This window comes from Siphateles boraxobius, unplaced genomic scaffold, assembly GCF_051911475.1.
Source record: "Siphateles boraxobius isolate OS27281-9 unplaced genomic scaffold, OSU_SipBor_1 48, whole genome shotgun sequence".
NCBI classification, from domain to species: Eukaryota; Metazoa; Chordata; class Actinopteri; order Cypriniformes; family Leuciscidae; genus Siphateles; species Siphateles boraxobius.
The window spans coordinates 10,198,501-10,342,679 of record NW_027509119.1 but is presented as its reverse complement, the minus strand read 5'-3'; the positions used below and the strand labels follow the sequence as shown (position 1 = coordinate 10,342,679).

At 36.8% G+C, this 144,179-nt stretch overlaps 8 protein-coding genes across 17 annotated transcripts; 5 read left to right on the top strand and 3 right to left on the bottom strand.

The window, feature by feature from the left end:
* Positions 1–5,001: 5,001 nt before the first annotated feature.
* On the bottom strand, positions 5,002–11,005 carry adcyap1a (adenylate cyclase activating polypeptide 1a). 2 transcript variants are annotated; one of them, XM_077202101.1, is made up of 8 exons: positions 10,764–10,997; positions 10,366–10,461; positions 9,389–9,523; positions 9,001–9,105; positions 7,377–7,511; positions 6,803–6,914; positions 6,396–6,445; positions 5,002–5,449 (listed from the first exon to the last, which is right to left on the bottom strand). In XM_077202101.1, the coding sequence occupies exons 2-8, from the start codon at positions 10,458–10,460 to the stop codon at positions 5,425–5,427; spliced, it is 657 nt and encodes a 218-aa protein (XP_077058216.1). In that variant the 5' UTR covers position 10,461; positions 10,764–10,997; the 3' UTR covers positions 5,002–5,424. The 2 variants fall into 2 exon arrangements, with proteins under 2 accessions (XP_077058216.1, XP_077058217.1); XM_077202102.1 differs by lacking the exon at positions 6,396–6,445 and having other exon boundaries at positions 10,764–11,005.
* Positions 11,006–16,850: 5,845 nt separating this feature from the next.
* Positions 16,851–27,858, bottom strand: tyms (thymidylate synthetase). Its single transcript, XM_077201890.1, has 7 exons — positions 27,518–27,858; positions 27,013–27,086; positions 26,709–26,883; positions 22,785–22,886; positions 21,780–21,955; positions 18,482–18,553; positions 16,851–17,626 (listed from the first exon to the last, which is right to left on the bottom strand). Exons 1-7 carry the CDS (start codon positions 27,735–27,737, stop codon positions 17,489–17,491), a joined length of 957 nt encoding a protein of 318 aa, XP_077058005.1. The 5' UTR covers positions 27,738–27,858; the 3' UTR covers positions 16,851–17,488.
* Positions 27,859–30,677: 2,819 nt separating this feature from the next.
* On the top strand, positions 30,678–44,780 carry acer2 (alkaline ceramidase 2). Of its 4 annotated transcripts, XR_013194639.1 has the most exons (8): positions 30,678–30,998; positions 31,156–31,270; positions 34,014–34,155; positions 34,291–34,428; positions 39,542–39,679; positions 40,942–41,400; positions 41,938–43,872; positions 44,265–44,780. XR_013194639.1 is itself a non-coding variant. In XM_077201889.1 (6 exons), exons 1-6 carry the CDS (start codon positions 30,894–30,896, stop codon positions 41,126–41,128), a joined length of 825 nt encoding a protein of 274 aa, XP_077058004.1. In that variant the 5' UTR covers positions 30,678–30,893; the 3' UTR covers positions 41,129–44,780. The 4 variants fall into 4 exon arrangements, 1 of the variants encoding a protein (XP_077058004.1); XR_013194637.1 differs by having other exon boundaries at positions 41,938–44,780; XR_013194638.1 differs by having other exon boundaries at positions 40,942–43,872; positions 44,265–44,384.
* Positions 44,781–48,204: 3,424 nt separating this feature from the next.
* On the bottom strand, positions 48,205–51,277 carry ppp1r15a (protein phosphatase 1, regulatory subunit 15A). Its single transcript, XM_077201888.1, has 3 exons — positions 51,069–51,277; positions 49,892–50,707; positions 48,205–48,873 (listed from the first exon to the last, which is right to left on the bottom strand). Exons 2-3 carry the CDS (start codon positions 50,687–50,689, stop codon positions 48,658–48,660), a joined length of 1,014 nt encoding a protein of 337 aa, XP_077058003.1. The 5' UTR covers positions 50,690–50,707; positions 51,069–51,277; the 3' UTR covers positions 48,205–48,657.
* A 9,476-nt stretch (positions 51,278–60,753) lies between these two features.
* On the top strand, positions 60,754–64,307 carry LOC143710866 (leucine-rich melanocyte differentiation-associated protein). Its single transcript, XM_077202100.1, is given in 4 exon segments — positions 60,754–61,000; positions 62,379–62,570; positions 62,679–62,756; positions 63,682–64,307. Coding segments are annotated over 4 exon segments (633 nt in total). The 5' UTR covers positions 60,754–60,782; the 3' UTR covers positions 63,827–64,307.
* Positions 64,308–66,390: 2,083 nt separating this feature from the next.
* On the top strand, positions 66,391–94,928 carry aco1 (aconitase 1, soluble). Of its 5 annotated transcripts, none has more exons than XM_077201925.1 (22): positions 66,429–66,489; positions 73,231–73,365; positions 73,695–73,863; positions 74,844–74,981; positions 76,035–76,072; positions 76,163–76,232; positions 76,334–76,517; positions 77,830–77,969; positions 78,120–78,291; positions 83,616–83,716; positions 83,828–83,944; positions 85,184–85,343; positions 87,104–87,239; positions 87,343–87,427; positions 87,527–87,683; positions 87,791–87,915; positions 88,023–88,127; positions 88,730–88,872; positions 89,061–89,208; positions 89,888–90,010; positions 91,734–91,919; positions 92,971–94,928. In XM_077201925.1, the coding sequence occupies exons 7-22, from the start codon at positions 76,358–76,360 to the stop codon at positions 93,085–93,087; spliced, it is 2,175 nt and encodes a 724-aa protein (XP_077058040.1). In that variant the 5' UTR covers positions 66,429–66,489; positions 73,231–73,365; positions 73,695–73,863; positions 74,844–74,981; positions 76,035–76,072; positions 76,163–76,232; positions 76,334–76,357; the 3' UTR covers positions 93,088–94,928. The 5 variants fall into 5 exon arrangements, with proteins under 5 accessions (XP_077058037.1, XP_077058040.1, XP_077058038.1 ...); XM_077201926.1 differs by lacking the exon at positions 66,429–66,489 and adding an exon at positions 72,094–72,306; XM_077201922.1 differs by lacking the exon at positions 76,035–76,072 and having other exon boundaries at positions 66,391–66,489.
* A 3,782-nt stretch (positions 94,929–98,710) lies between these two features.
* On the top strand, positions 98,711–114,533 carry sepsecs (Sep (O-phosphoserine) tRNA:Sec (selenocysteine) tRNA synthase). The gene is made up of 11 exons (XM_077201887.1): positions 98,711–99,099; positions 100,083–100,237; positions 101,599–101,717; positions 101,850–102,008; positions 102,860–103,013; positions 103,240–103,342; positions 103,427–103,556; positions 104,468–104,559; positions 108,679–108,772; positions 111,979–112,069; positions 114,109–114,533. The coding sequence occupies exons 1-11, from the start codon at positions 98,986–98,988 to the stop codon at positions 114,353–114,355; spliced, it is 1,458 nt and encodes a 485-aa protein (XP_077058002.1). The 5' UTR covers positions 98,711–98,985; the 3' UTR covers positions 114,356–114,533.
* A 1,692-nt stretch (positions 114,534–116,225) lies between these two features.
* Positions 116,226–128,004, top strand: lgi2a (leucine-rich repeat LGI family, member 2a). 2 transcript variants are annotated; one of them, XM_077201886.1, is made up of 8 exons: positions 116,226–116,282; positions 118,744–118,815; positions 119,711–119,782; positions 120,187–120,258; positions 120,351–120,422; positions 120,817–120,986; positions 123,287–123,451; positions 123,533–128,004. In XM_077201886.1, the coding sequence occupies exons 2-8, from the start codon at positions 118,784–118,786 to the stop codon at positions 124,348–124,350; spliced, it is 1,401 nt and encodes a 466-aa protein (XP_077058001.1). In that variant the 5' UTR covers positions 116,226–116,282; positions 118,744–118,783; the 3' UTR covers positions 124,351–128,004. The 2 variants fall into 2 exon arrangements, with proteins under 2 accessions (XP_077058001.1, XP_077057999.1); XM_077201884.1 differs by lacking the exon at positions 116,226–116,282 and adding an exon at positions 118,154–118,557.
* Positions 128,005–144,179: the final 16,175 nt, after the last annotated feature.

Here is a 144,179-nt window from a genome sequence, read left to right as displayed (position 1 = left end):
TAATGCCAACATAATTTTCGAGTCTATTTAAAAGAATGTTGTGGTCGATAGTGTCAAATGCAGCACTAAGATCAAGTAACACTAATAGAGAGATCCAAGCTCTTATGACAAGAAAAAAGAGGTACGCTGAAGCATTCTGTCCATTTTTGGGTCCCATCTTGTGGCATCCCGTCCTGATTTTGGTTCATTGTCTTTGTTCAGTGTCATTCATATTTCTGTCTGTAGCATCAGAGTTCATTTGAAAGTGGACCAAGACCCCTTTATTTCAGATTTTGGATGGCAGCGTTCAGACTTATTCAAATAAACGGCACTAACAGAGCAATCGCACTGTTCGAACCAAATTACACACCCTTAGAATCTTTGTGAATAGACCTATACAATTATCTATGAGGGCGTAAAGCCAATTTATTATTCACAAATACATATTTCTGTTCCAGTAGGCTGATTTACTTGAACAGCCAGTGTTTGAAGAGGGGGGGAAGGAAGGTAGAAGGAGGAGAAAGGAAGTAGAAAGAGCTTGTTGTCAATCATATGCACTTTCATTTTCAGAAATCTTTATTTATTATTTAAGATTTGGAAATGGTGCCACTATTTATTTTTTGTTGTTGTAACCACTCTGCTTCATTTTATAAGGAACCACTTTTCAGGGAAGTAACATAATTCTAGAATTCACAGTCTATTTGGCTACATTTTGTGCAAAACTCAAAAAACACCCATCACTGCAGTTTTCTAGCTGACATGGACACTACTAACAGTAAAATACCAAATTGTATTTATTTTCACACAAATTATGATTACAGGGTCATTTTATTGATTAATAAAAGGGTATTTTTGCACGGTTCCCTGCTCAATGTTATGTTATGACCTCAAAACATTTTTACCATATGATTTATAAACAAACTAATAGGCTATATTTTGACATTTCCTTCACACAACCAGCTCTATATGTAAATTATTTTTGCTATAGTAAGCTTGATCGGTAGCTCATCTAGTACAGCATTACACTTAAGTGGCGGAGCACTCGAGTAGGCGTATGAGTCTCGTGAAACACGAGTCATGACTTGAGCTCAAAGACTTATAGATGCAAACTAAAATGGCACAATAAATGCGTCTTTATCTCACATTTGTTTTGTTAACACTATCAATCAGGTTTAGTTTAGGCTAGGTTTTATTGTAGGTATATGATTTTCAAACATGATAGAGCATTAACCTAGCGCCACATGGACATTTCATTTCTGAACTGCCACACAAACAACAACCAACGTAATAAAATGTCAATGGGTGCTTCTCAAACGGAAGGCTGCATCCTAGTGAGACTGTCCTTACTAGTCCAGTCCTTCATAGGCTTGTGCCATCCTCAGATAAAATGCTAGAATGAGACGGTCAAAGTGTGCATTGCTACGTTACACACAAGTTGGCATCTGAAAGTTGCGGTTGTTTGTGTGTAAATGTAGGGGAGAGCGGGGCACAAGTTAACTTTCTCAGTTTGTGTAAACCTACTTAAGTTTCAGAGTAGTTATTTTTTCCCTCATTAATTTCACACATCTAGTACAGTTATGTGGTTTTGTTTCATTAATACAGTGTATCCTTTTTTCTTGATTTACCCCCAAATTAATGGAAGTGAAATGTGACAACATGCCCCATAGGTGTACCCCACATTGTAACATGACCATATGACAGCTTAAAAGGTTATCTGATCTAATCAAAAAATATTTGATCAATAAAATACAACTATTAACTTTTTTAATAATTAAACATAACATTTTTGAGTTCGACAATGAACACACCGGAAAACACAGCTATACAGCATAGTTAAAAAATGAATAATAATTCATAAATTCTGACCATGGACTCTGTTTTTATTTATGAAAAATCATGTACATTTAGAAATATAGGGGGGGAATTATGTTAATGTTACGATGTTATGATAAACTATATGCCTTTCTCCACTGACGTTCTAAGTTGTTCAAAGCGTTTCTAAGGATGCTAATTTTTTGAAGGCAGCTGTCTGACTCTGAGATGCGAACGGGAACATGGTTTGTGTAACATAGCAACACATTATTAGCTGTGTGATAACGTAGTCAAGCCAAAAGCTAATCATATTAATTACCGGTATGTGTCCGGCGTTGTAAAGAGCGATAGCTACCTAGAACGCATTACCAATCTGATACATGGACTTGTAGACGAGCCTGTATGAGTGAGCGGAGGCGGGGCTAATTTGCAGATTCTTCATGGATCCGCGTATACGAAATAAAGCAAGGATGTAGTTACATTCAAGCTATTTTGAGGCTTGAATAAAAAAAAATTGAAGGAAAAAACTTTTAAATATGTAATTTTGGTGATCAAAGATGAGTTTTAAAGGATAAAATTATTACCTACATGGGGACTTTAAATATTTGCTAAGTTATCACCAAAGCTCGATCTATTTTGCTGTAGCTCATTAAACCATTATGCTGCTTCAAAAGTCTGTCCGAAATCAATTTCATGAGGTACCTTCGTGCGCAAACGGTGCCTGCAGCGCCATTCAGTCCTTCAGACTGATGGCAGACGGTCTGGACTTAATCGCAGCTTTCATTGGTCAAGAACCGCCCAAAAGGACATCTGACCAACATGTAAAGCAACCAATCACAGTTTGTTTTGTTCCATGCCATGTTTAGGGGCATGAAAATGTTGAAGTCCATACAATAACAGACAGGCATCCATCTAATAAATTATTAATTCAACTGAGTTCTTCTTCCATTAGGGCAGTGGTTCTCAAAGTGTGGGGCACAAAGTGTGACAACTTCCAAACTCCTGAAGTGTTTCCCTAATGTGTGCCTAATGCATCAGACATTCAGCCAACAGTCCATGGGTGTTACATCTGAGGCTGAGACTACACTTGATCCATCCTTCAAAATGAGCTGAATGAAGGATGCGAATCAAAGGCGACCTTCCAAGGATCCTTCCTATTGAGACAGGATTCAGTGGCGCTTGATGACGTGGCAGCCAAGATATGCAGCCTTACTATGACACAGGCTTCTGTTTGAGGAGTACCCTATGGCCCTGTCCCGAATGGAATCCAAAGCCCTCGTGATCTTCCTTTGAGTCCACATTTTCGTGACGTAACTTCGCTTTGACTGTCGAGTAGAAGCATGCCGCAGAGCTTGAACACTTGTGGGCTCAGTAAAAGTGCCCATCGAAGGCGCATATCGGCTGCAAGGGGGCGCTCAGGAGCACCCTTCTGAAACCTAAAATGACAAATTGGACACCTGCAAGTGCACATGAAGTGTGCCATCGGGGACAGGACCTACGTTTATCTGTTTTAGATAAAACTGAACGTGCTTTTAGCGCCATGCAATAGACATTTCGCTTTGAAAGTGCAAGAAGCAATGCAAAATCATTATGCAAAAATGTTGCCACAGTCTTGTTTTTCCAATGAGCCTGGCTTGATATTAACAACAGAGGCTTATAGGAGCACCACATTTAAAGTATTTGTGTATATGCAATAACGATTACTGAGAGAGAGACAGAGACAGGGAGAGAGAAATCCATGACTCATTTGACAAGAACGCATGAGAATGAATTTTAATCAAGTCAAGTGTTGAGCGTTCATCAGAGCCACACCTAGTTTGTGATATCACATGACTCATTGGAAAAACAGCTATTGATTTTGGCCTATTTGTCTTCATGGCAAACCTTTGGTTTTCTTCGAAAGCTGACACTAAACTGAAGAACTGTCTGGTCTACTCTACAACTTTTTAATAAATTCTTCTTTGTTTAAGTTTACTTATTTTATGTATTAGAAGAACTCAATGACATTGGCGAGCCACCCAAACAACTGCTCTGTGATTATGAACCTTTAAATAAAATGAATACTAATCATTTTGTTTAACCCACATTACTTTATACACATTAATTCTGACGTTATGTACAATGCATGTTTACATGCGATCAGTCAACTAGCTAAATGGACATGTAATAGAGATTGTAAAGGTCAGTGTTTTTGCCTGCTGTGCTACAACTTTGTAGGGGTCCAATGTGAGATTATTAGCTCTGATCTATTCTGACGGGAACTAAAAGGTTCTCCTTATCCTGGTGTCTCTGTATAACACCTGAGAATACACACACATTCATGTGTACATGTGTATCAAGTACATGTGTACTTTCTCTTTCGCCTTTATATATGTGTGTGTGTGTGTGTGTTATAATTAAAGGGTTAGTTCACCCAAAAATTCTGTCATTAATTACTCACCCTCATGTCGTTCCAAACTCATAAGACCTTCGTTCATCTTTGGAACACAAATGAAGATATTTTTGATGAAATATGAGAGCTTTCTGTCCCTCCATTGACAGTCTACACAACTACCACTTTCAAGCTCCAGAAAAGTACAGTAGTAAAGACATCATAAAAGTAATCCATATGAATCCAGTGGTTTAACCTCAATTTTATAAAGCGACAAGTGGTATATTTGCGACAAGTGGTATATTATGCTTTTTTGCGCAAACAAAGGTTTGCGCAAAAAAGCATAATATACCACTTTAACAAAACTTTAAACTCCAACATACAACACTTAAACCATTGGAGTCAAATGGATTACTTTAATGATCTCTTGACTATCTTTCTGCATAGGCTGTCAATGGAGGGACAGAAAGCTCTCAGATTTCATTAAGATCATCTTTATTTGTGTTCTGAAGATGAACGAATGTCTTAGGTTTGGAATGAAATGAGGGTGAGTAATTAATGACAGAATTTTCATTTTTGGGTGAACTAACACTTGAGAATGAGACACAATGAAAAATGATACCATAAAAAGAATCCTTTAAGGTAATAGAATATACCATATTTTTGAACATATTTTTGTTGATGGCATGTTACATTTTGATTGAGAAGCTATGGAATCTTGCAAGTGTGTTATATACTGTACATGTATTTATGGTCCACTCCAAGGGTGTTTACTTGTGTTATTAAGTACATGTCATTCCCCATAACTTAGGAAGAGTTTCAAAGATTAGACGAAATTGTATTGTTTACAAAAATTTATTCATACAAATCTTACAACATTTTTTTTGTTTTGTTTTTTTGTTTCTTACATATATAATGGTGACCTTGTGTGGCTCCCATGTGTTATATTGTACTAATGATCAACACAAGACACAGATTTATCTTAACATTTAAGTAAGGCTTTGGGCACTATATCATTCTCTGCACACCAAATGCGTTTCAAAGTTGAGAATGTTTAATGAATGCTGTACAGATCGCTACAAGACACTATGCATAAAGAAAGAAAAAAAACGGAAAGGCAGGGCCAGGTGGCATTTTGACAAATTAAGTTATGTGAGAAATAGGAGGTGTGTGAGCAGGTGATTGCAGCATTTGGAGGGCCACTAATATGCCATCTGAAATTGGTGGCCATTATAAAGATGAAGCAAAGGCACCCAAGCCGCTTAGCTGTCTCCTGTGTCACAAAGCCTGCAGGAGAATGCAGAATTAAACAGATTGGTTTCACATGTTTGCACATACTAACATGCATATGCAAACAAACATACATTTCACTGACAAGCTTAAGTATATATAACTTGGTCAAAAACTTGCAGGTCCAGAGTAAAGTATGCAAGTTGATTTAACCTCAAAACGTTGCACCATTCTTTTGACCTTTGGGAAATTTCTTTGTCTTGCATGCATAGACGGATCATTACAGAATACCTCTATATGTCATTCCCAACAAGCTCCTATACAGCTGTGAAATTACTGATATTTATAACCACATACAACAGAAAATGGTCACTCTGAACTTCAAGATGCAGAGACACATCTCCAATGACTAACAGCTTTATGGACAAATAACAGACATTTGACATTAATATGAGAAGACTGCAATATGAGAAAGATAGAAAACAGAACAAAGAAAAGAGTGAAATTCTATGAAATATGTAAATACCATATATACACTACCATTCAAGTTTGGGGTCAGTAGGTTTAAAAAAATAATAATAATACTTTTATACAGCAAGGACGCATTAAATTGATCATAAGTGATAGTAAAGACATTTATAATGTCAAATGTTTCTATTTCAAATAAATGCTATCAAAGAATCCTGGAAAAAGGGTCTCCTCAAACATATGAAGCAGCACAACTGGTTTCAACATTGATAATAAGAAATGTTTCTTGAGCAGCAAATCATCATTTTGGAATCATTTCTGAAGGATCATGTGACACTGAAGAATGGAGTAATGATGCTGAAAATTCAGCTTTGCATCACAGGAATAAATTGTATTTTCAAATATATTCAAATAGAAAACATTAATTTGTGATAATATTTCACAATATTCCTATTTATTTTCTGTATTTTTAATCATATAAATGCAGCCTTTGTGAGCATAGAAGACTTCTTTCAAAAACATGAACAAATCTTACCGACCCCAGACTTTTGAAGGTAGTGAAGGTCTGAACCACTGGAATTGATTCTAATGCACATGACACACACATTCATAGACAGGGACTTCAATTCCCTTTGTGAGATCTCAAAAGGGAACAAACGCATGCTCAGTGAAAAGCAGGAAGGACTGGACAGTGTTTAAAAAGAAAAATTGTTTGAAGATGCAGATTTAATTTAAGTTTATAAGCACAGGAAAGAGCTCATTTTTTTCAGATACACATATAGAAGTTAAGGTATTAACATTTGAAAGGTGTGTGCAAGAAAGGAAACCGTGTTGAACGGCTTGTGAGATTTTTAGCCATAGATGACAGTGGGAAGAACTTGACGTGAGTAAAAGAGCGTGGAAGGGACGAGAGGCATTCCTCACCGAGCCGTAGAAACTCACCGGGAATTCAGGAGGAAACTTTCTCAGCCAATCCAATAATAATGCCATAATCTCATCCCCATCCAGGAGCACACCAAAGTCTATGTCTTGTAGCAAATCTAAGTCGTCAGGGCTGTTGTAAATAAAAAAACTTCTTTCTTAATTTCAGGAGTGAAAGAAGGAAGGTATCATTCAATGTAATGATTGTCTTTGAGACTATTTATTTACTCATATTCAGACTGATGTATTTAATAGACAAAGTATCGATGCAAGCATGAATTAATAAACAAACAAACAAATTGTTATTTTGTTCAAACTAAACGACTGGTCCACAAGGCATATCGTTGCATTATCAGGTGCTTCAGTACAAAAGAAAAACAATATTATTATCAAAATATTCGTTTTAATGCCTTTACTTCATACATAAATACATGTTTATAAAGGACACAGGTGCGATCAAATGATCATCATAGTAGTCTTGGTGATGACTAACTTGCTACAAGAGCTGTACATGTACATGATAGTTAGAGACGAATTTGAAAAAGACTACAAATAGGCGAGCCGCCGTCCTTTGCTTCTATATCTCTGTCTATACCTTTTGCCCAGGACCGTGGCCAGATACTTCTTTACGGCCATTTGCTTCCGGTAGCGACTGTAGCTGTCCGTGAAAACTCCGTCCGAGTGACGCTTTGAGAGCGGCTCATTGTCGTCATCTATTGTGGTCCTTCCTCTGTATTAGAGAAAAAGAACAAAGCGTTCTAGAGGCGTTCTAGAACCCATGGTATTACAGAAACACTTGACACTGATTTAGTGAGAAAAAAAGTCTCATTTGTTTGGATTTAAAGGGATAGTTCCCCCAAAAATGAAAATTCTGTCATAATTTACTCACCCTTATGTTGTTTCAAACCTGTATGAACTTCTTTTGTTCTGCTTAACACAAAAGAAGTGTAAAAGGGATCCACTGGAGCCAAGTGTAGATGAGAACCCAAATGCAGTTTATTTATAAATATAACAAGATCAAACATAAAACAAAAGCATGGCTTGGCATGAACTTAAAAACATAAACATGAAAATAACGCAAACCAACAGTGGGACAAAACTTGACAAAGACACATGGCAAACATGAGGGCTTAAATACACAGACTAATGACAAGACAAGGGACCCATGTGAACAATGAAGAGACGATCACATGGGCAAGAGACGGCAGGATCACATGACAAACAGGGAATCACATGACAGACATGGAACATGACATACAAAAATGTGACAGAGACAAGACCAAATCGTGACAAGAAGATATTTTGAAGAGTGACGGTAAGTGAACAGTTTGACGTCCATAGTATTTTTTAGTATGGTGTCCCACGATGGTTTAGTTACAAACATTCTTCAAAATATATTCCTTTGTGTTCAGCAGAAGAAAGCAATTCATGCAGGTTTGGAACAACTTGAGGGTCAGTAAATGATGACACAATTTTCATTTTTGGGTGAACTATCCCTTTAAGTGTACAAATATTCATTAAAAAAATATATTAAGAAAATCATAATCTATTTGTCGCAAAAACCTTGTTTCATTTAGTAAATAAGTTGTATTGTATATATGCTTTTGTATATAAAAACTTTTATAATATATATAAATTAGAATAAGTTTTGTAAAAAAAAAAGTGACAATGTCTGTTCACACAGGGTTCGTTATACGCAAAATATGTTCTAAGAACTTATTTTTCTGTGGAATCATTTAAGGAAACATTCCATTTTATCAGTCTACAAACATTTTGGGATCGTAAGCTACTTTTGAATGTTCTCTGAACATTCTGAAACAATTATTAACATTTAAAAAATGTTACACGAACATCCAACTAAAATGTTTCATGGGAAAAAAAGTTGTATAAACAGTGTACTTTTAGTTCTAATGTTTTGTGAACATTATTTAAGTCCAGAAAACTTTGAGCAAACGTTCCATTAACTTTACTGTACGAACGTTTGATTATAACTAAGATAACCTTTTCCATAACGTTTTTAATCCATAAGCTGATTTTAATGCAAGAACGAACGGAACGCGTCCTGTATGAACGCCCTCTTATTCTTCCAGTAATGAATGTTGATTACTGGATACAAAGTAATAACTATAAATTAGGCATAGCAACTAACCCTAAACCAAATTAGCGTTATTTATTTTTAGAGAGAGCAAGACAGGTGCAGAGAAAGGAACTGTTCTTACCCCACGCGTTTTTCCATCAGCGTATGCAGGTATTTCCGCGCTGATAACTGACCAAGCGCTTTCCTGTAGGCTTTATTAAACATCCCGTCAGCATGCCTTTCCAATCTGCGTGACAAAATGCCAGATTGTACAACGACGTTTCAGGGATGGTTTAAAAAGAGGTCAGTCAGCCTTATAGCTGCAATATTCCCAAATTATAGCACTCGTATAACAAAGATTGGGCAATTCTATTTCGCAATTCAACTCGACACAACTCAAACAAGCAAAAGCCTCCAATGTCTTTGTAACTAGAACAATCACAGTAATAAACAAACATAACTAGAGTATCCCACTTTGGGAATGCCTAGAAAAAAGAATGGGAGTCCGGGTTAGGGAAAAGAATTATCACCTTTTTGAGGTAGGACTATAAAAAGTGTATGCGTCTTCAGCGACTGAAGGAGAGCTTCGAATAGTGATCTGGTCACTGTCAAAGGTTAGATCCGTTAATTCCTTGCCCTCCTCGTCAAATCCTGCAGTCTCCATTCTGTAAGACATGAAGCCATTTCATTCTCAAGTTTATTATTGTGAAGTAGGCTATAAGGCCACTCTCTTTCAAGAGTATTCTTATAAATGCTTTAAATATTTAATTAGCCTAGCTATTTAAATGCATACTAACCGTTAATAACAAAATATAGAAGATACTTCTTGCTTAAGGTAATTAATAGGCTATCAGTGCTATATGTCTTCTTGCTCGTAGGCTATTCCTATTGTAAAATCCGTCATAAGTTGGAAAAGATCAAAAGATTATAGTCGTGTCTTTTAGAATTATTTAGCCTACAATCATATAGCCAAATAAATGAAAGAAAAATTGGTAGCTATAGCCTATTACATTCAAAGCGCGTCACACTTTTGCCTTTTCTTAAATCGTCCGATTCTATGCGAAAAAATAACGCACTCGTACTTATTTATATTAAGCCTATTACTTATTTCTTATTAGGTACACTCTTAAAAATAAAGGTTCCAAATCATGCCTTTGGGTTTCCCATGCAAATAGCCTTTCATTTCATTTTTTCTTTTTGAGTAGAACATTTTAATAATCTGAAGAACCTTTTTCGACTATAAAGGAACTTTTGTGCATTGAAAGGTTCGTCATGGAACAATGCCAATAAAGAACCTTTATTTTCAAGAGTGTATAGCTAACAAAACAAGATCTGTTGAAAATGTGTGACACGTGTCAATAAAACGTGTATCTACGTTTTTTATTTTGATCCAACGGCCTTAATAGACAAAAATCCTGTTTCGCCGTCTAACTACACTACCTGAAATCCACAAGACCATCGATATGATCACCGCGCGTTCGCTGAGACAGATGTGCAGTTTCCGTACCTGATGTTCGGATGGTTCAGAGGCGAACACACGTTGCATGGTACGAGGAGCCCGTAGATAAGGAAGGCAAGAGTCGTTTTGCTGCTCGTCATCATTCTGTAGAATAAAGACATAAATTAGTAGTAGACTTAATCGATTGGAACCATCTAACCGCACACAGACATGTCTTTAAAACTTTAAGTCTTTGAAGCTTCAAACTGTTCTCGCTCCATTCTCTCCTTCTGTTACAGTAGCAGGTGTCTCTGATAGCTCACGGCCTTTTTTTTTTTTAATGATGCTTCAAATGTTCCAACAGATGCACGCTCAAAACAACCCACTTTTATCTCAAATTGAATTATTTTACACAGAATAGCCAGAATCCCACAAATTCACGTTCCTTTCAGAAGTGGTTCACATACCTACGGCTGCTGTCCAGTGGAGGCTGCAGGCTGCAAGCAAGAATGAGATGAAAATCTCAAGCTCGCTGTAATACTCTCTCCTACACTGCTCTTTAAACTTTTCTACGCGTCACACTGTTATCCTTATGAGCACAGCGTATATCCTATTTTTCAGATCCTACATCAGTCGAACGGATCTGAAACGAGCTATCATTTGTCTTCATCTCTCATTATATTATCGCGAGTTTTATCCTCCCTGCCCTTTCTTCTGGACCCTTTTCACTCCCCACTTTAGAGATCTCGTCTACGTCATCCTCCCTACTATGGAGAGATGGAAAGATCACTGTACTTTTCCTTTCTCCATATATGGAGGGAGGGAAAGTCCAGTGATCTCCAGAGGGCCCATTTTATGAAATAAAAAAATATTTACAAAACAAGTATTTGCTGCTTGATTTCAGTTAGTAAATATTTTTGGTAGTAGCCTAGTTATCTTTCTTAATTAGCATTTTCAATATGACATATGTAGTGCGTAACAATTTCTTCAAACAAAATAGCAATCATTTAATAATCATCAAACATTTATTGTTTTTTTAAAATTCCATTTAGTTTAATTTCAATAAAATTGTTCATTTCAGTGCACATTAAACGTGATTCAAAAGGTGTTAAAGATCATATAGACTACAAGATTTAAAATTACCATGAAATCAAAATTGACAGTTCTTGTTTTTTTATGGAAAACTGCTGTAATTTTTTATTATAAATGATTTATCCGTGCACATCATTATTATTATTTTTAATACATGTGTCCTCATAATCTTTAATGAAAATAACTTCATTATTAGAAGAATCATCTTACAGGCTGTTTTGCAAAAGCATCTTAACTTAATAAGTATGCTACATGGTAACGTACTTCTTAAGTTATTTCATGGTGATGTTTTGGGGAAATGCGGTCTTGGGCAGTTGCGGGTTGTTACATTTTGGTTAGGCTTATTTCAAGTACAAAGCATTCTGATATATTTAGGTTTATTTTAGACTTTGTTTGCTTTGTTCTCACTTCAGATCCGAGGCCAGGGTTGGTGTGTGTAATAAGACAGACTTGTGTCAAAATGTGTGAGTGAGTCAAGATTCAAGACCTGTTTCCCTCCCATTTTCATGATCCCTACAGAGAGGAGAGAAACACCTCTGATGCACAATTAAATATATCATTGTTAACCAGTTCGGGCCAGGGGCGTCACTAGACCCATTTTACTGGGGCACGAGCCGCAGTGAAATACCACTGATAAATCCTTATGTGTCAATGGAGATTACAATATGAAGACTTCAGATGAAAAAGTCCATCTAATGTTTTTGTTTAATATCAACATTTTTATCTGGCTCCTATGTATAGGTTTCTACCTAAGTACCAGCATTTCTGAATGGGCTGAGGCTAGGATTTAGTGAGTTTGAAGTGAAAGTATTTGATGAACTAGATGCGGAGAGCATTCACTCAATATTCACTCATTCTCATTTTTGACAGAGGTGGCTTTTAAAATGCTTTTGCATCAGAGGTCTTCATGTACTAACCTGAAAATTCATACACTCATCTGAAATGAACATTCTGTCATTAATTACTCACCCTAATGTCATTCCAAACCCATAAGACTTTAGTTCATCTTCGGAACACAAATCAAGATCTTTTTGATGAAATCTGAGAGCTTTCACTCCCTCCATTGACAGCTATGCAACTGAAACTTTGATGCTTCAAAAAGTTCATAAAGAGATCGTAAAACTAATCCAAATGAATTGAGCGGTTTGGTACAAATTTTCTGAAGAGACTTGGTCGCTTTATATGATGAACAGATTGAATTTAAAACGATTTTGATACAAAGAACGTCTGACTGTATATGAATCATTACACATCAGAAATCAACGATCACAATAATTCTAACAGCCATTAGAATTAACACGGTTACTTATAGGCCTAGGTGATGTGGCATTACTGCCGGGTCCATATCTAATAGTAAAAGTCTGTTTGCAATGCCCGTGCCGAAATTGTGACTGATTTACCAAAGAATCCTTAGTTTTAAATGTACCGAACAAACAAATGATGTTCTACTGAGACGATCACAGATTTAAAAAAGAAAAAAACACTTTCCTATAGCATTAGGATCTCTCTCCTCATCTTACCAATGCGCCAGTGGGCAGGGCCAAAGACGCAATAATGTAGAAGTAGGCGCGGATCTGATTCTGCTCTATTTTGTGATAATGTGACAAAATCCAAAACAAGCCATTTTCAGAGACTGGTTTCAATAAAAGCTGTTTTTGGACCAACGAGAAAGCTTTGCGTTCTTAAACTTAAAGGATATTTTATTAGCACAATGACATTTTACATGTCAAAAGATCAAAGAAAATTTGATTTCTCAATTCATAACACCTTTAAAAGTCATTTTAATTAAATATTGGACAACATTTTAACGCAATGGGAGGAATTGTCAGACGGTCCCATTTTACGAATCATGCATGTGAAAGTGCGTCATTTTTCTATGAATATGCGGCTATAAACATGCATCTATAATAAGCGTTGTCAGTTTTGAGTGAATGTTTCATGTTGACATGCAATAGCTGCATATTGTTAAAACTAATTGTGGTTTTCATATCTGTAAGACTGTCGAGTCAATAGAAAAGGGGCAAGGGAAATCAAATGTCTGGCGATGGTAGACTCTGGAAACTGAAGAGAAATCCCATAAAATAATTATGCTTATGCTCCACAAGCCACTAAGGTCGGCTCTAAACACACACACTAATATATATTTAATTAGAGTTGATTGGTATACTGCGTCAAGTAGTGTCAGTCATAACCTATCCAGTTTTGTCCTGTGTAATAACCTGTTTGCATTTATGGCTCATTTGAACATATGTCTCTGTTTGCCTTAATTAGTCAAATATGCTTGTGTCTGTTCTTTATGAGGTAAATATGACATTTCTTTTATCTACGAGGAAGTGTGCATAACATACTCAACCTGAGTGCAAATTGTTTAAGCAAATAGTGGGGTAATATCATTGTTCAAATTAAAAGGAAATTTGCTCATTAAATTTTGCTCAATTTGAAATTTGCTCAAACATGCTCATTAGACCATTAATCTCTAAGACCATCTCTGTCTTATATATATATATAGCGACTGATTTACCAAAGAATCCACAGTGAAATGTACCGAACAAACAAATAATTCTCTACTGAGACAATCACAGATGAAAATAACCACTTTCCTAGCATTAGGATTCTCATCCTGCAGTCTTGCTAAAGTGAGACTTCAGATGACTCTGAAAGAATCACGAGACATAGACAATGCACCAGTCTTGGCCTCAGGCCGTAAATCGAGGCCAGACGGTGCAGTGGAGGAGCCGATAGCAGCAATCAAACATGCGGACATTGTGGGGCATGTTCAGCAAGGGAAAGGAGGCCTTGGATTAACAACGAGACGTCCAGAGTGGAATAAAGCCAAAGCACCAGAGCTGAGGAAGATGGTAGAAGAGGAAACACGTAGACAGGAGAAAGCAGCATGGTGGGCTAAGGCAGTCTCCCGTGGTAAACAGGGACAGTGGACACGGTGGGATAGGGTGGAGAAAACATCATTCCAACACCAACTAATCTCCATCAGTTGTTGGGTGAAGATCCTGGGTGTGCTCTCTGTCCCAGCCCAGCTTCCATCAAACACAAACTGACAGGTTGTTAAGTCAGCCTCACCCGGGGTGTTACATGTGGCGTCCTGACCAAGTCCTTAATAATAAACCAGATCTTAAACTAGATGGAACTGGATAATATTCTGATTGTTCCAATCCAGTCTGACTTCTTACCTGTAATGCTGCTTGAATCATAATCATACACTGTTCGTTTCGTTGACTGCCCCACCCCCCACCCCCCCACTGAGCCTGGTTCCTTTCCAAGTTTTTTTTCTCCATTCTGTCACCTGATGGAGTTTTGGTTCCTTGCTACTGTCGCCTTTTTTCACCTTTGTTCCTATTGGCTTTTGGCTTGCTTAGCAATATTATTGGTCTGCCTGCATTGACACCATTATATGAGAACTGAGCTGGACGATGACACCACGGTTTTCTCCAGAGCGGCTATGTATATATATATATATATAAATGAACTAAATTAATAACTTTTTTACAACAAAAATAAAACATAACTGAACTTACCTCTGGAGATCAGGTGGGCTCATCAACGAAACATCAGTGAAAGAGGTTGCCCATCTGATGACGGCCTACCCTCCCATATTTGATGACATTCCAGTGTCCCATAATTCCAATCCTATCCTGCAACATCAAAGACCTGCAAATGTCAAGACCAAGGATTTAATTGGTACATCCTCGCACATGAAGGATGTTTACATCTCATCCTGTTTAAAAACTGTGATTATTTGAGTGTGCTGTATGCAGATGAAACTGAATATACTAGTTGAGAGTTGGGTTATTCATTTGTATATGCAGTAATAGACAATTATGAAATCAGTAAGGTTTTGTACAATTTATAACAACTTGGTGTACTGACAAGCCAAATGACTACTTGGTGATGTGTATCACTCCCGTCGTTAAATGATGCATATAAACAACAGGATTTCAGATTTTGGTCATTTTTGTCACTCACTTGTTTAACTAAAAAGTTAATTGAAAGTCATGCATGGCATGATGCTTAGTACATACTACAAAATATCTTTATTGTCTATACACTCTTAAAGGTTCCTATTGGGGGATTTTACCTCTTTTTCTAGGCCAATCTATCAGTAAGTTAATTTATTCCAATGTACATGAAGTCTTGAAAGTACTGAAGTACCAGTACTCGGTGTTGTAGATGAGCATATACATGTGTTGAATGTTTAGCATTATGTTTATTTTTGTGTATACAATAGTTATGAAAGCTATTGTATTCAAATAATGCAGAACTCCATTTCTCTTCTAAATATATAATTAAAAGCCAAAAGGGGGCAGCAAAGTTGAAGTAAAAAGCTGATAATTTGCTAAGCATGTTTTGTCATGTGTAACTCTGCTCTGAAGCGCTTGCCCAAAGTTGAACTAGATTTAAGTGAAGGTTGAGGCAGATTTGCAAAATGACATTCGTAGATGCAAGAACTTGATGCTTCCGAGTCAAATGGTGTTAACTAATAAGTGAAATGTAAAAAAAAAAGTCACTTCAACCACATATCACTTCAATTAAAACATTAATTTGGTCCTAAGAATATGGCTGTATTTGGGTGGGGGTTTACCTCTGATCTGTTCAATGACTGATGCCAACCAACGATGGGATTGGTAACCAAGCTGGTAGAGTTTCACCCACATCTCTCGGTCATGCTTTCATCTCTAGGGTAAACTGGCTTATCATGTTCATCATTAGTCTGTTAGTGAGTTTTTTTGCAATTCAAGTTTATCTTGTTTAGTTCTTTGTGTGTAAAGGTCATTGCAGGTGATTGGTATTGGAGTTGCCACTAGAGAACAGTTGAGTGTGATTTTCTTTTCTCAATTGTTATTGAACTTCATTGAACTCTTATTCAACTATTGAATAGTTCAACATAATTCAACATAGTTCTGACATAATTTACCCTCATGTTGTTACAATTCTGTACGCATTTCTTTCTTTTGCTGAACATGAGAGGGACAAACCGACATATTTCCAAAATTAACTAGTTGGTGGTTTGTCTGAACAGCTAATCAACTAAATTTGACTAATGTTTGGTCAAGAAAACTAGTTAACAAAATAAACTGCTAATAAAATAAAATGCACATGAAATGGTTAGAAATTTAGCAAAATCTATTAAAATTAATACGAATGAATGAACTCAGCATGTGCCCCACAGATCAACCACGCAATGACCTTTGCAGAAAATAGTCCAAATTGACATCCACTGTTATAACTCCACAGACCAAAATTTTGGGGGACAAGTAATTTTAAATTCACTCTAAAATGTTAAATTAAATCTATATTTACAATATAACCACTTTGTGTTAAAAATGTTTTATTGCTGCAATTAAATCCTAGGATTCCTCTCATGTATGGTGCAGGGGGCAGATTTTTACATGAAATCTCAAACTCAATTAAATATGTATTTTAAAACACAAATGTTCACTGCAAAGTACAAATATGCAACCCTTTTATTATTTATTGGTATTTAAAGATTATTTCAAACATTGCAAAGTAGAAAAACAACACTTGCCACTGCCAGGGTTCCGACACATTTACAATCTCAAAATTCCATTGCTAAAAACTATTCCATTTTCCAGAGTAAAATTTCTAAACATCTCTAGAATTTTCAGACCATATTCAACATTAAGGCATATTCAATACCGAGACCAACTCTGAGTTCTCACTCTCTTCTCTCTGATGGCAAATTGAGACACACATGTGAAAATGCCCATCTCAGAGAGTATTCAGATAAATGCAAAAGAAAGAAAATGCTTGTTTTGTGAAAGTATTGGTGACAGCTTTTTTCCATACCTTCCCAAACTGCATAGGAACCCAATGACCCTTGTCATGCATCAACTAGATCACAGTTAGACAAATAGCAAATCATTAAAGGTAGGTTGGTTGACTAGGCAGTACTCTTTGTAACACCTCATGGTTTGCTATTTACAATCAATCGGATGTCAGCATAAATATAGAATGAAGACAAATCTATGTAAATGTTGGTCAAAATCATGTTAATATTTTTCAAATAAGGAAAAAGTAACACGTTCGTTTATTTTACACAATTTTTAAAAGACGATTATAAGGTCTAAACAGCCATTTGCATTTTGATTGAAGGATGGGGGTCATAGTCATAGATCTCAAAATCCTCCGCAGAAAAGTCATTAATTTGTTCAACTTTGCGTTTGATCTTGAGTTTGGGGAACGGACGTGGCTCTCGCTGAATCTGTGGGTACAGGACATGTTAGAAACACTTTACACTGTAGATAAGTACACACACCATTATGTCACAATTTCCCCTGTGTCTTGTGTTCTAGGACTTTTATTTTGAAGTCAATTTTACGTTTTCAATGTTCCCGTTGTTCACTTCCTGTTGTTTGTTCCTGTTTGCCCTTGTTTCTATAGTTACCCTTGTCTGTTTCCATGGCAATTTTTACCCACACCTGTTCCTTGTTAGGCTTTTGTTGCCCGGTGTATACATATACCCCTGCGTTTCAGTTGTCTTTTGTTGGTCGTTGTCTTTACATAAATTGTTTATAAAGCTGTTGTGTTTCTGTTCCCTATTTGGACTCATTTTTTCACTGTTAGGATTGTCATCGTCATGACTGTTTGGATTATCTGGCTAATCTTTGTTTATATGTTTGTTTAATAAACTATTGTTGCAAACAGATCCTCACCTCTCCTCTTCCCTACACAACTGTAACAAATATTTTCATAATATATAGATATATTGATATTGGAATTGTATTTGTACAGTTATAGATGGGTGAAGGTGAAATCATTTAACAATGAAAGTTTAATTTAAAAATACCAACAGAAATCCAAATACCTATTAAAGATACTAAAGATAAGTAGATCCCCAGAAGTAACTTCCTACAGTTATTTCTTAATTATTTATCATCAATTTCTTACATGGACTAGAAGAATTATCCTTCCTTTCCTATATCTATATGCCCTAATATTTTGAGAAATGAGAGAGGAAAAACACACAATACACTTTTTAATGGGGTGCACTTTGCCTTTTTCACACCACGTTAGATGAATGCAGATAGATTAGTTGTATGGAATTTATGAAACATACCTGCTCTTTCAAGGGCTCAATGTGGTTGGTATAGATGTGGGCATCACCTATAGTATGCACAAAATCTCCAGGCTAGGGAAAATAAAAATGAGGACAAAATATATTCAGCGGGTTCAAGTTTGGTTAGTCTGTCCATAAAATAGTATGAATACAGATTTCACAAGCTATGATCTTCATGAAATTGTAAGGCACAAATGTTAAATAAAATTAAATAAAACTAAATTTGATATATATATATAAATATATATATATATATATATATATAAATAAATATATATATATATATATATATATATATACACACACACACACACACACACACACTTACTTCCTTTGTGAAAAAATTGTGTGTTTAATTGTACCTGATGTGCATTTGAAGTGTACTTTAAATAGTTATTTTAAATAAATAAATATATATATATATACACATACATACATACATAAGATATACCCATTTGCAGATAATATAATATTAATGAAATAAAAGCCAATCAGTGTACTTAAAGTACACTAAATTGCCAATTTATCATTACAAAAGTATAATAACAAATAAATGCTTATTCTAAAGTTAAGCTAACTGCATAAAAATTTAAACTATAATACTTGGGCTGTCACAATTCCTCAATTAAATTCGAGTACTCAAATTTAAAAAAATTCTCGATTGCAATTTACCCATGTTGTTTAATAACCGGCAAAATACAGGAAGTGGCGCATTCTACGGACGAGAATCCATGAACTGCATTATTAGACTAGATTATTATATATTACTTTTCTAAGGCAACACGACATATTATAATAACCATTTAAAAATACAATACTATAGCATAGTGCTATTGTGAATTCACAATGACTGTGATTCAATTAAATAAATATATGCCCTGCGGGTTTAATATATATATACGCTTCAATTATTTATATGCGTGTAGGTTACGTGCGTCTCGGAGTGGCTCTGTTCACAGTAAATGCTGTTCCACATGAACTCTTATCATTTACATGCGTGGAGCGCGTCTTAAACTCCATCTCTGCATATGCTGTGAGTTTGGGTTGCTTATAACGTTGATCTGGGAACGCATTGTGGCCATTTCATCAGATTTCCAAGGTAAATAATTTATAAACCTATGCTAACATATATCAATATATTTTTAAATATGCAAACTGTTGATCGTGATTTCAAAATAAAAGTCTAAACCCCTCGCTCTGCGTTTCCACGTTTTAATGTCCACATATTCTTGTTCAAGAAATTGCAGGAGCTCATAGAAAAGTGGTCAATATTAAAGATGAAATGACCATTTGAGATAAATATCATTTGGCTTATATTGAAAAAGGATTTGATCTGCTGTAAAATGTAACAAAACCAGGCCGTTGGTGCCCTCTGCAGGCATTTGTTATAATACAGAATGTACATAAGATGATTGTGTATGGTAAATAATGTTTTTTAACAGAGTTGTTCTATAAAACCATAATTACTTGTTTTCGAATGCATTTTACTTTAAAATGTATTTTAAGAAATTTTAAAGGCTAAGGGTCTTTGCTTCGGTTGATTTTTACTACCACAAAAAATAGATTACTCGTATTTTCATTTAATTTAAATTTGTCAGAAAACATTACATTCCGTTCACACTCAAGAATATTCTTTTAGGGTGTGTTAACACTTGTAGTTTGGTTCGCTAGATACCAAACCTAAAGGCATAGGGATATGTTCACAACCTGATTAGTCGGCTTTTATTATATATATATATATTTCGCAACCGAACATCCAAAACAAGGCTGCTGTGTGCGGGGCTAAATGCGCTCGTTGTATGTGCGTAGCCTACATATGATGGTATTTTGACCAGCTAAGAACTTGAAGACATTATAAAATGTGTAAAGGAGTCAAAACAGCGTCACACACACAAACAAAGATCTGCTGCGAAGAGACGCGGTTCTGCCTGTACATGTGCCTGTGAATGGCAACATCGCGACTATGGCGAGAAAAAACAGATATGCTTCAGCGTTCTGTCCTTTCGAGGGTCGCATCTTGTGACGTCAAGTCCTGTTTTTGCCTCGTTTACATGTCTTTGGTCCGTGTTACGTTCATATTTCATTCAAACCGCACTAGAGTTTGTTTGGGAGCGGACTAAGACCAATCTTTTCAGCAGTCTTGGTACGCTTGTTTGGTGGCACCAGGGTTCGGATGGCACGTACCAGGGTTTGTTTTAATCGAACCAAACATGCCAAATGTAAACACCCTTATAGTATATTTCTTCCATAATAAGTGCTCTTCATAAGTATGCTTACGTGCACTTTTTGTGTTACAAGGTTTGGTACACAAACCAAAATTTCCATATTGAGGTGTAATAAATAACTCTACTGATATACATCTGTATACTACATATCTGTTCAAGTTTCTAGTTTTCAAAACAATATTAAAGGGTTAGTTCCCCCAAAAATGAAATCTCTATCATCAATAAAAATATCTTCCTTAGTAATCTGAAGAAAGACATGAGGGTGAGTAAATGATGACACAATTTTCATTGATGGGTGAAATAACCTTTTAAACGTCCATAATACTTAACTGACAAGAGTAGGTATTTAAATGGTTGTACGTTGCATCAAATCATTCATAATCATGGATTTTGTGATGAATAAATGTAAGGGATAATATACACTCATCTGGTACAGTATGCAGGAAGATGCCTTTTTACAGATAATAGGGGTGTAACAAAACAAAAAACTGACGGTTCAGTTCTTCCCAAAGTTTTGACGCTTCGGTTCGGTACGGTTCGGTAGGGTGGAGTTCAGAAAGCTAAAATTGGTTTATGTTTTTTTTAAACAGTGGTTTAATGAAAAATTGTGTCTTTGTCTTTAAATACATTCAAATTACAATTAAACGTTTTGCAAGGATTTTAAAAAAAGATCTGCTAATGTTGTAAACTATATGGACATTACTATAACATTAAAGGTTAACATCAGACCCTAGACTTTTAGCCTAAATTCAGATACCATTTATTTTTTTGATAATAATCAACACCCAACACATTGTATGAAAACATGTAAACTGAACATAAGGCAGTTTTTGCATTTAACATAACTTATGTTTTTACTCTAATTTGTTATTGAAATATAATAATTTACAGTTGCTGTCATTTTCATTAAAGATATTTTAAACATACATGCTATGTGACAAAGCTGTTTTATCTGTGTCTGTACGCCATGAGAGAATCGCGATACGTATCGTGGGTTCTGTATCGCGGTTTTTAGGTTCGGTTTGAATATCGTTACACCCCTAACAGATAATCAGATTTTGAAATATGTTCACCTTGAGTCCAGTGATGTGGGCAATCATGTAGGTGAGTAGTGCGTAGCTGGCAATATTGAATGGCACACCCAGACCCATGTCACCAGATCGCTGGTACAGCTGGCACGACAACTCACCGTCTGACACATAAAACTGGCATAATGCATGGCAGGGGGGCAATGCCATCCTAGGGATATCTGTCAATAAAATGGATCAAATTGTCATCATGCATACATGTCAAATAAAACAAAATTAGATGAAAAACTAGTAACACTTTACAATAAGGTTTCATTAGTTAACTTTAGTTAACTACATTAGTTAACAAAATAATAATAATAATGAGCAATACTTCTACAGCATTTATTAATCTTAATGTTTCAGCATTTACTAATACATTATTAAAACCGAAATTTGTTAATATTAGTTAATGCACTGTGAACTAACATGAAGAAACAATGAACAACTGTATTTTTATATATGTAAGAAGTGTATAGTTGTTAATGTTAATTAATACATACAAATAAGACCTTATAGTAAAGTGTCACCAAAAGACTTAAAGTAACTTTTTTTTTAAATGACTTAAACTTAAATATTTGACTAACTTAAACTCAAAGTAACTTTTAAACTAAAACCTTAGAAACTAACTGAACTAGTTACTATAATTGCTAAAACTACATTTATTGCCAGCCAACTAAAATTAAAACAAACTATTACAAATCATTTTGATAACTAAAACAACAGTGAAATAAAATAGATGAAAAAAAAAAGAAATTTAGAAACGATGCCTCAGCAACTAACTGAAAAAATAAAAGGTAAATAAAACTTAATAAATGAAAGCTAAATAGAAATATAAAAAAAAAAAAAAACTAATAAAAATGATAAAAGCACTTAATTACCATCCTAAAATTTAAATTAAATGAAAACAAACCATAAATAAAAGCAAATTCTAAATATGAATAGATACCATAGAAGTATATAAATTATATTAAAATAACACTGCTGGAAGGTTATAAATTTTATTGAGACCTTTGGGGTTCCAAGCACACATGATGATCCTCCTGTCTTCTGGGTTTGACTTGATGGTGTCAATCACATTCTGTAACTGGTCAACACCTTTCCCGGAGTAATCTTCATAGAGAGATGAAATCATAGCCTAGCTTAGACACAAATTCTTACCATACATTCATTAAAAGAAAAGTCAAATTTCACGAGTCTCTGAGTTAATGAGGTCTTAAATACTGCATGAATAATAATCAGTGTCTACAGTCACCAACACTATGAAACCTAATGGCTTGACCTGCCCTGATAACAATTATACAACAATTTAATTTTAAAGTGCCACTATTATGCTTTTCAGATATAACCTTTCATGTAGTGTGCATTGCAATATAGTTATTTGTGAATGCAAAAGGTCTGCAACGTTTTAAAGATCAAAGTGCAGATAAATGGAGTTATTGTCTCCCAAAAGAAAGAGCCGATTCTGAACAGATGCCTGAAACGAGTCATCAGTAATTCCAGTCTTTCTTCCTGCATGAACCCATGTAAGTTTGTAATAATTTTGCATAATGCCCATGTATGGTATTCCTTGGTTGCCCGTAAACAATGTCTACTTTGAACCTGCTCTCAAACACTGTAATTTTGAGAAGACGCAGTGTTGAGCGCTGTGAAAGCAAATCCACTTTGCATGCACTTCCAAAGGAAGTGAACTCTGGCTCGAATTAATACAGTAAAACCGACGTCATCGTTACTTCGTTGAGGAAGCCTCCAGAGCTGAAATAGAGGAATGGTAATGAGCAGTTTGTTTCCAACCATAGACTGTATAAAACAATGGACATATTGTCCGTGAAGTCACCTGTAGGTTTCTGAAGAGGCCCAAAAGTGGGCGGAGCCGACCATCGCCATCCTGGCAGCGAGTCATTGTGCGTCACTTTCGGATAAACGAAAGTGGGCAAAGAGCCGGGATTAGCTGAGGTGACGGCTAACAGACGAAATGGCTAGTAGTGACAGTAGCGGCAATCCACCAGTCCCTGAAGTGGCCACGGACTTAATTATGCAGAACTTTTTCAGAGTTTAAAAAAAAATTCGCCCACTCACAGTTGTCATGGAGTGACAAACCACTTTTTGTACCAGGCTGTAGGGGTGTGCGATACATATCGTCATTGTCGTTTTAACGATGTGCTATTTGACATTATCGAGTATAGCCCTCACACACACATGCATACTCTACTTGATGTAGTCTTGTAGATAAGACTAGTGATGGTGCGCATTTAGAGTGCACGCTTTCACTGCGTGATTTAGTCATTATTTATATCATTTAGTAATAAATATCACAAGAGTGCAGTTTCTCCAAATAACGTCATATTGATTATATACAAGTTTAATAAACAAGTTAATATTAAGTGACGTACATTTTAGACACCACATTGCCTGTTTTTGCTTTATTCCACCAACGAAAATTGTTCAAAATAAAAGCCACACACGGCGGTGTTTCCTTACTGAGTGAATCAGCTTTTTGAACGAATCAGTTGACTAGGATAGATTACCTACTAGTAGTTTCAATTTCACATTTCAAAGTATCTTTTCTTGTTTTAAATAATTTTAAATAACAAAATGAATCTTTGCAATATTGAATTTTGATGATACTCATTTCACTTAATTGGTAACAGCCCTATTGGGTCTTATTTTTATAATTGAATTTGCTACAATTTATGAAATTGACACAAAAGAAAATCAAAATCTTTAGGAGTCGGCTGTCCACTACAGTCCTAAACCTGCCAGTCCTAAAAAGTACCAACACAATAAACACACTCAGCAAAATTTCGTCTAATGATCGTAGGTAGCCATGTAATAAGCGGGGTAATGTACAGTAGAGCGAGGCGGTTGTTCTAGCGAATACAACTCAGACAGGCTTTTAGGACCCCGACGCGAAGCAGAGGAGCCTGTCTCTAGCGGCCAGTTGAATTACATTTTAAGTCACTTCCGTGATTCAAGAGAGAGACCGGGAAGGTTGCCGCTTGTTTCCAACATGCACTGTAAGCAGTAGACCAATCAAAACAGACTAGGTCATCTGACCAATCAGAGCAGAGTAGGCTCTCGGAGAGGAGGGGTTTAGAGAGTAAAGGCCAGTTCACACCAAGGGCAATAAAGATAACAGCACAGAGAAACGATATTGTTGAAATCACTTTCTGGTTTTGCCAGTGACACTTTTGATATATTTATTAGTTATTTTTTATATGACGTGACTAAATGAAAGAACAAAGTCATTAGGGAAGATTATGCAACAGTATTTAGAACATGCAATGCAAACTAGTTTAGTTACAGCTCAAATGTATCATTCTCATTCTATAATTCACCCTGCCTCCATTACACATCTTTGTCAGACAAGTGTTTGATCACAACATTTGAGTGATCATGGCAAAACATGTGTAAAAAATATATTTTCTGTTTATGTATACTGTATTATATGTTCAGTACCAGTCAAAAGTTTGTATACACGAATGGGAAAGTGTGTGCAAACTTTTGACTGGTTCTGTACTATAATATATGCATAAATAATATTGCTACTGTATTCTAATACACACAGAAATAATATCGGCCAATATATTGTTATCGGGCTTTTCATACTCGCTAATATCGGTATTGGCCCCCAAAAATCCATATCGGTCGGGCTCTAGGGTATTGTATTGCTTATAGTTACACCAGGAGGCGGCGACAAGCGAGTGTTTAAAAAAAAGTGTTTGTCATTGAATTGTTCATTTTAAAGATTTATTCACAAACACTGATTCATCCAATAACGAAACAACAAGTCTTTATAAATGAAACATTGACTCCATTAAAATTCTTTTTTTTTAGTTCAAATTAATATATTTTTAGATGGACAAAAGCAATGAGTATTTTGTCAAACCCTAGATGGCCTGATTTTTTTTGTGGAGTTGTCTAATGTATTTTCTTTTCTTTTTAGAATCGTGATCTTAATTTTACACAAAAAAATTGTGATTTCACAATTTCAGAATTGGATTCTGCTCTATTGATATAAAAGTTCCAGCCCTAGAAAAATCCTTGATCAAACCAATTCAGACACTGTGAGAAAAGAGATGTTGCTGCAATTTATATTATGAGAAAATTAAAGGAGACATAACATAAAAATCTGACTTTTTCCACGTTTAAGTGCTATAATCGGGTCCCCGGTCCATCTACCAAACCAGAAAACATGAAAGGTGAAAGCAAGTAAATTTGTTTTGGTACGCCTTTCTCTGGAAGCATGTCAAAAAATAAGCCGATCAGATTTCACTCCCCTTCTGACGTACAGTAGGAAGATGATCTTATTATAATATCACTGCCCCTTAATCTGCACGTTTACACCCACGGCGCCGCCATTTGGTTTTCCCAAGTGACAATCGTGTAACCAATTCAAACACAATGACAAAAGTTGGAGCAAAGCATGCAAACTGTTCTGTCGTTGCTGCACAGACGAGCACTGAGCACTATTTGAAAACAAAAAAAAGTCACAGCTGTCTTATAAAGACCTCATTTATGAGGGTACACACAAAAACTTTTTTTTGAAAAACAAAAAGCACGATTTTGGTCACACCCAAAAAGGGGCAACTTTGACAAGCTATAATAAATATTCTGGGGGGTATTTTGAGCTGAAATTTCACACCATAGATTTATAATACATCCTGTGAAAAGGGCATAATGTGTCACCTTTAAAGTGTATTTTGATCTCAGATGCATGTAAACATATTGTAGGAGACTACAAAACAAAATCAGGAACCTATAAAATAGCATAATAGGGGGGACTTTAAAATATAGTTTACGGTGTTTAAAATATAAAATGTTAATAATTCAGTATACATTGTTGCTATATGTAAACTGTATATATATATATATATATATATATATATATATATATATATATATATATATATATATATATATATGGATAGTTACCAGTGTGCATGTCATTGTATTCAGCTCCAAAGTGCCTCCACTGAAAGCCATACACTGGACCCAGGTCTCCTTCCTCACGATCAGTAAAGCCATTTTTATCCAGAAACTCCCTGGAGCCATTAGCATCCCAGATTCTCACCCCTTTTTGTGACAGCTCTTTGGCATTTGTTGAACCCTGAGATGGATGAACAAAAAGCAAAAAAAAAAAAAAAAAAAGCGAAATGAACAAAAACCGAAGAAAACATATATACTGTCTGTATACAGAAATAAGATGCAATTTTTTTTAAATATTTTCCTACTGTACCTTGATAAACCACAGCAGCTCCTCCACTATGGCTTTCCAGAACACCCTTTTGGTCGTCAGCAAAGGAAACTGATCTGCGAGGCGCATGATTAAACCGATTTTTGAATTATAATAACATTTCAACAGTAGTTGATCCTTTAATCCTATAAAGCCTTCTCTCAAATGATACATGTCATTTAATATTTCAAGATGAACACTTACTGGACTGAATTAAGCGTCTTAGGTTTAGGCTACTTGATTATCAACATTTTTTTTTTTTTTTTTTATCCTGTTAAAATGCGAGTATCATATATGATACATTAGGTTTTTGAATAACATTCATTTGTTCATCTTTCAATCATCATTGTATTGCATTGGATTTATTAAAACTATAGAGCTTTGATCATAAACTAAGATCATAAAATAAATTAAGACATAATTATATAGATATCGCTCTCTCTATATTGCCTATTGTATACAATATACTGTATACATATTTATTTCTATACTGACAACTGAGGCTCACCTCTGAGACTGTATCTCGCCTGTACCCCGAACACAGATATCACCCCGGTCCCTGTTCTGTCGTTTTTGCCCTTTCCCTCCTGCAGAATGTACTCGACCAGAGTCAAGTAACCGCCCTCGTCACACAGAGTAAAGTATTTTTTTCCTCCGCCTGCACATTTTCTATTGTTTTCTACGTCAGCACAATGCCCATTTGTCATTTGCACTTCGGCGTTCGGCATTTTCTTCAGTTTAAGATTAAATTCAAATGTAAAATTAACATGAACTAACAGACAAATTCTGCAGGTTCATAGATTCCCGCTCACGGATGTGACCTTATCTTATAGAGAGCCTAAGTCCCTCCCCTTCCGGTGGACCACCATGGGACCTTATTTCGGAAAAATAATATATGGTAGTCAATGGCGTTTTATTTTTCCCCTGAATTACACATATTATGTTTGTCAATTTAAAAGATACATTTTAAAGTCAAGAACGTCGCAGTTTGATGTAAAACTGTTGAGGTATAGAGCATCACAGTCCCGCCCACAGCCGGTGCCGGAAGTAAGAATTCAATACAATTTCTCCATTGACAGTTGGGGTAAAAGCCATAAAAACGTAAACATACATGGTAGACTTAAACCAGCTACGGCTAAGTACAATTGTACTAAGCAATTGTATATGCTCATATAAACGCCAAAAATTCATGGGGCACTAACCTTGTTTTTAGATAAATGCCTTTTATTCGCGATGTCTTGGATAAGTACTTCATTACCCACAATCCGGAACAGTCCCATAATCCCACAGTGATGTTCTTCTATGGGACCATAGTGGGACCATATCCCACTGCTGTCATGTTCTTCTATGGGACAGACAGCGGCGATTAAATTATTGAACGGTAAATATAAAATAAAACACAATCCCAAGTACTTTTTCAGCTGTTACTGCATTATTGCATTTAGTTAATGTCAGTTTTGCATTTGGAGAGGCAGGGTGACAACGGAATACTGTATATTACTTAGATAAGTTTAGATAAGTTAGGACTTTTTTGGTGGGAAAAGCTTAGTGTTCATGTTCGCATGGGTACGCGACAGAGCTTTCCGTTAAAGATGACGAAGTAGTATTTCCCGAAGCTTGCCAACTCTTTTGCTACACACTCAAAAGTATGTACTTTTTCTTCACAAAAAGAGTACATACTTTTAGGTCGTAGTATAAGTAGGCGAATTGGGACGGAGCCAAAGACTACATACAAACCAGAGAATGTCTACAAACCCAAAAGGCGCGTATGTGACGTCATATCTTCTTCTTCTTCTTTTTGGCGGGACCATGACATGTGCATACTGCCCTAATGCCAGCTACGATACTGGAGTGTGTAAATCCAGTTTCGTGTAAAAATTGAAGTAGGCTATGCCATAACAACTTCCATTGATGAGTTTTGATAAAACATTCTTTAAGTTCTTTATGTACATGAACTAACAAATAAACAAAAAGTTTACTACATTTATAAGCTTATATGTTAATTTTACAAATGTTGATGTTAACTCACAGTGCATTAACTAATATAATAAATACAACTTTTGATCTTAAAAGATGTGAGATTCGATTATCATTAGTGTTGTATACGTATTTTCATTGTTAGTTTATTAACTAATGTAGATTTACCTTCATCGTTCAGCTATTTCATATCTTTGAATTCCTCTGAGCTGGGATCAGTTGATCCTAGTTTTTCTAAATTTGGAAGTGAAGTGTATATTTCTATTAAAACGTCATGTTGTTTTACTTGTAATTTTTCTTAATTTGATATGGCTGCAGCTCCATATAGGCTGTAGTAAATACAATCATAGATCTCAGCAGTTCAAAACCAGATACATCTTGTTAGATTTTGCAAATTTTTACACTTTGTTTTTCAATAGTCCTCTGTTCTATATGCGTTCTCCACTTTTTTATAATTTCAGGTCATGGTTAATTATGTGGCCAGCCGATAACATTTAACCCGATAGTTCACAAAGATGTAACCCTCATCCTTCCCTCACACTTTGTAACGTTTCCCTGGCGGGTCAAAATGACCCGAAGTCCTAAAATTATTTTTTTGTTTTTGTTTAGAAAGCTTATTTTATTTCAAAATTTCAATGCAACTTTTTTGGGGATACTTTTTGTTATTTTATATTTACCTTTAAATTACTACTAGATTTGATCAATAAATAATAAATAAATAGTTATTAACTATCCCTCACATTGTTTTAACTTAAAACAAAATAACTCACAATTTCATGCCTAACCCTTTTAATTCCGCTCAAAATATCTTACATCGGATGTCTGCTGAAAAAAATAATATAACATGATATTTCACGATTCTTGCCACTAGGTGGCCTTATAGCTCTATTTGGACAAATGAGCTGTTCCGTTGGCTCCTGAAGTCAGTTTTTCTTCAGTAAACACTCTTTTGTTAATGTTTTAGCATTTTTAGTTTGAATTTTGAGCATTTTTAGGTTTTTCTATGTGTACTGAAGCATTCCTCGCATTCCATTAATTCCTATAGGGGTCAAACTGAACTAGGCTAAACTTTTTTTAAATTTCAACCACAAAACTCCAATCCATTTTCAAATCCATTTTTTTGTGTATTCGTGCTTCAATTGCGACTTAAGTCATAGGGTATTGGACACCTCTGATGAACACTCAATAAAAAATAAAAAATAAATGACCCGAGGGAAGGATGAGGTTATCCGAGATGTAGGTGTCCTTTTTTCTTCAGTAGAACAGTAAAGATATTTAGCTGAAACGTAGTCCTTGATGATTCATATAATGCAAGTCAATGGCTACCGTCACTTTGAGAGTAAAAAAAAAACATATACATGCAAATAATTAAATAAATAAATAAATGTGGAAATAAAATAAAAATGGAAATAAATAAATAAATAAATGCATAGCCTAAATAAATGAAAAAAATAAATAAATGTGAAGAAATACAATTGTTCATAAATAAAGAGATAAATACAGATTTCATATGTATTTATTGTGTTTATTTATTTATTATTTCCATAGTAGACCACACATTTAGTTGAGTAGCTGGTGAAATGTGACTGAGAAATGTTTTAAGTATTAACCAAACTAGAGTAGGCTAAAAAAAAACGCTGATTTTTGTAGACCGCTCTGCGCATGTGCGAATCACATGTTGCTCTGTTGTTATTGCTTTCCAGTGTACAGTCAGTGAAGGACAGAAAGCGGCACACGCGCACACAGGCGAGCTGGATTAGACTCGGACTGGATCTGGCAGGATGACATGCACAGATAAGAAGACTACACACGAGTCACTGATTAAAACAAACTGTCGCCGCATGCATATGTTACAGCTGTCGACGGCGCTTTTGTAAAGACATTCAGCATCTAGTGCACGCGCAGAGATGGACGCGCATCTGTGGGATCAGCTCCAGGCTGGCAGCTCTGAGGTGGATTGGTGCGAAGGCAATTATCTCATATATCCTGGAATAGCGGAATTTTATAACACGGTACGTCGGTTAGCACTCTCTTTGTTTTGTTTAATCTCCCATTTTGTTGTGTCATATGAGTGGCTGGCAGTTCGAAGTCTATAAACTTTAGGACTGCTTTGCCTGTGCTCTGCTTACATCAAATACGATGTTCAAACATGTTTCTATCTCTTTTCAGATAAGCAACGTGCTGTTTTTCGTCTTGCCTCCAATACTCATGTGTCTGTTTCGTCAGTACGCCACACATTTCAACAGTGGCATTTATCTCATATGGACTCTGCTGGTGGTTGTTGGTAAATTTCATCCCCTATTATTACCAGCTGTTAAGAGTGACCGTGACCGAAAGTGACTTCCTACACAAGAATGCCGGAGCTCAGGGTTTTCAGCACATAGGAGGTGGCAGTTAGTGAACTCGTTCTTCCTCCTTTTCTGGAATATTGCTAGTCTTCAGGAAATAGCTGAGCAGTTCAGGAAGGGCTACTGAGGAAATACGTTACCTCAGTAAAATATTCAGTATTACAGCACAGTTAAATATCCGCGGCATGCAGTGGTGTTCTGAAATGTCCTCACAGTTTAAAAAAGAGCAGTTTCACCGTCAACAAACAACAGTGCCTTGAAATGTTCAGTAATACAATAAAAAAATAAGAAAATTACAAACAATTGACAAAAAATATACAAATGTAAAAAACAAATATACCCTAAAAAATAATAAGCTACTATACAGAAATTAAACAATCACATTTAAAAAAATAAAACACTGCATAGTCTTCACTGAATGAATTCAGTAATCATTTAAACACTACATTTTATTTGTGAACGTATGTTCAGCTGTACAATAGTCAACTTAATTTCAACTCGGTCGTCAAGGTCTGTAAACACTGCATTGAAACTGCAATTTGGACCTTCAACCCACTGATAACTGTTGAAGTCCACTATATGGAGAAAAATCCTGTAATGTTTTCCTTAAGAACCTTAATTTCTTTTCGACTAAAGAAAGAAAGATATGAATAACTTGGATGACGTGGGGCATGGGGGTGAGTAAATTATCAGGAAATTTTAATTCCGAAGTGAACTAATCCTTTAATTTCACCAAGCTGCTCACTAAAACCCCCCACAGTCATCATGTTTTCAAGCCATTTCAAATCTGATTTTGACGTGTCATAAAGCGGTGATATCCAAGTGGGTGAGCTTCCTCATTAACGCAATCAATTTGTTCATTCAATCTGATTCACGAATGTGGAACATGCATGAAAGCAAAAGGTGGGATTTACTGCATGATGAACCAAACATATTTAATCTCAACCAATTCTATCCAATCATTTTTTGAAGAGGCACTGCCTCCCTTGCCTCCTCGGAGGAAACTTGCTCTGCTCTAGATAAGTGTGAAACATTTTTGCCTGGTTTCACAGACAGGGTTTAGATTAAGCCAGGATTAGGCCTTAGTTCAATTAAGACATTTAAGTTGCTTTTATAAACGTGCCTTAGAAAACACATTACTGGTGTGCATCTTGAGACAAAACTGTCAGTTCAAGTTGCTTTCAGTTAAAACAGCTCAAACATGCATTTTAGTCTGGGACTAGGCTTAAGCCTTGTCTGTGAAACCTGGGGTTTATTACCCAGGGTTAAAATGACCAAAGGACGTTAATCCTGGGTTAAGGACAGCATGAGTCGATCCCTTGTCATTGGAGCTTTATTTTCAGTTTACTACTGAAGACCTCACAGACCACATTTCACTTGGTCGTCTCGTCTGCAAGATGTGTTAATATTCACATGACCCGAGCGCTTCACAGGTTTGCATTTGTGAAGCGTAACATATTTTAAACAATGAAGCTCTATGTCCCTGTCAGTTTTAGGTTTACAAAAGCTTCCCTCTCACACTGGTGTCACCCTCACTGCTTACTGACAACCAGAGCTGCAGTTTTATCAAGCTTCTTCCTTTTTACTTGCTATTTGGGGCTGCTTTATATTCTGTCCTGTAACCACCAAGGTTAAGACAATCACTTGGGAAATTGGTCCGGGATTTGTGCAGGGGTGTGACTTGTTCCCAACAAACCGCTGGTGTATTTAAAGCTCGCTGGTAAAGTTCTGTCTTTAGAGCAGCATGGGAAAGAAGCCAGCTCAGCACAAACACTGCTCTGTACAAATGTCTTCAGAGTTTTTCCGCTCTAAAAGAAGCTGCTGACTTAATTAATCCGGGTGGGATTTTGAATCAAAGTCCTCCTGGCCGTCATATAATACAGTGAGTTTAATCAAAGGATTAGACACAGACATTCATTCAGGACAGACCTTTAGGTGACTCAGCGCTGTTCGTGGTGTTGGAGGCCTGTTTTAAGAACACTTTGAAGACTTTTAACTGGGATTTAATTGGCAAATTATTGTGTCCTTTTGAATAAATAATGGCTGAAATACGAAGATCTAAGAATATAATTAAAATCAAGTCACGTTGATTTATACAGCGCTATACTATACAGATTGTTTTAAAACAGCTTCACACTAATGAGCTGGAAAAATATAAGTATTTATAAATGTACTGATACGGTATTTATAACTCTGTGTTATTTGAGATTACATTTAAAGTTCATCATTGCAACTTCATCATACAAATACAAATACATGACACAAGTTTCAATAGAATTGGCATTAAAGTATATTTTAGTGCCGTAAATGCTTGTCAAGATATTCAGCAGTAACTTTAACCATATTTCAAAGACAATAGAAGTAATTCTGAAAATAATATAACAATCTACTTAGAGTGGTTAAAAAAAACATTCTAAAGTTTAGCTAATTGCATTTATTATATATGTAAGCTATAGTAACATGCAATTAACTGTCCGAAAACATTATTACATTATATTATATTATATATTTGAAATAAACATATCAGTACTCTTATTAATAATATTCTAAAGTGTAGTTCTTTTCCAAGAGAAGTCAATGAAACGGAGCATTTTACTCCAACATTTAACGTTATTTAAAATTAAATTCAAAACATTTATTTGTTCGTTTTTAATGTACAATCACACGGCTGTTCTTTAGGTATTGGCTCCACTTATTTCCATGCCACGCTGAGCTTCCTGGGGCAGATGCTGGATGAACTGGCCATACTGTGGGTGCTCATGTGTGCCATCGGCATGTGGTTTCCCAAGAGATATCTTCCCAGGATATTTCGTAAAGACAGGTGTGCTCTAACATCCACAATCACAGACATTTTGATCGAAATGTACTTGTAGATAGTGATTCTGCACCACGTTCTGCACTGCTTTTCTCTTGTTCATGTTTTTTTTTCATTTTGTCTTGCCCTGTTTGTCACTAGATCGAGGTTTAAGATGGTCATCGGCATTCTCTCAGGGATCACCACCTGTCTGGCCTTCATCAAGCCAGCGATAAACTCCATCTCTCTCATGACACTGGGAATCCCGTGCACTGCTCTTCTCATCACTGAGCTAAAGAGGTCAGTGGGCTTGTTGAAAGTTACCATCAGTCCTCTAGTGCTTTCCATATCATCGCATTACATATTTATTACTGTGCATGTTCATTTCAAATCACAGTAACGGCTCCATTTAAATAGCCTTTTTGTCTTTATTTATATTCCAAAGTCCCTATACGTAAAGCATATTTTAAAGGCAGTCCTGTATTTGTAATATGAATTGTATTTAATGTATAGGAAAGCACATGGTTTCCAGCTTCAAATGAGCTGTTTTTCCCTATTAGTATTGCTCATTACTAAAGCGAGAAGTTTGTTAAAAAAATCCATAACCCTATGGGTCGCTTAACTTGTCCCTCATGTTTTGTGTGCTGCTCCTTGTGAAAAGTACACTTTAGCATACTTATAAAAAGAGTACTTATTATGAAAATAATATATTTGAAAAGAAAATACTTAAGTGCAAACTGAATGGAATGTTTTCGGAGACCTAACTGAGTTAGTTGGTATTAAATTAAAATGTATTATAGTTTACATTTACATATATATTAGACATGTATATGACTCCAGTTCAGAAGTTGACATAAAGTAAAAAGGAATGCATTGTATTTCATCCTTATTTATGTGTGATTTCAGGACATAGCAGTGACAGTGTCGAATCTCACTGAATTATCTGCATATAGGGCTAAGTCAGCGGTACATAAGACTATAATTGCCACTTGTTGTTGGTTCAGAAGGAAAGGTTATGTTGTTGCTGTTTGCCTGCCATTCTCGCTCTGTCTGCACAGTGTACGTGAAACGCGTTGAGTACGTATGATGTCTGCGTGAACAGACTGCGCCGTGGTACTCTAACACACGTTGACTGATAAGAAACGCATGCTATCATCTCATTCGGCCCGAATGCAATGATGTGGAATGGCCTTCCACAGATAATATAAATCTATAAAAATACATTTAGACTGCTTAACATAGTGATTTCTATCAGGATATGAGGAGACTTTCAACCAGCATAACAAAAATGTTTCTGTAGAGAATCACCTATTGCACCTTTAAAGTCAAACTTTTAATTTGACATTATTAAGAAGTGCTCTTTTTAAAAGTGCACTTAAGTGTGTTAAGAGACACAGTTAATAAAGTGTACTCTCGTTAAGTAACCTTAGGTGGCCTTTTATTTAATTAATAATATAGTATCTGCAAGTACAGTTTTTTTTTAAATAAGACCATAAAACAGGTAAAAAAAAGAAAAGAAATAAGATACCATAGATGTACATTAAACAAGGGACACATCTTGAGGGTGGGCCACTCACATTTTCTTCAGAACATCCAAAATCTAGTTTATTAAAGGGATAGTTCACCCAAAAATGATTGCACCCTCAATTTGTTCCAAACCTGTTTAAATTTCTTTGTTCTGCTGAACACAAAAGAAGATATGTTGAAGACCGTTTGTAACCAGGCTGCTTTCGGGCACCATTGACTACCATAGTAGGAAAAAACTAATTTGTAAGTCAATGGTGCCCCAGAAGTGTTCAGTTTCACACATTCTTCTAAATATCTTCCTTTGTGTTCAACAGAACAAATACATTTATACAGGTTTGGAACAACATGAGGCTGAGTAAATTATGACATATGCAAAGAGTTCATTTGCATTGCTCTGTGGATGAAGAAACAGGCTTATCAGAGGCTTCCTGAAAATGAGATCCACTGCTGTGGTTTTCCTGATAGCGTTTCTCTCTGAGTTCAGACCGGTTAGATGTAGCTTTATCTTACAGCAAACCATGTATGAGTTAGTAGTTTTAGTTATGTACAACAGATCACCGTGTTCTTTAGGAACTAACTCATGACAACTCTGTTTAACTGTAGTGTGTTATTCGATATTACAATTAAACGTAATATATTGCAACACTTTATTTTAAGGTGACGTAGTTACACGTTAAATTAAAGTGCAACCTTTAAAGGTACTAAATTGCAACTTCATTTTTACAAATGTGTGATTACAAATATTTAAATACATGGCAAACAAGTTTCAATAGAAACAGCTTTAAAGTATATTTGTTTTTAGATCCTTGTCAGTACATTCTGCTGTACGCTTTAACAATATTTCAAAGACAATAGAAGTAATTATGAAATTACATATAAAGATATGCCTAGGTCCTACTTAAATGTGTCAAAAAGCACTCTAAAGTTCAGCTAATTGCATTTAATATAAATTTAAACTATATTGCATTTAAATTTAAGTGCAGCTAAAGTGTACAAAATCACTCGATTCAGTTCACACTTAAGTAATTTCCATAATATTTCCATTATTTCCATAATAAGTGCTCTTTTTTAAAGTATGCTGAAGTGTACTTCAAGGCTTTGTTTTTCAGTTTGTCTGAGTAACAGTTTGCACTTCCTGTCTCTCTCTCTCTCTCTCTCTCCCCCCCATCTCTCTTTTCTCACTATTTTTACACCACCCCTGCTAGCGCTCTTTTTTTCATTCTCAACACAGTGCCTTCAGCATTGTTTTCATCACTCAAAAACATTTTTATTATAGAGCTCTTTTCATTGGCCACTGGACTGATCCTTTACAATTAAAGAATTTATTAATATTTTGAAGTTTATTATTTTTCTTTTTTTAAGTTTTAGCAATTTTGTAATATGCTAGAAAATTTCTGTTTAGCTTTATTTTTATTGCAGTAAGTTGCCATAGTTTTTTTAGTTTAAACGTACTCTATGTAACTTTTTAGTCTGCATGCATTTTGTGAAAGTACATTGTCTTGGTTGTGCTTTGCTTTTGCCACATCAGTAATGTTTTTTTTCTTTCTAAGGCATGTTTATAAAAGCTACTTAAATGTCCTAATTGAACTAAGGCCTAATTCTGGCTTAATCTAAGCCCTGTCTGTGAAACCAGGCCATAATCTTTCACATCAAACCACTCTTTGGCAATTGTTACTATTAAAACACTGGGTGAGGGAATGAGACGAGCGGGAAAGGCAGAGTGCTATGATCGACAAAATGTGGAAAAGATGCAAGAAAATAATGATTTACAAAGGAAAATATCTATACACACAGACACATGCAATGTTTAGAACAGGGTGATTCCCCAGATGTTGTAGATTTAGCTGCTCCATGTTTACCTTTCTCGCTCGTTCTTTCTTTTTTCAGAAAAAGTTTCTTTTTGTTTCTTTTTTATTGATTTGATCATTTGGATTCCATTGAAAAGGTTAAAAATGGTATGCTCTACAATGGTAGTGCTGCTATAATCCATGAGGTAAACTTATCTCAGAATTGAGTTCTATATGAGTTCAGTAATTCAGGTCAAATGATTGTAATACAATGATTATGTTAAAACACAACCAAGATCATCAGATCACCTTTTCTATTTGATCATCTGGCTGTCATAACTCACGTACAGCAGCCAAACATAATCTAAAGTTAATAATGTGGGGGTCAAGAGCCCAATTAAAACAAACACTCATCTCCATAATGGTGACCTGAAATTCCGGTTTTCTCCTTCAGTGATTCTGCTTGTTAACATCAGGTGTGTTCAATAATGCTCAATCATCACTCAATTATTCACTTAATTATCTCATTAAATTTAACACTGCTTCAGTGTTCATTTAACACTCAGCTCAGAGTTTCATTGGATCGCTTAAAATTACTTCCATGATGTTGATGTTACATGAACAAATTATGTTTGTTTAATGAAACCCAGTTATGTGGAACCAGTGGAACCTGTTTATATAAAAAAGTTAAGTAAAGCCAACACATCATTTTTTTGAGTGCAACTCCTACAGCATACACACGTCGTCAAAGTCACAAGGTTTCTCTATTTACAGATATGACTAGACTAGGGGTGGGAATCACCAGAGGCTCGTGATACTATATTATCACGATACTTAATCCACGGTATGATATTATTGCAATTGCAAACATTTTGTGATATGCTGAGTATTGTGATCATATATAGCAATATATTTTGATTTTTCAACTGCAAAGTCCTCTAAAGTCCTTCTCAGTGCGTTCATATCACATCCATGTCCTTTGTCCCTTCCTTGTTCAATATACGTCTCTTCAATATACGTTTTTGATGCATATTTTTAATAGAAATTACATTGTCATTAAATTTTTTTTGGCACATTTTCAATGTTTTCACACTCAATTCAATGTAATTTTTTTTACAATACATAATGTTTTAAGCAGTTTTACAAAGAACAACCTTTCTAACACCTTAATAATAATTATATTTTATTTAATTTCAGCTTTATTAAACATCGATTCAAATAGTTTTAGTTTTAATGAACAATAACAACACTTCCACGGCTGTCTGTAATTATGGCTGTGTAAGAAACTTTCATCTGTTAGCCGCCGTGTTTGTTTCCCGTTATAACGAGAAAGATTTGTTTGGTTGTGTGTGGGCAGGACTGTGAAAATGATCAACGGCGTTATCCCATCTGGGAAAAATCGTGACTAAGATCACTCTCGAATGAAACAACATCATTTACAGTTATTTAATGTCAAGAAAACAGGCTCTTGGCCATTTTATCCAATGCTAAATCAGATGTACTAGATATAATCGTGAGTGCAATCACTTATAAAAGTAATAGTACACATCTTCCAAAAGCTGCACCATTTGCCTGGTTGTGTGGCATGTTATATTAGTATCATTGAGATACTATTTTCTATTTATATCGTTTTTTTTATATTTTTTTGAATCTGTTTTTTATATCTATGTTTGTTGTTTTTAGTTATTTTAGTACATCAAGTTAAACTAAATAAATATATTTTTTTATTTTTTTAAGTTACAAAATAGTTTTAGTAATAAGACTTTACAATAAGAATCCATTTGTTAACATTAATTAACTACTTAGTTAATACATGCTTTAGAAGTATTTTTCATTAGTTAACTTAGTTAATTTAAACATTTACTAATACATTATTAAAATCAAAAGTTGCATCTGTTAATATTATTTAATAGACCTGAGCTAACATGAACTAACAATGAATAGTTGTATTTTTATTAACTAACGTTAAGAAAGATGAATAGATACTGTAACAAATGTATTGCTCATACTATAATAACCCTGTTGTTCAAGAAAGTTTAAGTATGAATAGTAGCTCCTGTTAATCAAACACATCCGGCTTGTGTTTATAATGTCTGTAGGTGCGACAACCCACGTGTGTTCAAGCTGGGTCTGCTCTCGGGTCTGTGGTGGACTCTTGCACTCGTGTGCTGGATTAGTGATCGCATTTTCTGTGAGATGTGGTCATCGGTCAACTTCCCGTATCTACACTGTGCCTGGTAAGTGCACTTGTCACTTCATATAGCAGCTAGTGTGCATGCTCAGTGTGCTGCACACACAAGTAAGCCACCGTGAGCAATGTCAACACATTGCAACATTGCTTTACTCTATGTACTCTTCCTGTAGAGGAGGGTTTCCCAAACTGGTGTCCGTGAGTGAAGTGAATCACTAAAGTGAAAAATTAAAATGAATTAATGAATTTAAAAAATGCATGTCATATGACCATTAAACAAGATTCGAGAACCGTGAATGTGTCGTTGAATTATTAAAGTATTAACTTAACATTCAAATTCTAAATTTTAAATCTTTTTAGTAAAGTTTACATTTAGTATACGTCAAAGGGGCTCAGCTCAAAAGAAAGTTTGTAAATTCCTGCTTTAGAGTTTTAACAGTTACCAATCCAGTGGAACATGAATGCAGTTTAGGGTTATTATATTACTAAACTTAAAAATAGAAATAAAACCATGAAAAACATTTTCGTTACTTTAACTGAAATGAAAAAAAAATATTAAAAAATGTATTTTATTTCAACTAGTTGCCAAGGCGACCTTATTCATTTAGTTGAACTTGCACTAAAACAACACTTTAAAACTGAAATAAAAAATTATGTAGACATATTTTTAAAAACAAAAATAATAAGAATGTTAAAACAGAATGACAAAAACAGTAACTAAAATGAAAATACAAAATTGAAAACATTAAAAACATTGATAGAATTATATATTTTTTTATATATTATAATTAATATAAAATAAAATAGTGTCTAAATGATATTAAAATAACAATGATGTACTTTAATAAATGTAATACAGAATATCTTATTCAACTTTTAGTTTTTTCCCAAAGTTTCTATTTTTGTACTTTTCTTAACATTTTCCACCTACATTTAAACGGATACATTTTTTAATAATTTTTTTTAAGTTGTAAATAAAAGATTGGAAGAATACATTTTTACAAGAAAATACGTTTCAGTCTTTCCACTTCAAAATTTCACATTTAATTCAATGTTTTACTTTGTAATTATTACTGAAGTTTCTGAGTAAAAACTATAAATTCTATACCAGTTTTTTTTCAGTGTAGTTCACCAAAAAGTGAGGATTCTGAAATGTTTGTAAACTGAAAACGTTATGTCTCATATAACTGTTCAGATTTGTGGGCTGATATCCATTGTAAAACAAAAATCAGTAATTTATTATAATTTGATTATTGTTATAATATATAATTTGCTGTAGATTTCTGTCCTTTATGCATCTGTTTATAGGCATATCCTCATCTGCTTGGCGTCCTACCTGGGATGTGTTTGTTTTGCATATTTTGACGCGGCGTCTGAGGCTCCAGAGCAGGGGCCCGTTGTCAAATTCTGGCCCAGCGAGAAATGGGCTTTTATCGGGGTGCCATACGTCACTCTTCTGTGTGTGCACAGGAAGCCCTCTATTAAGGTGACTTAACCTGTGCTTCCTAAGGTGTCTGACTACACTTCAATGCACTTTGTTATAGACATTCACACAAAGGAGAATCTTGTTTTTGCATGTGGATTTGTAAGGTTTTGTTTTTGGGGGAAGATTCAGAGTATTTAGTGTCTTAACACCACAAATAGAGCTTTAAGTTTACTTTGGGTAAATTCTGAGTGATCCATGATTTCATGTTATAACCATACACAGTGTTATACTACCTGTCAAAAGTTTGGAATAATTAAGATTTTGTAATGTTTTTGAAAGAAGTCTCTTCTGCTCACCAAGGGTGTATTTATGTGATAACTGAAATAACTGTTTGAATATATTTTAAAATGTAATTTATTCCTGTGATGCAAAGCTGAATTAACAGCATCATTACTCATCTTCAGTGTCACATGATCGTTCATCATTCTAATATGCTGATTTGATGCTAAAGAAACATTTCTTATTATAATCAATGTTGAAACCAGTTTTTGCTGCTTAAAAGTTTGGGGTTAGTAAGATTAAAAAAAACTTTTATTCAGCAAGGATGCAATAAATTGATCAAAAGTGACAATAAAGAAATGTATAATGTTACACAAGATTACTATTTCAAAGAAATGCTTTCTATTTATCAAAAAAATCATGAAAGAATATATAATTTTTTCCACAAAAATATTAAACGTCAAAAACTGTTTTCAAAACTGATAATAATAACCATGGTTAATAATTGGGCATCAGTTATTTTAAATTGTGCTAATATTTTTCAATATTACTTTTTTAACTGTATTTTTTGGTTAAATAACAGCAGCCTTGGTGAGCAGAAGAGACTTCAACATAAATATGAGACAAAAACATAAAAAAAACCTTGATTCTTCCAAACTTTTAGCCTGTAGTTATATAGGAAATAAGATGGGTATTTTTTAAACAGATGTGCACACTAGCAATTGAGGCTGGAAATAAATATGATAATAGTAATGTTTTTTCTACATTAACATTGTTAAAATTGTATTTGAACTTCACCTATAATAAGACAGCACAGCCATAGATTAATATTATGTTAACACAAAGCATGTTTTTTTCACTGTGGTTCTACTAGTTACCTTTTTTTGACATTACAGTGTATACATTTAAAATTAAAAGGTGCACTAAGTGATTTTTCTTTGTTTTACTGGCTGATATGACAATGGTCTTGAACTTTATACTGAACCTGACACCTATGGGTGTGGATGGAAAAGGAAAAGTTTCAGGTTCCGATGTCATTGTAGAAATTCTCTATTCACAAAAAATGTTTCAATAACATTCATTTATTAACAATTAATTTATTTCTATTCAAGAGGAGTTTTTTTTTTTTTTACTGTTGTATTATTTAGCTGTTCATGTATTCCTGCAACCTGCCTTATTAACAGCTTTACTAGGCCACTCACAAGAGTAAGTCTTTATCTCATGGTACATCATTTTAAACATATTTGCCAAAAGAGCTAATAATACATTTAGGTTTAGAACTTTAAGTGGAAAAAAATACTTAGTGCACCTTTATTATGAATAGCTGTAGGACACACAATCATCTTCACCAACAGTCAGAGTTAATACAGGAAAAGGCCTGAGTTTATGTTGTTAATGTTTAACGCAAGCATAAACTGGATGTTTTTATCTAGATATTTTAAGCTATGTTGCACTACTGTGAAAATGAATGGAGTGTATTGGACAGAAGCCTTTAAAACTGCATGAAAATAGTTTGGTGAACTAAATGTAAAGGAATGTTCTCTTGAGAATGAAAGTTAGTCCTTTACTGAATGTCTTCAGATAGAAATGTATATATTTATATATAGCCTATTGTTAGTATTGTCTTCTCATAGACTAACGTTAATTTGACCTTTTATTTCCTCACTTAGTCTAACCTTACATTACTGTAAAAAGGCCTTTGCAGTTTGTATCTTTTATCTGTCAAAGAACAAAATGCCGTTGATCGATGGATCATGAATTTGTACTGCAAAATAGAGTGGTGCAGGTATGACGTCACTTTGTAGGCCAACCGACAGTTAGCATCACACTGGTTCCCTCGACAAAAACCCAATAGGATTTTTACATAGGCTTTTGGATTATCACAAAAAACAAGCTCTATGATCACCAAAATGTTTTGATACTTACAGGTTTTGTCCATCAAGATAACTATCACAGATGAACACAACATTTTTATGAATTTTGAAGCCTAAATGCAGTCGCCAGAAGTTAAAAGCTAAAGAAGGCTATAAGCGAACTACAACACGGTCGCTCGTCTTCAACGTCACCATCACTAAGCTTTCGACAACTTTTTCAGTTTTTATCTACAAACATTTTCCCAGAAGGTTTGTGTAAGAATCGTTCATAAGAATTATAAGCATAACGATGCTGTAAAAGCGGGCTGATCTTACCCGTTCACCGTGATGATGTTTAATCTCCCCGACAGCCTCTGTAGTCCCATTTAACCGCCTTTTTCAAGACACACAACAGCTTAAAAGAATCACGAGTAGGGTAGTACAGATGTATTTTGTCGTAGAATAAAACGTGAAAGTGTCTTGAGCTCGTGTTCACCACAGACCTTATTTCAGCCATTTAACCAAAACCCCATTCAAAAAACCCATTGACTCCGGAACGATGGAACCGCAAGTGCTAAAATGCTAACTCGCTTCCATGTTTTGGCTTACAAAGTGATGTCATACCTGCACCACTCTATATAATCTAATTAAATAAGGGGTGTCCAATCCTGCTCCTGGAGGGCAACTGTCCTGCAGAGTTTAGCTCCAACACCCTAAACACCTGACCCAGCTGATCAAGATCTTACTAGGCATACTAGAAACAGAGATGGTCTTATTAATGGAAGATACGAGGGTCCGTGGCTCTACCATTGGAGAAAGCGTAACGGGTAACTTGGATCACGAGTGCCTTGAAAACCAATCACATTACAGCCTTGACGTCATTGAATTTCAGGAAACAGTCAATCACTGTTTGCAGATACCATAGAAATTAATGAGAAATGCCGTGAACTGAATCATACTTATTGCGCAATTGTCCGTGACTTTTTTCTGCTAAGGTTGCAGGCTTGCCTTCAAGTGAATTGCCGGAAACTTCCAGGCATGGCGTTGAGGCAAGTTGGAGCTAAACTCTGCAGGGCAGTGGCCCTCCAGGAGCAGATTGGACCCCTAATCTAAATGATTTATTGAAGGATGAAATGCCAAAAACACATTATGCAATAAAAACACAAATTCAGTTGTGGTTTATAGACAAATGACACGTTCTATAACTTCTTGCTGCTTTCTTCCAATGCCACAAAATTGCATCAATATTAAGAGAAACTGAACATTACCTCAGTTTCTTAATGTTTTTGCCACGTATCCAGGGTTTTCTCAAGGAGCAGCAGAGAGATTTAGTATTTTTGTGTAACTTTCTGTTCAAGCAATGCACAATAAGTACTGTAAGCCATTCAATGGCTATAACTTGTGTAAATATGTGTGTGTATGTGTGTCACCCGGACCCAGATGCAACCCAGGGATCAAGTATACAAAGACTATTTATTTTTGCGATAACCAATTAATAATTTTGTAACTACCACTGATTCATGATTTTGTAACCAAATGAGTTTGATTGTATTTTTACACTGATTTAATAAAAACATGCTGCAAATTAACACGTTTGAACAGTGCATGTCTCTCTTAATATGTTCATGCTGAAACAAGCAACCTAACCTTATGCACATTCCCTTCTAAAACACTTTCTAACATGGACATGTACTGACCCCTTGAATAATGTACCAGCTTATTTTTAATTAGAAGTATAAAAAGTAATGTTTTATAATATTGAGCTACTCCCCAAAAAAGTAACTTTGCCTTACTAAGTTACTTTTTATGGAAAGTAATGCATTTCATTACTTTTTCTCACCTGGGCTGGGCTTGCTTTGTTTTTATAATAACAAAAAAAGTTATGTTTACGGCAAATGTAAAGACCCTTTCACACCAAGGGTGCTTTTCAATACTCAAATATTTCAATACTTCATCTTGAAGGACATCTCAGTTCTTTTGCACCGCGGGGAATGAGGAGCGAGGAAGTTTCCTGAGGAGTCGTGAGCGAGGTAACAGTATCTCACGAAAGTGAGTACAACCCTCACATTTTAGCAATTATTTTAGTATATCTTCTCAAGGGACTATACTATAGAAATGAAACTTGGATATATTAGTAGTCAATGTGCTGCTTGTATAGTAGTATATATTTACTGTCCTCTGAAAATAACTCAACATACAGCCATAATTGTCAAAATAGCTGGCAACAAAAGTGAGTACACCCTAAGTGATAATGGCTGTACGCTGTTTAACCATGCAAAGCCACATGACCTATTCATCGTTTTCATGTTTTTGTCAGCTTGACAGGACCATGCAAATTTGTGTATCTTGTATTAGAGCAGTTAAAATTTTTGCTTTGAGTACAATTCTCTCATACTGACCACTGGATTTTCAACATGGCACCTCATGGCAAAGAACTCTCTAAGGATTTGAGAATTGGAATTGTTGCTCTCCACAAAGTTGACCTAGGCTATAAGAAGATTGGTAACACGCTCAAACTGAGTTACAGTACAGGCCAGAGTCATACAGAGGTTTTCCAAGACGGGTTCCACTCGGAACAGGTCTCGTGAGGGTCAATCAAAGAAGTTGAGTCCTCGTGCTGTGTTTCAGGTGCAGAAGCTGGCTTAAAAAAACAGACGCACGAGTCCTGCCAGCATTGCTTTAGAGGTTGCAGAAGTGGAAGGTCAGCTTATCAGTGCTCAGACCATACGCCGCACACTGCAACAAGTCGGTTTGCATGGCTGTCGTCCCAGAAGGAAGCCTCCTCTGAAGCTGGCTCACAAGAAAGCCCGCAAACAGTTTGCTGAAAGCAACCTGTCCTAGAGCTTGAATTCCTGGAACCATGTCCTGTGGCCTGATGAGACTAAGATAAACTTACCTGGCACAGAAGCTGTCCAGCATGTGTGGCGACGCCCTGGTAAGGAGTACCAAGAAATTTGTGTCTTGCCTGAAGTCAAGCATGGTGGTGGTAGCATCATGGTCTGGGGCTGCATGAGTGCTGCTGGTACTGGGGAGCTGCGCTTCATTGAGGGAAACATGGATTCCAACATGTACTGCGACATTCTGAAGCAGAACATGAAGCCTTCACTTCAGAAACTGTCCCGAACGGCAAGATAACGATCCAAAACACACCGCCAAGATGACAACTGCCTTGCTGAGGAAGCTGAAGGTGATGGAGTGGCCAAGTATGTCTCAAGACCTGAACCCTATTGAGCACCTTTGGGGCGTCCTCAAGCAGGAGGTGGAGAAGCGCCATGTGTCTACATCCAGCAGCTCCGTGATGACATTATGGAGGAGTGGAACAACCTTTGCAGCTCTGGAGAACTCCATGCCTAGGAGGATTAACGTAGTGCTAGATAACAATGGTGCTCATACAAAATATTGACACTTTGGACCCAAAGTGTCCTGAAATGTGACCATTTCAGCAACAGTTTTGACATGTTCACTTAGGGTGTACTCACTTTTGTTGCCAGCTATTTTGACAATAATGGCTGTATGTCGAGTTATTTTCAGAGCACAGTAAATATATAGTGCTATATATTTGGGGCAGTCATGGCCTAATGGTAGCAGAGTTGGACTGGTGACCCAAAGGTTGCTGGTTCAATTCCAGTACCGGCAGGAATATGACTGAGGTGTCCTTGAGCAAGGCACCTAACCCCAATCGCTCCCTGGGCGCCACTCAAGGCTGCCCGCTGCTCCGGGTGTGTGTATCCACGTTTGCAGTGTGTGTGTTCACTACTCACTACTCTGCTCCTAATGTGTGTGCACTTACTTGGATGGGTTAAATGCAGAGGTCAAATTCCAAGTATGGGTTACCATACTTGGCCATCACGTGTCACTTTCACTTTTCACTTTCACTTTCACTGTACAAGCAGCACATTGACTACTCTAAAATATATCCAAGTTTCCTTTCTATAGTATTGTCCCTTGAGAAGATATACTAAAATGTTTGTTGGAATGTGATGGGTGTACTCACTTTTGTGAGATACTGTAGGTGTATCTGTCTCTCGCATACTAAGCTAAGGCGCCAGGAAAGGAAACGAGGATACACAAAGGCTCAGGCTGAAGGAAATGCGAACTCATGACTGTACAGTAGAGGGAGCATCTCTTAATAAACCTTTCAGTTGTGTTGCATTTTGAATCACAGAAGAATAAGACGCAGGAGAAAAAAAAATCAAGGATGCGTCCGATATCGCATACTTGTTAATAAAGACTTCACGACATCAAAAAAAGTATGTTCTTTATAAATGTGTATATGAATGTAATCTGGACCTCGTCAGTTACCTCGCTTCACTGCCATTCACAAATCCTCTCCCGTGGACTCATTGGATAGTAAAGTATCGATCATATCCACACTTCAGGATCTCGCCAGAAGTAGCAGGTCATCCGGGTACTTTTTGCCAACTCTTTTATGAATTCCATACTTGTTTTGTCATATGCTGTTTTTCGCTTACTGGGGAAGTATGCTATTTCTGATGCAGCCTTTTAATTCAGCAAAAAAAATTTGTTCATTAGTAGTTGAATTGGATTATTGAAGTTCAGCACCAGAGACATTGGTTAATAATTTATTTGTTATTTAATTCCAGGTTTGTGTAATATTCTGAGTTTGCATTTCAGTTTTTATTCATTTTGAGGAATTCAAAATCTGTTTTTGTGCAAGTGAGATGAGTAAATGCATGCTCACATAAGTCTAGAACTACAATAACATCATGTTTACACAGCGCACACAACGTCTCTGCACATACGATTTTTCTCAACATGGGGAGAGTATGGGGAGAGGTGTTAGTCAATAAATTGGAAAAAGTAAATTGCGTTACATGCTTGAAAAAGTAACTTTGTAAAAGTAACTTAAAGTAATCTGATTACATAACTCACATTACTTGTAATGCATACATGACGTGAATGGCTGCATGACATGTTTCTATATTTGTAATGGACTGAAAATGTTTAGCAGTGACATCAGTGTAACATGCTGCTTCTCAGAAAAAAAACTTGTTTTATATTTGTAGTACTTCAAGTTCATGTACATTTTATTTGTCAAATACATGCAAACATGTGCATTTGAAATATTCAGGTATTGAAAAAAAATACCTATTCATAGAAAAAAGTTCAACTCACAAACAACACAGGATAAATGTTATAAAAGTTTAATATTTTTCAGCTGCCACTCTATAAAATGTGCAATGTGTAAAGAATTAGTGTTTTGTAGAACAATACAATTATACATGTGCAAATATAATATGAATATAAAATATTATATAAAATGAAACCCCAATAAGAAAAGGATCCTAAAAATAAAATTCACCACAATATTGAAAAAATATAAATAACACAGTAATAAAAAACAACAACATTCAGTGTTCGGAGATAAAGCATCAAAAATCACAGCATATTTCAAACATCTAGTTCTACTGCTATATTATGTTAATAATACATCAAGCTGGAGTATTATGACAATGTTTTTCTATGAAGTCTCTTCCACACGCTGGCTCTGTGTTCAGGTGTCAGGCAGGGTTTAATGACATTCTCAATGTTCTCCACTCTTCTTCTGAAACGCTCTCGGTCTCTGGCCATCTGCAGCCAACAAGAGCCGTCGCGTGCGTCCCTGCTAGCAAAACTCCAAGCCACCAGGGGGTGTACAGTCACCTTATCACTGAAACACACCTGAAATAAAACAAAAGACAAAAGCATGTTATCAGATAGAAGTACACTTGACTGCGGTAACCTTAAGCCTGTTAGTCATTCAGCACGAGTCACATGTCACATGACATCCTGACTTACAGGAACTGGTTTGACTACTAGCTGCGTCAGCTGTTGTCATGGAAGAGTGATGATGATGTAGTGTTTTCAGCCGCCTTATAGCAACCACATTATCAATCCATGTTTGTTGACTTTTTCTTATGGGCATTTTATTTCCGGCATCTTCTTATCTTACATAACTTCTGCTTTCTTTTAAAATTATCTATAATTTAGAATACCATAAATACAGGTTAATTATTATCTTATTACTGCTCATTTATTTGTTTCCATTTATTTATATTATTTTAATTAATTATTTATTTAAATGAACACTGTTGTATATAATAATATTACTATATCCACTTCCAGTCGAAATTCGGGAAGCACAACCTCTAGGAATTTTTAAAACACATTTAAAAAACTTTTAAAGTTGGCTTATTGTTAATTGTGGTAATCATCACTGGTTTCTTGTTTTGTTTGATTTTAATCCACCTATGTACTTGTGTTGATTTTTTTGTTGATTTATTCCGTATTTTTTTAATTTACTTTACTTGTATCTTTTTTACACCGTAAAGCTCTTATAGAGGCGCTCTAGAAAATAAAGAAAAAAAGTTATCATTATTTTATTCATTTAAAAGTTTGTTTCCATTGGTGTTATGGTTAATTACAACTTAAAAACTGCTTTTGTAAGCTGAAATAAAATCAAATCAAATATTCAAAGAAAAACTTAAACTAATTTTTTTTTTTGGCTTGGCAACTAACTGAAATAAAATAAGTCTAAAGTTTAAGAACAATAACCACTTAACTATTACTATTAAACTAAAACAGAATTACAAATGATTCAAAGCTGAATATTAAAAAACAAGAAGCACATAAAATTACTAAAATAATTCAACATATGAATAAATACTATAAATAACAACGGTTTCCATGAGATGTTTACCTTCTTCCCTCCCTCCTTTGAGTTTGGTTTGGGATGACACTCTTCTGGCCTTGTAGCTGGTGTAGGTTTTGCTTTATTCTGTAAGTTCAGAGTTAGTTGGTCGTGCTTAGTGTTTGTTCTGGAGCCGGTGGACGAGCAGAAGCTCAGAGGGTTGTAGGGGTCATTGCTGTTGAGGAAGGATTCCCAAAGCTCAAGGCTCTCAGCTGATGCCTCAGAGTCATCATCATCATCATCTGACCATTCAGAATCCACATCCTGTGGCTCACAGTCTTCCTCTTCATTGTCCTCATCATCTTCTTCCTCATCAGTTTCTTCATCAGACTCCCATTCTGAGAGCCTGGCTTCATCATCTTCCTCTTCATCCGAATCAATCATTGAGGATTCCCGCTCAACAGAAGGCTCCATCAACTCATCCTCATCATCTAACTTCATAACAACCTTCATCTCTGGATCCTTCCCATCCCAGATCTCCCTTTCCAGGGCCTCCACACCTCTCTTCTTCAACTCGCCGGTCATGGTCATGTTTTTTCCCACACAAACGAAGAAAAACATCTTGGAGCAGAAAAGCTTTGCTACACTCGTACAGCAGTTCACAACTCTTTGGATGACCTGCCACAGATGTAGTCTGATCTTCATGATGGACGTTTTGCGATAACAATTAAGATGTAGATCTTCATGCGTTCCAGGTTTACTGTACGAAAGCTCAGGACTCATCTTGGATTGCATGAATAGAGGTTCCTGAGGTAGACAGCACTGATATGGCAGTGGACGATGTGGGGAAATGGTGAATGGTGCCATTATCACACTCGACTCAATCTGTAAAAACAAAAAACAACACCATAAAACAATCAATATTTTGAATTATATAAATGTTAAAACCAGTGGAAGATTTCTCAGTCCTTAAAAGGGTGTTGTTTGAATTGTTGCTACAACATACAGTAACTTAGGCTTCTATGACACACCTATATGTGACACAGCCCGCTTTTCAGTGCGTGCTGTCTAATACAGAACAATCATAAAAAATACACATGATACCAAGGTGATACCATTGACAAACTATATAAACCATTGTAAATATGTTTAACTAAATTGCTTCATTTATTGGTAGGCTACATCGAATAAAATATTTTCATTTTCCAACATCACGAGCGTTAATAGACATCTAAAAGGTTCTTACCTTTGTGAGTTTGTCAGCCTGTCGCTTGGCAGTCGCTCCAGCGAAGATTTGGTTCTCCAATGTTGAATGTACTAACGTACCCTAAAACACTGTTTGAGCAATACGACGACTTCAATTTAAGCTTAAACTCCATGTTCGCTTTGTTCATCAACATCTCGCGCTTGGTTCGTATTTCATGTATGTCATTATTCTTTGCCGTAAATAGAAATGCTGCTGTGAGTGACGGCGAGTGTTTATATAAACCGTGATGACGTTATCATGCGGAGGCGGGACTTGCGACTTGCGCTGGGAAATCACGTAGCCCACGTTTCGAGAAACTCCAGTGGCGGGCGGGGTTTGCCAGCAGCGTCTGGTTGAGACTGGATTGCATCATACCCTAATATGGAAAGTGAAGTCCAGAACAAAACAGTCTGGAGGAGGGTGAAACTGTAAACAAAAACATCTATATCAAGGGGACTTTCTTTAGGGGATGACATTATGATTTCAAAGTAAAATGGAAATGAAAATGGAAAAAAACAAAGAAGCCAGAATGCATGGGGTCAATAACCAACCCTTAATTTTCTTTTATATCATAACACATATTGATAAGCATAAAGAGGTAGTAAAACAAAATGCCACATGATGGGTCAAAGTAACTCATATGTGGCCTGTGACTAATATAGCCTAATGCTATATGGACACACACACACACACACACACACACACACACACACACACACACACACACACACACACACACACACACACACACACACACACACACTCTCTTGTACATCTATCTTTATGAGGACATTCATTGACACAATGCAATCTCTAGCCGCTTACCCTAACCTTACTCATCACAACTAAGTGCTTAACCCGAACCCTTACCCTAAACCTACCCTTAACCTAATCATAACCTTATCCCTAAAACCAAGTCTAGACCCTCAAACAGGCCTTTAAAGGGGTCTCAGAAAGTGAGGACCGGCCAAAATGTCCTCACTTTACTCTCTTTGTCCTCGCTCCAATGGTCTAAAACTCAAACTGGTCCTCACAAAGATAGTTGTACAAGTACACACACACACACACACACACACACACACACACACACACACACACACACACACACACACACACACACACACACACACACACACACACAATACTAGAATAATAATGCAATAAACATGAACTCAGCAAAATAAAATGTAAGATAGCATAAAATACATCCTATAATATGGGATACACAGTTCATGTAAAAAATAAGAAACATAGGGGTCTTTTGAAAACAGCTTTTTGCACTCTAAATTATTGCCTATAATGTGACTTTCTACTGACTAATATATATATATATATATATATATATATATATATATATATATATATATATATATATATATATATATATATATATATATATATATATATATATATATATATTGTTTGTAAAAATACATTATCTTGTTGGACATAATATAGATTTCTTATTCAAATTATATAACAATTAATACTTTTTACTTCCAAAAACCAATTTTCAGTATTAAAGGTGCAGTGTGTGATTTTTAGCGGCATCTAGTGGTGAGGTTACGAATTGCAACCAACAAAAGTTACGGTGGCCGACAGGAAAATATATCATCGTCGGAGACAGCAGGGAGTAGCCAGTTCAGCAATGAGGTTTCTTTAGAAAGGATAAATTAAGAAATTATGTTTACTTAATTATTCAGTAAAACTATATGTTATTGCTAATATTATTTTTACTTGTTCATCATTGTGTCAGTGTTTTATTCTGTGAACTAAGCTTGCCTCCTTGCACGAAATGCAACATAGTAGGCCTAACGAAACGTGTTTGTCCGTTTAGGGCTACTGTTGAAACATGTCGGCGCATTTCAATGTAAGGGAACCCACGGTGTATGTAGATAGAAACTGCTCGTTCTAAGGTAATACAAATATAACGGTTCATTAAGTAAGGTCTTTATACACCACTGAAAGCTTATTTTTCAAGGTAGTGACGAAACGCGCTCTGTAACACTGTTTGTTCGCTGTCGGCTACAGTAAAAACATGACGACACAATATGTCGACCTCCACAGAAGGGGGCATCCGCGGTAATAATTATTAATTATTCTGCCAACTTTCTCTCCTGCGCTATCTGATGTTTATGATCTGTACTGTTTCAGATCCATGTAACTGTAAAAGAAAAAAAAAGATCATTGTAGTTGTAAACCTTTCAAGAATGAATTCTCAGGCCATGCTACACAAATCATTAATTGTGAAAAGAGTCAGCTATGAGTTAAACACTGGCAATCTTTTTAGCATCAGCTGCTTCATAAAAGCTGATGACCTATTTTAGACACTTTAGTGAGTTCATGTGAACCCCATAAGGAAAGGGTTAACAGGCAATGTGATTATCCCATCTTGTGATCCCATTTCCAGCCATGAAAGAAGGTATTTTATTTGCGCAGGACGTATGCACACACACTCACTCAGTGCTTCAGAACTGCAGAGCTGTTAACCACGGTAAGTGTTCAGATTCTGATATATAGAAATTCTAGATGAGGGATTCTTGTGACTGTATGAATAATGTTACTTACCGGTTACCACTCTTAAAAGTTTATTGGCATCTCTTGTTCCATAAAGAACCTTTAACATCCATGAAATCTTTCCATTCCACAAAAGGTTCTTTATAGTGGAAAAAGGTTCTTTACATTTTTGAAATGTTCTTTACAAGAAAAAAAATATATTTTAAGAACTGTTCACTGAATGGTTCTTTGGGAAACCCAAAATTGTTCTTCTATGGCATCACTGCAACAAAAAACAAAACAAAAAAACATTTTGAAGTAGCCTATATCACAGGGATGACTGAAATGACTGCACTTTTTTCTGTAATCCTAGTATCTTCATGATTGTGGTTGATTCTTTGTAACATAAAGGATTTTTGCATCTGTGTTGTGGAGAAATTCTGATGAATGATGCTAGTTTCTGATAATAAAAAAAATATATGGTTAATGCACTTTATTTGGACACCATGCTGCTGAATCTTCCCATTTATGCATTTGATAGGATTTTTTTTAAATATTTGATGGTGACCTCACATTTGTGGATCACATTTATGCTCAGTAAAAAATGATATGATCAGTAAGTTTTTTTTTCAACATTTAGGCCTACCTTGCTTTGATTTTCTGGATAATTTCTTTGTTAGAATGTGAATTCACATTACATACAGGCCTACCCTTTTATTACATGGCTTGGTTGAATTCTAATGTGGAATAGAGAGCCTAAGTCCCTCCCCTTCCGGTGGACCACCATGGGACCTTTTTTTTTTTTTGCAGGAAAATACAGAACAAAGAGCATTTATTATGTCTTTATTGCAACATTTTTGTTTTAAAACATTAACATTATCAATGAAAATGTTACCACAATGATTTTTTTATTTTAATAAATCGTTTTAAAATAACAAACAGGTATTAACATATTATTATCATTGTTAAACACATTAACAATAAAACCAAGCAGCCTATCGTAAACAAAATAACAATAACATAAATAAAATAAATAAAAAATACCAAAATATGAAAAGCAGATTATAACTAAATAAACGTATATGGGGGGGGAGGGGGGGGGGGGGTAGGGGTAATCCATATATATTGCCAGTAATTTAGAGAGTTAATCTCCTCCTCCTTTTTAATTGTAATTGAAATAAAAATGTTACCAAAAAGATAATCCTGAAGTTTTTTTTTATTGCAATATTAACCAACAGAACAAGTCGATACATATAAGAAATATAAACAATCTTTCAAAACAAAACAGAAATTATGGTTCAGAATACATTAAGAGAGGCAATGTGAGAGAAGTTAAAGGAGACAAAAAAAGGAAAAAAAATTAAGAGAAGAGGGCACAAAAGAAAAAGAAAAAAGCATTAATGGAGAATATTAAACATGGCACAAATTCTGGATGTTTTCATTGCTTTCTTGTTAACAGAAGTTGAAATTGTATTTAAATACATCTTCAAATCTTCTTTGAAAAGCTGAAGTGGGGTTTACTTTTCATATATTTACATTTATGTATATGAAACTTTCCAGTATATAAAAGAAGGTTTATACAAAAACGTGCATTAATTAGATTATTGTCTTTGATATAAAATCCAAAAAGAATGTGTCTATATGATAAAGAAAAGTTACAAAAAACCTTTTGGACAATCAGAGCATCAATATTATTCCAGAAAGACCGAGTAAAAAGACATTCCCAAAACAAATGATCAACAGTTTCAGAGGAGGCTTCACAGAAAGAGCAGGAAGTATCAATATCACTTCTAAATTTCTTTAAAAAGTGTTTAACTGGATAAAATCTTTGAATAATTTTATAGGATATTTCTTTAACTTTATTTGTTAGAAGGAATTTCTGAGGAAGTGACCAAACATATGCCCATTTAATATCATCAAAAAGGTTATTCCAATAAGAAATGGAGGAAGGAATTGAAGTAACAGGGTCCAAAAATAATGACCTTATTTTATAATTGGATGTATGCATTGAAAAACAAATAGAACCAACCACAGTAGATTCAGGACTAGGGGGATAAACAGAGGTCACTGTAGAACTATTATTGTTCCTAAACAGCATACAGATTCCCAAAGAGATGGCCTTGAAAACTATATTAAATTCTAGATACTGGGAATTGGTATCCTGAAACAAAATCTGAATAATTAAATAAATTACCTTCACTATCAAATAGCTGGTTTACTAACATCACTCCATTTTTGAACCAGTTTTCAAGAAATAAAGATTTCCTCTTATGCAGAATATTACAGTTGTTCCAAATTAAAAAATTGTGTGGCGAGAAATTATGCTTGTAAATAAGTCTCCAAGCCATAAGCATCTGCTGATGATAATTGGAAAGTTTGACAGGAAGTTTACTAACTGAATAATTGCACATTAAAAGAAAATGTATACCTCCTAATTGAGAAAAGATATATCTTGGGATTATACTCCAAATAGAAGATTGATTGTGAAGGAAACGTTTAAGCCAATTAATTTTTAAGGTATTGTTAAGAGAAACAAAATCAATGAAATTTAAGCCGCACCTTTATTATAAGAATTCAAAATAACTGATTTTCTAATATAATGAGTTTTATTTTTCCAAAGAAATTTGAGCAAGATTACATCAATCAACTTGCAAGTAGATTTATCCACAAATAAAGACTGAGCAGCAGGATAAGCGGGAAATCCCTTCTGCTTTAGTAAGCAGAGTTCTGCCTTTCAAAGATAGATCTCTTAACAACCAAAAGTTAATTTTTTTGTGTGTTTTCTCCACAACTGAACTAAAATTCATCTGACATCTTAGTTTAGTATCTTTTATTATTTTTATTCCTAAATAGGTGACACTTTCTTTGATGGGAATGTTTGAGATAGAGGTTGCAGCACATTTTTTAATGGGGAGTAATTCGCATTTATTAACATTAAGCAAAAGGCCAGATGCATTAGAGAAAGACTGAAGAGAGGTTAAAGCAATTGGGATCTGAGAGACATCTCTTAGAAACAATGCTGTATCATCTGCCAGTTGGCTAATAAACAATTCCGTACCAGCAATAGAAATTCCCTTCACAGGGCTCTCTTTAATATGTAAATTTTAAAATTGTGTAGCTATTAGAAAAAGATATGGGGAAATGGGGCAACCTTGTCTTACACCACGCTTTAAAAAAAACCTAGGAGAGGTGCCATTATTGAGTCGGATAGAACTATTACCATTACAGTAAAGCATTTTAATACATTTGCAAAAAAAATTACCGAAACCCAATCTGTGCAGGGCTTGTAACATAAATTCGTGTTCTAAGCAATCACATGCTTTATAATAGTCAAGAAAGAGGATAAAACTATCAGTAGAGATAAGGTCTGAATAATCCAACAAGTCAAAAATCAAGCGTATATTATTAGAAATATGTCTTTGATGCATAAAACCTGATTGGCACTCATATATTATATTATTAAGAATAAGTTTTAGCCTCTTAGCTAAAACTAAGGCAATAATTTTATAATCGGTATTCAATAAAGTAATCGGGCGCCAATTTTCTAATAGAAGGGGATCTCTATTGGGCTTAGGAATCAAAGTTATTAGACCTTGACATAAAGAGGGAGGAAGCTTGGTTTTCACAATACTCTCTAAAAACATTTTATGTAAAAAAGGTGCTAATTTTTGACTCACCATGGGACCTTATCATAGACAGAAAAAATATTGTATGGTAGGCTAGTCAATGGCGAGAAACAACAAATATTAGGATCCCGTTTGAATTGTGCCCTGAATTACACATATGATGTTTGTCAATTTAAAATATACATTTTAAAGTCAAGAAAGTCGCAGTTTGATGTAAAACTGTTGAGGTGTAAGACATGTGAAGACACGTAATTACAAAGACTACAAACCCAAAAGGCGCGCATGTGACGTCTTAACTTTTCTCTAAAATGAATGAAGCTAACTTTACTGAAGCTAACGTCTGTCATTTTTTCTATAGTCTAACGTTATAATCGTAACGTTACGCCGTCATGCCTGTGTGTTTTGTACCAGACTGCACACATACGAGCTTGGTGACGTACATAGTGCGAGACGAGAGATGTAGTTCGTTGAGCGATTTTTACATAAAACTAAATGTTACTCTTCTGTTTTATGACAAACTGTGACTTTCTTGATTTTCATAATTATCTTTTAAATTGACAAACATCATATGTGTAATTCAGGGCACAGTTCAGACGGAATAAAAAGAAGTTGTCTCTCGCCAGTGACTGCCATACATATTTTTTCCGAAATAAGGTCCCATGAGCCGGAAGCGGAGGGGAGGGACTTAGGCTCTCTTTGCGGTCTGTTATTTCTTGATAACAGACCGCTGCTAAGTATAACACACCGTTGCTATGAAAAACAGAGCGTTGCCATGGATTCTAACCGAAGAGACGTAACGGACTATTTTCTTCAGCGGAAGCAATACATCCTTGTTTTTAAATCAATAAACTCCTTTTTAAATCAATATTTTGTGTCAAATTATTTATTTATTTGGTAGGTAGCCATGTAATAAGCGGGATAATGTAGAACAAGGCGGTTGTTATAGCGAATACAACCACGACATATGGCAAGCCGTTTTAACTTTTATTCATTTCCAGGATATGAATTCTTGATATCAACAATTCAATTTTTGATATCAACAATTACATTTTTGATATCAACAATTACATTTTTGATATCAACAATTTAATTATTGATATCAACAATTTAATTCTTGATATCAACGATTAGATTCTTGATATCAACAATTGAATTCTTGATATCTGTAATTGTATTTTCACTAGTGAAATGTCACCATAGGCTGCCATTCAAAAATAATTGTTGATATCAACAATTGATTTCTTACTAGTAGAAATATAATTTTTCATATCAATAATTACATTGTTACTAGTAAGAATGTGAATTCCTGATATCAATAATTCAATTGTCACTAGTTGAAATGTCTATTCTTGATATCAACAATTTAATTGCTAGGCTACTAGTAAAAACTTTCATTTTTGATATCTGAAAATGTATTTCTGATATCAATATTATTTCAGATATGTAAAATGGCTTTCTTACTAGTAACAATCACATTCATGATATCAGAAATTAACATAGTCACTAGTGAAAATGGAATTATTGATATCAAAAATGAACATTGTTACTAGTAGCAATTCAATTGTTGATATCAAGAATAGACATTTCAACTAGTGACAATTGAATTCTTGATATCAAAAATAAAGGTTTTTACTAGTAAGAATTGTATTTCTGATATGTGAAATTGGAATTGCAACTATAAGAAATCAATTATTGATATCAACAATTGATTTTGAATGGCAGCCTATGGTGACATTTCACTGGTGAAAATACAATTACAGATATCAAGAATTATAGTTTTTACTAGTTGAAATACAATTCTTGATATCTAGAATGAGCATTTTAATTAGTAAAAATGTGATTGTTGATATCAAGAATTATCATTGTTACTAGTGGAAATTTAATTTCTGATATCAAAAATTGCCATTGTTACTAGTATAAATCTAATTCCTGATATCAATAACTATAATTTTAACTAGTTAAAATTGAATTGTTGATATCAAGAATTCATATCCTGGAAATGAATAAAAGTTAAAACGGCTTGCCATACACGACAGGCTGATTAGGAATCTTAGCTAATAATAGGCTAGCATTTTGATTATTTAGAATGTCACACAGTTTAAGCAGAATATCTCAATTTGTTTGTAGAGACGTATTCATTAGTAAGCTATAATGTGTGGCAGTATTCAGAAAATATTTCGAAATTTATGACCAAATGAACAATGAAACATTTTTTGAATCGTAACTCTGAGGCATGATATGTCATCCAATCTCTAGTCTCATTCACTTTAAAACAATTGTCACTTAGAAGAAATTGCAACTAACTTTCAGTAATAAAGGAATTGCAAGTAGGCTACTCTTAAATAAATCCCAAAGGGGGTTTTCACAGTGATGCATAGAAGAACCATTTTTGGTTCCCAAAACAACTCTGATGTTATCAGTTCTTTAAAAAAAAACTCTTTGTGTGAAGAACATTGTAACATGCAAGTGTAAGTTTTAAGTTGTATGCCAGTTTTAGTGCAAGCTCAGGGGGGACCGTGCTTTTGCTGTGTCGGCTCCTAAACTGTGGAATGATCTGCCTCCCATTAGACAAGCCTTTTCACTGTCTGTTTTTAAATCGCTTCTTAAAACCCACCTTTTCTCCTTGGCTTTTGAAACCTGACATTGACATTTTGTTTATTTATTTTATTATTTTTATTTTCCCCATGTTTTATGTCTCTTGATTTGTTTTATCTGTAGTATATGCTTTACATAAAGTATGTAGGCTATTTTAGGTTTTTTTGTTGTTTATTTTTTTCGTACAGCACTTTGGTCAAAATATGTGACCGCATAGAATAACAGGGGTCTTTCCAACGGTCAGACATGTATTTATCATTGAGTCCAGATACATTTAAAAAAAATTACAACATTTTTCATTTTTGTGAAATGTAATCCCTTGCTGTCTGGTTTTTAGATTTCGTTTTTGTGTGAACATCATACGCAGCAAGAAAAAAGTCCGGCATCATCCATGAATTCCGCGTTACATAGCTACTTCATATGAAAAGACCCCTATTCGAAGATGGCGGCGGTTTTGACGCATGCTTAGAACCCCAAGGCGACATCTAGTGTATATATCTATGGCTATCTAATGTATAGTCATATGCATATGTAAAATAACGCGATCATCAACATTAAACAGCATCTAAATCAAAACTGCCTAATGTTGCTGAATGAAATGTCGACCCAAGACGAGCTATAGGACTGTGAAGCATTAGGGGTGTTGATGTAGGCCCCCTCGTTTTACTCCATCTATGTTAGATCATCTTTCTGTATCCACTCCATTCTTTGAAAAAAAAAAACCTTTCTCAGCTTTTTGCTCAAAATTTTGTTTTTTTCTGAAACATATATTCAAGTTGATGCATGAAGCTAGAAGCTATATTTCTTTTTTGATATATTGCATTTTCAGATATTCACACAACAAAATATTCTGGGGGCCATGGAATTTTTGTGAAAATGATCAAAAGCGCAGGCGGTGGCTGGCACCTTATTTAAAAACACTGGCAGCGAAAGAGTTAACATTCACAAAATATATTTTTACAGTGTTAAGAGGTCGACCAGCTCATTATGTGTCCTGATGTCGTGGTGGTGGGTTGCCGACCATATTGAAGAGTGTGAGAGCTGTGACATGGAGACCGGGCCCCGGCCCCCGACCCCTGCTGGTCCTGCTGTGGTGTTGGGTCCCCAGAGGCTCTCTTTTGCCTACCAGGGCCTCTTGGAGATTCCCTATGACACCATCCTTCAGCATCAGGACACTCTGGAGGTTCTGGATCTCAGTTACAACTTGCTGGATGAGTATCCTTTTTGAATCAGATGTCATATGTTCAAAATGTTACTAACATTATAAGGTTTTCTTATGCAGGTTACAAGGACATAAAGCTTTTTTTTTTTCTTACACAGATTGCAGAAATTGGAATATTAACTCTGGAAAGCTTGGCATGAAATGGCATTTTTTAAAATGGAATTTTTTTTTGCATTTTCAAACAAAATCTAAAAAAAAGTTAGCATTTTTGTTGAGTGTCATATTTAATACATCAGGCTTTTACCGCTCGTCTGATATAGTGAGAATATGGAGCTCATACTCGAGGAGAAAACAAACAGCTTCATTTTATTCAGAGGCCCAAAATGTAAAAATGTATGTGCAGTTGCCGATGTTTTTGGCCAAAAAGATAAAATTCAGATTTCTGTAAAAAAGAAAAAATGATTACTTAAATTTTTAAGTATACTCAACTTATGTTTATGTCATTTCAACTTAAATTACATTAAACAGACTTTTTTAGTTGAATTTAATATAACATAAGAAAGTTTAAAATTGCTTTATTTATTTTGATGAGTTAAAGCAATGTAAAAACATATGTTGTAATAACTTATTGATCATATAATTTTGTGTGATGTAAATAAATTAGATCGTTATAAAAGTGTACATATACAGTACATATAAATATCAGTTGTCACTCTATTTCACCCAATAGGCCTATGTTTTAGGAAGATGCTATTTAAATGCTTAGTTTTATGATTGAGCTCTGTAGTTTTTCTATAGGTTAATGCAACACAATACAATAAAGATTGAGATATGAACAAATAAACGTTCATCAGAAGCCTGATGTATCATATTTAGGGTAATACTCACTTTTAACATAATTTATTTATTTTTTTATCTGTAAAGATTTCACAGCCTGAAATCACAACCTGATGGGGGGCGTTTTTACAACTAGGCCAAAAGGGCTTTTGAAAAAATATTGATCATAAAAATATCAAAAACATCTGTCATCTGATTGATATTTTTCAAATTGATCGAAGGCATGAAATAGATTTTGAACAACAGGTGTTTCAGCAAAGCTTTGATCACATTGATAAATTAGAGGCCTTAGGAATTTTTGTTTCAAATATTATACAGTGTACTTTTACAGGGTTAAAAACAGAACTATTGGCATCTCCATAGAACCTCTTCATTGCACAAAAGGTTATAGCAAAAACAATTACTTTGGATTATTAAAAACGTTCTTTACATAAGAAAAAAATTTCACTGAAAAGGTCCTTTGAGGAACCAAATATGGTTCTTCTATCTATGGCATTGCTGCTGCAAAAACCTTTTTGGAACCTTTATTTTTTTAGAAGAAAGGCTATTAAACAGGAACACACCAAGCTTATCATGTGATTGCCCTTAACCGAGCTGCTGACGGAACCCTGCTCTTTTGGGGCGTTTGGAGAAGCTCAGCACACTCATCCTGGACTGCAACAACTACAACGCTCATGTCAAATTCCCTTACATGCCCAGCCTCACAACCTTGTGGATCAACAAGAACAAAATCAGCAACCTGCCCATTATTGTGGGAGAGATCTCCTGCAAGTTCCCAAATATCAAGTGAGTTCTCACCCATTCACCCAAGAACATCCATTTATCATGTATAGACTTGATCATGTTTTCTTTACACGTGACTTCCAGTAATTGACCTGTTTGGTTTCATTGTAGAATTCTTAGTATGATGAACAATGAAGCAGCACCCAGTTACTTTAATGGAGGCAGCCGGACGCAGTATATCGATTACAGGTATAAGCGTGAGAAGAACCGATGTACAGTATGAAACCTGATAGTACAGTAAACATTCAGTCTGTACGTTTTGGTCTGTTTTAAGAACTTCAAAAGAAGCGCACCTTAGCAAACTTTTAAAAAGAATAATTATTACAGAAAAAATAAAAGGATATTTAAGTGTGTATGTTTTCAGACAATTAATTGCAATTTAAATTTATATTAAATGCAATTAGCAGGACTTTATAGTGCTTTCCTAAGTAGGATTTAAATACATCTTTATATGTCATTTCATAATTCTATTGTGTTTGAAATACGGTTGAAGTGTACTGCTGAATATACTGACAAGCATCTAAACTAAAATATACTTTGATGTCATTTTGTTGAAACTTGTATGTCATGTATTTAAGCATATTTGTAATTACACATTTGTAATAATGAAGTTTCAATTAGTAGATTTAAAATATCAAAACTTTAAATGTAATATTAAATAACACACTACAGTTAAAATTTACAAGTACTTTACATGTGCTTTAGTATTTTAGTCAGTACATCAAAATAAGTGTACTTCTTTACAGCATGACAAAAGATTATTATTAACATATTTAATGTACATTAAAGGGAAACTTTTAATTTGACAGTAGAAGTTCTCTTTTTAAGAAACATTCATGAAAGTGTACTATCTTTAAGCATATTTAAAGTTGTTGATCATATACTTTTAAGATCTGAAGTACACTACAAGTGGACATTCTAGCCAATTAAGCACACTTATTTTTCACAAGGGTATACTATACCATCTAGTGGTCATGTTTTCCTAAAGCTGATTTCAGTGCAATAACAGTACAATGCATTTGTGCCAGCAAGTTCAGCATTCATTTACAATCTGATTCTGATAATACATAGAGTCCATACTAACTACTCGGCTACATATCTCTCTCTATGACAGGCAGTATGTGATCAGTCAGATATCCAGTCTGGAGGTGCTGGATGACACAGAGGTACAGGTAAAAGAGCGTGAACTGGCCCGAAAGACCTACAGGATGCAGAGAATCAAAGAAGGCCGCAGCAAGAGGAAGGAGCTTCATCGCTAACAGAGAATTGTTCATCATTTCACACGCTTTTCCCGAGCTATATGCATGCCAAGACACTTAGTACTATCCCACAACAATCCAAGCGGTCATTCCATATTTCATGTGCTTTAAAGCTTGTTGACAGGAAGTGATTCATGCACCAGATCATGGATTTGAAAGCCACCACAAATAAATCTGAAATGGCACTGGATTTTTTTTTACAGCTTTTTTTCTTTTTAAAACAATGATTTGACAACAATAATGATCTGCATAACAACGAGGAGTTTTAAATAAATACTGCATATAAAACATTTAAAAATCAAACTTATTTAAATATTTATAGTAACTGCCACACACTTTTTATCCAGAGAAATCTTTAGTACACTAAAACAAAAATCTGATTGAATGAGCCACATTCAAAGCCACTGTAAATACTGCACACAATTTGAATTCTATATTATTGTGACAAGCTTACAGTTATATTACATGGAAGAAAAGAATGTAATTAAACTATTGAAGTCCACACAAATTCAAAATTGGCATTTCTTGTTTTATTTTGTTTGTTAGGGAAGAATATTCCGTTTCATGCCGACTTTAATGTGACATGTTGGAAAGCAACCGCAAACAGCTTATGTTTAGGATTATTGAACTAGGCATAGAGGAATAGAATGTAGGCCTTTAATGATCAATTGTATCTTCATATTGCTGTTGACATTAATAGCAATGGACCCTAAGCCAATAATACAGGTGCAATCTAGTTTATTGCTTTGATATCACAGCTGCTAAAGCAGATTATTGATAGCAAATAAAATCGCTCGTAGGGCAGGCTCTTGTGATAAGTCAAGGCTCTTGTGAAGTCATGGTAAAATTATTTGCAGCCAACAATTTTCTCTAACAGCCATTCCTATATCTGATAGCCACTTCGTAGAAACATGTGCTATATTTATCTCTGTTGTGATGTTTTAGCCTCTTCATGTACAGAATGTTCTTAAAGATTACAGTTCCCTCCCATGCATCATATAGGCCTAATGCACTGCAGGAAGATTTGTTACTGATCATGCAGACCTTACAATTTCACTAAATTATGTAAGTGTGAAAAACTAATGTTAAACACGTGCTTTGTGGTGTTTATTACAGTAGCAATGAACTAAATATGACCTTTAGCACACATTCATAACAGAGCTAAGAAACAGGGCAGAAGCGCTGAATCATTACCGTAATACACAGAATAAATATACACAATTGTTGAATGTCTTAATGACAAAAATTATAGTGTAGAAATGTGAACGTATTTTATGGCCAATTGTTTTAACATATCTGTTTAGAACTAAATGCTATCTTTTTTATTTTTTATTATTAGTAAGGAGTCAGTTTTCCATTTCACTAGTAGGCCTACGACGTAAAAAAACACGAATTTCGAGAATAAAGTTGTTTACATTTATTCATTTACATTTATTCATTTTCATTTAGTTTTATTCTCATAACTTTATTCTCAAGTTATGAGAATAAAGCAACACGTGGATAAAATCTTAGCAGCACGAGAATAAAGTCATAATATTTTGAGAATAAAATAGCATTGTGAGATTCAAATCTTAATATTTTGAAAATGATGTCAAAATTACAATAACAAAGTCATAGAAATGAGAGAATGAGGGTAAAGTCATAGGATTTTAAGAATGAAGTAAAAATTATGAGAAAGTCATAGCATTGTGAGTATAAAGTCAAAATTACAAGAATAAAGTCGCACTACAAGATTAAAGTCATATTTATAAAGTTGCATCATATAGTGAATTAAATCAAATTTTTGAGAACAAAGTCGTTGCAATATATATAAAAACTTTTTCTCATAATTTTGTCTTTATTCTCAAAATATAAGTGTATTTGGTTACACTTTATTTCGATAGTCCCTTTAGACATTCTACTAACTATAAGTAAGTTTTCAACTACATGCCAACTACCTATCATTAAAGTAGCCTATTAGTAGACTGTCAGTAGACTGTTAGGTGTTAGGGTTCGGGTTAGGAGAACAAGTTGACTTGTATAGTTGCCAAGTTACTTATAGTCAGTAGAATATCTGTTCGGGGACCAACAAAATAAAGTGTTAGCAGATATTAAGCAGACAGTCTACTAATACTAATGACAGTAGTTCATAGTTAGTAGAATGTCTAAAGTGGACTATAGAAATAAAGTGTTACCTTTTATTTAGATTTTTTTTTTTAACATGGTAGCCTTCTGAAAATGCTATTGGATATTGATATCCAAGCTTAATATCCATTGGTATTATCTAATTGAAAAAAGAAACTAATGATTATTACAGTACTATTTTTTTTAATTACTGCAGGCCTACTATTATTTAGAGATTCTTTAAACCATGAAAGGTAGCCTAGTATAGTGAGATACGAAATATTTAGGAATAAAAGTCACTTGTTATAATAATTAAAATAAATAGACTAGTAACGTAAAAAAGCTAATAAAATAGATTCTAGCTAGTTTTAGGAATAAATGTTCAAACAGTTCGCCACAGATATTATGTAAATCAACAGGTCTTTAATTGTGTAGATTGTGTAGTTTAGGCGATGGTGCTCATTTACAGTAAATACGGTAAAAGCATCAACGCGGCTCTAGGGTTAAAGAGGCCGAACATCCATTGACAGCAGGACTCAAATCCACTGCAACTCTTCGAGGTAAGCTGATTGATCAAGCTGAACAGCTTTATTATACAGAGAAATTGTGCTCTATGAACATAACTGCATGAAACATCTACTTCTCGTCTGCATGTCTCATGTCATTGCTTTCGGAGTTTGAGTTCATAACGTTAGTGTTTGTACTGTTGTCTGTCGTAATAACAGTGCTGTTGCATATTAAAATTATGCAATTGGAGTTATTATCACGAGGATCATGGCAGCTTCAATCTGTGTGTGTTAGACCGAGATCGAGTGGGGAATATTTGCTGTTTTGGCTTTTACTTAGATGAGTTAACATTAGCTAACCGGCTATCTTCACGTTGACAATGAAATAATTGATATTGCACATGCTAATAGAGTAATTGTAAAATTGGTGCAAATGTAGGTTACACTTGTACATTCATTTTATTTTATTTTACGTGTTATGTCAGTCAAAGACAGAAAACGTGGACTAGCTTCAGTAAATCATTCTCTAAACAAGTTCCTGGAAGACAGGAACACATGAGCCCCCTTTCATAGTCCAGAGTCTAATACACACAACACAACCATTGAAAATGGCATTTGAGTCACAAGACTGGGTGGAAATGTACAGATATTACCTCAGATTATGTTTCCTTGAGCCTGTTATGCTTAGCACCAAGTCTCACACTTTGAGATGTCAGATAGTGATTCTTTGATTGAAGTAACCAAATAAAAGCAGGTTTCTGGTGATTTTGCGTTCAGATAGCCTAGCCTATGTTTTATTCTTGTTATCCTACCTTTCTAAATCACAGACACATATAAAATACTACAGAGGAATTACAATTCTTATGATGTGAACTTGGCCAAGTCTAACTGTTTAAATCAGGCGTTTCCAAAACAGGAGCCACAAGGAAGTAAAAGGGGCCTGTGGATAAAATAATGAAATATATATATATAAAGACATATTTATAATATACACTTTTCACTGTATAAATTGGGTCTTTAAACAAGCAACTATATAGATGCCTTTTAAATTTTAGGATGGGTGTTTCTCACATGAGAATGATCATATTCAGTGTCTGTGCCATCTAAAATATTGAAATCGGTTTTAATCATGATAATCGCTTCTTTCATTTGGTGTAAATCTACCTTCCCCCTCGGGTTGGCTGGAGAGTTTAGTGGCTCACCCTGTTTGGTTGGTTGTCTCTTTGTCTTCTGTTTGATAGTTGCTCAATTCTGCTGCCATTATAGTAGGAAAAACCCCACTTTGCTTGCTGCACAGCTTGGCCTTATTGCTTGCTCATATCCCAGGAGGGCTGAGTCAAACTTGTTAACATGAACACGTGAAGCAGCATGCTAGGATAAAGCATGTTGGCCCCCTAGGGGCTCTTTTGCCCTCATTTTCCCTCTAGGGTTTAAATGTCTTTGACATTTTTGGATGGTGAACTGCTGCTTTTTGCTATAGTATGAATTACTGCAAAATCACAAATAGTTAAGTAAGGGCTAATGTACATCCAGCCGGTTGTAATCTCAGAATAAACCCTTACATCACACGGAAGGGGTTTATTCTGCGATAACTACCAGCTGGATGTACATTATCCAGCTTATTACATGGCTACTTGCCACATAAGTAAATAATTATACATGAAATAGGCTATTGATCTGAGTTAAAAAAAATTATTAGCTATTTAAATGCAAAGCTTCCACAGAGAAAGCAGTTGCTAGCAAGCTGAAAGTTCAAACTAGACAGACATTTAAGGGATACAGTTCAATCATACCACTTATTAGCCTACACGGTATTTCACCACATAAATAGGCATAAGAGATATTGATTTGAAATGAAACCGTTTTAAATCGTACCTGTTTGTTATCTTATAATCCATTACAGTGAAAACAATCTTCGCACAATGACAGCAGCTGCATTTGAACGAAACAAGAGAGAGCGAGTGACAATTAAATAACTGTACACAAAATATAGATTTGAGTTTTAATATTTTATTAGCTCACTGACCAAACGCAAAACTTCCATTCCTAGCAAGCGTAAAGCGCCGACTTCTGTAACCAGGATGAGCCTGTGCTATCAGTTTTTACCGGTTGTTATCGGGAATAACATACCGCTGGATGGCTTGATTGACCAATCAGAATCAAGTATTCCACAGAGCCTTGTAATAAAGGTGAATATTCAGGGGTTGTTTTTTTTCCATTGAATCCAAATGATATTGGCTCATAGTAAAATTTACATCTAGAGTATTTTTTTTAATTAAGCATGGACTGATATACACTGATTAGCCAAACATTATGACCAGTCACAGGTGAAGCAAATATTGTTTATCATCTCTTAAAAATGCCACATATTCTGGTCTGGGTAGATAAGATGGTAAGCAAGCAATCAGTTCTTGTAATCAATGTGTTGGATGCAGGAGAAATGGGCAGGAATAAAGATCTGAGTGACTTTGACAAGGGCCAAATTGTTGACTAGGCAACTGGGTCAGAATATCTCTTATACGGCAGGGCTTGTGGGTTGCTCCCTGTCAGCAGTGGTGAAAATTTACCATCAATGGTCCAAGGAGGGACAAACCACAGTCCGGCGACAGGGTGTTGGGCACCCAGGGCTCATGGTGCACGAGGGCAACGAAGACTACCCCGTCTGGTCCGAGCAAAAAGAAGGTCTACTGTGGCACAAGTTACTCAAAATGAATGATGGTTATGGGAGGAATGTGTCCCAACACACAGTACATCAAACTCTGCTGCATGTGGGGCTGCATAGAGGAGACCAATCAGAGTGTCTGATGACCCCAGTCCACCGTTGAATGCACCTAAAATGGACACGCGAGCGTCGGAACTGGACCTTGGAGCAGTGGAAGAAGGTCGCCTGGTCAGATGGTCCCATTTTATTATACATCACGATTCACGTGGACGACCGTGTATGTGTAAGCCGTTTACAAATGATGGGGAAGTGATGGCACCAGGATGCACTGTGGGACGACACAAACCGGTTTGAGGGAGTGTGATGCTCTTGACAATGGGAAACCCTGGGTCCAGCCATTCACATGGACGTAAATTTGACACGAACCGCCTACCTAAAAATTGTTGCAGACCAGGTATACCCCTAAATAACATTGGTGTTCTCTAGTGAAAGTGGTCTCTTTCAGCAGAATAATGCACCCTGCCACCCTGCACACATTGTTCTGGAATGGTTTGAGGAACATGATGAAGAGTTAAAGGTGTTGACCTGGCCTCCAAATTCCCCAGATCTCAGTCCAGTTGAGCATCTGTGGGATGTGCTACTAGGCAAACATGCTCGATCCACGGCGGTTCTACAAGGATCTGGTAATAGTATTTAATACTATGGTCTGTCTGAGTACTTGATTCTGATTGGCTGGAAGGTGTAATGGTTTAAATCTGTGCAGCATTATTTTTCACTATATTAAGATGCTGCACTGATTCAGGTAATTCACACACACATCTCTCTCTCTCTCGATAATTAATTCAAATATAATTAATTAATTCTTACAAAACCGTTTAATACACTGCTAGCCATGGATTATCCCTTACATTTTTTGGTTTGTCTTATTTACTATTAATTTGTATTTTGATCAGCATAGCACCAGCCCCCAATATGATTGAACAAGTGCTGTTTCGTAATCAGTGTTATTAAGGCCTGCCCAATCGGTCCAACGACAGTTTCTGGTAAGCAGGTGAAGGTTACTGCTTATAACCGTTTTTTCCGCGTGGCAAAGTAATTTAATTCCAATTCAACTTTTATCTTTCTCCATTTTATAACAACCTCAAATTTAGGTTAGATTACCCATTTGTTATTGGTAATTTATATAGCCTAATAGTTTAGTAATACATTTGATTATTCTATTCAACTCTTTACTTTATATTTTACACATTCATTAGGAATCTATGTTGCTCAGAGAGTCTCTTAACTAGCCCCCTATTTGCGACTGCATAACAACTTAGTTAAAGTCAATCTAGAATCCCACCAGATGTGCCACACGCTCCATGTTAACTGGGATCTAGTATGAGTAATTCAGAATAAAATCAAATGTAACAATTTATTATGTCAGGTAAATGTATCATGCCAAATTTCGTAATCAGTTCAAAGATAATCAATGGAATAACATCAAATGCTCAGAGATAAAGAGTAAAAGATACCTGGTACCTGATTCGAGAAATACATGATGCTGAGTTTTTCAGCATAATGGGCTGATCTCATTACAAATCGCCCTGAGTTTCTTGTTGCATTTCTTTAAGTACCCAGACCGAGACAGATACTTCTTTCTCATGGAAACATTTGCTAACAATGGGAATTTGATTCAGAGTTTACACCTTTTGGGAGCAGAATGCCATTTGCCTGGAAGACACACCCTCCTCATGTGTACAAGTTATCTCTAAACTCTTAAAAACTTTATTACCTGTTTTACTTCTTTGGGGACGAGACCCTATTAATTGTTCACATTAAACCATATAGATTTTTGGGTGAATTTTGGTGATCTCAGCATGAGAGAGAGAAGGAATGGGGGAAGAGGGAAAGAGATGTAGATTAGGATGACACTTGGGTAAGACGCTAGGATAATGCTAATTTCACTAGAGAGAGTTCAAATGTTAATTTCCAGAAAGGTCCTTTGTCTTCTCAGGGAGTTGTTGTTCCTCAACCAGACAGCCTGGCATTTTGTCATCTAAGTCTTACAAGTATGTACTAAAATAACATGAAATACTTTTATAGTATTTATTAAGAGATTGAATTACCTTTTATTCGTATACAGTCATTATTTTAATATTCAATTTACGTTTTTAGTAATTTTCGCTTTTCTTAATTTTGTTTAAATATTTCTATTTATCTTTAGTTTTACTCATTTTAGTTTTAGTCTAATATCTATATTTTATTTTATTTCAGCTCCATTTCAATTAATGAAAAAACATGAAGACCATTTTAATAAAACTTGAAAGTCCACACAACCAATACTTTGATGCTTCAAAATGTTCATAAAGGCATTGTAAACGTATTCCTCATGAGTCAAGTGGTTTAATCCAAGTCTTCTGGACACGATCGCATTTCTGTATATGATGGACTAATTTAATTAAGACTTTTATTCACATTTAAACATTACTAAAGAGCACATCAAATAATTAAACTATCCCGGTCAAAGGTTAAATCTAGTAATTTTATGTAGATACACAGTTAGGTTAGACTGCCACACATGAATCGTGATTCATGACCTATGAGCAGACATGATGATTTGGATAAAAATGGATGGATTGAAACATTAGGAAATTGCTATGAGGAAAGAGAGTTGGCTTTACTTCTGACTCTTGTGACCGGTTTAACATCATGGCCTGATCACTCACCTGATGCATCACTCCATAACCAGCCCAACACATTTATGAGTTTCTTTTGACTGTTGTGTGGAATCCAAGACAAATACCATGCAGTTCATTATCTGTGACGGTTTTGGAGAGGGCCATGTTTATCTCATTGCATAAAACTGATCTTACTTATCTCTGTAAGATCAAGCCGATATCAAGGCTGTGATGTAAACCGTAGATTTGTCAACACGCCGCTTCTGTATAAACTAGTCTGTGTGAAGGCAGTGATAAAGTTTTGCCTCCTTGATCTCTTATGCTGTGTGCTGGCAGCTGATGTCGTCCCGGCTGTCACATACCAACCTCTTAATTCTGGGAAGCTCTCAAGCCTTTGGTGTTGAATAGAGGCGGATAAAGTGCCAGATCTTCCATTTGCAAAGCTCGAACTGAACTGGAGGTTTACTGTTTTGGAGATTTGACTGGATTTTCTGTTTTGGAGATTTTACTGGAATTATATTGCCTTTCAGCACAAGCACAGGACTAAAGGTGTAGTTAAAATTGTTTTTCATTTAATAGCTAGTGAACTGCAAGTGCTGGTCAGCCTTCTTAAACACTCTTAAACCCTTGCGACAAAGAAGTACACTTTAGCATACTTTTAAAAAGAGTACTTATAACTTAAAAAATACTTTTAAATAATGTACGCCAATGTGAGCTAATGTAGTTTTCAAACGCTTAATCGTATATTAATTGAAATTAAATGATAATGTGTTATATTATATTGAAATGTGTATTTAATCATATTAACTGATCCTAAGAGTGCTTTTCTGACACACTTAAGTAGGGCTTAAGTACATCTTTATATGTAATTTTATAATTACTATATTGTCTTTGAAAAACCCAGCAAAGTGACTTCCGATTGTAGTGACAAGCATTTGTGGTAAACTAAAATAGCCTATACTTTAATGTCATATCTATTTAACTTTTGTCATATATTTGTATAAGTACACATGGTAATGATGTTATAATTTAGTACATTCAAAATATATTAACTTGAAATGTTGAAAAACGCTACAATTAAATGTCTAATCAAGTATGTTGCACTGTGCTTTAGTATGTTTGTCAATACATCAAAATAAGTGTACTTCTTTAAAACACAACAAAAGATTATTAAAAGAGTTATTTGAAATGTACTGTAAAACTTTTCACATTATGACAATGCACTTAAGTGTGTTAAGAAACTGTAATGAGTGTGCTCCCTTTAAGTACACTTAAGTGGCCTTTTATTTAATTAATATATTATCTGCGTGTAGTTTAAAAAATGTTCTCTACAAATTTACATACAGTTTAGTGCACTTCTTTTCACAGGGGAATCTATGCATAATACCGTACTTTTGATGTTATTACCATTGTATAATGTCTAAAAATGTAGTAAATGAGTTACTTACATTGTTTTCTTCCTCTCAATATTAGGGTTCAAGAGTGTGCAGTAAGGAAGCGTGTTTTTAGTTATGACGAACCCTTATGCACACACTATTGAGCCTCTGGACCCCCAGAAGCCTGACCACAAGTTTTTCAACCTTAAAAAACTTAAAGACCCCAGATATGGTAAGACATTTTACACATTTTATGTTTGCCTTGTTGAATTGTCTAACCCAGGGTTGTCCAATCCTGCTCCTGGAGGGCCAACGTCCTGCAGACTTTGCCCCCAACACACTCCGACACACTTGCCTGGACGTATCTAGTGAGTCTGAACAGCTTGATCATCTAGTTCAGGTGCTCGTAATAAGAGTTGGAGCTAAACTCCGCAGGACAGTGGCCCTCCAGGAGCTGGGTTGGACCCAGTTCAAGGAATGAAAGTTACATCAGCTGTCCTGCATTCAGGGTTATTAAAAATTTTGTGCTGACTGGAGACATCTCTGTACCTTTCTTTGAAGACCTACTTCCCTTCTCCATCCGTGTGCTGTTGGAGTCAGCCGTGAGGAACTGTGATGGGTTCCTGGTGAAGGAGGAGGATGTGGAGAAAATTCTCAACTGGAAGGTGACGCAGAGTCAGACTGTGGAGGTGCCTTTCAGACCGGCCCGTGTCATCTTGCAAGATTTCACGTAGGTTTTAACCCTATATAACCGACTGTGTCATATTTGATACATAAATTTGTAAGACATCTGCGGGACACTCTTAGCATGTTAGCCAGGGTTCAAAGCGCCAAATGCGAGTAAAACTTGAAAACGGTGTTACTCGCAGTTGCCCTGTAACTTTTTTATAAGAATGTGATATGGCTTCATCAAATCGCAACAGTTGTGATGTATTAAATAAATATATTGTCTGACGCGCTGCATCATTTTCAGTTTCGATTCACAGTAAAAATGAGTTTGAGTCGCTTATAATTTGAATTTGGGATTGCAGTGTGCGCCAACCATCTTCCCAAATTCGAAATGAGAATTATTTATAAATCTGTTGTCAACAAAGAGAAGTGTTAAAGTCTCCCTGCGATTTCCCGCCAAAATAAAAGTTCAATGGTTTATTGTTTGAAATAGTTCAAGTTCATTTTATTTATATAGCACATTTCATAACAGCCACTGACTGACCAAAGTGCTTTACAGAACTACTAAATTAAAAGACAATAATGCCATGCATAACAGCACAGCACAGATAAGTACAGCAAAGCTAAGAACACCCTTAAACAGGAGTAGCAAAAACATTGCCTGACTCAAAAAATTAAATAAGAAAACAGAAATGGCAGTATCAGACTTGGATAAAAAGGAAAAAACAGCATCATACTCCAGGAGATCAGCTAAATAGCTCCTGCATAAATAGGTTTTCCTTGTTTTTTGTATTTAGCTGATCACATGCATGCCAGGAATTTCTTCATAATATTTGGCCATGTAAATATCAAATTGCATATTATACAATACACAGTAAAGTGAGCTTCATATTCTCACGTTATCAGTAATAAACACCTGTTGTAACAAAAATGCACAACAAAAAAACTTTTTATCTAAAGGTTCCATAAACTGTTTCATATTTTCGCAGCTTTCTATCTGTCTGTTACATATTTGTCTCATTGTTCATTCACTGTGCACAGGGGGGTTCCTGCAGTGGTCGACTTTGCAGCCATGCGTGACGCAGTGAAAAAATTACAGGGCGACCCTGAGAAGATTAATCCAGTTTGTCCGGCAGACCTTGTCATAGATCATTCCATTCAGGTTGACTTCAACAGGAAGTAGGTTCATTTGACAGAAATGTAAAATTGCTTTTTATGTCTCTGTCTATCTGTCGATATTTCAGAACAGCCTCTGTTTAGTGTCTGTTTTCATGTACGGAGTTCTCACGAGGAAATGTTTTAAATGGGTTCATGTTGTTTTACAGGGTTTATTTAAAAGTATTTACCTTCGCCAACTGAGTATTTATTTAATCAAGAGCACAGTATGCTTTGTGTTTAAGTGCTTAATTATAGACAGCGTGCTTGAGAAAATGCCACTGTAAACCCTTGTGAAAAAAGTACACTTTGGCATACTTCTAAAAAGGGTATTCATGGGTACTTTAAAATAAGTTTGTTTTGTGTTTTCGGACACTTAATTGCATGTTAAAGTATATTAAATTATAGGTTAGATTTATATTTAATGAACTTAGCTGAGCTTATTTTAACCCACTTAAGTAGGACTTAAATACATCTTTATATGTAATTTCATAATTACTTCTATTGTCTGAAAAATGGTTAAAGTGTGCTGCTCAATGTACTGGCAATCATTTATGGTAAAGTAAAATATACTTTATGATTTTGTTTATTTATTATTATTTTACTGCAATTTAGTACATTTTAAATATATTAACTTAAATGCAAAATAGAATTTTGCTCTACAGTTGAATTATAATCAAGTGTGTTACTGTACATGTGCTTTAGCATGTTAGTCAACACAACAAAATAAATGTACTCCTTTAAAACACGACAGAAGACTATATAAAAAAATCTATATATCTGTTTGTCTGTCATTCATTTATTTATTTAATTATTGTCTCCGTCCTTCTGAGCTCCTAAATGTCTCCGTCACATCTTAAAATGAAAACTTAAACCTAATTGTCATTTGGAGCTCTTGTCTTGGGATTTGCAGTCTGTGATAAGTGAATGATCATTTAAAAAGATAATTCACCATAAAAATGAAAATTCTGTCAATGTTTAATCACCCTCATGTTGTTCTCAAAAAGAAGATATTTTTGAGAAATGTCTGTTTGGTTACCAGCATTCTTCAAAATATCTTCTTTATGTGTTCTGCAGACAAAAAGAAAGTCATACAGGTTTGGAACGACACGAGGGTGAGTAAATTATGACAGAATTTTCATTTTTGGGTGAACTATCACCTACTCAGTTCAACAGTTCAAAGTGTACATTTTCCATATTTTAAGGGCTGACAGCGTTCAGAAAAACCAAGACCTTGAATTTGAAAGGAACAAGGAACGATTTGAGTTTTTAAAGGTAATTTTTCCCCCTCTGTATTGGACATGTTTTGATATTGTTTGTCTCTTCAAAATATGAAGATTATGATCGCTTGTTGAACTAATTGTATTGGTTCACAGTGGGGTTCTAAAGCATTCCGGAACATGCGGATCATTCCTCCGGGTTCAGGAATAGTCCATCAGGTCAATCTGGAGTACCTGGCCAGGGTTGTGTTTGACCAGGATGGTTTCTTCTACCCGGACAGTCTGGTGGGAACGGACTCGCACACAACCATGATCGATGGGTTGGGAGTGCTGGGCTGGGGTGAGTGAATATCATCGAGAATCACCAGTAGTTTCATTATTTTAAGTCATTTACTGTTATCGTTCTGGGTATGAACGGACCTTAATTTATAATTCTGAGATTAAAAAGTCATAGATATTAGATAAAAAGTTGAAATGGTCATAATTATGACTCATGCATAAAATGTCAAAAATGTCATTATTGTGACTTGTGTATTATTAGTTTTTAGTTTAGTTTTCATATCTCTCATAGAAAACAAACGGTATTCATCCATATTACCCACATCACCAACACACATAAAAACAATAAGTTAAAGCAATAAAAACAATAAAAATAGCTTAAAGTGTCTTGTGCATGTTATTGCAACAATATGGCATACATGTCTGTTCAAAATTATTGAAGCAGCTGTGGGGGGATAGAGGGGGGATACATAATGTATTGTGTATATGACTTACATTTTACATGTATTATATTATGTCTGACTTACACAAAATGTTGAAATGATCAGATACAAGTCATAATTTCAACTTTTTATTTAATAATTATGACTTTTTTTATTTTGTAATTTAACAATCTATGATTTTGACATTTTTATGTGTCATACAGAAGTAATAATTGTGACAATTTCAACTTTCATGTAATAATTTTGACTTAGTATATCTTGGTATCTTTTGACTTAGTAAGTCATACTATACTAGTCATAATTCTGACACAATTTCAGCTTTTTATCTCATAATTATGGCTTAGTGTCATAATTGTGACTTGTATATTTGTGACAAAATTATGAGATACTAAGGCATAATAATGAGACAAAGTTAAAATTGTCATAATTATTACTTCTGTATTATTATGACACATTAAATGTCAAAATTATGAGATATTATTTCAGCTTTTTATCTTATAATTATGACTTGTATATATAACATGACAATTATACATCATAATCATACTATACAAGTCATAATTGTCACAATTTTGACCTCTTATCTCATAATTATGACTTAGTATCTTATAATTTTTACATTTTATGTGTCAGTACAGAAGTAATAATTATGACACAATTTCGACCTATTATCTCATAATTCCATTTTATGTTAATGTTTATAAGTACATTATAAATGTATATTTAATACAAAAATCATAATTAGACCTCATTTTTACTTTCATGTCATAATTACGACTTTGTAGCTCATAATCCTGACTTTTGTTATATTTTTGTTATTTTAGGCAAAAAGAAAGTTAAATTTGTGTATTAGTGTTGGGCTGGTAATTAAAGAGTTTTGTAATAAACACAATGTTCTGCTGAGATTTAACCTCTGATATTTTGGAGCAGGTGTGGGAGGGATTGAAGCTGAAGCGGTCATGTTGGGTCAACCCATCAGCATGGTGCTGCCAGAGGTCATTGGCTACAAACTACAGGGGACGCCCAACAAATTTATCACCTCCACTGACATAGTGCTGACTGTCACCAAGGTATGGAAGTCGTGCCACATCTGATTTTATGTTGGCTTTGGTTTGAAAATATTGGAAACATTAACAATATTCTCCCTACTTGACCTTCATGGTTTAGTGGATGTTTAAAAACTAAGTTGCTTTGTTTTATTATACTCTTTATCTTCCCAGCATTTGCGGCAAGTTGGTGTGGTTGGAAAATTTGTGGAGTTCTTTGGCCCTGGTGTTGCCCAGCTGTCTATCGCTGACCGCGCCACCATCGCCAACATGTGCCCTGAGTATGGAGCCACCGCTGCCTTCTTCCCTGTAGACCACATCAGCATTCAATATCTGACGCAAACGGGTACGTTCATGTCTCCCTGAACAGTTTTGAAGTACACTTACGCATACTTTAAAAAAACAAAGACAAAACTGGTAACACTTTAGTTTAGAGTCCAATTCTCACTATTTACCTAATTGCTTATTAACATGCAAATTACTAGGATATTGGCTTATTATTAGTACGTATAAAGCACATACTAATGCCTTATTCTGCATGACCATATTCTACATCTATTAATCTTACCCAATTCCTAAATTTAACAACTACCTTACTAACTATTAATAAGCACTGATCAGGAGTTTGAGGCAAATGTCGTAGTTAATAGTTCATAGTGAGAATTGGGACCTAAACTAAAATGTTACCAAATAACTTTGCGCAAACTGCCTTCGGACACTTAAATGCATGTTAACTTCAAATAAATCAAATATATAATAGTTTACATTTATATTAAATGCAATTGGCTGAACATTAGAGTTTTTTTGACCCACTTAAAGGATTATTTCACTTTAAAAAAAACTTTTGCTGATAATTTACTCACCCCCATGTCATCCAAGATGTCCATGTCTTTCTTTCTTCAGTCGAAAAGAAATTAAGGTTTTTTATGAAAACATTCCAGGCTTTTTCTCCATATAATGGACTTCAACGGGACCCAAACGGTTCAAGGTCCAAATGACAGTTTCAGTGCAGCTTCAAAGGGCTTTAAACGACACCAGACGATGAATAAGGGTCTTATCTAGCGAAACGATTGGTCATTTCAAAAATAAATAAAAAAGTTTTAGTTTTATAAGCACAAATGCTCGCCTCGCTCTGTTCTGTGACTCTCCTGTTCGAACTCGTTCATCAAAATGAACGAATCTTTTTTCGATCAAAAAAAGATTTGTCCATTGTCTTTTAAGTATGGTTAAAGTGAACTGCTGAACAAGCACTGACAAGCATTTGACAATACTGACAATACTGACAAGCATTTATGGTAAACTAAAATGTATTTCAATGTCATTTCTTTTGAAAATTGTATCTCGTGTTTAAATATATTTGCAATTATACATGTGATGAAATTGCAATTTGTACATTTAAAATATGTTTAAATGTACTATCGAATAACACACTGCCATTATTTTACATGTGCTTTTTTATGTTAGTCAACAGCAAAATTAGTGTACTTTAAAGCATGACAAGATTATTAAAATATAATTTAAAATGTACTTAACATTTAGTAAAACATTTAATTTGACATTATTATTAAGTGCACTTTCTTAAGTCAAGTCAAGTCAAGTCAATTTATTTATAGAGCACAACATAAACACAACATTAGTTGATCCAAAGTGCTTTACAGACGGTCAAAAATAAAAATTAAAAATTAATAAAGAAAACTATTAATAATAATAAACGAATAAAAGAACATTTCTACGTACATTTACACAGTGTACCATACACAGTGTCACTCAAATGCAAGAGTATAAAAATGAGTCTTTAGGCTAGATTTAAAAGCATTGAGCGATGGAGAGGCCCTGATATTAAAGGGTAAGCTGTTCCAAAGTTTAGGTGCAGCAACCGCGAAAGCTCTGTCGCCTTTTGATTTGCAACGTGAACGAGGAACTGATAAAAGAAGCTGGTTACAGGATCTTAATGACCTAGAGGTTGTATGTGGCTGGATAAGTTCATAGAGATAATCCGGGGTTGATTTTTGGAGAGCCTTATATACAAAAAGAAGGACCTTAAAATCAACTCTAAACTTGACAGGGAGCCAGTGCAATGAAACAAGAACAGGAGTAATATGCTCCCGTTTTTTTGTTCCTGTCAGCAGTCTGGCTGCCGCATTTTGGACCATCTGAAGCCGAGATAGAGTGCTTTGTGGAAGACCGACATATAGAGAATTACAATAGTCCAGTCTAGAAGAGATTAGTGCATGGATGACAATTTCAAGATCTTTTTGAGAAAGAAAATGTTTTACCTTCGCAACAGATCTGAGGTGGAAGAAGCTACTCTTTACAACCGTGTTCACCTGTTTGTCGAATTGTAGTGAAGGGTCAAAATAGACCCCTAGATTTTTTACATAGGGTTGTAAGCTATCACTGAGGGAGCCTAACCTACTTGTCAGAGTAGTATTGAGTGCAGTGGGGCCTAGCAGAAGCACCTCAGTTTTGTCGGTGTTTAGTTGCAGGAAATTGTTCGCCATCCAAATTTTCACTTCATCAAGACATGATAAAAGGAGTTGTATAGAGAAATCATTTTCAAGTTTGATTGGAAGGTAAAGTTGTAGGTCATCGGCGTAGCAGTGATAGTTTATGCCATGTTTCTGGAGAATGGAGCCCAGGGGAAGCATGTAGAGTGAAAACAACAAAGGGCCAAGAATAGAACCCTGGGGAACACCATAAGTGACGGGTGCAGTAGGTGAGGTAAACGACCCGATATTTACTGAAAACGTCCTACCCTTTAAATAAGAGTTGAACCATTGTAATGCCGTGCCTTGAACCCCTACTGTATATTGAAGTCGTTTCAAGAGGATGTCATGGTCAATCGTGTCAAAAGCTGCACTCAGATCTAGCAGTAACAGAATGACAGATGACCCTGAATCAGTAGACAACAATAGATCATTTGTAACTTTAAGCAAGGCTGACTCTGTACTGTGAAGTGCTCTAAAACCAGATTGTAACTTATCCAAAATGTTAAAGGCATCTAAGTAAGAAGTAAACTGTGAGAGCACTGCTTTCTCTAAAACCTTTGAAATGAATGGTAGTTTAGAAATTGGCCGGTAATTACTAAGAACAGATGGATCAAGGTTAGATCTTTTTAGCAAGGGCTGTACAGAAGCATGCTTAAAAGACTCAGGGAAAACCCCAGTGGACAGAGAACTGTTTATAATAGTTAAAAGCGCAGGGCTAATAGTGTCTAATACCTCTCTAAGCAAACGGCCAGGCAGTACATCAGATTGACAGTATGCCACTTTCATTTTGGAAATTAATGCACTTAATTGAGACTGAGACACTGGTTTAAAACTAGTAAAATTACTAGAAGGAGAGATAAGGGGAGAAACAGCCGTGTCAGAAGGAGAGAGGCGAGATCTGATATCTAGTATCTTCTGTACAAAGAAACCTAAGAATTCTATACAGGTCTCGAGATTGCCAACAGGAGCTGAGCAGGTGGCTGGATTAAGAACTGAGTTTATAGTTTTAAAAAGAACTTGTGGCCTGTTTGCATTCATAGCAATTAAATTTGAAAGATATTGAGACTTTTCATCACTGACCGACTTTTGATAGGTGGCAAGACAATCTTTTAAAATTTGATAAGAGACCTGTAGCCCGTCCTTTTTCCACCTGCGCTCAGCCCTTCTGCATTCCCGTCTGAGCACACGGGTAGAGTCATTTAACCAAGGTTGAGAGTTTGATTTAGGTTTTTGCCTTCTAGGCTTCAAAGGGGCAACAATATCCAATGCAGTAGAGCAGGCAGAGTTGAAGACGAGAACCAACTCATCAGTGTTCATATCAGGTGACAAAGAGACCTCACAATTAGAAAAGGTGGTTGAGAATTCTAGTGCAGTAGTGGCATGAAAAACACGGGAGCAGCACACAGGCTGAAAGAGGACGGGCTGTACATATGGAACTGCAGGTTCAAATAAAACAGAATAGTGATCAGAAATACCAGCATCAAATACTTCACATGAATGCATAGAGAGACCACGAGTCAAAATAAGATCTAGTGTGTGGCCCAGGTTGTGAGTAGGAGAAGAGACACACTGTGCGAAACTGAGTGAGTCAATGAGGTTCATAAAATTTTTAACCATAGGTTTAGAGGGGCAGCAAACATGGATATTGAAATCCCCCAGAACCAACAGTCTATCACAGCGTGACACTTGATTTGACAGGAAGTCTGAGAGCTCATGGATAAACGTTGTGTTGACTTTCGGTGGTCTATAAATCAGGATGCAAATTAGAGGACCATTTAGGTCGATGTGCAATAGTTGTGCTTCAAAACTGGAAAAAGTATCTACGGGCAGTAGTTGACATTTAAATGACTTCTTAAAGATTGTAGCTAGACCACCACCAGATCCATTTGGCCTGGGAGTGCTGTAAAAGGAACAGTCAGGAGGAGATAATTCGCCCAGAGACGAAACATCGTCAGATTTCAACCAGGTTTCAGTCACAAACAGAAAATCCAAGGCATAAGATGAGAAGAAGTTGTTCATAATGAATGTTTTATTTGATAGTGATCTAGCGTTTACTAGAGCCATTTTCACTGAAGGCTGAGCTGATGCAGAGGAAGTTTTAGCTGGTGATAGGGCCCCAAGTGGGGCATATTCCAGAGAACGGTGATTTGCAGAGTTAATATTTCCGCCTTCTCTGCGAGATTTTGTAGACAGCCGACGAGAGGAAGACCAGACGACGGGAATAATACATCCGTCAACTGAGTCAACTGAGTGAGCTGAAGTAGAGAGCCCAGTACAATGTTTGTGGGAGCCCCGATGTATGTAACGAGGCCGGCGGGCGATACCAAGAGCAGCGCAGTGATTGTAAAGATTAGTGGGCAGCGATGACCGAACTTTAGGGTTCAGATGGTGCAGATCCAACGACGAATAAAAAGTCATGTCATAAAAACCCCACCGGCAAAAAGGCAGCAAAGTTTCTTGAGACAGCGCGCAAAAATAAAAAGAAGCAGATAAAAAAGTTACGTGCAATAAAAAGAGGATGATCATCCTAGAGTCGCGCATACCCAGCCAGATTTTAAACCACGTTAGCCAGCACACCGGGCAGCTGAACTACTACACAGTGCAAGTATGTGGAAGATACAGCCCTTTCTAAGACCATATCAACCTGACTAGCATATGGCAACCAATAGTCCGAGAGAAAGTAGAAGCTTACTCACGGAAAACAGTTGAATAGCCTGTTTGCTTCGGTGGCGAAAGCTCGCGTTTGGCAGGTAGCAGCTTGACTGAAGGGATGCAGAGACAATTTTTTAAACAGCACCGTAATTCAGCGTTTAAAATCAGCGTTGAAAAAAAAAAAAACACGCTTGAGTAGTCCATAATTAGTCCACAGTTTGTCACGAAGACAAAAGGATAGCGAGATAGCGAGAGAGCAGCGGCTGTCAGAACACGCCAGCGTTCGCTCAGACCGGAAGCCCCTTAGTTCTTGTGTACTCTCTTTAAGTACACTTAAGTGGCCTTTTTTATTTTTTTATTAATATTATAAACCGTAGTATAGTTTATTTTTTAGAAATACCCTTTTTATCCTGTTTAACCTATTTAAATACCCTGTGGTCAGTAAGGTGGAATTACTTTCCTGGATATCAGAAGGTTGGAAACTGGACTCTCATTGTTTATGTGTGTTGTATTCATATTTGTTTTTAAGGGAGGGACATGGAGAATCTAACTTACATAGAAAAGTATCTGAGAGCGGTGGGCATGTTCAGAGACTACAGCAACATTTCTCAAGATCCACAGTTCACTCAGGTATCTAAACCCAACACAAACGTGCTGTTCACAGATATGTTCACCCTAGTCACTGCTGTCTGCACCACTTTCTGCTAAATGTATGTATGTCTCTCATTTTTCCTCCTCCAGGTTGTTGAGTTGGACCTCAGTACTGTTGTCCCCTGTTGCAGTGGTCCTAAACGGCCACATGACAAAGTGGCTGTATCAGACATGAAGCAGGACTTTAAAATGTGTTTAGCGGCCAAGGTACATGTCACAGTAATACCTGGAAAACACACAGGACACACGTTCCTTTTGATTCTTGAGTTAATACAGTATTCTGTTTCCTGATGGATACCCCAAAAGTAAACTCTCTACACACTTTTTGAGGTCTTTCCCAGTTTTGTGCCTTTGTTGTGAAATAGCAACAGATAGTTTAGCTCAACAGCCAAAATTGAAATTGAAATAGAGTGAGGCTTGTTCAATCATAATATATTGTGTATGACAAACAACTCATTTTAAAGAGTAAAGGGCCACTGTGCTAAACTAAAAGTTTAGCAATCCCACAAAATTACATGATTAGCAGAAATCTAATTACTGTGAAAGCCTATTTCAGCTGGTAAGTCATTTATGACATTAGGCATAACTGACATTAAACTTATGTCAATTTCTTTTTATGACAGTTATTGCTTTTTTATGTCAATTTCATTTAAATTGCCCAAAAGTAATTATTACATAAATTCATAATTGACTTAAAAAAATGATATCATAATTTCAACTTCATGATTGTTTTTTTGCTAGTTTTTCGATAAATAAGACTTTTTGTCATCATTTCGGTTTAAGTTAAAACTGACATAAAAAAATAATTTGACATGAGTCGAAATTGACATAAAAAGTTGAAATTATCAATCATAATTATTGCACAAATAGTTGAATAGTTGAAACTTTATTGCAAAAAGTTGATAACAAAGTTATTGTTAAATTTGACAAAAAACATCAATTGTTTGTCAATATGATGAGATAAAGTCACAATTGACAGAGTTGAAATTGTGATTATTACATAACTACATAATATACTTACATCATTTTTTACTTTTTATCTTATAATTTAGTATGTCATAATTTTCCCCCCATAATTATGAGAGTAAATCATTTCAACATTTTAATTATTTTAATTCATTTAATTTGATTTTTCCTTTATTTATTTTAATAATTAATTTAGACTTAATTGTTCCTCATGTGGTGGAAGTGGGCTTCATACATTCCTGTATGATTCCATATTTATATGATTCCATACATATTTTATTTATATTTATCTTCCATATCCCATACATTCCACATTTCCTTAGCCTAAAGATGATCTCAAAGATAATACATGGACAAAACAGTCATAAAATCCATAAACATCAGATTTTGAATTCCTTAAAGCAGTGCTGAAGCAACCATTCATGTCTAGAGAAATATTTTTGCACACCTTTATCATCCATTATTGTCTGTTGTCTACAGCAAGGCTTTAAAGGATTCCAGGTGGCTCCCGAGCGCCATGATGTTCGAGTACCATTCCAGTTTAACGGTGCAGAGTATTCACTCTCTCACGGATCTGTGGTCATCGCAGCCATTACCAGCTGTACCAACACCAGTAACCCCTCAGTCATGCTGGGAGCAGGTACATGTCTGCACACAGGGATCATTTACACCACAACAAGTATAATTCATCCACTCCTCCTCAAGTCACTTCAAACTAGTTTTCCCCCTCCTTTTTAACACAAAGGAATGGTTAGAAGGCTGCTCTTTTCAATATTTGACATACCGTATATAAAAATACATTGAAAAAACACCATAAAAGTAGTCCATATGACTCTCTAGAATCATTCTAATGATATCATAAATGTTAGTTTTATTTTAAAGGGTTAGCTAACCCAGAATTGAAAATTGTGTCATTTATTTCTCACCCTCATGTCATTCCAAACCCGTAAGACTTTCATTCATCTTCGGAAACACAAATGGAGATCTTTTTTAATGAAATTTGAGAGCTTTCTGACACTCCATTGACGGCTACGCAACTATCACTTTTAAGTCCCAGAAAAGTCATCATAAAAGTAATTGGAACGGTCAAAGCCGGTCCTTGAACACCCGACAGCAAGTGGACTGAGCGTCTGCATACGTAGGTCGAGGCATCCATGAAGATCAATACCTGTAATAGACTTAAGCTGGTGCTTTTGCTAAACTAACACAATACAACAAGACGAAGGCACTAGCTAATACGACGTTAAAAAGTTACCACAGTAAAAATAAATCAATTAAAAAGTACCATTGTAAAAACCTGATCGAGTTAATAGATATAAAAACACAAACCAAAGGTTATCCCATATCTTTGGGTTTTTAAATGTTGGCTGATTCACAACCAGAAGCTGCACAATGTTGTGGCATCATTGATTCTTACTATGGCCCTGTCACCAAATGGCACACTCCGGACTTGTGGACTTCCTCAGAGTCCACACTTAGGTGACGTCATCTATTCTATTCTGTTCTATTTATTTAATGAATCATAATGCAATCGTATTATTCAGCATGCTGTTATTAGCGTGTGTTTGAGGCATCAACCACTGGTCGATGACCATAATGTTTGTATAAACTGTAGGTAATAACTGGTAAAATGTACACCTAGGTCATAAAAACCGTAATGATACTTACACTTAAATATTTTATTCTCAGCCATGTTAACAATTGTTCATGAGCAAAGTCTCCTCCCATCCGTTGTCTAATTGGCCATTCGCAAGGATTCCTGGGTAGTTAAAGTGTGTGGGGTCTGCATCCATGCGGGCTTTAAGGAAGACCGCTTCAAGGGTACAAAGGGGGTGCTGCTGAGCACTCTTCAGAGCGTTAAAATGTTGAATGGGACGGTCTACGGACTCGTAGGCTCAGCGAGCACGCATAAATTATGTCCACGAGACCGAAAGTCCGCATGAAGTGCGCCATTTGCGACAAGGCCTATGAGTTACGACACGCTGACCGTTCCAAGATGGCGTGCGCGTCGACGTTTCTGGAGCGGTTGAATGTCTATATCTATGTTAAGAACCCCTGAATTTATAAATATGCTCAATGTATATATGATATATGGTGTGTGTATATATATGGTATAATGCAGTGGTCTCAAACTCAATTCCCGGAGGGCCAGAGCTCTGCACAGTTTTGCTCCAACCCTAATCAAACACACCTGATCCAGCTAATCAAGGTCTTCAGGAACGCTAGAAACTTCCTTGCAGGTGTGAGTTTGAGCTGGTTGGAGCTAAACTGTGCAGAGCTGTGGCCCTCCAGGAATTGAGTTTGAGACCACTGGTATAATGTGTATATATATAATGTCACTTTATAGTTAGACAGTATTTTTGTCTGTGGTAATGTAGTGCTGCTCTTTATTTCCGTCAGGTCTCTTGGCTCAGAAGGCTGTACAGTGTGGTCTCAGTGTCAAGCCGTACATAAAGACCAGTCTGTCTCCAGGGAGTGGAGTGGTCACCTACTACCTTAAAGAGAGCGGAGTCATGGACTTCCTCACTCAGTTAGGGTGAGAAACTCAGTTAAAACCATCAAAATATGAGGACAGCATAACTACACAATATGCTTACAAAATCTTTAACAAATTTGTAATAATATTTACCTTTCTTTAGTTTTGAGGTTGTTGGTTATGGCTGCATGACCTGCATTGGAAACAGTGGACCCCTTCCAGAGCAGGTTGTAGAGGCGATTACTCAGGTAAACAAGCTTTTACTCTTCATTTTATAATCTTTTTGGATAATGTTATAATATTTAGAAAAAGAAAAAAATTTAATGATTTTTTTTTTTATGTCACAGGGTGATTTGGTTGCTGCTGGTGTCCTGTCTGGTAACAGAAACTTTGAGGGTCGTGTCCATCCCAACACACGTGCCAATTACTTGGCCTCTCCTCCGCTGGTCATTGCCTATGCTATTGCAGGCACAGTGAGGATAGATTTCGAAAAAGAGCCTTTAGGTAAGTATTATTTACCAGGTATTAATCTCGTTATTTTACATTACAATGCTTGGTTCTCCCTAAACAGCATCAAAAGCAACAATGTTTCTTTGCCTGTCTTAATCCAGCTGTGAACTCTGAGGGAAAAGAGATTTTCCTAATGGACATCTGGCCCACACGAGAGGAAATCCAGGTGGTGGAGAGACAGTTTGTCATTCCTGCCATGTTTAAAGAGGTCTATGAGAAAATTGAGGTGCTTTTAAGTTATGAACTCGTCCGTCGTAAATCAAAACAATGTCCAGATACAAAAAAGTAAATATAATAAATTGAACTGTAGTGTTTGTCTATTTTCATATTCAGAAAGTGAATGAACGCTGGAACTCCCTGGAAGCCTCCTCTGACAAACTGTATACCTGGGATTCCAGATCCACTTACATAAAATCCCCACCTTTCTTTGATGGACTGGTATTATATACTGTTTTTTTATATGTGATCAGTGTCATAACTGTACCATTATGAAAAATAAGTGCACTTTAGCCTACTTTTAAAAAGAGTTCTTATTTAAATAATATGCTTTAAATTAATATACTTAAGTGCAAACTAACATTAAATGTCTGAAAACATTACATTCAATGTCAGCATGTTAATTGGAAATTAAATGAAAATGTATTATAGTTTAAATTTATATTAAATACAATATAGCAATACAATAACTTTAGCTTTAAAAAAACTCTTCTTTTTTACCCCCTTAAAGGAGCAGTATTTTGAAATATCAAATTTCAGTGGACAAAAAAGGACATATTTGTACATCTTGTGAAAATGAATGTGTACCAATTTTTGTGAAAATCAGCCACAAGGTGGCGCACCTGAACTTTGAAGTAAAAAATTGAATTTGGCAGTATTGTGTTAAGAAACATAGGTACTGTATAAAAATGTTATCTCTTTAAGTACCCTTAAGTAACCATTTATTTAATAATACCACTAGTACATATTCAATACAATGAAACTTTCACAAGGGTAGGCAAGAACTGTAAACATATATTGCTTTGCTGCTATTACAATTTTAGACCCGGGATCTCCAGACACCAAAGCCCATAACAGATGCATATGTACTGCTCAATTTGGGAGATTCTGTGACCACAGACCACATCTCGCCTGCTGGTAACATTGCACGAAACAGCCCTGCTGCACGCTACCTAACTAACGCTGGGTAAGACTTTTACCATACCTGAGAATTCAAGCTGTTACATGACTCAAGAATTCAAGATGTTACATGACTATCTCTCTGTAGTCTGGTTTACATTGTTTTAGCAAAAAAAGTTGTAGGCCTACATTATCTTTAAAATTAAGATATGACTTGAAACACTGTGGGTAATGAATATTCCTTTCCTTTGCTAGACTTACTGCAAGAGAGTTTAACTCATACGGTTCTCGTCGAGGCAACGACGCAGTCATGGCTCGAGGCACATTTGCCAACATCCGCCTTTTTAACAAGTTTATAAACAAGCAAGCTCCAAGCACCACTTATCTTCCTACAGGAGAGACGGTAGGAGACTGTATTTTTTTCAAATATATATATATACACACACAAATACATGCACGTATACATATATACACACACTGTGATACTGAAATATCTGAAACGCTTGCAATACTCATTTTCTGCCGAATAGATACAGGATACCAGCTGTGCTTTCTTGTTTTCTCATCTCTCTGACAGAGAGTTGACACACAAACCCGCCTCCCTTAACTCACCCGTTTCATTTGATCCGAAATGAATATTGTTGGTGTTACAGGGCTTGAATTCCCGCAGATTTTGTGCTCACAAAGTGCGTGCACATAAAGCCAAGTGTATTGGCTATATAAACCAGTATAAGGGGTCTGTGCATCTGGTCTTAAAGTGACAGCAGCCTAATACACCGGCTGCCAAATGATTAGATAATATTAAACATATCTATATTGAAGTTTTTCCCCATGGTATCAATGTCAAAATTGTGGCCAGTGAAAATGCTGAGTGGCGAGTAACTTTAGAAAACCACTCGCCACAGTGGCTGGTAAGCAAAAAGTTCATGTCAAGCTAATTATTATACTAATTATTTTACTAATAATCCATTAGATTATTATACTATAAATCCATGTTATTTTTTTAAAGATGTTTTTCCATACCAGAGAAATGTCCAAATTTGACAATTGTAATAATTATTATTTTATTTATTTTTTTACAGATGGATGTGTTTGATGCTGCAGTAAAATATCAGCAGGCTGGTCATCCTCTCTTGATTCTGGCAGGCAAAGAGTATGGATCAGGAAGCTCTAGAGATTGGGCTGCTAAAGGGCCCTTCCTGCTGGTAAGGTTTATAGTTCATCTAGTGTTTCACCAAAATCATAAACGGACATTTAACTTGGATGAATTACTTACTTGCATATCTTGAGGAATCCACATTCAGGTTTGTACAGAAATAGATTGATGGTGACTTGGACACGATGATCAATGTCTGTCTGGAAACTACATGTATGGGATGAAATATTATTTCAGTACATCTTGTGCCAATGCAGTTTTATTTATTGCAGTCTCAATCAATTTGAATCTTGTCTGCATGTGATGTCCCTTGTCAAAAAGAAGTTGACTTGAATTGAATTGAATGTGTATTTCAAATATTAAGTATATATTTAAAAAAAAAACTGTACTTGCAGATGATATTATATTAATCGTATAAAAGGCCACTGAAGTGTACTTAAGAGTACACTTTCATGACTGTTTCTTAACACACTTAAGTATATTTTTAAACTGAACTTTTTTATAATAATGACAAATTAATAGTTTTACCTTTAAGTACATTTTAATAATCAAACATTATTTTTTAATAATCATCTGTGATGCTTTAAAGAAATATTTGTTATTATATTTTGAAATGGACTAAATTGCAACTTCGATATTACAAATGTGTAATAACAAATATATTTAAATGTATGCCATACAAGTTATAATAGAAATTAAATACATTTCATTTTACCATAAATGCTTGTCAGTACATTCAGCAGTTCACTTTAATCATACTTTAAAGACAATAGAACTAATTATAAAATTACATATAAAGATGTATTTAAGTCCTACTTAAGTGGGTAAGTTAAGTGTCCATTATATTCAGTGTGTACTTAAGTGTGTGTTTTTAAAGTATATTATGATTACTAATTTTAAAATTAAGGCTACTTCTTTTTTTCATAAGTGGTTGATCACCCATTATTATTTTTTGTATGTATATTTTGAATGCGTCTTCTTTACGCTTTGCTCTGTTTACACCTGTTTACACCTGAGTACAGGAGTAAATACAGGAGTAAACGGCGTCAGCACGAGCTTGTTCACTTTCGCCCACTTCCAGAGGTAGTATTTGACCGGATTGCTTTCGTAGTGTAGATGCTCATCTGATCAAATGCGTTCGAACAGCCACAATACACCGCCTACTCTCCGCCTACTGACTTAATGCGTAAAAAAATTATTTGAAGTGCACTAGCCAGACGGGATTAAAACTTTGTCCGCTGAAGAGTTTGGTTTAAAGGCAAAAACGTTCCAAGCACGTTCTCTCACCATTCCTGATTTCTAACACACACTCACAGCATTTGCTGTGGTCTTGCTGTTATCAGAACAGAAACGAAAGCTGCTGCTCTCCATTTGTTTTTCTGTCATCTTCTTGCGCAAGCTTATTTTGTCCATTAGATTGAAAGTTCTGAAAAACCCCATTAACCGCCCATAGACACTCCCATCGAAGAAATCAGGACAGAAGTGGTTGAAACTGGACAAAAGAGATGGATTAAAATACCAGGTGTAAAAAGGAATGTGTCTCACTTGTCTACTTGTGATCCGATCGACTAAAACGCATCTTAATACCAGGTGTAAACAGGAATTTGTCTCACTTGTCTACTTGTGATCCGGTCGACTAAAACGCATCTTAATACCAGGTGTAAACAGGGCCTTTGATAGTTAAACAGCCAGTTCCTGGATAAAACTAAAAAAAGGGTGTAGTGTGCAACCCTCTCAGTAAAACTGCTACTGCTATTGATTTTCTCCCTTAGGGCATCAAAGCTGTACTAGCAGAGAGTTACGAGCGGATTCATCGCAGTAATCTGGTGGGCATGGGCATCATTCCTCTTGAGTACCTGCCGGGGGACAGCGCTGAAAGCCTCGGGCTCACTGGCCGCGAGCGATACACTGTGATGATTCCCCCACTGCTCAGTCCCAGAATGACTGTGGACATCAAGGTAGAGCTTATGATTCCACCACAAACCCTGCCTCAAATGCTTTCTCTTCAGGAGCTCACATTTTACATCATGTCGCCACACAACACAGTACCAAAAGTATACAGCAGTAAACAAAAATGTCCTTAAAATCAAGTGCCCCTATTATGCTTTTGTGGATATTATATTTCATGTAGTTTGTAATGTAAAAGGTCTGCAAAGTTTCAAAGTTCAAAGTCCCAAAAGAAAGAACCAATTTTTAATGAGTCGTCAGTAATTCATCCTACTTCCTGCACGAACCTACGTAGGTTTGTAATAAATTTGCATAATGCCCATCTATGGTCTGTATTGGCTGTCTGTGAACCACGTCTACTTTTACCTGCCCTCAATCACTGTAGTTGTAGCTGAGACTGGAAGAGTTTTCTTGTCGAGATGTTGAGAAGATGATGTTTACAGTGCTGGAAAAGCATATCCACTCATCCGAAGAATGAGATTGATACTGTAAAACCGACACCATCATTTCTGTTCGTATCACTGTGTATCAAATGTTGTGGAAGCCTCCGGAGCTGAAATTCAGATATGGTAATGAGCAGTTTGTTTTCAGCACACACTGTAAGTGGTAGACCAATCACAACAGACTGGACCTTCTGCCAATCAGAGCAGTGTAGACCAATCACAACAGACTGAGCCGTCTGACCAATCAGAATAAAGTAGGCAAATCACAACAGCCTGGGCCATCTGACCAATCAGAGCGGAGTAGTCTCCTGGAAAGGTGGGGTTTAGAGACCAGAAAAACTACTAAAAAATTATTTTCTTTCCTGAAGAGAATTTTAAAATATAAATATTAGTTGAAAAAAATTAAATTTTGCCTTGGCAAATAACTGAAATTACTAAAACTGAAAAAATTAATTAAATAAAGCTATAGAAATATTTTTTAAAAAGTATTAAAACTTAAACTAATATGAAAACTGAAAATATACAATTATATGTAAACAATGCTAAAATAACACTGCCTTAAATATGTTTTTCTCCCTGTCCCATATGATTAAATGCGTTGTTTCGTTCATCTCTGCAGCTGGACACAGGGAAAACATTTCATGCTAAGATGAGGTTTGACACGGATGTGGAGCTCACTTACTTCCGTCATGGTGGCATACTCAACTACATGATTCGCAAGATGTCTGAAAATTAAGATGGAAAGGACACCCTCTTCAGGACATTCCACTCTAAACGCACATATCCACCATCTACATGTTTTGTCCTGACAGTGTTTCTGTTTTTTCCTTAAGAACCAATTAATTTGTTGTTTACTTTTAAGTGTACTGTAATGTTTGCTGTCAGTGTCAACATCAAAATAGTTTGCCTAATGTTGTGTGGTACACGTTTACTTCTCTTCAGTATCTCTGAAAGGTGCTGTTTTTGATTCTGATGTTGTGCAGATGATGATTATATTGGTTTGGTGGGATTGAAGGGGAAGTATGAAAGCATTAGATGTTGTCAATGACAAGTTGAACGTTCTCCATTCTAACCATATCTCGGCACTGCCAAACTGAAGTCGCATTCTCGCTTTTCTGTTTAGATGACATCAAAGTAGAAATTAATATCTTATAATCTTATTAATTACTGTACTTAAATTGAACTTTGACACAATTTCTTTACAGGTTATCTGGTTATATAATGTGTGCTTTTTGTTAATTATAATAGTTAAAAATTGTGCACAATGATTATGATTACCAATGATTCCGTTTCGTTGTTGAATATTTTTCTTTCGGAAGTCACATAATGGTTATGCATTACCTATATATTTCCTTTAGACTGACATACTGAAGAAAATTTGGACTTAAAGCCTTTATGTATAATACATTATAAAGGTATTCAAAATGTATTCAACATTATAATGCATTATATCTTTACAGAAATCACTGTTACCAAAGATAAAATGCATTATAATATTTACAGATTCCTTGTTACAACTGAAACTGAAACTTGTTACAACTTGGTTTATTGTCATGTGTTTTAATGCATTATACTTTCTGAAGATGTAACAATGAATTGATAAGAATTATAACTGATTACAATTAAGAATAATTAATAAAAGGTGCATCACAAGGCATAATTAATGCATTAAAATACATTCATAATGCATAATATGAAGGCTTTAAATTTGTTGCTCTCTGCAAACAAATATTGGATCAGATAAATTCATTTAACAACTGTTGAATATGAACTCGCCTATCATACTCTACATTTGAAAGTGCCTATTTTTTCAGATTGTGTGTAATCACTTGAATCACTTGTGCGCCTATTATTCCGGTCTTTATTTCTTGTGTCGTGCATTCCGGTCCGAAGTCGATTTCACAACTTTCTTGCTGCCCGTTTGTAAAATGTGCATGGAATCAGATGCAGGTTTGATAAATGAGAGACAGACCTTATCAGCGCCATGACAAGTAGCTAGTATATGAAAGCGAGGCACTTGCCGTGTTTCTAATGGCATCTGCTATAAAAAGCTGTATATAAAGCTCATTCACATAATTTTCCACAGCTCATATTGTCTGTGTTTTTTGTCTACTGAAAACTCTTGGAAATATTTTTTGTAGTGTTTCATCAGCGGAACAATCCACTGAAGAGATGTAGGCCAACATCTATCCCTCACAGCCTTGCTTTTATTCCCGTTAAAATCAAATATGGCACTGCTGAGAATGAGGTCTTGTCTACTCAACAAATTCTCTCTGTTGAATTTTGAAAACTTTACTAAAAATGTATGTTAAAGCACAGAGAGGGTAAAACCCGGCAAAACCTGAACCCTGCTTTAGGGCAAAATACTATTAGAATATTTAGTAGGCTTCAGAAAAAAAGACATTTAGGTGCTCTATAATAGAGGTTTTGTAGTTTCAAGCCCAGACTGCCACAGTTTTGCTCTAATACTTCAGCAGTCGAATTTATTGACCTTTATTTTAACAACAGAACATTTACATGTAGTTTTTGTGTAAACTGGCTTTATGAAAATAAACCATTAATGGAATATGCTTAAAATTCATCTGTGTTCCTTTACCGTATGTGCAACATTAAGATCTCTAGCCTATTTCTGACATTGTAGTAGCTGGGACTCATGATTTTGGTTTTGGAATGACTAACCTTTACCAATTACCTCGAATAATATCGAAAATCGATATGCTAACTATAAGGCCTCGTTTAATTTTGAAAGCTGCATTATCCGGAGGTCGCAATTTGTTGGCCAACATACTGCTTCATTTCAGTAAACTGACCACAACATTCCAAAGTCATTAAGAAATTACAATAATTTACGCTTCACTAGGAGCAATAGTCAATTTTATAATGGTTAAAGTTCTGAAATAAGACATGCGCCCTCTGGAGAACACATCCTTCGAAATGAGCGATAAGAAAATGTATAGTCCAAAAAATAGACTTATATTAATAACATAATAATAATTGTTATTATTACCCAGACAGCAACATAATGTTGGCCCAGATCCGACCCACATCCGGGCTGTGTGGATTCCAGGTGTACCAGATGTGGGCCAGATCTGGGCCGATACCATGTTGCTGTCTGGGTAGGGCTGTCAAAATTAACGCATTAATGCATGCAATTAATTTTTTCCAGGTTAATGAGTTATAAATATTTAACACAATTAACGCAGCATACGGTTTCTCCCATCATCCTTTGGCTACCGTTCCAATATATGATCATGCTCTTATAAATGCAAATGGTTTTAAACCATTCAAGCACGATAAGACACAAAAAAGAACAGTACAGTACTGGCATGCACGTCTGTGAATCCTGTCTGTGTGACACACGTGACTCGTGCGCACAAGCTGCTTCAGCTACTCTAGACTGGACAAAAACAATATTATGCCAAAATGCCAGTTTTGTTGAGTATCCGCACAAGCACAGTTAAATTAATTCTTAAATTAACGTAAAGAGTTGTGAGAAAATTTGTTTCAGTTCCGCAGTAACAGCAGTTTAAGTAAAACACAGTTAAAGTAACAGCAGCCTAATAAACCTGCTGCTGTCTGTCATCAAGGATAACCAAAGAACAAAAGAAAAAGAAAATCTCTCACTGCTCTTTCCTGAATAACTTTTGTAGCTTTAATAAGGATTAATCTATATTTAATTTATAATTTATGCAGTGAAGACTGCTAAGTGTTTGATAACTTATTCAATTTCTGTATATATCCTACATGTTAGACCTATCTGAATATCTAAAAGCACTGTTTACAAGGTTACATGGGTCAACAACAATGAAAACAATAACTTTTTGTTCAGTTTGAAAGGGCAATAAATATATTGAGCCCAGTAAATGTCATCATCATCTTCATCTTCTTCTGCTTATCCGGGGCCGGGTCGCGGGGGCAGCAGTCTAAGCAGAGATGCCCAGACATCCCTCTAACCAGACTCTTCCGGGGGGGACACCGAGGCGTTCCCAGAGCAGCCGGGAGACATAATCCCTCCCGCTTTTCCTATGTCTTCCCCGGGGTCTCCTCCTGGTGGGACGCGCCTGGAACACTTTCCCGGCAAGGCGTCCAGGAGGCTTCCGGAACAGATGCCCGAGCCACCTCAGCTGGCCCCTCTCGATGTGGAGGAGCAGCGGCTCTACTCTGAGCTCCTCCCGAGTGACGAGCTTCTCACCTTATCTCTAAAGGTGATGATACACTGGGCAACTTTTTGAGCAATGTTGCTGGGCAATGTTGCCGCCAACGGGCAACCAGATGAGAGACAGGGCTCACGACCAATCTAAATTATCCAGATAGAAATGTATTGCCCATTTTCAATGGGAAAGTGCCCAAGCAACAATTGCTCGGCAAGATTGCCCAGCCATACTGCGGAGAAAGATTGCCCAGCCACCCTGCGGAGAAAGCTCATTTCGGCCGCCAGTAACCGGGATCTTGTCCTTTCGGTCATGACCCACAGCTCATGACCATAGGTAAGAGTAGGAACGTAGATTGACCGGTAAATCGTAAGCTTCGCCTTGCAGCTCAGCTCCTTCTTCACCATGACACACCGGTACATCGACCACATTACTGCAGAAACTGCACCGATCCGTCCGTCAATCTCGCGTTCCATCCTTCCCTCAGTCGTGAACAAGACCCCAAGATACTTGAACTCCTCCACTTGAGGCAGGAATGCTCCACCAACCTGAAGTGGGCAAGCCACCCTTTTCGGACTGAGAACCATGGCCTTGGATTTGGAGGTGGTAATTCGCATCCCAGCCGCTTCACACTCGGCTGCAAACAGTCCCAGGGCATGCTGAAGGTCCTGGTTGATGGAGCCAGCACGGCAACATCATCCTCAAAAAGCAGAGACGAAATTGTGTGGTCCCCAAACCGGATACCCTCCGGCCCCTGGCTGCGTCAGTAGATTCTGTCCATAAAAATTGTGAACAGAACCGGTGACAAAGGGCAGCCCTACCGGAGTCCAACATGCACCGGGAAAAAATCTGACTTACTGCCGGCAATGCGAACCAAGCTCCTGCTCCGGTCATACAAGGACCGGACAGCCCTTAGCAAAGGGCCCCGGACCCCATACTCCCAGAGCACCCTCCACAGGACGCCATGAGGGACACAGTCGAATGCCTTTTCCAAATCCACAAAGCACATGAGGATTGGTTGGGCAAACTCCCATGAACCCTCCAGCACCCTGAAGAGGGTATAGAGCTGGTCCAGTGTTCCATGACCGGGATGAAAACCATATTGTTCCTCCTGAATCAGAGGTTCTCTACCCCTCCTTGAACTGCCACCTTACCGTGGTGGAGGGGTTTGAGTACTCGAACGATCCTAGGAGCTATGTTGTCTGGGGCTATGTCCCTGATAGGGTCTCCCAAGGCAAACAGGTCCTAGGTGATGGGTCAGACTAAGTGCGGTTCATAAACCCTTTATGATAAAATTAATAACGAGGACCGTGACGTCGCCCGGCATGGCGCAGCCGGGGCCCTACCCTGGAGCCAGGGTCCGGTTGGGGGTCGTATGCGAGCGGCTGGTGGCCGGGTCTCCCCCCATGGGGCTCGGCTGGGCTCAGCCCGAAGGAGCAACGTGGGGCTGCCCTCCCGTGGGCTCAACACCTGCAGGAGGGACCATAAGGGGCCGGTGCAAAGTGGATTGGGTGGCAGTCGAAGGCGAGGGTCTTGACAACCCGATCCCTGGACACTTTTGGGACGTGGAACGTCACCTCGCTGGCGGGGAAGGAGCCTGAAATTGTGCGTGAGGTTGAGAGGTACTGAGTAGAGATAGTCGGGATCACCTCCACACACAGCTTGGGCTCTGGAACCACACTCCTTGACAGAGGATGGACTCTTTACCCAGTAAATGTGACATTTATAATAATAGGTCTATGTGAAGATTATTTTTAAGTTGACTTGCATTAAAAGTTCTATTTTTTAAAGCCTAATAAATGTTAAAATGTATAGCTTTTCAATTATACTCTAACGCTGAATAGCTATAATTAATGGCAAAAATTGAGCAAAAATCATAGAGACATAGAGACATCTGTAGCAGTATTTGTATCGATGATACTTGCCTTCTTTCATAAAAAGATGCTATTAAAAATATTTAAAATATAGGCTACTGACTTTTCACATTAATTTGGAGATTAAATTACAAATTATTACAATAAAAAAAATAAAAAGTTTTAATGTTAGATGCGATTAATCATGATTTTATTTTATAGAAAAATGTGCGATTAGTCAGTTATTTTTTTAAATCGAATGCCAGCACTAATAATTATATAAAGTTGTTCCCATGTAATGACCAACGGTGCATTAATTCGCTGATGTCAAGGGCTTTTACTTTGAAATACAGACGTCATTAAATGGGTGGAGTTTCGACCTGGAAGTAAACAGTACACTTCTTGCTGATCGATTTGAAACTCATGCTGACTCAGAGATATTAGAAAATGTTTAACCTCACATTTGCTTATCCATAGCGTAACAGTCACGCAAGCACATTACTGAAACCACTCTTTAGACACAGCGACAAACTTCAGTGTCACGCAGCAGCTGGTCGTGTCTGCACGTCACTCAGCACGCGCTTGTCACTGTCATATTCACCTGCAGCTCTTTGTAAAGACTGAAAGGACATGAACAACGAAAATTTCATCCTGAGCGAAAAATTGGTCTCATCCTCATATGTGCGACAAGGTCTGCAGGCTCGTCGCGGTCATGAACAGCTCATCCGAGTACTTTTACAGCAGGTAATCACTGTAACTTATGGTTAACAACTGCTGACTGTATGTCCATGTGCTGGGTTGACAGAAAGAAAGATACATGGTTCGATGCCATGACGCTCTTTTCTGTCTGGACCTTTAAAATTACATATTATATAACATACATTTTGTAACATTTAAAATGCATTCTAAGTTGAGCACATTTTTAATTTCTGAATTTAAATTAATGTTAATTTTATTTACTGTGCTGTGCAACAAAAACTTCTCTGCTTAATATTTAAAAAAAAAAAATCTGATTTCTGCGAAATCAGTCATGTGATGCAGAAAAAACCATGAGCCTTGCTTGTCTTTTCTTGACTGTCAAACCATTTTGAAAAAGAAGTTACTTCTTTTATACAGAAGTATACAAAGAAGAGTACTCATTACGGATATATAGGGCTATATATAAGTGCAAACTGAATGTAATGTTTTAGGACACTTTATTGCATGATAGTTGCAATTACATGAAAATGAGTTTAATTTTATATTAAACACAGTTAGCTGAATTTATATAGTGTTAAATAGTGTTTTATTGACTTAAGTAGAACTTAAGTAGCCTACATCTTTATTTTCATAATTATATTGTCTTTGAAATATGGTATAAGTGTATTGCTGAATGTACTGACAATCGTTTATGGCAATCTAAAATATACTTTAATGTCATTCTGTTGAAACTTGTTTGTATTAAGTACAATGTAATTAAACATTTGTAATGATTAAGTTAGTTGCAAGGTAGTACATACAGGCCTGGTTTCACAGACAGGGTTTAGATTAAGCCAGGATTAGGCCTTTGTTCATTTAGGACATGTAAGTAGCTTTTATAAACATGCTTTGAAAGAACATTACTGTTTTAGAAAAGACTATCGCAAATTCTGTTTCATGCCGACTTTAAACTAGATTTTCAAAGATTTTTTATTTTGGTGGACACATAAATGGGTGCTTGTGACTATCAGGTTTCTCTTTCCTTGTAGGGCAAATGTCCAGAGGAGGGATGGAGTGAAAGCACCATAGAGCTCTTTCTAAATGAGCTGGCCGTCATGGACAGCAACAACTTTTTAGGGAACTGTGGTGTGGGAGAGAGAGAGGGCAGAGTCGCCTCCAGCCTGGTGGCCAGGAGACATTACAGGTTGGACACATTTAAGAAACGTGAATTCATTGGTTAATGGGTGTGAGTAACAATATATCGTGTCACAAGATATAACAATACAAAAATGCAACAATAGTTAGTGTATAGTTATCACAGGTTTAATTAAGCATTAAATATTATACACCCGTAGGTTCTATTCTGGTGTCGCCATTTCAGTGTACTTGGGGAAGAGTCAAAACCTATACCAAAGTCCTGATTTCATACCAAATTTAGGATTTTTATGAACAGTACATTTTGTCATTTGTTTATCATATGTCTTAGAAGTAATAATAAAAAAACGTACCATTTTAAATTTGGGTTTGTTTAAAGTATCGTATTGTGAGATTAGTATTGTGTATTGAACCAAATCGTGACATGAGTGTATAGTTACTAATTATTGTGCCCCTATTATGCTCTTTCATATATTACTTTTCTTGTAGTGTGTAATATAGTTGTTTGCGAATGTAAAAGGTCTGCAAAGTTTCAAAGACCAAAGTGCAGATAAATGGAGTTGTTGTCTACTTCCTGCAAAAACCTACATAGGTTTGTATCACATTTGCATAATGCCAGTGTATGGTTTTCATTGGCTGCCTGCAAACAGCATCTATTTTGCCCCGCCCTCAAACCCTGTAGTTGTAGCTGAGACTGGAAGAACTTGGTTCGTGTTGTTTAACATGTTGAGAAGATGCTGTTTTCTGTGATGCAAAAGCAAATCCACTCTGCTGCATACACTTTGCATGATGAGGACTCGGGCTTGAATAGATACAGTAAAACTGACGCCTTCATTACTTTTCGTATCATTGCATCATGTGCTGAGGAAGCCTCCATAGCTGAAATTCAGATGTAGTAATTGGCGTTTGGTTTCCGACACTCGGAAACACGGCCGATTGGTAGACCAGTCACAACCGACTGGGCCATATGACCAATCTGGGGTGTGTATCCCAAAACAATCATTAGCAAACTATGGTCGCAAAAGTTCCATTGAATTCTATTGGTAACAATGGAACTCACGACCATAGTTGGCTGTGGGAAACGAAACCCAGAGCAGACTAGACCAATCAAAACAGACTGATCCATCTGACCAATCAGAGCAGAGTAGGCTGTCATAAAGGAGAGGTTTAGAGAGACCGTATCCTTGATCAAAGCGTTTCAGACACTGAGAAAAAGAAGTGATGCTGCAATGTTTGTTATGAGAAAATTAATGTTTTTTTTTTTTTTAACTTGGATGCATGTAAACCTATTGTAGGAGGCCTCCAAAACAAAACTAGGAACCTTTAAAATAGCATAATATTTAATTAAAAATATTTAATTTCTTCAATAATCTGCCTTTTACTATAAGGCTTTGGTGTTTTTCCCCTCAGACTGATCCATGGAATCGGCCGATCGGGTGACATTGCTGCTGTTCAGCCTAAGGCTGCTGGTTCCAGCCTCTTAAATAAAATCACAAATTCAGTAGTTCTGGATGTGCTGAAGTTTACAGGTACTTTCTGTGATGTTTTATTGAACAACATGCTTGGTAATGGGACACATCACTAAGCAGAACAAACAAGCAAACAGCAAGCCTTCACTTATTATCCAGTGTTTTTGTGCATATTTGTAACTGTTTTCACAGGTGTTAGGAGTGTGTCCTCGTGCTTTGTGGTCCCCATGGCGACAGGAATGAGTCTCACGTTGTGTTTCCTCACCCTGAGACACAGGAGGCCAGGAGCGCGATACATCCTCTGGCCTCGCATTGACCAGAAGTCCTGTTTCAAATCCATGGTGACTGCTGGTAAGATTCCCTGAGGGCCAGTTTTCAATACAGCCCACCACAGAGGACACCTGTGTTATCTATATACTATTGTAGGTTATATTGAATTAGCTTTTATATTTATTGTTTCAGATTTCATTTTAATTTTAGTTTCAGTTATTTTGTTACATGCTTTTGTCATTTTTGTTATTTAAAAAGATATATTTCTAGGTAACACTTTATTTTACAGTGTCTTGTTACATGTCTTATATGTAGTTACTATAAATATATATAAAAATATAAAATGAATATAAATTATGCATAATTACATGCAACTATCCCTAAACCAAACCCAAATCCTAACCATAACCCTATTGTAAGTACATGTATTTAATTAATATTTAATTAATATTACTCAGTACTTAAATGTATAATTGCACTGTAACAAGGACACCTTAAAATAAAGTGTAACCCTTTAGGACCCACTTTATATTAAGGGTCTATACCTAACTGTGTACTAAGATTTAAATTAATCATTTGATACAATGCTCTTATTGTGTACATACATGTTTTTACTTTGCACATATTTAAAAAAAATACCTACATGTAATTACAGCTGTAATTAATTTCTGAAATTGCATCTACAATTACACTTTTGACCCTTCCCTTAGTCCCTAACCTTACCCGTATCCCCCTCAGTAGTATCAAAAGTGTTTTGCAGTACAACATGATCAGAATAAGTACATTGTAGTTAAAGACATTCAAAATAAAGTGGGACCCAAATATGTCACAGTTGACCCCTCATGGCGCTTTCCTTTATATTAGTGTAGAAAATAATTTTAAAATTGACTCTCTTCACAAAAGTACATCAGATGTTTTCCAACTTTTGAAAGGGTTTGAACCTGTGGTGATAGAGAATGTCTTGGAAGGAGATGAGCTGAGAACAAACATGGAGGAAGTGGAGAGGAAGATTGAGGAGTTGGGTGCTAAAAACATCCTCTGTGTCCATTCCACAACATCATGTTTTGCGCCACGTGTCCCTGACAGGTCAGTTTCTTTACTAAAACAAATCTTCAGCCTGCAAAGTTTCCGTAAGCATGTAGACATAAAGTTTAAAGGAACAGTTCAACTAAAAAAGAAAATTCTGTCATCATTTACTCACAATCCGACCCCATATTATTTTCTTTCGTTTGTGAAACACTAAGAGGTATATATAAATACATATATAGCATAGTCAATTTGCATAGTCACTTTATTGTGTTTCTTTTTACAGGCTAGAGGAACTTGCTGTTCTGTGTGCCAAGCACGATATTCCTCACATAGTCAATAATGCCTATGGAATGCAATCATCCAAATGTATGCACCTTATTCAGCAGGTAGCGTACTTTTTTGTGTAAATTTACTGCAATAATTTACTTTATTACAATCAAACCAAATTGGCTTATGAGGTGTTTTTATAGGGGGCTCGCGTTGGGAGAATCGATGCCTTTGTCCAAAGTCTTGATAAAAACTTCATGGTCCCAGTTGGTGGTGCCATCATCGCAGGGTTTGATGAGAGCTTCATTAAGGAGATCAGTAAGATGTACCCTGGTATGCATATTTTCTTTTTATATTCACATTTCATATATAACGGCAAATGTGTTGTAGATGAGTGATCTGTTACAAACTTAATGTCTGAAGTCAAAAATTTGCAGTTGCAATTGAAGAGTCTGAAATACAAGACTAAAATACTGCTATCCCTTTAAACATACTGAATATTTACTGTAAATAGTGGTCTGCCTTTTTCACACTCCATTTATTTCCTCTTGCACGTACACTATCTCTTGAAATCTAGAAAGAGTTTTTGTTTGTGCAGTGTGCCTCTTCAGAACTGCTCTCTGCCGGCTCTCACACATCCCTCCCACTTTTTTCTGCACTGCAGAGGAAGTCCCAAACACTCCTAATACTATTGATTCACTGAGTGTGCTAGAGTGAGTTAGACAGTGGAAAACGCTTGTAATTTGGTCCATTGTCAAACAAGTGAATACTGCTTATGAATTTTACTGCAGAGGTTATCAAATCCAAAGGATATGCATCACTATAAGCATGCAACAATGTAAAAATATGTGAAGAATAATGTGTTTTTGAACATTCATTTGAACCTATTCTAGTAGAAACAAAAACCAAGACTTTGTAAAAGTCCATAATAGATACTCTTTAAATTATTGTTGTTTCTATAAATTACCATTAGATCCCAGTCTAAATACAGAAATAGGGAAAACGCATGTATAATTAAACATCCAATATCAGTCAATAATGCTAAATTCTTAAAAAATCTGATAACTGTTATGATACTGATATATCATGCATCCTTATTATGTTTGTTCTTGACATTATGAACTGCAATAAAGTGTAGCAATGATGCAATGAGAAGCATTTCTTTAATGCATTACAATTTACTTAAGCAGTACTATTGCAAGCTGTTGATGTTAAAGTCATTGAGATTACCTTCTCTTGTCCAGGTCGAGCTTCTGCTTCCCCGTCTTTAGACGTCCTCATTACGCTGCTCACACTGGGGGCCAGCGGCTACAAGAAACTTCTGTCTGAGAGAAAGGTAAAAAAAAAAAAAAAAAAAGCCGCTGTGCTCATAACTTCCAATTGTTGCTGGGCAGTTTGACTGTTCATTTAGTATTATTTATATACGGACATTATTTAAATACTGTATATTTTCATTTTTCATTTTAATTATTTTTAATTTTATTTTATGTGAATTATTTTTCCGTTTTTATTTGTTTTTTTATATTTATAAATAGTTTTATAAATATAAATAGTTTATTTTTACTTATTTTTTTAAATTAAGTATTATGTATATATTAGTTTTTATTCATGTTAAACACATTTATATATATATATATATATAAAAATATATATATACTTTTGTCATTTTTATTAGTTTTTGTTTTTTAAATAAATTTCTAAATATTTTTCATATATTTTCTTTTTATTTCATTTTTTTTTTTCAGTTTGTAATTGTAGTACTTTAACTTTTACTTTAGTTGGAGGCAATTAGTTTAAAGGTGTAAGTGATTTCTTTTTTTGGGGAGGGGGGATTCATTTTTATTCATTCTTCATAGATATGATCACATACAATTACCCAAAGGTTTCTTCACAATAAACAGAACAACAATTTACCCTCTGAACACCCCAGCGGTCCCCCAGGTCCAAGCCACTGATCCTTGTAATAAAATTGCAATAAAAAAAATTTACCTAAAAAAATGTAATAAAACAAAAAAATTGATACATAAATAAAAAACACAGATACAGACCGCAATATGAGAAACTTAGGATAGGTATAATAACACACAGATCATCAGAGGTTTACAAGTTCAAATTGCACCCAAATTAAATTCTTCCATCTTGAAGCTTTCCTGTCAGTTCATCTGCAGCAGCTTGCAGTAAGCGATTTCTGAGAAACAATGTTGAAAGTGGATCGGACCAAGTGCCACAACGCATTTGTTGCCAATTAAAAGAAAGACTCTAGAAAGAGAGATGGCTGAGAGAGATTATAAAAGAGAAAAGGTCAGAGGAATATCACTGGAAAAGAAGGGTTATGATCAGCCAAGAGCTTTAGGATTCGCGTTAATATTAGAAAAGTTTCCAGCACAGGAGAGACTGAAGCAGGAAATGGAAAACGGATGCAGAGGTTGCGTTTTTTCTGCTCCATATGCGAGTAACTATGGTTTTGCTATGTTTCACAGAACCAAGATATGCTGGTGTTGTAATGTTAGCTATAGTAACAGGACAGTTTTGAGTGTCATTGTTTGTCTGGAGCTCGTGTGCTGCTGGTGTCTAACAACAAACTCATACTGCTTGTATATACTCTTGTGTACTGTATCTTCATTTTTTTTCTTCCTTGTTCATTCATCATATTCGCTTTATTTTTCACAAAGCATTATTTTGCTTTGCTTCAGCTATGATAAAGAGTCATCCACTCTTGCATTGCGTGTTTGTGCATTTTGGGGGCGGAGCAATAAAGGGAGGGGTGTGTTTGTTTGGGTTGATTTCAAATATCAACAGTGTTTTTCAGAAATCGCTTTCCGCACCTTTAACCAATATAAAGTCATTCTGTGGCCCCCTTGGAAGTTTACTGAGGCCCCTGGGTTGAGAATCACTGGCAGATGGGCATATTATCCCAATGAGACTTGTGTACATGGAGGAAAATACCATTAGCCATTATGTGATAAGGAACTTAAGGGGATATTGATTTACTGCTAATGCATCCGGATTATTAATAATTTACCACCTTTTTTGATCATACAAGATGTTCTTTGTGGTCAGATTTGGTGCTCTAACACGTTTTAGCCAAAAGAGAAAGAATATTTGGACTGTCCCCATGAGAAAAAGGAAGTGCACTTTAGCATACTTTTCAAAAAAGAGTACTTGTTACAGAAATAATATACTATATAAGAACATACTTAAAATGCAAACTGAATGTAATTTTCCAACACTACGTGTTAATTGCAATTAAATCAAAATGTATTCTAGTTTAAATTTATATTAAATGCACTCATTCAATCCCAGAATGCACCGCAATAACGAGTCTACAGCCGATGTATGCTGAACGGCTAGAGAATACCCATAATGCACAATAAGAGTCGTGCGCTGAATTAATTCCTGCGTCTGCCGTCCGCAGCTGAATCATCCATAGATTTTCCAAACCGCTGGTCCAATGTGGCTACAGCGTAATATCATACAGGTAAATTGTTCAATTAAGGTTTAAACATAGTTTCCATGACAGAGTTCTAAATCTTTTCATCTTACTACTGAAGCTGCCAGTTTGCTATGCAAAAGCGGCAGCCCTTCCGGTACACTCAGTGTCCTACACTCGGTGAAGGGACGAAGTGCAGTTGATGCTCCGGAAGTCCATGGTGCAGGCAATGCGACGACTGACCAATGCGGTGCCGGAGGGACAAGGGTGTAGTCGAATGGGCGAGGAGCCAGGGTCGACAGACCAAGATGGAGTGACGGGCAAGGAAGTTCTTGGTGGAGCTAGTGGGTTGACACTCCTGAGCTGGACTGTCAAACTCGAGGACCATAGCGCATCCTGGAAGGGAGGCGGAGCCAGCGTGGAAGGAGCTAAAGGGCTGAGAGAAGACAGGGTAGGAGGACTGGGTAGCGCAAACATGAATTTCACAAATCTTTGGAAATACGCAGGACAGACAACTCTCTCTTGAACAACCCTCTTGTCTGACAGGGAACAGGCATTTAGTTTTTACTAGGCAGACTTAAAACTTTCAAAAGAGATGGGAGAGGTGGGCTTTGTGGGAACACTGTTATCAGTAACACAGGGCTCGGTGATGGGACAGGAAAGATACTCTCACAACAAGTCCATTAAATCCTCCTTTGCCATAGTAGAGGGAGTAGGGCTCCGGTTCTTCCCCTCGTACTCCACCAATAGGTCCACAGGCACAGGTGAAAATGCCGGCTCACACCCCTTGTCAGACGTGGCTGGCTCTGGGGGGGGGGGGGGGGTATCGTTGATGCTGGGCTGTTGGTGATGGCTGGAGCGCTAATTTCCTCCCTGCTCTCGTAGATTGTAAATGGGGAACCGTGTGGAAAAGGACCCATTCCACTAAGCCTTTAAAGCTCCGTGGAGGCTCGTCTTCAAAACACATGCAGGCTTGAGTCATCATAAAGAACCAGATGTTGTAGCTCCTAGAACGCCTGTGTGTGCGCCCCCAGGGATTGCTTCCCATGTTAGAGCAGGAGGATACTGACAGCTGCTAAATCTAGTCGGTCCGATCTTCTGTCATGTATGACCAAAATAAACAGGATTCTAGTGCAGCAGTCCGGAGTTTAGTAACAGATAACAAAGACCTGATCGGACAAAGAACTGAACAGAACAGGGCTTAAATAACAGAGTGAACTAATCAAGTAAACAACACCAGGTGCACGCTAATCAATCAGTTATCAAGGAGACAAATGACAGGGAAAACCAACTCATAGTAACACAAATACAGATAACGCGTATCAGAACCCTGACAATTACAAAGTACAAATTTTAAGTGTACTTAAGTCTGATAAGACAGTCATGAAAGTGTACTCTTCTTAAGTACACTTAAGTTGCCTTTTATTTAATTGATATCTGCAAGTACAGTTTTTTTTCAATATGTACTTTTTTTAAATTTAAAGTATTTAACGATTTGTCTGTATTTTTACATTTTTTACATTTCAACATTTTTGCCTGTGCAAAAATTCTATAGTCTTGTGGGTGATTGCTAGTGCATTTGTGTTTGGTTGCTAGGGTTTTCCATCTGGTTGCTAGGATGAATTTCGTTTGCATAATGTGGGCTGCTGCATAATATGAACTGTCAAAGACAGCAGGTTATTGTCTCTGTGTTTTCATACTGTCTTACAAACAGCATCATAATAGGGGGCCGTAACCTCTTGCAGTTCATTTATAATTGATCCCAGTGGTGGACCCACAACTCTGCCAACACAGCTGATTCTGTTGACGCAATTACATTACAGCTTCAGATGGGAAAGCAGGCTGCGTGTTTGCCTGGAAAGGAGAGAGCTAGGGGGGCTGGAGAATGATGCAGGTGGTGGGTGTACTGAAGGCCAGCAGACACAGAAATGCTACATTAGCAGAAAACAGAATGTGTGGCAGAAAAAGGTGTGTTAAGTGGAGTGTGGAAAGCTATTTATAACTGGATTTTTGTATGACCCACAGGAGCTGTACAGCCACCTGGCACAGGAGCTGAAAGCTCTAGCTGAGAGGCACGGGGAGAGACTGCTGCATACGCCACACAATCCGATATCACTGGGTGAGAAATAATATATAATGTATAGTGCTGTGTCATATGAGCAAGAGGGCTGCCGCAGCTTTTATAAAACAGTTTAATGAACAAGTATTGTTTGATTGTAAATCAAAATGGGTCCAAAAGCTTTTGCATGTCACACAGGGGGTCAAGGTTTGGTTGGTTAGCATAAACCTGTTAGCCCCTGCTGGTAAATGTTGTAACTACACCATCTGACTGCAAAGAGCATCTCAACTGTTCAAATGTGATGTATGTTGACATAATTTTTCTTTTGCAAGCAACATTTAAAGGTATTGTAGGTAGAAATCCCCAAAAATACTTTTTTCCAATTTTTTTCAAACTGTCTTTATATATCAATGCATAATTAAAATGTAAGTACTCTGGAAAATAAATTATAAAAATCGAGTGTCTGTAGTTCTCTCAGGACTGTAATAAACACAGCTCATTATTCCAACCGGGACGAAAGAAATGATTGGCTGGGGCGACTGTCACTCTCCCTCGCTACCATGGATACCACCTCTGCTGATACAGGAGGAGCCCAAATGCGCGCACCCGTTTGAAAAGGAACGGAAGCTAGTAATAACAAACAATTATGGCAGAGAAAGAACAGTCACAATTCTCAGTAACGTTACCTGCATATAGAGGCAGCGAAGTCAAACGAGTTAAAAAAAGGAAGACAGTATTTGAAAAGGCTATGAACAAAAAGTCTTTGGATAAATAAAGAAATCATAAGAGAGTCGGCGTGGCTTTCCAGCGTCGGCTACTACTGAGTGATCTCAAGGGGCTGAAAAGTGACTCCATGATGGCTTTATTTCTGCTGGACAGGTAATCTTGCTGTTTTCATTTTGATGGCATTTATTTTTTCATGAAGCATGTATCACTAGCACACCTAACTACCTAATATTAGCTACCTAACGTTACGTAGCATAACTAACGGTACTGGCTTAGCTATGACAGTGTAACTTTGGTGTCGACTAGTATAACGTTACTGTTAGTGAGCCAGGGTTGAGACGATAAATAAGCAATAGGCCTATCTGCAGTCGAAAGCTGTTTTATTTAATTTCGCTGAATCTAACTTTAGGTTAAAAAGTTTAGGGGATCTATTTTTATACCTAGCTTTACCCTCTGCCTAAACTGTGTTCCTATTTTCACCGTGAACTCTACCTACTCCGTTTTTTCACGTTTGGTTTGTTGTTATATGCTCTACATATGTTTACATATGTCTTTATGTTGTATCTGTATGTGCTATACAATATATGTTGTGTGTGTGTGTGTTATATTATCTTGGGTCTGCAATGCAGTTGTGAGAAGGTGTTTGAGTGTATGTAATTCAGTTTATCTGTAAACAATCTTATGTTATGAATCTTACAAATTCACCTTCATCACAGTGTAACTGATAGGAACGGCAAACGTGTATCAATGAAGCTATTTATAGCTTTGCCTTATATTGAGTTTGATTCCGTTACGAGCTAGTAAAATATTTTAAACTTTACAAGTATCGTTATGCGAGCTGGATAGTGAGTACTAACAGCCATGTTAATTGTTTATATTCATACTGATAAAGTTAGTTATTTTATTACTTGTGATTCTGACATGATGTCACTACATCTGGTAAAGCTGGTAAACACGTCCGACTCTTCCAGCTGAGCGAATGGCCGGGATCGCGCGTTCATTTGTTTTGGGGGCGTGGCTTTGGAAGGAGCCGAGTAGGGAGGGAGTGGGAGTTAATGGAATAATGAGCTGTGTTTATTGTAGTCCTAAGAGGACTACAGACACTCGATTTTTATAATTTCTTTTCCAGAGTACTTACATTTTAATTATGCATTGATATATAAAGACAGTTTAAACAAATTTTGACAAAAAGTATTTTTGTGGATTTCTACCTACAATACCTTTAACACACACACACACACACTAGAGATGCGCGGTTGGCGGTTATAGCCGCGGATAAACCGCGTATCGGGCGGATGACGTGACGGAAATAAATATTCTAATTAAATTCAGGCGGGTGGCGGGCGGTTTCTAGTCTCGTGACTGTCATCAGCCGCGCCTTGAATCAGCGGACGGCGGGCGGGAAAATTGGTCAAAAACGTTGATGTGGATGGATGGCGGACGGATGATGAGTTTTGTGATGCGGTTGCGGATGAAATAATAGCCCATCCGTGCATCTCTAACACACACGTTGGGTTTCCTTTGGGAATTTCCACAGACATAATGACTTTTAAACTACAAACTGTATATTCTATCCCCTAAACCTACCATAACAGAAAACTTTCTGCATTTTTACATTTTCAGAAAACATCATTAATATGTATAAGCTGTTTTACTCATGGGGACCAAATAAATTTCCCCACAAGGCCACACAACATGGGGTTATATGGCTGCTTAAGCGTTCTTGTGGTGCTATCAGTCAATCACCCTTTGGTGAAACCTAGTTGTATTAGTATAAATATAATATAAAAAAAACAAATAAAAAAAACACTTAATTTCACTTTTAAAAAGTGCACTTTGAAATCATCAAATTAATAGTTTTACTTGAAGTAGATTTTAAATCAGTATGTTTTAATAATCTTTTGCCATGCTTTAATGTACACTTAGTTTGATGTGTTGACTATCACACTAAAACGCATGTAATGTACTTGATTATAAAATGAACTGTAGTGTATATTATTCAATATTACATTTAAAGTTAATATATATTAAATGTACTAAATTGGAACTTCATTAAAAATATGTAATTAAAAATGTATTTAAATACATGACATATACTTTAATGTAATTTCGATTGAAACTTGTATTTAAATGCTCGTCAGTACATTCAGCAGTACACTTTAACCACATAGAAGTAATTGTAAAATGACATATAAAGATGTACTTAAGTCCTACTTAAAGGAATAGTTCACTTAAAAATAAATTCTGTCATTATTTACTCACCCTCAAGTTGTTTCAAACCTGTGTGAACCTGTGTGAAGAAATTCATACAGGTTTTAAACGACTTGAGGGTGAGTAAATGATGACAGAATTTATTTTTAAGTGAACTATTTCTTTATTGGGTTAGAAAAGCACTGCAAAGTTCAGCTAATTATATTTAATTTAAATTTAAACAAATAATTATTAATTAAGCAATTAAGCATCTTTTTCAAACTATTTTCAAACCAAAACAAATCTACAAAAGTGCAAATGTATGAATTTGTTGTTCCTATGCACTCCAGCTATGTCACTGAACCGTCTCCAGACACACAGTAACGCAGCCGTCACTCAGCTGGGCTCCATGCTCTTCACCAGACAGGTGTCTGGGGCCAGGTGAGCATATATCCATATATGTTGTCCTTTAATTTCACTTCAAAGCAAAAATTTGAAAAAGTAAAGTGGATGTGAAGTTCACACAGATGAGAACTAACTGTGAGGAACTGCATGCCCACACTGTTTGACAAACAGAAAGTGTGCAATTACTTTTTAACAATGTGTCTATTGTTAACCTAACAGTTAATTAACTAACTAACCTTCATGAAATGTTGTGATTCAGAAGTGTGCTTGTTATCCTTATGCCACTTAAAGTATGGCTTAAGTCTCAAAATACTTCACTGTAGCTTACAATTAACTTCGTATATACTGAATACAAGCTGACTAATTTAAAATGTTCACATCCCAAAGCTACATTATTTTTCTTCTCTTTATATTTTCGGTTACACTTTATTGTAAGGTGTCCTTGTTACAGTGTAATTACACATTTAATACGGAGTATTAATAATTAACATGTACTTGCTAAAGGCTTAGCATTAGAGTTTAGTTGGGGGTTAGTTACAGTACATGCGATCATGCGTAATTTATAGTTATTACTATAATAACTACATGCAACGTGTAACAAGGACACTGTAAAATAAAGTGTTACCATATTTTCTACTGGACACTAGATGGTCTGCTGAAATATTAATGAAACTTTCTTTCTGCTGTCCACTTTCATTATTTAAATGGGAGTCATTCTCATTCTCAAGGGTTTATCTTGTTGCATTATCCTCTCCACCTCCTTTTAGTCTGTCACAGACTGTGCACTTTATCTGCAGTGATAGATGTGCAATGAATAAATATGACACCATCATTTAAGATTGAGCTAATGTCAGTGAATTTGGAAAGAGCCATGTAAAACTCTCTGAATTGGCTCTTGTTTTGTTTTAGAAACTCTTTCGACCTTGAAAAAGAGACTTTTTAGTAAGAAATGAATCACTGTAGTGGTAATTACATTAGGATGACACAACTATTTGTAACAAGTATTGAGAACTTTTGTTTTCATTGTCCAAATTGCACAACATTAGATGGGGTACATCTTGGTTCGGTTTGTGCGTTCATCAATAGCTTACTGTAAAATATGTTTGATACTTAGGACATCTTTGAGAAGAGAGAGTAGACAGAAGAATGTTTAATGTTTCAGTAGAAATAAATTATGGTGCCACTACCATATCGATACTACTGGAAATTTCAGTTTTCTGTCATTCTTCCTTGCCTGTCTACATCATGTTCATAAATAAAAATGATATTCTTATTCTACTTGCTCGGATGACATATTTTTTTTAGATATACATGTTGTGAAGTCAAGCATGAAGAAAACCATAGCACAAGGACATAAAAATGTTGAATGTCATGTATTTAAATATATATTTATAATTACACATTTGTTGTAAAGTTGCAATTTAGTACGTTAAAAACTTAAACTTTATATTTTATTATTTTGAATAAAACAACAGTTTATTATAATCAAGTACTTTACATGTGCTTTAGTATGTTAGGCAACACACCAAAACAAGTGTACTTCTTTAAAACACAACAAAAAATTAGAGTTAACATGTTCTTTAAAGTAAAACTGTTCATTTGACATTATTACAAAGTGCACTTTTTAAGTGTGTTAAGAACTTCCACTTTATTTTAAGGTGTATTTGTTACAGTGTAATTATACATTTAAGTACTGACTGAGTAATAATAATTAAATACATGTAATTACTAAGGTTAGGATTAATGTTTGGTTTTAGTTGCATATAATTATGCATAATTTATAGTTGTTACTATAGTAACTACATGTAACAAGGATGCTAAAATAAAGTGTTACCAATGAAAGTTTACTTTCTTTAAATACATTCACATGGCGTAACCCTAACCCTAACCCTGTGAATGGATAATTTCAGTCTCTTGTACAGATGCAAAGCATAGTAAGATTTGTCTCTTGCAGTCTCTTGTTTGCTTTCTCTTGCACAGAAGAAGCTACTGAACAAAACAGGGATGTTTCTGTAGGAGAATCAATGCGGAAATGAATCAGATGGCTTGTTCGTTCATGCAAAATTTTGTTGCAGGGTGGTCCCACTGGGTGTGGAACAGACCGTGAGCGGACACACGTTCAATGGCTTCATGTCACACACAGATTCCTATCCGTGCCCGTACCTTAATGCAGCCTCCGCTATTGGAATAACCAAAGAAGATATCACATTGTGCATCAAGAGACTCGATAAATGCCTCAAGAGCCTTAGGAAAGAAGCCTCTGCAGAGAAGAGCGAGTCAGTATCTCCTGCTGAAGATTTGAAAGACCAAACCGTCCCCTAATGCTCTGCTTGTTTACATAGGATTCATTTTTTTCATAACTTGATATTGTGGCAATAGCCTTGTGTGTGAATGTTGATATATCAACGTATGGCCACAAATGCATCTGTGCGTTTAGACTTGTGTTGGAAAGCTGTGTATCCTGACTGACAATAAATACAGATTATTTCATCATTTTAAATCATCTGGTGCTGTTTTTTTTTTTAGAACATCATTGTGGTTGAATATACAAATGTAGAATGAATTCTCTGTTCCAAACAATATCATAACTTAAATCATAACACACTGAAAGAAAGATTGAAAGGAAATTCATTGAAATGTAATGTTATTTCACAAAGATGTAGTCTCTTGTTGTACCAAACCCTATAATTAGTATCTGCATTGTACTCTTTTATACTGATATAATAGACAGTGCTGGTAATGACTGCACTTAAAGGGATGGTTTACCCACAAATGATTATCCTGTAATTTACTCACCCTTAAGCCATCCTAGGTGTTTATGACTTTCATCGTTCAGCCAAACACAATCAGAGTTATATAAAAATATATATATATCCTGGCTCTTCCAAGCTTAATAATGGGAGTAAATGGGAGCTTGTTTTTGAAGCCCAAAAAAGTGCATCCATCCATCATAAAAGTAATCCATACGGCTTCCATAAGCAAAACCATGCGTTTTTGTAAGAAACATATCCATAATTATAACTTTTTAAAACTAAAATCACTGGCTTTCGTTAAAGGCCGTACGCGGTTCTATGGCGTAACATCTTAAACCAGGTACAATCCTCTCCCATATGTGCCAGGCATGGTTTAATACAGTGTAAAATAATATTCCGGACCCACTTGACCAATGCCCAATTGGCCAAATTTTTCCAAGACAGGAATGCAGTCTGCAACTGTTGGAGATATTCACCTGCCAACCGCCTGCAAATATTTTAAAGGTGTCCACAGATGGAAACTTTTTGGCCCAGTGTATTTGACGCACTTAAAAAAGCTCTCAGCTTTAGTCCTGATCCCTTGCAAGCCCACTTTGAGGTTTCCTTTAGGCCTGCTTTGACATCGCAAGGTTATTGCTTTTACTTCGATCTTGGCCTGATGGGCTATCCTTCTTAAGTGGAAGAATTCTTCTCCCCTGACGCATGACAGGCAGATAAAAGGACATTTCTGACTGTATTAGACTTAAAGTTAAGAAGCTCACTCTCTGGCTCACTTAAATCCTTTTATAAGACTTGGGATCATCTTGGGATTTAGAATCAAATTAAAGGCCTATCTGGCTCACCAGTAACTGACAACGAATGATATTTGCCAGCAATTAGAAGGAATTTTTTTCCTATTTTCTTTTCTTTTTAATTGTATTTTATGGCTTGTTTCTTGTCCATTTCAAGGTTTAATAATGGACAATGTCTTACTGTTTACCCTGTCATCAATGTACCATTCTGTATTGTCACACAAAACACCTATAACAAATATTTGGAGTATTATTTTATTTAAAGAACGGATGTTAAAGTTCACAAAGTGGTTGCACAATGCAGTGTTTAAAGTCTGAACTCCACACAATAGTCCAGCATGTTTAATAACATCTGTTCAGTGACGTGCCTGAGGAAGGTGCACAGTATCTGTTTTCACGTCAGAGGTGTTGAATCAGCTTCTCATACTACGCTGCAATGCATTTTATGTGCAGTCCAGCAGCATTTAATGATTTATGTCGGATCAGCCTCTGCTGTTCTCTCACTCTGTCATCTTCATCCACCGATCCCTCTGCTACACTCCATATCCATATTCCATCTGTTCAACAAGCAATATCTCTTAGTAAAAAACTCTCTTACTGTTTATCTTACTGTTTTGCTGACACAGATTTTTCCTTCCACTTAGGCTACACTTATCCTTTTTCCTCCCATCATCAATCACTCTGTGTTTATGACTGCTCTTAAAGGTATGGCAGGCTTTTTTCACTTTTTGTTATACTGTTTGAAAATCCTAATGGCAATTGTTTAATAGAAGTGGTCTAAATATTTTAAAATGTGCATATCTCTTGTGTAGAAGTCTCTGGACCAAAAAATTGTTCATCCAATCATTGCATTTGGCAATGATAGGATGTTTTACCTGCCTGTCAACATATGTATTTCCATACTTCCGCGCACCTGCTCGCGCAGACATCAAACGTCATCAGGGCGTTCCGAAAGGCTATGCAGAGTTGCAGACAGGCGGTCACCAAGCACCACAAACAAACAGCAGTCTCCTTTTCACAAGCTTATGCTGCGTTCACGTCATGTCGTAACCGTAATTACGAGATGGCAACCTGTGACGAGTTGTTCAGGTCCTCAGAATCAGATTTATGCGTTTCTCTGGCTGCACAATCAATGCCGAAATGAATCTGCAGCAGTCAGGTGGTACAAGTAAGAGCCCTGTAAGTTGTTTACATTCGTTATTATTGTAATGTTATGTGCTTTGAGACATGAGGTAATATAATGCCATCTCTCGTGACGCTTTGCAGAATCTGCTCAGGCTGTGTGTGTTTGTGCATGTGTTTTGAAGGAGGCGAGGCTTTGGAGACGCTTTGAATGGAGGGTGGGATCTCATGCTTTAAAAGCTAGCTTGCTAATGCTAGCCTCTCTAAAATTGCCTACCCTACCTTTAAAGCATTAGCCAAATAGGCCTCCCTGATTTACATATAAAACATACAAATATTATTTTGAATAAAATTTTAAATAATGGTATTTTATACATTGTTGCCATTTTTGTCATATTTAAGAGACAAATTTCTTTTTTCAGATTTTTTCTTTGATTCACTGAGACTAAATTAACATATCGTGTTCATCATAGTTGGTTTGGTTCCTATGAAGATTACATCCCACAATTCTGAGAAAAAAAGTCAGAATTTTAAGTCAAAAACTTTAGAATGTGTGGGAAAAAGTCTGAATTGTAGGATTAAAAAGTGCAAATTACCTTTTATTTATTTTTTTATTCCGCTGCTTCCATAGTTTCCAGCTTTTTTTGAGTAAATTAATGAAAAATATAGGCACCTATGGTGTGCAGTCACTGTAGAACTCTAAATATATATTGTTTATCTCCAAAATTACAGATAATTTTAAAAGAAGACACTCCAGATTTTTTAAAACTCCAGACAAGTTTTACTCTTATTGTTTACTCTCAGTCATCAATATCTGAGGGACGTGTCTCATTGACTTATCACCTAGCCAACTTTAACTTCAAGTGCTTTAAAAGCAGTAGGCTAATAGAACAGGCTGCTGACAAAACATGTGTTTTTTTACATTTAGCCTAGGTAATGCATTGTTTTGACAGTTAAATAGATGTTAGAATGCTGACGATTTTATAACAGCGAGACTGCCAAACTGTCCATTAGAGTATCATTTTTTGGCTTTGTGTAATTTTGGAACCTTTATTTTTAGAATTGTACGCGAATGCAGCTTGGCCAGTTCTAGTTATGCAAGAACAACTTTGCCCATTGTTGTGTTGCAAACATGTAATTACTAATATGTGCTTATAGTTACACAGCTATTATGTATTTGTAGGCCTACTTCCAATATTTCTGAAAATGACTGGCCTGCAAGTAGCAAATCATGTTTCATTACGGATAGCCTATTGTAGGCCTATTGCCCCAAACATCCTGTTTATTAGGAAATACATCACCACAGAAAAAGAAAACTGAACTGTGACTGATTTAATGGGGGCTTTGATGAGTTTTTTAAATTACAAGAGAAAATGTCTTTCGGTTCTCTAAAATGGAAGAGAAAATGTCTTTCTGAAATTGCAAAATCTTTTTTGCATTGAATTGCATTTCAGAATTCCTGAATGAATATTGTCCGAGAAACGATAAGCAGCTATAAAAGTAATCATCATCGAGGCTGTTTAACCATCATCCACCGTTATTGGGCGCCCTAATAAATAAATAAGTCTGGAGAGGAGCTCTGCAGCCGAACTGCTGATGTCAGGAGCTTCAGTGCTGCATTTCATACTGCAGGGTGGATGACGACCGCGATCTTCTCCGGATTCACACATGCAAGCCTGACGAACAACATGCGGACTGTCGTGATTATATGGGCGCTAGTATTATACCTGGCCCCGTTAGGGAACACGGGGAAAAGGGTTTTTAAATGTCCGTCCGCATGTAGCTGCTCCAAGGAATCTATCATTTGCGTCGGGTCCTCGTATGTGCCGCGATTCATTCCCAACGATGTCAGTTCACTGTAAGTCCATCATTTTTATGTATTAGATCATTTGGTGGGTTCATGTAGGCTATTCTTGTGCTTGAATTCAGAGCTTAGTTGGAAAATAGCATTCGCTTCAGTCATATTGCCTTTATAATGTATAGGCTATGTAACATTGTTTTGAGTCAGAATTGCACTAAATGTCTCATGGCCGGTGTTTTACAGGAGTATTGTGAATGGGACCTTCTCTGAGGTCAAGGAGGCGATGTTCTCACACGTGCCGTCCTTACAGTTACTGTAAGTGAAGCCCATCTGACTATCTAGTCTATCTATAGCATGATATTAAGTATCGAAACTGTGCCTCTCATTAACTTACATTTGTAGAATAATTTCTAGATTTTTTTATAGTAGGCTACAAAATTGCCCCGTTTTTTGTAAAGACGTATTGCTATAAACTTAAAATCCACTGTCTCCTTTTACTGATTATGTTTTTTACTTTAGCTGAAATACAGTTTAATTTTTATTAAATATTGTTTTGATATTTACATTGTTGTAGTATCGCAAAAAGAAAAGTTAAAGTTTTAGCCAGTGATTCACCTACCAAATTATGCAAAACCAAAAATATTCAGTTGACCCTGCTCGGGTTGGATAAACTGGAAATGGTCTGCTTTCTGAATTAAAAATAGCTGTCTAAATTTAACGATGGCGAATATTTTGACCTGTAAAAAAGCATTCAGCCCTTTGAGTAAGTATCTAGTTGCTTAGATGCATATTGAACTATTTGTTAAACACATTTTGCCTTCAGCTATTTATCACTGGAATCCAATGGTCCTCAACTAAACACATGAAGGTGACATTTGAAAGGTCTCTTTCCCCTCTATAGCTATTTAAAAAGTCAGGGGACATTTGCTCTCAGAAAGTGGCAGTTTTCCTCCCGTTCCCTTTTTGACACTAAGAACATAGTGTCTTTTCCATTCTGTCATTGGCGTAATGTAGGATGTCAGCGATTTGATGCACTTACTTAGGGATATAGAGAGATATGTTTCTGCCCTGGCACTCATTGAGTGAGAGGGCACGTTTTATTTGTGTATCAAAACACTCTGTAGCAACACTCCATTTAAATAGCACTGCAATGTAAACCCTCAGCCTGATGATGATCATTGGTAATGTTTGTGACTGTAAACTCTGACAGGTTGCTGAACTCCAATGCCCTCACTACAGTAAGGGATGATGCATTTTCTGGCCTTCCGCACCTTGAGTACCTGTAAGTTTTCTTTTAAGGATTATTTATAGATGTCTATTGCAATACTGTTGCTATAGTAATGGACGGTCTAAAGTATTTTAAGTAAACCATTTATGTGAGAGTAAGATATGTTGGGAAGCTGCAAGTGATTTCTGAAGTTCTGAATATGTGTGTTTGTTTTTAGGCTACATATTGAAGATATGCACACATTCTTTGAACATCTGAATGTATAATAATCCTAAATGTTTTTTATATATATTTAATGCATTTATTATATATATAAAATGCATTTATTTTATTTTACTTAATTGTGTAGCCTGTTTCTCACAGAGTTTACTTTATTAATGGTTCAGTTGATCATCCTGGTTCCATTTCATGTAAACTGATCATTATCTTTTACTCTAATTTCTCTCTCCATTCTTTAGGTTTATAGAAAACAACAAGATTGAGACAACATCAAAATACTCTTTCAGGGGACTTAGGGATTTGACTCATCTGTATGTTTTATTACAATCAATTAATTAATAATGTACCGCTGCCAATTATTTGTATTGTACTTTACTCTAAAGTGTTGCTGTCTCCCTCACAGGTCTTTGGCAAACAACAACATTAAAGCTTTGCCCAGAGAGCTATTCATTGATCTGGAATCATTGATAGAGTTGTGAGTCTGAACTTCTGCAAATGCTTACTTAGCATTGCAGTAGACTTTACTGAATATGATATGTTCCTTGTTTCACAGACAGGGCTTTGATTAAGCCAGGATTAGGCTTTAGTACAATTAGGACATTTAAGTAGCTTTTATTACCGTGTCTTAGAAAAAACATTACAGGTGTGCATCTTTAGCCAAAACAATGGCACTGACATATTTTAAGATCTGTCAGTGCAAGTTGCTTTCAGTTAAAAAAGCTCAGACATGCATTTTAGTCTGGGACTAAATTAAGCCTTGTCTGTGAAACTGGGGGAAAGTCTCTATATTTAAACCCACGGAAAGGGGCACAATATATTAATCTATTCATGCTTGTTTATTGATTTTGTTCCCATGTATTTCCTTGCAGAGACCTGAGGGGCAATGTTTTTGAGTGTGACTGCCGAGCAAAATGGTTGATGATGTGGCTAAAGAGCACGAATGCCACTGTATCAGACGTCCTCTGCGCCGGTCCTGAGGAGATGAAGGGCAAACGGCTCAATGACATGGCGAGCTTACATAACGAGTGTATCTCTACAGGTATGTGAATGAGCGTGTGTGTGGATACTTGGTATTGTGTGTAAGCCTTTTCCGACTTTAAATCCAATCCAGTGCCTTTTGTTTGTTGTTTATAGCTGTTCACCAGTAGAAACAATTCGGTAACATTTCTAAATGCTTGTTATAGATATATGGATTTATGACCTGGTATTGTTTAGGCAAAATGTCATGACTGGACTTTCTGGTGAAACGACAGACTTCTCTCAGTTTAAGTAAAGTATACAGGACTTCTGCAACACATTTTTGCTTTTTTGATAATCTATTACACATCACAATACAGAAGAAAAGATCTGTTGCTACTTCCATTTCATTGACTTTAAAAGCCAATGGATTGGAAAACATTTACATTTATTCAATAAGATGTTACTTTTATCCGAACCTCACAAGCATTTACAGCATGGAAATACAACCCTATTTCCAGAAATGTTTTGACATTTTGTAAAATGTAATAAAATCAAGATTCTGTGATTTGTTCATTTTCTTCTGCAGACAGGCAGTCAAGCACATGCATTCTATGGTGTAGAGTTTCTAAGAAACCACTCTGTTTTAGCACATGCACAAAGAGAACTGGCATTGTCTTGTGTCCCAGGAAAGATGTCATATTGATGGCAGTATGTCAACCTGTTGCTGATGAAAGTCTGGATAGTCCCTTTCGTCTTTGAGAACGGGTTTCGGGTTGAGAACTCAATGTCCATTTTTTCCAAAAACAAACCGAAACATGAACTCATTTGACCACAGCACATATTTCCACTGTCTTTTGGAGCATCTGAGATGAGCTAGGGCACAGAGAACTCTGCAGCATCTCTGCATAGAATCGATGTATAGCTTTTCGATGTATAACAGTTTCAAGTAGATTTTTTTTCTTGATGCAGTGACATACTGTTTAGTGACAATGGTTTTCTAAAGTACTCCTAAGCACATGTGGCTGTATTTAACAGAGTAGCATGATGGTTTCTCATGCAGTGACATCTGAGTGCTCAATGGTCACGCACATACAACGGAGGTCTCCTACCTAGCCTTACACAGACAGATTTCTCTAGATTCCCTGAATGTTTTCACAATATTATATATGGTAGATAGTGAAAGACCTAAATTCTTTGCCATCTTGCATTGAGAAAAATTATTTTTTAATTGTTTGACTATTCTCTCATGAAATTTGGCACAAATTGTTGAGCCATGACCCATCTTTGCTTTATACCCAATAATGATACCCTCACCAATTCACCTGCTAATTGTGGACTGTTTCAAAGCACTTTAACTTGGATATTCTTTCATTTTTTCACTTTTTTTCAGCCTCTGTCCCAAATTTTTTTGAGCCAAAATTTGTTTACATTTACAAAATGTAATTAAGTTGGTCTGTGAAAACATTGGAAATCTTATCTTTATACTTTTGTCAGTTAAATGAAGGTTTAAGAGAATTAAAAAAAATGACAGATTCTTGATTTTTTTGCATTTTACAAAATGTCCCAACATTTCAGGAAACGGGGTCGTATTTCATTGACACGTTTCATGTCTTACAAAGAATACTTTCCTTGGGTATGTCTTCAGGGGTTTCGTGCAGCTAATCATGAGATACAAAAATACTATTAATTAATAAAGTTACTTAGGCTACGTCCACATTAATCCGGATAAAATCATTTTTGAAAATATTTTTCCTCCATGTTTTGGCCTTTCATCCGCACTGAGATGATGTTTTTTTTTCAATGAAAACTGAGCTTTTTGAAGATGCTCTCCCAAGTGGATACATTTGAAAATGCCATTTTTGCATTGTAGTGTGGACTGAAAATGATGATGCATGTTTAGTCATGTGACGCATATTGCACCATATACTGTATATATATCTATGGTTGTAACTGCATTGTTCTGCCTGCTATTCACTTTCATAGTGTTGCTAAAGATAAATGTTACCTCATATTACATTCCTACAAAGATAACATAAAATGCACTCACAATTGCTGTCCTGATGCAAAACACGAGAGCAATTGCCCTTTTAAACCATACATAAAATGGCGATCCAGTGGGACCTGGAAGTAGTAGTAAGTAGTTGGATATTTTAGAAGAATAGCTTGATAACTGTATTATGTCTGGTCTTTTGGTCTCACCTCAGGGAGCTTTAATGATATTTAACACATCCACAGGCATGGTGATTTAAGCCACTTTTGGAAAACACTTAAAAACGCTAGTGTGGACGAAGAGTGTTTTGAAATGAAAATGGCATTTTCAAATATATCCGGATTAATGTGGACATAGCCTGAGATGTCATTTTACCACATGTTGGCCAGATTTCATTCCTCTCCACTCGGTGCCTACGGAGTCTTTGTCTGTGGACACCTTCTCCCACAAGAACGACGTGTACGTGGCCATCGCTGCTCCTAACGCAGAGAGCTGCATGGTCCTCCAATGGGACCACATCGAGATGAACTTCAGGAGTTATGACAACATCACAGGTGCATTCATGTTGAAGTCATGATATTAAGGATTGTGTATGATGCAACAAATCTCATGCAGTGTGCTTTCTTTCATCTCAGGTCAGTCCATTGTTGGCTGCAAGTCTGTGATTATCCAGAACCAGGTCTTTGTCATTGTTGCTCAACTCTTTGGTGGTTCCCACATCTATAAGTTTGATGAAGACCAAAGCAAGTTCACAAAGTTTCAGGACATTGAGGTATCTAAGATTTCCAAACCGAATGACATCGAGGCCTTTCAGATTGGTAACGACTGGTTCTTCATCATCGCTGACAGCTCTAAGGCTGGTCTATCCACTCTCTACAAATGGAACGACAAGGGCTTCTACTCCTACCAGTCCCTTCATGAATGGTTCCGTGATACAGATGCAGAATTTGTCAATTTAGATGGTAAGGCCCATCTTATCCTTGCAAGTCGTTCCCAAGTTCCGGTCATCTATCAGTGGAGCAGGAGCACTCAGAAATTTGCTTTGCAGGGTGAGATCCCTAACATGGAAGATGTAGTTGCTGTCAAGGCCTTTTGGATCAAGGAGGAGCTTTATCTGGCCATGACCCGGTACATCGGTGACTCCAAAGTATTGCGTTGGACTGCGAAGGAGTTTTCTGAGGTCCAGGCCCTTCCTTCAAGAGGCTCCATGATCCTGCAGCCTTTTTCCTTCAAAGAGAGGAACTACCTGGCTCTGGGAAGCGACTACACCTTCTCGCAGATCTATCTGTGGGATGCTGAGAAGAAGGTTTTTGAGCGTTTCAAGGAAGTCTACATCCAGGCTCCACGTTCCTTCACCGTGGTCTCCACTGATCGGAGGGACTTCGTATTTGCCTCCAGTTTTAAGGGCAACACACAAATCTATGAGCATATCATCATTGATCTGAGCCTTTGAGTGCTAATGTGGACACCGTTATTGAGGCATGTCTGCTCAGCAGCAAGCCCTCCTTTGGCATTTGGACATTTGTCTGGGCAATATAATTAGTGGGTTTTGTAACGAGAGAGGTCTGGGAAGCAAACGTAATATGGAATTATCAGGTTCATAGTAAAATAAGTATTACATCATTCATCTGTGTTGTTTTACATAGATTCTGGGAAGGCCCTGACATTTTTCTGTTGTACTATATTAAAATTGTTATATATTATATATAACAATTCCTCAGCCCTGCTGAATCAGAGAACATTTCTGCCGAAAGTATGGTGCAAGGACTGCGTAAAAGAGTTGCTCTTGCCACCTGTAACAACCTAAATCACTCTACATAACGATATATACTGTACCTTTGAGAACCTTTCAAATATCTGTATGCAACAGCTGATAACATGCATGATGTGGCTGCAACAACATTAAAAAATACAATCTTCAGAGCTGGCATGCAGATCGACAAGTGATACAGGTGACAAATGCAGTCATATTATCTTTAGAAATATTAAGTAATATTTTACCTCATTGCTAACCATTTATTGAAATATCTCTGTTTTGGTCAATGGTCTAAGTTGTAATGTCAAGTAATTAGTCAGTTAAAAGATTTGCCTCTATCATATTTATTACGGTCTGTTCAGAGTGAAGCAAATCAAAACTTAAATTTCAGCTGTGTGGTCATTAGATAGAAATGTGGGTTTTTGTGGTTGGGTATATTGAATTCTAGGATGAACCCTTTCATGAATGAAAAAGAGAATCTACTGTATGCTTAAATACAGGGAAATTGTCAAAAGCATAAACCTTTAAAGCCATTTTCTAATACAGAGAGTAACTTAATCTTACTCATTAACTTAAACATCCATCTGACTGTCAAAGTATATTTTTTTGCGCTGTACAATGAATGTAATTCAGTGTTTTATTTTAAAGGTGCAGAAATGATTTCTGAGAAACACTGTTGAAAGTGGATCGGGCGAGCACCAAAACACACTGGTAACCAATCAGCAGTAGGGGGCGTGTCCACTCATGATGGGGGAGGAGAGAGAGTGAGCAAAAAGGAGATTTGAAGAAGGACTGTAGAAAGAGAGATGGCTGAGAGACATTACAAAAGAGAAAAGGTCAGAGGAATATCACTGGGAAAAGAAGGGTTATGATCAGGCAAGAGCTTTAAGATCAGCGTTAATATTAGAAATGCTTTCCAGCGCTGGAGAGACAGAAAGCCTAAAAAAACATTAATATAGTGGTTGTGTTGTTTCTGCTTGTGTTGTTGTGGAACACATGACACTGCCGCGGGTACGAAAACCTGGTACCAAGCCCAGCGGCTATATTATTATAGTAGCCTGCGTTGTATAGATAAGCTCCGACGTTATCAATTCTGTTACTGTAACGGAGAATTTCTCTCCCTCTGAGGCTGCGTGTGAGACGGAGCAACTCACACTCTGCAGCCGTGCCTTGTTCACACACAGCTTCAGCCAGGCAAGCCTCAAACACAAGCAAGAGAACCCTCAGCTGATAATGTAATAATATATTGGCAAAACAGATTTGGCAAACGCTCATGCGCATTTGTGTTTACGCTCTGAAAAACATCAAATGAATCTATTTTCAACGTGTTTTTGCAGCGGTGAGCAATGTGGCCAATCACAGACAATGGCCAATCAGAGGTGTTTAAGTTAGTCAGTCTCACTGCTCAAAACGCCGTAGTTTTTATTCAGTGCTGCTGAGTTATGCAGGCTTCCGAGACCTCTCATTAACAAACAAAGCGTAGACATGATGTAAATAAGAGTTTTATTGTGCATTGTTGGCAGCTTCACTGATCATTACCGAACTTTGTGAGATCGTGATGAACTGACAAAGGGACAGCTTTTTAGTGATTGTAAAGTGAGTGGTCTTGGCTCGCTCTCGAGGCGCCACCATTTAATCCATTGAATAAAACTATAGTTTTACAAGCTGATAAGAGGACCGACGGCCAATTTTGTGCACTAAAACTTTATTTTTTTTCATCCAAAAGTTTATTTATTAAGTCTTGATTTTTGATTACCTGTTTTTTGTATTTAATATTTAATGTATACAGATTTTTTTTATTTAAATTATACAAGTGCACTGATTGCAGAGGCTTGTGTTGTTTAATGTTTAATTTAAGCAGGATTTTGTATAACTTTTTATTACTTAACTGTTAGATTTTATGAGATGAAAAATAAAATAAAGAAAATCGGGCAAACATATTAGCCAAAAACAATCGGCATCATATATGGGCCATCGGCTGCCCTGATTTCTAAATATCGGCATCGGTCAGAGAAAAACCCATATCGGTCGACCTCTAATTTTGAGTGTCATTGTTCGTCTGGAGCTGGTGTGCTGCTGGCGACTAACAACAAACACTTGCTTATATATATACTCGAGCACTGTATGTTAATTTTTTGTTCTTGTCGTTCGTTCTTCAGCTTCAGCTATGATAAAGAGACATCCCCTTGTACTGCGTGTTTGTCCATTTTGGGGACGGAGCAATGAAGGGGTATTTGTGTGTGTGCTTGTTTGGGTTGATTTCAATTATAAACTGTGATTCTCAGAAATTGCTTACTGCACCTTTAAGTACTAGTGACATAAATGTTGAATGTAAAACTTATTTTGATAACAAGTGTGTTAAAATAAGGGTGTGTTCACACTTGGCATGTTTGGTTCAATTAAAACGAACCCTTGTGTGATTGCTCTGTTTGTGTGGTTCATTTGAATAAGGGTTGTGTTGATAGTTGTAGTTTGGTTTGTTTGGTCTGGACCAAAAAAAAGGACATTTAGTCCTGGTCCGCTTAGCATTCTGATTGGCATTTCTAACACTGAATAACCTCAAGATACCAAACCTAAAGGTGTAGGGATATAGCCTATATTTGGAGAAGGAACTTATTGAACAACCAAAACTATGCTGTGTGCTGGGCTAAATGTGCCCGTTATATGTGCGTAGCCTTCATATAATGGTATTTTGACCAGCTGAGAACTTTGAAGAGCTTTTAAAATGTGTAAAGGAGTCAAAACAGTGTCAGGAATCCCTCCGTCACACACAAAAACAACCTCATCGTACCTATGACGAGAAAAAAAAAACAGGAATGCATGAGCATTCTGTCCTTTTTTAGGGTCTCATCTTGCAGTTTTGGTTCATTTACATGTCTTTGGTTTGTGTTGCATGCATTCATATATCATTCGAACAGCACTAGGGTTCGTTTGGGAGTGGACCGAGACCCAACCAGGCAAACCGCACTACAAGTGTGAACCCACCCTAAATGTTTTTTTTTTTTTGTCATTCATTCATACAAATGTGAACACACCCTAAGAACCTTTTTTCCTTACTAATTTGCTAGCTGGGATACAGAAAGAAGAACACAACCCCAAATAAATATTGCAGCCTGCAAAAGCATGATTTTCAGCTATTAATATTCAATACATTTCAGTCTTATAAAAACTCAATAAAGAATAATTCTTACTTGATCACATAATGTCCTTATTCATATCAGTTTTAGCTTAATCTGATATGCAAAAATAGAACTTTAATTTTTGTAAATCATGACTTGTTTTTATTCTTATTTGATGAATGTTAGGCATATGTTTTGAATACTAATGTAAATAAATGCTTATGAAAACTGATTATCATTTGATTATTAATTCATAAAAATGTTTTTTAAATGAATGCTGTTTATAAAACTACATTACTCTTGGTTGCTAACAGAACGTATAGTTGGTGTTTTGAATCAATAAAGATGATTAGCTTTCAGAAAGGGAACTGATGAAGATAATATTATTAAAGTGACTATAATAAACATTTATTATAAACATTACTGGATCAAGACAAATGGATTAAATTGGCCGTATGCATTCATTTTGATTTCATGCTATGTTCAAAAGCTTTTTTTAGCCATCAGCTTCATTTGGTACATATCTAGTCTACAGAATTACAAAGCACAGATATAGTACATTTTAGGTAGCCTACAATTGCAATACTGAGAAATCTTATATAATTTAATTGTTAGGATTTTATTTAGGCAAATTCATATTAAAATATAGCTGCAAACAGCGGTGATGGCCCCAAGTCCCGCAGCCAATCCCATCCCGGTGACTCCAGGACAACTGTGCATGGTGGGCAATGTGCTTTTTAAAGGGATAGTTCACCCAAAAATGAAAATTCTGTCAGTTATTACTCACCCTCATGTTGTTCCAACCCCGTAAGACCTTTGTTCATTATTGGAACACAAATTAAGATATTTTTGATTAAATCTGAGAGCTGGATCACTCCTCCATAGGCTTCTAAAGGAATTAAACTTGTTCCCCGAAAAGTTATTAAAGACATCGTTGAAATAGTCCAAGTGACTACAGTGGCTCAATCTTAAGTTTATCAAACGACGAGAATACTTTTTGTGCGCAAAATCCTCCAAAAATAACGACTTTATTTCAACTATTAATTTCCTTCTCTGTGGGCCTCGAGTCAGTTCACTAGAGTTATAGCGCAGCGCTTCTGTGTTGTACGTCACACGCATCACACACATGACCAGCGTCGGCCAATAGTGAGCCTACGTGTGACGTAGCACTACGCAATCACACTACGGTAACTGACTAGAGGCCCACAGAGATGGAAATGAATAGTTGAAATAAAGTCGTTATTTTTGATTGTTTTTGCACACAAAAAATATTCTTGTCGCTTGATAAATTTAAGATTGCGCCACCGTAGTCACTTGGACTATTTTAACGATATCTTTAATAACTTTTCGGGCTGGCAAGATTCAATCCCTTAGAAGCCTATGGACTAGTATGGAGGATTGATCCAGCTCTCAGATTTAATCAAAAATATTTTAATTTATGTTCCGAAGATGAACGAAGGTCTTACGGGGTTGGAACAACATGAGGGTGAGTTATTACTGACAGAATTTTCATTTTTGGGTGAACTATCCCTTTAAGTGGATAAATGTAAAAGGACTATGTTAAAGTCATATGAATACTTAACATTTACAGCAGCCAGCTGGTAACACTATGACCACGACCCAGAACAGCCACATCCATAAGATCAATCTAGATAAATTTCATGTTGGATGTCATAGGTCACTTTTAAATGAGTGCAAAGTTTTCTTTTGCAGCTCAAAATTTTATCAAGAAGTCCAGTATGTATCTTAAGGTCTTTATATATTTTTATTAACCTAATTATTAAACTAATTATATAAACTATGTTGTCAGTGCCCTAAAAATGAACTGGTTCTATGCCTTTATGTTGTTATTCAAACTTATTAACAAAGAGAAGACTTAAGAGATTTCTTATTCTTTAATGCAGGCAAAAGCACAATAGCACTTTAATCCGTCAACATGGTAACATCATTCAAGATATCCAATATTGGTTTGCAATTTAGCATCTTCAAAATATTGGAATTATGTTGAGAAAGTTCTGAAGTGAATCGTATGACGCCATTTAGAGCTTGATTTAAAAAATCCACATTCATACAAAAATAGCTGATTTTCAGTTGGTCAGAGCTAATTACTGTAAATTAGAAAGTTGTCTGGCTAAATAGGAGCAATATATGTCCTGAGTTTGGAAACTAATCCCTAACTTTAGTCAAAAGGTGGCACTTTACCGAGCCCCTTAAACACGCCCATTTCTAAGGGTTTGTCTATGTCTACTGGCTGATAACTCTTATGTATTTCACACATAATGTTCCAAGTTGCATGCAATTTGAAGCATGCTAAGAGGCTAAAAGACACCCCAAAAAGAATATTAAAGTTTGATGTGTTGCCATGACAACAGTATTCAAGATAACAAGAATCCTTTCACAGGTCTACATCTGCGGTGTCTTGACATTATTCAGACTAAGTTTGAAGAATTTTGGGTAAAAATAAGGGTGATTTCAAAGCCTTTTGAAAGTGACACACTTGTAGTTTGGTTTCGTTTGGTCTGGACCAAAAAAAGACATTGAGTCCTGGTCCGCTTAGCATTCTGATTGGCATTTCTAACACTGAATAACCTCAAGATACCAAACCTAAAGGCATAGGGATACGTTCAGGGATAAGCATACAGCTTTTTTGACGTAGCCTATATTTGGAGAAGGAACTTATTGAACACCAAAGAGAATGCTGTGTGCTGGGCTAAATGCGTTCGTTGTATGTGCGTAGCCTTCATATAATGGTATTTTGAACAACTGAGAACTTTGAAGAGCTTTTAAAATGTGTAAAGGAGTCAAAACAGTGCCAGAAATCCCTCCGTCACACACAAAAACAAAGACCTGCTGCAATGAAATCTGGTTCTGATGCCTGTGATGGGCAACATTGTACCTATGATAAGAAGAAAAAAACAGGAATACGTGAGCAATCTGTCCTTTTTAGGGTCTCATCTTGCTGGTTTGGTTCTTTGGTTCGTGTTGCGTTTATATATCATTCGAACAGCACTAGGGTTCGTTTGGGAGTGGACCGAGACCCATCTTTTCAGCGGTCTGCCTGTTTGATGTGCACCAGGGTTTGGATGGCAGCCAATGTGAATGCTAAGCAAACCAGGACTAAATGTTTTATTTTTTTGAGGTCCAGACCCAATGAACCAGGTGAACCGAACTAAGTGTGAACACTTAATGTTCTAAATGTTTTTTTGTCATTCATTCATACAAATGTACCACCACCCTAAGAACCTTAAAAATAAGGGTGATTTCTAAGCCTTTTGAAAGTGACAGACTTCCTGTTGTCAGTTGGTGGCGCTATGACTTTGACTCACAATAGTCACATCCATGTGATCCACCTCGAACAACGACAATGAACACACAGCTGAAGTTTCATCAAAATCAGTGAATATTGTCAGAAGTTATATGTACTGTTTTATAATAAACTGAATGCTACACCTGCTTAGCATTTCTCTTGTAAGCATCTGTGAATCTATCTAGTATGTAGTGTGCACATTACAAGGTAGTGATCAGTGACATCACTTTGGGGTAGAATATCTATAGCGGTAGGATTGGTTCCATGCAATAAAATTAAATCTAGAGTATGATTAAAACGATGAGTGGGTCTATTGACATTTTGCTTGACCCTAAACGAATTTAGTAAATCTGTAAACGCAGCCACTAGCGCATCATTTGTATTATCTAACCAGAGCCCTCTTGGTCTTATCCAACGCGTCCTCTGTAGCGGCTATGCAGACTTCAGCCTCTTCGATTCGTTGTTCATTGGCTTCTACATCTCGTTTAATTTCACCTAAATGATTCTCCATCACAGAGATAGAGTTCGTCAGCTCCCCCAGTTGGTTGTTTATTCCGTCCAGCTTCGAGCTGAACTCGGAGCGGAGTAATTTAAGCTCAGTTAGCAGATCGGCCACATTAGCCATGCTATTAACGCTAGCTTCGACACTCTCGACCGGAGATGATGGCTTCGCGCTTTGTGAGCTTGTTTTTCGAGTGTTCGAGAAGATGTCACACTCCTTTACTGCTGGGGGTTTAGGCATTATTTATATTATGTAGTTTACCAGGTTTGTGAAGGTCTGGGGCTATTTCATGTGCGAGGTTGTAGGGAGCCGTCACGCTATGCTGCCATCTTGTTCGGGCTCTCTAGCGCCCCTGCACAAGCCTATGGCGAAGCAGCGAGGACGCGCAAACCTATCAGGGCGCCCCGTGCCAAAGCTCGCCTAAATGGGCGTGGCTGATGACTATATATGCAGCCCATTTCGCCCTAGGAATCAGGTTAAATCGACTGAACCGATAGCACCTGAAAATAGCATGGAGGGGGTCCGGCCTGCGTCCAGCAGCTCTTGTAGAAAAGAAAGTACCAGTGGTACTTCACATGAATATGGTTTCAGGTTACGAGCTGAGCACCAGCTGGTGAACACGTCTCACCTAGAGACGTCTCGTGGACGGAGCTCTTGCGTCAGCAATAGTATTTAGGATTTCCTCAGAGATGTTCTTGTATACCTGCACACTTGCTCTTCCTGATCCGCTGGATGACCTGAGGGAGCATCGAGAACAGAGGGAATGCATAAAGAGGGCGGCTGGGCCAATCGTGGGCCAGCGCATCCCTTTCCTTTCAAAAGAATATTGAGCAATGAGAGTTGTCTTCTGAGGTGAAGAGGTAGACCTCTGCCCTCCCGAGGACACTCCAGATCAAAAGAACCGTCTGAGGGTGGAGAGACCATTCGCCTGGGGGAATGTTGTCTCGAGAGAGCATGTCTGCACCTGGTATCTGCATCATACCCTGGTTCAGAATGCACGGTACATGCACTGCTCTGAGCGAGCGCAGGTTTGCCTGAGCCCATGTGAGGAGCTGTTTCACCATGGTGTACAGGTTGTGTGACCTGAGACCACCCTGGAGATTTATATATGACACCACCGCCATGTTGTCCGTCCGGGCTAAAACATGGTGACCTGCCAGATGTGAGAGGAAGGTTTTTAGGGCTAGAAAAACTGCTCTCATTTCAAGACAGTTGATATGTAGGTGCAGTTGATATATCCGACCTTGACCAGAGGCCGGAGACAGGCTTGCCCTGGTACAGAGCCCCCCAACCTAAGTTAGAGTCGTCTGTTGAAATTACCTTCCTCCTTGACACCAGACCCATGCTCACACCAGACTGGTACCAGCTGGTGTCCTTCCAAGGGGCCAGGGCTTTGACACAGTCGTGGTTTACCCTAATACGTAGACGGCCGTGCCGCCACGCATGAGTCGGAACATGATGTTTTAGCCAGCGCTGAAGGGGGCGCATACGCAGTAGGCCTTGATGGAGTACTGATGATGCAGAGGCCATAAGGCCCAATGGTACGTTATACGCTGGCTGGGAGTCAGCACACTCTTGGAAAAGTTTATCCTGAGCCCAAGGTGTTCTAGATGGCCGAGGAGCCAGGTCTTGTGAGTCCGTAACTCTGCTTCTGACTGAGCCAGAATGAGCCAGTCGTCGAGGTAATTCAGAATGTGCATTCCCCGCTGTCTCAGGGGGAAGAGAGCCACATCCATGCATTTCGTAAACGTACGGGGTGCTAGAGACAGTCCGACAGCAGGTATGTGTTGATGTGCCTGCCCTTCGAAGGCGAATCTCAAGAATGGCCTGTGATGGGGGCTATTTGGATGTGAAACTAAGCATCTTTCATATCAACTGAGAAAAACCAATCCCTCGGGCGAATTCGCTCAAGGATTTGTTTGGTAGTCAGCATTCTGAACGGCCGTTTAATGAGGGCTTTGTTCAGATGTCTGAGATCTAAAATAGCCCTGAGGCCACTGTCCTTTTTCGGAACGAGGAAGTAACGGCTGTAAAAGCCTGACTCGCTCAGTACTCGGGGAACAATCTCGAAAGCTCCTTTCGCTAGTAGTTTTGACACTTCGGTGCGGAGGACGTGAGCCACGTTGCTCCTTACCGATATCTTGACCACGTCGTGATAACGCGGGGGTCTGCGAGCAAACTGAAGTGAGTAACCTAGTAATTGTGTTCAATACCCATTTTGACATATCGGGGATAGCTTCCCAGGCCTTGGGCTGATAGACTAGGGGTTGAATGAAATCTGGGGGCGGGTGCCCGTTACACGACGACCCGGCCACCCTCATGTTTGGAGGGGGAAATTTGCTCATTTTGTGCTTTATGTGGGTCGCTGTTAAAACAACGTTTGTTTGCAGGGGTTCGTGGATCAGTACGGGCCCGTTGTCTGCAGATAACACATCTCCAACCGCCTGAACTGAAAAGGGGGCTGGAAGAAGCAAGCGAGATTTCTTTAGGGGGCGGTCCGGCCGCAGCATCTTATGAGAACATTTTCAATTATTTTGTGTTGTGACTTGGAGTAGACGGGTCTTCGATGCGAGATTCTGCAGCTCGTTTAACAAATGCCATCTCTGCATATGCTGTGAGTTTGTGTTGCTTATGACGTTCATATGGGAACGCAATGTGCGCCATTTCACCAGATTTCTAACGTAAATCATCTATAAACCTACGTCAACACAGGAGAATACATCAATATGTTTCTAAATATGCAAACTGTTCATTCATCGTGACTTAAAAATAAAGGTTTTAAACCCTTAGGAGTTTGCGTGTTTTGATGTCCACATGTTATTGTTCAAGAAATTACAGTGGCTGTAACATTTCTATTTTTCCAATGCGTGTTGCATCTACAGTAGCTGTTATGTACCAAAAAGTTATGACAGGATGTCTTCTAATAGCACTTCGTCGAGTTTTCCTTCGGGTGAACAGGTTTGTTATTTCAAACAAACTGCAACTTGACACAACGAACACACGAATGTTACAGTATGAATAATAACAGTGCAATGCAGCCTTTTAAACTTGCAGGGGCAGTGACAAGCGCCTCTCACTGCTCTGCTCCTCCGTTTCTGCTGCTTTCAGTTACGTGACGCTGGCTCTGAATGAAAACGCGTTGTGGAAACGCGTTGGCCTAGTACTTTTTGACCCTCTCTGCTATTATAGTTTTTCAAGATGGCGGAACGACATGGAAGCCTCTGTGGACCTACCCGTCATATGTATATAAAGATAATACATTTTTCGTTTACGAAGATAAGTCAGATAATTGGCAGAGGTATTTGTACACCATTGAGGACATATTTTTGAATAAAAATATTGATTTTAGATAATAAAATACCTAAAATACTACACATAGTCCCTTTAAGTATGTGCGTGCAAAGAACTCAAAATGGTGATTGAACGGTTGCAACAGATAGACTGTTAACTATTTGACTAAAACATAAAAATAACAAGCAACTTGCATCGCCAGCGTGTTCACACATTACAATAATGCTTTTAACCAAAGCCAACAAGCTGCTCCACATTCAGTTCTTGTGCGTGGATTATGGTCAAAACAAATATCTTGCAGGTATTTTTTACGCTTGAACCAGCTTTTATGGCACACCCTAACTGCCCAAAGGACACTAGTCTGTCTGTAGTCCATATTAAAGTAACACTATGTAGTTTTTCAACCTTCATAATATATTTCCAAGACCCTTGTGATGGTACATCGACTAACAATAGATTAAATGACACGTCTGCCATAGCCTGACGTGGTCTGTATCGCTTTTACTGGCACTATGTAACTTCGGGTTTCGGGTAGTAACCTGAGCACAAAAAGAACTACAAAATTCGACTGCTTTATGGCATACATAGTTTTTCTTCGTTTGTGATGTCTTTCATAACATCATGCATCATACTCTACCTTGTCTGTGGCCATTGTTGATTCCAAAGCCGGTGCTGGATAAACTGCGAGCATGCGCTGCAGTAGGCTAAATTATTTACGACAGCGGTAATGGACAATTCCGCTTCCAACCTGTAGGGCGACCGCAGAGGAACAGTTCCTTGGTGTTGCTTTAAAAGTTAGCTAGCCTGTCAAAACTATAACAAAGTCGACGCAAAACTATGAGTTCACAATACAACTACAATTAGCGGAAGTGGCTTACCGAAAATCGAACACATTCTATTATAAAAATGGTGGCGCCTGCTCTTGCGTGAATTAAAAAAATAAAATAAAAATAAAATTATTGTCATTGTCATAACATAATACAACAATACTCCAGAGTCCTTCAATCCAGACTAAATTCCTTCAGTATAATTCAATCCAGCCAAGCACCATGTCCTAAACACAGCCACTGTTCTAATAGCTTTTAAGTTTTTAGAAAACTCAATAGATTCAAAATACATTTTCATTTTAAGTTTAAATCTTAAAAAAAGAGGATTGCATTTAGAAAATTTACATTTGTGAATGTGAAATTTAGCTAACAGAAAAATAAACTTTAAAAAAATAAATATCACATTCACACTTTTTTTCACATTCATGAAAACCAAAAATTATATGGAAATTCAAAGTTAGGATTTACATAATATTTGATAGAATTACAAATGTCACACCAAAATGTTCTTGCGTAAAAAATAAGGTGGATAGGCCTACAGCAAGTTGCAAAACACAATTCAGTGGTTCCTCCTTACACAATTGGGACATGGATGCAGGGCTGGACTGGGGATAATATTTGGTCTTGAACAAATCCAGCTCATCCGGCCCACGATTTCACCAGTTTATGTTTTGCTGGGATTAGTGCCTTACATTTTAGTAAATGAAATGAAACAGGACAGAAACAAATAATGACTTATATTATTGATTTTATTGCAAAAACAGTTAATTAATATATTTTTTATCACATAGAAATGCACTTGACAGTAAAGCACTGATTTTGAGCTAGTAAGTTATAGGCCTACCGTATGTATTGCTAGTAAACTTTTCAGAATTCCACAATAGATCATGTGACAATAACCAGTGAAAGCTCAGCCAACATGGACGAACAGGTGATGTAGGCCCATAGATGTAGGCCTACAGGGGGTATGGAGCTAGAAATGTGTCTTTATTACATGCGAGAAAATAAATGATCTGAGAGAGAAAAAAAAGGTTTGAGAGAAAAAGTTATCACACTGATAGCAAATAAGAAATTCATGAGAGAAAAAATAATATTTGAGAGAAAAAGTTTTCATACCAATAGCAAAAAATAATATTTGAGGCTAAAAAAAGTTTTGAGAGAAAGTATTCTCATAGAACATAAAAAAATATAAATTTGACATTTTTACAATTATTTCTAAGAAAAAAAAATCTCTCTCAAAATACTTTGAAGAAAATCTCAAATATATATTGTTTGCTATCAGTGTGAAAAAATTTTCTCAAAAAAAAAAAAAAAGTGTTTCTCTCAAAACGCTTTTCTTTGCTCCCTCTCATGTCAGGATTTTGCTTTAGCTGTGAAAATTGTGTCATGGGCGGGGCCACGTTCTTTTTTCCTAGTGGAATGTCTCTATTGGCCAGTCGGGTGAGCAGCATCGTCTTGTCTTGGGAGTCGAACTGAATCATTACACCATTGTTCGCGTTCGGTTCACCTAGATAGATGCCTCCTCTGCCTTAGAGCTTAGATTATCTGCCCGAGCCCGAGCTGGGCCGGGCCTTTGATCTAGAGACGTGCATTCCTAGTCCCAACGCAAAAGAGTGCGGCGCAGGACTAGATTTGATGGCCGAGTGCGAGCGCGGGCTGTAATGCACTCACTCTGTGTGTATGGGTTCCGGGAGAATAAAACGATTCGTGGGATTTTTTGCAAACTAGAAATATCTATGAATAAAACATAAAAACGAATACATCTTATTCATCTGTTGCAGAAAAGCAACAAGAACAACTAAAACAAAATACAACTGATTTACAGGCCAGAGTTTTGTTTTATAACATGTTAGCAGCGTTGAGCGATGTAGCCAATCACAGACATATCTGTTGATTTCTTGAACGCAATGGCCAATCAGAAGCATTTAAGATAGACTCCCCTCACTGCTCAAAACGGACTTTTTGTTAAAGTGTTGAGTTTTACCGTTTTTGAATCCATTCAAAAACGAATCCATCGCAACTTTACATCCATCGCAACTTTGAATCCATCGCAACTTTACATTTTCCGTAAGTCTTAGTGCACGATGTAACTACAGAAGAGTCAAGTTTTAAATAGGAAAAATATCGAAACTCTTTGGTCATTTTTTTTTGAGAAATGCTAATGGTCTTGTCCACTTCAATGATGTATGCTAAGCTATGCTAAAAGTGGTACCGCCAGAACCGGAGATCGGCTGAATGGATTCAAAAACGGTAAAACTCAACACTTTAACTCTGGGGGAGTTGTAAAATGAGCCTATTTCCAAAAAAAGTGGAGTATCCCTTTAAGTGCTGAATTCGGTATGCTGGCAAATCCTCTAATTATAACAAACAAACGTGTATATATTATGAAAGATTCATTGTGCAGTCAGCTTCATTGATAATAACAGAGATGTGTGAGATCGCGATGATGTCAGCTTTAGGAATTTTTAAGGGAGCGCACTTTGCGCGCATTCAGTCATGCCAAACCATGCACGCAGTAGCCCGCTTGATTTTATGTTATAACAGTAGTTTGTGTGTTAGGGTGATTCTTTAACTATGGTACTTTTCTTGTCCCTGGATGAAATAATAAAATCTAAAAAACATTTCTTCTTTTTTGTTTTTGTCACACTTACTTCACCGTAAGGGGAACTTATAAAAAATGTATCATGGCTCAATCATTCTTTTTATTATATAATATGAGGCCTTTTATGCATGATTTTTACTGTTTTCCCTCTGTCCCTAAGCCAGACTTTGTACCTTCAACCTTGCTTAATTCTAAATTAAATATTTAAATAATGTAGATTTTAAGTACAAATTATAAAATAATATCTATTTCAATTATAAATATTATGTATTGCAATATTTATTCACATTTTGCTATATTTTTCATAAGAAGAACCCTTGTCCCTTGGGTTTACTGTCATTTCCACCACACTGCACAGTGGATAAGACACATGCCTTTGGTGTGAGAGACCCGGGTTCGAATCCACTGTGAGACACCAATGTGTCCCTGAGCAAGACACTTAACCCCTAGTTGCTTCAGAGGCGTGCGACCTCTGACATATATAGCAATTGTAAGTCGCTTTGGATAAAAGCGTCAGCTAAATGAATAAATGTAAAATGTAAAAATGTAAATAACACATGGCTGGGTGAAAGGGGGACCTCTTTAGGTGGTAATGAAAAGAAGAAAAATCAAGGTAAATATGACTAAAACTGAGAGTAGGTTTATTGGTCGTCATTTCCAAACGGCTCATATTTCACATGGACGTAAAAATAACTGGATAAATTTAATTTAATAATGTGTAATTTGTGTATATTTAATGCTAACTCTAAAACTAATATTAACAGGCTAACATAGCATGATATTTTAGAGGGAAAGGGGGGAAATGTCATTTCCACCACCGTGTTCATTGTGGCGGTAAAGACAGGTTGTGGTGGAAATGACATTGTTTGTGCTAAACAGCAAATTATTTGGGCTATAATACTAAAACTTTAATGTAAAAAAAACATAATTAATTAAGTTAAGGTAGTAAGGAGATATTTTATTATTTTTTTATTGCTACAATATTGTTGGTAAAAAAGAGAACAATAGATAAGTAAGTTTTACATGATGTCACATAATGTTTGGATCACCGATCTAATCCAGTGATAAGTTCACTTATCAAAAATGTGTTTTTTTAATACAGCTTTATTTTATATTGCTACACTGTGAAATTACAGCAAAAGATCAAGCAGCCTGCACAATCAGTTATGAAGGATTTTCTAAACTCATCATTCACTCACAAATTTTTTTTTTTACTATGGCTTCATTTCGACACACACAGACATCAAGAATCAACCAATGAATCTCAACAATGGTGACAATCAACAAAAAAGATAACATCCAATCTGAACATCACAAAACACACTGCTAGAAGTCAACACAAAACCAACAGCAAAAATAAAAGCAACCAGTAAAAATGAAAGAAAATAACGTACTCGGTTACTAACGTAACCTCGGTTCTCTCTAGAGAGGGAACGAGTACTGCGTAATATCTTATGCTATGGGGAAAACCTCTTTTCCACGAGATATTGAAGCCAAAAACTATCCTTTAATTTTGATTAATGTAAAACGCTGTGCGGCAGCGTGCAGACATAGGCAAGACGGCTCGCGCGCCTATTGGCTGCCCTGCGGCAACAGCAGCAAGCCTATCGAGAGAGGCCCTGCGTGACGTGACATCCAATGGGGGTGCTTCGCGCCCATTTCGTCGCGTCCCGCCAGAATAGGCGTGGCCTTGGCCTATAAATACGCTCGACAGGCTGATACAAACTGGTTTTCAACGCTGAAGCGAACCAGCGCTGTTGTATGCACGGCAAGATACGCAGTACTCGTTCCCTCTCTAGAGAGAACCGAGGTTACGTTAGTAACCGAGTACGTTCTCTTACGAGAGTATCTCTCGTACTGCGTAATATCTTACGCTATGGGGAACACAATGTAAGACGCCGTGCGTACTGGGATCCGACACCAAAGTCCCAAGGGCAGTAGCCCGGGGCTCATATAGTGCATAATCACCGTAGACTCACAGAGAGTCGGAGAAGAGAGGCTACCAGCATCATTCCCCACGAAATAGCATCCCATAGGAGCTAGTTATGTCAACAGTATATCCCGCAGACAGGGTGAACGCGTTCAGCCTGAACTGGGCAAAAATACGGGCTATTCAACACCCATGGAGCTGTTCCATCGATCAGTGAGCGATACTCAATCAAAACTCAGCATTCTGCGCCGGCGCAGCGGGACAGATAGTACTGAATTCTAGACCGACAGCAGCTTGGCCTGTAAGGCGGGAACTTCTAGGTTATAGAACCTTATAAATGTAGACGGCGAGGCCCAGCCCGCCGCCATACAGATATCATGCAAGGAAATCCCACTAGACCACGCCCACGAGGAGGCCACGCCTCTCGTGGAGTGCGCTCTGACACCCAAAGGACACTGCAGGCCCTTAGAAGTGTAAGCCAGCGCTATGGCATCGACTATCCATCTGGATAGGCTCTGTTTTGATGCGGCCCGTCCCTTGGAGCGTCCGCCAAACAAAACAAAGAGCTGCTCGGTCTGCCTGAAGACAGACGAGCGGGACACATAAGCCCTCAGCGGCCTGACGGGGCAAAGGAGATTAGCATCCGCTTCCTCATTGTTCACCGGGAGGGCTCACAGGGAAATAACCTGGGCCCTGAACGGTGTGTTGAGGGATTTTGGCACGTACCCGTGCCTTGGTTTGAGTATGACTTTTGAGTCATTAGGCCCAAACTCAATACAGGACGCGCTTACTGAAAGCGCTTGCAAGTCCCCCACGCGCTTCATTGAAGCAAGAGCCACAAGAAATACCGTTTTGAAAGACAGGTGCTTCATGTCTGACAAATGGATTGGCTCGAATGGGGCACCTTTCAGGGCTTCCAGAACCGTAGAAAGGTCCCACATAGGGACTGAGGGAGGTCTGGAAGGATTCAGCCTCCGAGCTCCCCTGAGGAATCGCACGACGAGGTCGTTCTTCCCCAGTGACTGGCCAGACGTCGGTTTTGCAAACGCCGCTATGGCCGCCACGTATACTTTGAGCGTGGACGGGGTTCTACCCTTATCCAGCAGCTCCTGAAGGAAGGAGAGCACTTCCGTAACCCCGCAGTCTACGGGTGAAAAGCCCTGAGCTTGACACCAGGTAGAGAACACTGACATTTCGAGGAGTAGAGCCGTCTAGTAGACGGGGCCCTAGCCTGCGTGATCGTGTTTAACACTCCCTCCGGGAGGTTAGCGGGTACCCGTTGATGGCCCACACATGTAGGGACCATAACTCCGGGTGAGGATGCCAAATCGAGCCCTTTGCCTGAGAGAGGAGGTCTCTCCTCACCGGTATCGGCCACGGGGCAGTGCTGGCCAGCTGCATCAGGACTGGGAACCAGGTTTGGTTCGTCCATAGCGGAGCCACGAGCAGCACTGGGCATCCATTTTCCCTGATTCGTTCCAGCACTTGAGGCAGGAGCGAGACGGGGGGAAAAGCATAGAGGGGGCGTCGGGGCCATACGTGGGCCAGCGCGTCCCTGCTCTTGGAGAAAAAGTTCGGACAGTGAGCGTTTTCCTGGGACGCAAACAGGTCCACCTGCGCTCTGCCGAATGTCTCCCACAGCAGTTGGATCGTCTGCGGGTGCAGCGACCATTCCCCTGCTGGGACATTGTTTCTGGACAGTCTGTCTGGTCCCAGATTCAGGTGACCAGGCACATGCGCTGCTTTCAGTGAAAGCAGGTTGTGCTGAGCCCAGCCCAGGGAAGCGTTTCGTCAGCCTGTAAAGGCTTCGGGACCTGACGCCGCCCTGGTGATTTATGTACGCCACCATTGACATGTTGTCCGACCGGACTAAGACGTGGCGGCCTTTTATCTGGGGACAAAAACGCCTTAGCGCGTTGTCTACTGCCAGCATTTCTAGACAGTTTATGTGTAGGAGCTTCTCCCGTTCTGACCACTGGCCAAAGAACGGTCTGCCCTCGAGCAGCGCTCCCCACCCCGAGGTGGAGGCGTCCGTGGACACCACCATCACACTCGAGGGAGTCCCCAGACTCACGCCTGACTGGTACCAGTCGGCTTTTTTCAAGGTTTCAGAGCCGAGACGCATTTCCTGTCGACCCTGAGGCGAAACAGACCAGCGGCCCAAGCCCCGGGCGGAACTCGTGCTTTCAGCCATAACTGCAGTGGGCGCATGCGAAGCAGGCCCAGCTGAAGTACTGAAGATGCTGAGGCCATGAGGCCCAGCATTTTCTGAAACCGTTTGAGCTGGACTATAGAGCCGCGGCGGAAGGATTTCACGGCGCGCTGAATGTTCAGTCCTCGCTCCGGCGACAGACGTGCTGTCATAGACAGCGAGTCCATCACTGTTCCCAGAAAAGGAGATTTTCCTGGCTGGGAGACAGCGAACTCTTCGCCCAATTGACTGTGAGACCCAAATTCTCGAGATGCTCGAGTAATGCGGTCTTGTGTTCTATGAGCTCTGATCGTGATCGAGCTAGAATCAACCAGTCGTCCAAGTAGTTCAAAATTCGCATGCCCTGAAGTCTCAGGGGTGCGAGAGCCGCGTCCATGCACTTCTGCGGTTGTGTATTGTGTATATTAAGGTTATATTAAGGTAATGATGTCATAAAGGGTTTGCTCTAGTTTGCTCTAATTTGAACTAGTTTGTCCAAGTTCAGCATGCAGAAAGCAGTGAATAAATGATTTGCTGATTTTTAACACATAGGGCCCTATTTTAACGATCTGAAAAGTAACTTCCTGGGCGGGTCTTGGGCGTTGTTGCTATTTTACCGGCGGGATAAATGACTCTTGCGCCCGACGCAATTTTAAAAGGGGTTGGTCTGAAATAGCTTCATTATTCATAGGGTATAATAAGTAAATGAAATGTTCCAGTGATCTAGTTTTAGGTGTTTTTAGTGTAAACATTGTACAATCTTTACAGTTACATTTCTGAAAAATAAATAAATTACACATTTGATCAGAGATGTGTGTGCTATTTAATCAAATATATTTATTACAGAAGATATTTAATTATTTTCTCTTCAAAACACATGTTTTGCTATGTGATGGAAATGACCGTTTTCTTGGACTGTCAGATAGAAATGGCAATATATATATATATATATATATATATATATATATATATATATATATATATTATTCAATACAAATCATCACAGCCAACTTAAGGGAAGGTTTCTAGACAGATTGAGAAACCAACTGATACTAAAAACTGTTTGTAGAAATGTTTTTATTTTCTGAAACTGCCTAGCTCAAAGAGTACCATAGTTGAAGAATTACCCGTTAATGCTTTAATAACTCATAATTTATCAGGAGCATTTATGCTGATATGTATGATGGCGACACGTAGGCTAACTTGAAAGTATTTGGAGGTGCAGAACAGAGGAGGAGAAAGTAACATAGAAAGTAGTTGAGAACGTCAGTTATAACGACCCACGTATTAAAATGGTCGGGTTTAAATCGGGCTCGGGCTCATAATTATAGTTAATGTGTCGGGCCGGGCTCGGACACAACGTGCACGGGCTCGGGTAGGGTCGGGCTTGATATTTTGGGCCCGATCTAAGCTCTAAATTGAGCACGGACACTCCAGTGTTTGGGTAAGATGATGACACACACAACTGGATGAGCAAGTTCAGCATCATTAAACATTAAAAATAGCACTCATATTCATGAATGAATGTGTATTATATTATTAGCTTGCTAATCGCTAGTAAAGCTAATTATTAATTAGCCATCATGCAATAGGTAAACTTGCATGAGTGCTATTTTTTAAAGCTCCAGTAGGAAGCTTTTGTAAACAAATATTTGTTAAAACTGTCTTTATGTCCTGAAAGTAGAATATGAGAGATAATCTGTGAAAAAAATCAAGCTCCTCTGGCTCCTCACTGTGGTCCTACTGCCATTTGCAGA

What these genes read in the sequence shown, in the direction of transcription:
- adcyap1a (XM_077202101.1), bottom strand. Translation starts at nt 10,460, where the DNA reads ATGATGACGAGCAGCAAAACGACTCTTGCCTTCCTTATCTACGGGCTC. An exon ending in CTGATGGAAAAACGCGTGGG is followed by an intron (nt 7,512 to 9,000) that starts GTAAGAACAGTT and finishes TCTCTAATACAG; the next exon opens with AGGAAGGACCACAATAGATG. An exon ending in GCCACGGTCCTGGGCAAAAG is followed by an intron (nt 6,915 to 7,376) that starts GTATAGACAGAG and finishes TATTTACAACAG; the next exon opens with CCCTGACGACTTAGATTTGC.
- tyms (XM_077201890.1), bottom strand. Translation starts at nt 27,737, where the DNA reads ATGCCGAACGCCGAAGTGCAAATGACAAATGGGCATTGTGCTGACGTA. An exon ending in CCCACATCACTGGACTCAAG is followed by an intron (nt 18,554 to 21,779) that starts GTGAACATATTT and finishes TATTTTCCCTAG; the next exon opens with CCTGGAGATTTTGTGCATAC. An exon ending in TTGAGCCCTTGAAAGAGCAG is followed by an intron (nt 17,627 to 18,481) that starts GTATGTTTCATA and finishes CTGTACCCACAG; the next exon opens with ATTCAGCGAGAGCCACGTCC.
- acer2 (XM_077201889.1), top strand. Translation starts at nt 30,894, where the DNA reads ATGGACGCGCATCTGTGGGATCAGCTCCAGGCTGGCAGCTCTGAGGTG. An exon ending in GACTCTGCTGGTGGTTGTTG is followed by an intron (nt 31,271 to 34,013) that starts GTAAATTTCATC and finishes GCTGTTCTTTAG; the next exon opens with GTATTGGCTCCACTTATTTC. An exon ending in CCGTATCTACACTGTGCCTG is followed by an intron (nt 39,680 to 40,941) that starts GTAAGTGCACTT and finishes ATCTGTTTATAG; the next exon opens with GCATATCCTCATCTGCTTGG.
- ppp1r15a (XM_077201888.1), bottom strand. Translation starts at nt 50,689, where the DNA reads ATGGCACCATTCACCATTTCCCCACATCGTCCACTGCCATATCAGTGC. An exon ending in CAAAGGAGGGAGGGAAGAAG is followed by an intron (nt 48,874 to 49,891) that starts GTAAACATCTCA and finishes GTTTTATTTCAG; the next exon opens with GTGTGTTTCAGTGATAAGGT.
- aco1 (XM_077201922.1), top strand. Translation starts at nt 73,269, where the DNA reads ATGACGAACCCTTATGCACACACTATTGAGCCTCTGGACCCCCAGAAG. An exon ending in CTCAGTCATGCTGGGAGCAG is followed by an intron (nt 85,344 to 87,103) that starts GTACATGTCTGC and finishes TATTTCCGTCAG; the next exon opens with GTCTCTTGGCTCAGAAGGCT. An exon ending in CACCTTTCTTTGATGGACTG is followed by an intron (nt 88,128 to 88,729) that starts GTATTATATACT and finishes TTACAATTTTAG; the next exon opens with ACCCGGGATCTCCAGACACC.
- sepsecs (XM_077201887.1), top strand. Translation starts at nt 98,986, where the DNA reads ATGAACAACGAAAATTTCATCCTGAGCGAAAAATTGGTCTCATCCTCA. An exon ending in GTATGCACCTTATTCAGCAG is followed by an intron (nt 103,343 to 103,426) that starts GTAGCGTACTTT and finishes GTGTTTTTATAG; the next exon opens with GGGGCTCGCGTTGGGAGAAT. An exon ending in AGACAGGTGTCTGGGGCCAG is followed by an intron (nt 112,070 to 114,108) that starts GTGAGCATATAT and finishes ATTTTGTTGCAG; the next exon opens with GGTGGTCCCACTGGGTGTGG.
- lgi2a (XM_077201884.1), top strand. Translation starts at nt 118,337, where the DNA reads ATGACGACCGCGATCTTCTCCGGATTCACACATGCAAGCCTGACGAAC. An exon ending in GTGCCGTCCTTACAGTTACT is followed by an intron (nt 118,816 to 119,710) that starts GTAAGTGAAGCC and finishes AAACTCTGACAG; the next exon opens with GTTGCTGAACTCCAATGCCC. An exon ending in GAGTTATGACAACATCACAG is followed by an intron (nt 123,452 to 123,532) that starts GTGCATTCATGT and finishes CTTTCATCTCAG; the next exon opens with GTCAGTCCATTGTTGGCTGC.